Source organism: Macaca fascicularis, chromosome 1 (assembly GCF_037993035.2).
Source record: "Macaca fascicularis isolate 582-1 chromosome 1, T2T-MFA8v1.1".
NCBI classification, from domain to species: domain Eukaryota; kingdom Metazoa; phylum Chordata; class Mammalia; order Primates; family Cercopithecidae; genus Macaca; species Macaca fascicularis.
Genome location: NC_088375.1, coordinates 61,449,946 through 61,592,918, shown reverse-complemented (window position 1 = coordinate 61,592,918; position 142,973 = coordinate 61,449,946). Strand labels below are relative to the sequence as shown.

General features: G+C 46.9%; 2 protein-coding genes, 1 non-coding gene and 1 pseudogene across 18 annotated transcripts in view; 1 reads left to right on the top strand and 3 right to left on the bottom strand.

Moving 5' to 3' along the window:
- LAX1 (lymphocyte transmembrane adaptor 1) overlaps positions 1-2,298 on the bottom strand; it is an 11,762-nt gene extending 9,464 nt beyond the window's left edge. For 3 of the 5 annotated variants that reach the window (XM_005540498.5, XM_015448426.4, XM_074033555.1), the window contains exon 1: positions 1,834-2,298. In XM_005540498.5, the coding sequence (XP_005540555.1) occupies positions 1,834-1,922 (89 nt within the window). In that variant the 5' untranslated portion in view covers positions 1,923-2,298. The remainder of the gene's footprint in view (positions 1-1,833) is intronic. The other 2 variants (XM_005540499.5, XM_005540501.5) reach the window with 2 other exon arrangements.
- A 20,376-nt stretch (positions 2,299-22,674) lies between these two features.
- On the bottom strand, positions 22,675-137,549 carry ATP2B4 (ATPase plasma membrane Ca2+ transporting 4). 12 transcript variants are annotated; one of them, XM_015448407.3, is made up of 23 exons: positions 137,126-137,549; positions 81,085-81,209; positions 80,867-80,956; positions 78,609-79,269; positions 63,916-64,113; positions 62,562-62,819; positions 61,949-62,074; positions 61,352-61,477; positions 60,201-60,236; positions 58,487-58,648; positions 55,078-55,292; positions 54,198-54,440; positions 52,717-52,958; positions 51,160-51,391; positions 50,131-50,310; positions 49,040-49,127; positions 48,023-48,129; positions 45,032-45,223; positions 44,358-44,571; positions 43,071-43,282; positions 41,765-41,872; positions 38,507-38,683; positions 22,675-27,142 (listed from the first exon to the last, which is right to left on the bottom strand). In XM_015448407.3, exons 4-23 carry the CDS (start codon positions 78,799-78,801, stop codon positions 26,834-26,836), a joined length of 3,618 nt encoding a protein of 1,205 aa, XP_015303893.2. In that variant the 5' UTR covers positions 78,802-79,269; positions 80,867-80,956; positions 81,085-81,209; positions 137,126-137,549; the 3' UTR covers positions 22,675-26,833. The 12 variants fall into 12 exon arrangements, with proteins under 12 accessions (XP_015303893.2, XP_073889617.1, XP_065396033.1 ...); XM_074033516.1 differs by lacking the exon at positions 80,867-80,956 and adding an exon at positions 32,982-33,159; XM_065539961.1 differs by lacking the exons at positions 80,867-80,956; positions 81,085-81,209 and adding an exon at positions 94,934-95,125.
- On the bottom strand, positions 36,332-36,456 carry LOC123571168 (small nucleolar RNA SNORA77). The gene has a single exon (XR_006695341.2). It is a non-coding gene; the product is annotated as a small nucleolar RNA SNORA77 (small nucleolar RNA).
- On the top strand, positions 104,961-107,084 carry LOC102145701 (ribosome biogenesis protein NSA2 homolog; annotated as a pseudogene).
- Positions 137,550-142,973: the final 5,424 nt, after the last annotated feature.

Sequence of the window (142,973 nt, the reverse complement as noted above, 5' to 3'; positions counted from 1 at the left end):
AAAAAAGTGTTGATGACTATAGTTAATAAAAATGTGTCATATTCTTGAAAATTGCTGAGAAATTTTAAGTATTCTCACCACAAAAGAAAATTGTGAAGTAATGTGTATCTTAATTAGTTTAATGTAGCTATTGTACAATGTGTACATATTTCAAAACAACAGGCTATCATGATAAATATATACAATTTTGATTTGCCAATTAGAAATAAATAAAAATAGGCCGGGCGCGGTGGCTCAAGCCTGTAATCCCAGCACTTTGGGAGGCCGAGGCGGGTGGATCACGAGGTCAGGAGATCGAGACCATCCTGGCTAACACGGTGAAACCCCGTCTCTACTAAAAATACAAAAAGAAATTAGCCGGGCATGGTGGCGGGCGCCTGTAGTCCCAGCTACTCGGGAGGCTGAGGCAGGAGAATGGCGTGAACCCGGGAGGCGGAGCTTGCAGTGAGCCGAGATCGCGCCACTGCACTCCAGTCTGGGCGACAGAGCGAGACTCCGTCTCAAAAAAAAAAAAAAAAAAAAAGAAATAAATAAAAATAAATGAAGAAATAGTTTTGGAGGGATGCTTCAGGCTTCTGATTTTTGTGAATTCATTGCTCATCGATACTCATGTCTACCTGCAAGTGACATGTGTTTGCCATGGTAATAACATTTATTTTCCCAGACAACTGCAATTTTATTTTATTTTTTGAGACAGAGTTTCGCTTTTGTTGCCCAGGCTGGAGTGCAATGGCATGATGTCGGCTCACTGCTACCTCTTTCCCGGGTTCAAGCAATTCTCCTGCATCAGCCTCCCGAGTAGCTGGGACTATAGGAGCGCGCTAGCACCCCTGGCTAATTTTTGTATTTTTAGTAGGGACGAGGTTTCACCATGTTGGCCAGGCTGGTCTTGAACTCCTGACCTCAGGTGATCTGCCCCAGCCGCCCCCGGCCTCCCAAAGCGCTGGGGTTACAGGAGTGAGCCACCGTACCTGGTCAGCTACCAATGTTTTTAAAGTTTCAACTGTGGGTGGATTTTTAATTTTGTTTGTATGAGATTGAAAGTAGTAGCAGTAATTTATACCCACGATTAGTCCTCTAAGATTTTACATCCTAAAGACATATCTTTATGGCCGGGCGCGGTGGCTCAAGCCTGTAATCCCAGCACTTTGGGAGGCCGAGACGGGCAGATCACGAGGTCAGGAGATCGAGACCATCTGGCTAACACGGTGAAACCCCGTCTCTACTAAAAAATACAAAAAACTAGCCGGGCGAGGTGGCGGGCGCCTGTAGTCCCAGCTACTCGGGAGGCTGAGACAGGAGAATGGCGTAAACCCGGGAGGCGGAGCTTGCAGTGAGCCGAGATCGCGCCACTGCACTCCAGCCTGGGTGACAGAGCCAGACTCCGTCTCAAAAAAAAAAAAAAAAAAAAAAAGACATATCTTTATTATATTTATCACTACATTTTATTCATGACAAGTTTTTGGATCTCAACACACATCCTTGGAAAACTCAGCCTTTCATTTCTGTCATGGTGACACCTGGGAAAGACTGACAATAGGGTTCAGGGCCTCTGAGAGGTGAGAAATCCAACCAGTCTAAGCAACTAGCTTTAAGGACCAGTGTTACCACAGTTTTTCCTCTACCAAATATCTTCTTTCTTTCCTCAATACCTTCCTTTCCCCCTAGCACCCCTGAGCAAATGCCTCCAAGCCTAGAGTTTGGTGGTCTTAGTAGACCCGAGCCTGGGTATTGAGAGGAGACAGCACTGCTGTGTAAGAAGCTCCTAAGTGTGGACTAGGACCTTCTGCCTAAATCAGGGCAGGGTGGAGCTCACCACCCTGAGTCACTCACCTGTCCAGGCTGCGGGGAGTCACATGCAGAGTGCTGGACTCCAAGGTCCTTCCTCTGATTGTCGAAAGGGTTGGAGTGACACCATCCATTGTATCAGGAACCTTTGAGATGCTCTCTGGTTTCAGCTTCTAAGTTTCTCTTAATCATAATCAGTTAGCCAGCATGTCTGCCACTTCTCCCCACCCCCACAACAAACTGCCTATCTTGTGTCTACCTCTGAAATGTCAGGCCAAGTTGACCCAACATACAAAAGCAACAGGTTTGGTTCTACCTGGACGTGGCTAATGCCCGCTGCAGGAGGTGCAATCTCATCCGGACGTGGTGCTTCCAAGTGAGGTGGCTCAGGGAGAATCTATGGCCTCTGCCTTCTGGTGGAAATGTGAGGGGCACAGAGGGGGAAACTGCCAAGAGGCTCAGGAGAGGCTCCGTGAGAAGCTCATCTTCCTTCAACACCCAAAGCAGAGTGAAAAGAGCAAACCACTTTGCCAGAATGGAAACAGAGAGTCAGTCACCGGAAACGACACCACCAATGTGCTAATGAAGCACAGGGCACAGGAAACGCTGCTCAGCTCTTAATCTGCTAGAAGAAAACATATCTTTAACCCACCGTTCCCTGGGTTTGCCAGGTGCTCTGTGGTCTGTGATGAGTGTGATTAAAAATGGGGCAGGGTAGTAGAGAACTTGTGATTCTTCACCCTGGGTTTCTGAGACACTTAGAGTTTTACAAGTCTTCAGTTTTACAGTGTTTTCTAAGCAAGTTAAGGAGCACTGGAGGTTGCCTTTTAGAGTCAAATGCAGATCTCCGGGACCCTCTTCTGATTCAGTGGGTGGAGGGTGCAGAGGGGGCAGGCTTTGGATGTCAATGCTTTGCAGGTGAATTTGATGGAGCTTTCAGGTGATTTTGATGGAGCTGGTCTGTTTCATGTTTTGGGAACCTCTTCTCTGGGCACTACCTTAAGAATAGAGGTTATGCTGGCTTAGCAGGACCCCTGCTCCCCAAAGGTGACCTTTCACAGCTCCTGGCTGCTGGTGATCTCCTGTTCTCAGGGCTCTTCTGAAGATCAGTTGCAGTCTTACTTGTCACACATCTGTCTCAGAAGCTGAACAAGTTCATCCCTAAGAGCTACCCAAAGTGTTCCAAACTTTGAAGATCATTAAAAATTTGTTGCTAACTCCCCTCCCTTCTTGAGCCTACTAATCTCCAGAAACACTCTTTGCATCTTGGGAGAGTCCAAAGAGAAGGGGCCACTAAGACTGTTGTGAGGATGTGAAGAAGAACTTCTCTGATTGCACTTTCCACGGTGAAATGAATTCCCAGATGAATGGAAGGGCAGACCAGCAGTACCCTCCTAGAACCATGCCTCCCTCCCATCTCTTCCCAGTGGACATTGAGGTCCTCAGCTTTCCTGAGGTGACAGCCCCTGGCTTGTCTGCATCCAGACTCTCACAGAGTCCCCAGGGGCTGCAGACTGGCCGTGGCTGGCTTTCCACAGAGCTTCATCATCCAGGTCCTGGACCCCTTCCCTCCTAGGAGCTTCACCTGGTAGGAAGCAGAAATAGCTCAGAGGCAGCTGGTGCTGGAGCTGGAACCTGGGTCTCTGCCCACTTCTCCTTTGGATCAGGTCTGAGTAGGAACTAGGACTACTCACAAGATCCATCATGCTGGTGGCAGGGACTGGGGTCCTGGGCCATTGGAACCAATAGGGACTGTGTGTGAATCAGGACCTTGGAAGGCAGTACAAGGAAAGGACACATGGAACCAAACCTCAGAACCATGAATGCTACTCAAAAAAAAAAAAAAAAAATTCTTTCTTTTTGAAAGAACTTTTCCATTGCATGTGATCATTTCAAGGCCTCACTTATCTTATCTACCCAATCTGCTGCAGTTAGACCAATCTTCCCTCTGATTGTCCGATTCTCTCCTGCCCCCACATCTGAGGGGAATCACCACCTCAGAGGCAGCTGCACACGTTACCTGCCCCAGGCTGCAGGTGAGTGCCAGGTTTCCAGGCCCCGGCTGTGCCCCTCATCCTGCTCTCCTTTCCTTCCCCATGGGGCAAAATCCAATCAAACTGACAAACTAAAACAAAAAGTCGGTAGCTGAAATGATTCATCATAATAGCGGGGAAAAAACAAAACACTGGGAAATGGGGTGTTTTGTTTGTTTGTTTGTTTGTTTGTTTTTTTGAGGTGGAGTTTTGCTCTTGTTGCCCAGGCTAGAGTGCAATGGCGTGATCTTGACTCACTGCAACCTCTGCCTCCCTGGTTCAAGCGATTCTCCTGTCTCAGCCTCTAGAGTAGCTGGGATTACACGCATGCACCACCACACCCAGCTAATTTTGTATTTTTAGTAGAGACGGGGTTTCTCCATGCTGGTCAGGCTGGTCTCGAACTCCTGACCTTGGGTGATCTGCCCAACTCGGCCTCCCAAAGTGCTGGGATTACAGGCAGGAACCACCGCTCCCGGCTAAGCAGTGTATGTTTTAAATCCGATTGCTCTAGTGGTGTTGATGGTGTTGTTTTTTTCTGAGACAGGGTTTCACTCCTGTTGCCCAGGCTGGAGTGCAGGGGCATGCTCTTGCTCACTACAACCTCCACCTCCCAGGCTCAAGCCATTCTCCTGCCTCAGCCTCCCAAGTAGCTGGGACTACAGGCACACGCCACCATACATGGTTAATTTTTGTATTTTTAGTAGAAATGAGGTTTCAACATGTTAGCCAGGCTGGTCCAAACTACTGGGCTCGAGTGATCTGCCCACCTCGGCCTCCCAAAATTCTGGGATTACAGGTGTGAGCCACTACACCCAGCCTGCTCTAGTGTTTTAACCACTTTTCATGATTTTCTGGGGTCGGATGTTACATATGATTGTTACCAGACCCCAACGCTTACCCAAAGTTAGCCGTTGGGTTACGGGTTTCTGCGTTATAGTCCCTTCAGTGGTTGCCAGAAAGGTGTTACAGGAAAGGGGTCCTGATGCAGACCCCAAGAGAGGGTTCTTGGATCTTGCCCAAGGAAGTATTCAGGGTGAGTCCACAGAGTAAAGTGAAAGTAACTTTATTAGGAAAGTAAAGGAATAAAAGAATGTCTACTCTATAGACAGAGCAGCCTCAAGGGCTACTGGTTGCTCATTTTTACGGTTATTTCTTGATGATATGCTAAACGAGGGCTGGATTATTCGTGCCTCCCCTTTTTAGACCATATAGGGTAACTTCCTGTTGTAGCCATGGCGTTTGTAAACTGTCATGGTGCTAGTGGGAGTGTGGCAGTGAGGATGACCAGAGGTCACTCTCATGGCCATGTTGGTTTTGGTGGGTTTCAGCTGCCTTCTTTACTGCAACCTGTTTTATCAGCAAAGTCTTTATGTCCTATATCTTGTGCCAACCTCCTATCTCATTCTGTGACTTAGAATGCCTTAGCTGTATGGGAATGCAGCCCAATAGGTCTCAGCCTCATTTTACCCAGCCCCTATTCAAGATGGAGTTGCTCTGGTTCACAAGCCTCTGACAGAATTCTAAAGTGTTAAGACTGGTTTTTGGCCAGGCACTGTGGCTCACACCTGTAATCCCTGCAAGTTGGGAGGCTGAGGCAGGTGAATCACCTGAGGTCAGGAGTTTGAGACCAGCCTGACCAACATGGAGAAACCCCATCTCTACTAAAAATACAAAAAATTAGTTGGCCGTGGTGGCACATGACTGTAATCCCAGCTACTCAGGAGGCTGAAGTAGAAGAATTGCTTGAACCAGGGAGGCAGAGGTTGCAGTGAGCTGAGGTCATGCCATTGCACTCCAGCCTGGGCAACAAGAACAAAACTCTGCTCAAAAAAAAAAAAAAAATATATATATATATATATATGTGTGTGTATATATAAAATATATATTATATATATTTTTGAGGGGAGTTTTATATATATTATATATATATTTTATATATATATATTTTTTTCTTCTTTTTGAGAAGGTGTCTTGCTGTCTCGCCCAAGCTAGAGTGCAGTGGCGTGATCTTGGCTCACTGTAACTTCTGCCTCCCAGGTTCAAGTGATTCTTCTGCCTCAGCCTCCCGAGTAGCTGGGACTACGGGCGTGCACCACCACATTCGGCTAATTTTTGTATTTTTTTTTAGTAGAGACGGGGTTTTACCACATTGACCAGGCTGGTCTCCAACTCCTGACCTTGTCATACACCTGCCTCGACCTCCCAAAGTGTTGGGATTACAGGTGTGAGCTACGCGCCCGGCCTATTTATTTACTTTTTAAGACAGAGTCTTGCTCTTGTCGCCCAGGCCAGAGTGCAATGGCACAATCTTGGCTCACTGCAACCTCCATCTCCTGGGTTCAAGTGATTCTCCTGCCTCAACCTCCTGAGTAGCTGGGATTACAAGTACTCACCACCACGCCTGGCTAAATTTTTTATTTTTAGTAGAGACGGGGTTTTGCCATGTTGGCCAGGCTAGTCTCAAACTCCTGACCTCGTGATCCACCTGCCTTGGCCTCCCAGCTTGCTGGAATTACAGGCGTGAGCCACCGTGCCTGGCCTAGACTGTTATTTTTGTATGTGTTTTTTTTTTTGTTTTTTGTTTTTTTTGCGATGGAGTCTTGCTCTGTCAATCAGGCTGGAGTGCAATGGCGCGATCTCAGTTCACTGCAATCTCCATCTCCCAGATTCAAGTGATTCTCCTGCCTCAGCCTCCTAAGTAGCTGGGATTACAGTCAAGTGCCACCACACTCAGTTAATTTTGTATTTTTAGTAGAGATGGAGTTTCACCATGTTTGCCAGGCTGGTCTCAAACTCCCAACCTCAGGTGATCCGCCTGCTTCAGCCTCCCAAAGTGCTGGGATTACAGGTGTGAGCCACCGTGCCCGGCCCTAAACTGGTTTTATTTATTTATTTGTTTGAGACAGAGTCTCGTTGTGTCGCCCAGGCTAGAATGCTGTGGCATGATCTAGAATCCCTGCAAACTCCACTTTCCGGATTCCAGCGATTCTTCTTCTTCAGTCTCCTAAGTAGCTGGGATTACAGGCCATGCCACCATGCCCGGCTAATTTTTGTATTTTTTGTAGAGACAGGGTTTCGCCTTGTTGGCTAGGCTAGTCTTCAACTCCTGAGCTCAAGTGATCCAGCTGCCTAGGCCTCCCAAAGTGCTGGAATTACAGGCATGAGCCACAGTACTTGGCTTAAGATTGGTTTTAAATAGAAATAATTTATGTATCTAAGTCCACAAAGTCCCTTGGTGGGGATGGGGGAACTACATGTTATTTTCATGATGTTGCTAACACCAGAAACTTTGCAGAAGTTCTCTTTGTGAAGGCAGAAAGCACATGTTAAAAGCATCAACCTGAGTTCAAGTTCTAAATTACTTCCTGGCTGACCTTAGCAGTTCATTTAATCTTTTTGGGTGTTTCCTTGGTTGTAAAATGACAATAATACTACTACTTATGTAATGCTGTTGTGAGAATTAATTGGACCAACAACGAAAAATGCTTGGTGTAGGACTAGGCGTATTTAAGAGCTCATTCAATGGGGCTACTATTATGACACTAGCTCATTTCTTTATTCTTAATGGATCCCTTTGGCCTTTCTCTTTTTTTTTCTTGATGTTTACTTGCCTGCCTTTCAGGTGTTACTTTATGCTTTAAATACATATTGATGGGACATCTCCCACAGCATTGCACTAGGCATTGGATTTGTACATAAAACGGACAGTCCTTATGGCAAAGTGGCCAGTCTGGCATACTGCCGTCTTGCAGCTGCACACTGCATTCCAAGCAGACCCAGTTCATTGTCACTTTTGTATTCTGGGCCTTTACATGAGTTCCTTCTGTTTTCTTTTTTTTTTTTTTTTTGAGACGGAGTCTCGCTCTGTCGCCCAGGCTGGAGTGCTGTGGCCGGATCTCAGCTCACTGCAAGCTCCGCCTCCCGGGTTCCCGCCATTCTCCTGCCTCAGCCTCCGGAGTAGCTGGGACTACAGGCGCCCGCCATCTCGCCCGGCTAGTTTTTTGTATTTTTTTTTAGTAGAGACGGGGTTTCACCGTGTTAGCCAGGATGGTCTCGATCTCCTGACCTCGTGATCCGCCCGTCTCGGCCTCCCAAAGTGCTGGGATTACAGGCTTGAGCCACCGCGCCCGGCCGAGTTCCTTCTGTTTTCTTCCTTTCTTCCCTTCCCTTCCCTTCCCTTCCCTTCCCTTCCCTTCCCTCCCCTTCCCTTCCCTTCCCTCCCCTCCCCTCCCTCCCCTCCCCTCCCCCTCCCCTCCCCCTCCCCCCTCCCCCTCCCCCTCCCCCTCCCCTCTTCCCCCCTCCCCCCTCCCCCTCCCCCTCCCCCCTCCCCCCTCCCCCTCCCCCTCCCCCTCCCCCTTCCCCCTCCCCCTCCCTTCCTTTCTCTTTCTCTTCTCTTTCTCTTTCTCTTTCTCCCTTTCTTCCTTCCTTCCTTCCTCCTTCCTTTCTTTCTTTCTTTCTCTCTCTCTCTCTCTCTCTTCTTTCTTTCCTCTCTCTCTCTCTTTTTTTCAGAGTCTCACTGTGTCACCCAGGCTGGAGTGCAGTGGAGCAGTCACCACAGCCTCCTAAATAGCTAGGACTACAGGCATGCACCATCATGCCTGGCTAATTTTTGTATTTTTTTGGAGAGACAAGGTTTCGTCATGTTGCCCAGGTTGGTCTCGAACTCCTGGGCTCAAGCAATCTACCCACTTTGTTATTGGAAAGGAGTCCTGATCCAGACCCCAAGAGAGGGTTCTTGGATCTCACACAACAAAGTATTCAGGACAGGCCTGGCGCAGTGGCTCATGCCTATAATCCCAGCCCTTTGGGAGGCTGAGGCAGGCGGATCATTTGAGGTCAGGAGCTCCAGACCACTGTGGCCAACATGGTGAAACCCCATCTCTACCAAAAATACAAAGCTGGGTATAATGGCGTGTGCCTGTAATTCCCGCTACTTGGGAGGCTGAGGCAGGAGAATCACTTGAACCCAGGAGATGGAGACTGCAGTGAGCCTAGATAGCACCACTGCACTCCAGCCTGGGTAACAAGAGCAAAACTCTGTCTCAAGAAAAAAAAAAGGAAAGAAAAAAAGTATTCAGGGAGAGTCCATAGAGTAAAGTGAAAGTAAAGGAATAAAGAACGGCTACTCAATAGACAGAGCATCCCTGAGGGCTACTGGTTGCCCATTTTTATAATCATTTCTTGATTATATGCTAAACAAGGGGTGGATTATTCATGCCTCCCCTTTTAGACCATACAGCGTGACTTCCTGACATTGCCATGACATTGGTAAACTGTCGTGGCACTGGTGGGAGTATAGCAGTGAAGACGACCAGAGGTCACTCTTGTCACCATCTTGTTTTGGTGGGTTTTGGCCGGCTTCTTTACTGCAGCCTCTTTTATCAGCAAGATCTTTATGACGTGTGTCTGTTGCTGACCTCCTATCTCATCCTGTGACTTAGTGTCTTAACTGACTTGGAATGCAGCCCAATAGGTCTCAGCCTCATTTTACCCAGCTCCTATTCAAGATGGAGTTGCCCTGGTTCAAATGCTTCAGCCTCCCAAAGTGCTGGGGTTACAGGCATGAGCCACCACACCCCACTGAGTTCCTTAATTTAATTTAGTTAATTTTTTTTTTTTTTTGAGATGGAGTTTCACTCTTGTTGCCCAGGCTGGAGTGCAATGGCATTGTCTCAGCTCACCACAATCTCTGCCTACCAGGTTCAAGTGATTCTCCTGCCTCAGCCTCCCAAGTAGCTGGGATTACAGGCATGTGCCACCATGCCTGACTAATTTTTGTATTTTTAGTAGAGACGGGGTTTCTCCATGTTATTCAGGCTGGTCTCAAACTCCTGGCCACAGGTGTTCCACCCGCCTCGGTCTTCCAAAGTGCTGGGATTATAGGCGTGAGCCACCCCACCTGGCCCGTTAATTTTTTTTTTTTGAGACAGAGTCTCACTCTGTCACACAGGCTAGAATGCAGTGGCATGATCTCGGTTCAGTGCAACCTCTGCCTCTAGGGTTAAAGCAATTCTCATGCCTGAGCCTACCAAGTAGCTGGGATTGCAGGTGTGTGCCACCATACCCGGCTATATTTTTTGTATATTTTAGTAGAGACGGGGTTTCGCTATCTTGGCCAGGCTGGTCTCGAACTCCTGAATTAAAGTGATCTGCTCGCCTTGGCCTTCCAAAGTGTTGAGATTACAGGCATGAGCCACTGTGCTGGGCCTGAGTTCCTTCATTTTAACAGCAGCTTCTTTTTCTCGTGTAAAAGTCACACTTTATTTATTTATTTATTTATTTTTGAGACGGAGTCTCGCTCTGTCACCCAGGCTGGAGTGCAGTGGCCGGATCTCAGCTCACTGCAAGCTCCGCCTCCCGGGTTCACACCATTCTCCTGCCTCAGCCTCCCGAGTAGCTGGGACTACAGGCGCCCGCCACCTCGCCCGGCTAGTTTTTTGTATTTTTTAGTAGAGATGGGGTTTCACCGTGTTAACCAGGATGGTCTCGATCTCCCAACCTCGTGATCCGCCCATCTCGGCCTCCCAAAGTGCTGGGATTACAGGCTTGAGCCACCGCGCCCGGCCTAAAAGTCACACTTTAAAACTTTACACTGGCTGTTTCTCAGTTATGTGGCTGAGGTGTTTTGTTACTTTCTTCTTTGGACTCTTACTGCTTGAATTTTTACAAAGTTGTTTTTTTTTTTTTTTTTTTGTGACGGAGTTTCCCTCTTGCTGCCCAAGCTGGAATGCAATGGCATAATCTCGGCTCACCACAACCTCCGCCTCCTGGGTTAAAGTGATTCTCTTTCCTCAGTCTCCCGTGTAGCCGAGATTACAGGGATGTGCCACCATGCCCAGCTAATTTTGTCTTTTTAGTAGAGACAGGGTTTCTCCATGTTGGCCAGCCTGGTCTTGAACTCCTGACCTCAGGTGATTCGCCCACCTCCGCCTCCCAAAGTGCTGGGATTACAGGTGTGAGCCACTGCACCCAGCCGAGTGTCATTTTTATAGACAAAAACTATTGCACCTAGACAACATGGTAAGACCCTTGCCCTAAAAAAATTTTTTTTTTCTTTTTTTTTTTGAGATGGAGTCTTGCTGTGTCCCCCAGGCTGGAGTGCAGTGGCACAACCTCGGCTCACTGCAACTTCCGCCTCCTGGGTTCAAGCGATTCTCCTGCCTCAGCCCCCTGAGTAGCTGGGATTACAGGTGCACACCACCATGCCCAGCTAACTTTATTTATTTATTTTTTTAATATTTTTAGTAGAGATGGGGTTTCACCATGTTGACCAGGCTGGTCTTGAACTCCTGACCTTGTGATCTGCCCGCCTCGGCCTCCCAAAGTGCTGGGATTACAGGTGTGAGTCACCATGCTTGGCCTAAAAAATTTTTTTTTAAAATTTAGCCAGGCATGGTGACAAATATCTATAGTCTCAGCCACTGGGGAGGCTAAGGCAAGAGGTTTGTTCAAATCCAGGAGTTTGAGGCTGTGGTGAGCTATGATTGCACCACTGCACTCCAGCCTGGGTGACAGAGCAAGACTCTGTCTCTGAAACAACAACAAAAATAAACCAAAATTATTATTTAAAAAAAATGTGCCCCAAGTGCCACCAGCTCTGCGAGCCTTTCCCTTCTGAGACCTGGGTTTCCTCTTCTGTGCCCCCATTCCACTATGCATGAATCTTTGTGAAAGCATCTCTCAAGCCGCTGGGGTTATTTGTTGAAATGTTTGTCTCCCCAAGTAGCCTTTGAGAACCTGAGGGCAGCGGCTATGTTTTATTTATTGCATCTCTGGCATTTAGCACAGTGCCTGACCACAGGAGTTGATTGGGCCATCTGAAAAGGTCTCTTAGGTGCTTCTTGCTGCTGTGAATTTGGGACATAAGTGTGTGATGGTGTCAGAGGTGTTAGAACCACAGCCACTCCATCTTGAATAGGGGAGGGGTAAAATAAGGCTGAGACCTACTGGGCTACATTTTTAGGAGGTTAAGCCATTCTTAGTCACAGGATGAGATAGGAGGTCGGCACAAGATACAGGTCACAAAGACCTTGCTGATAAAACGGCATGTAGCTGGGCGCGGCGATTCACACCTGTAATCCCAGTACTTTGGGAGGCTGAGATGGGTAGATCATGAGGTCAGGAGATCGAGATCATCCTGGCTAACACGGTGAAACCCCGTCTATACTAAAAACACAAAAAAATTAGCTGGGTGTGGTGGTACGTGCCTGTAGTCCCAGCTACTCAAGAGGCTGAGGCAAGAGAATCGCTTGAACCTGGGAGGCGGAGGTCACAGTGAGCTGAGATCATGCCACTGCACTCCAGGCTGGCAACAGAGCGAGACTCCGTCTCAAAAAAGAAAACAAACAAATAAACAAAAAAAAACAACAACCAACAACAAAAAAAACACAAACAGCATGTGATAAAGAAGCCAGCCAAATCCCACCAAAACCAAGGTGGCAACATCTGGTCATCCTCACTGTTTATTATACACTAATTATAATTCATAAGCATGCTAAAAGACTCTCCTACAAGTGCCATGACAGTTTACAAATGCCATGGCAACATCAGACCCTATTTGGTTTAAAAAGGAGAGGAACCCTCAGTTCTGGGGATTGGCTACCCCTTTCCCAGAAAACTCATGAATAACCCACACCTTGTTTAGCACATAATCAAGAAATAATCATTTATTTATTTATTTATTTATTTATTTATTTATTTTTGCCCTACCAAAGTGTTAGCAGTAAGTAGCTTTTGAGGCCGGGCATGGTGGTCCATGCCTGTAATCCCAGCAATTTGGGAGGTCGAGGTGGGAGGATCACTTTGAGCCTGAGTTCAAGACCAGCCTGGGCAACATAGCAAGACCCTGCCTCTAAAAACAAAAAAACCTAGTAGCTTTTGTATTTCTGTGCTTCCTTTTTTTTTTTTTTTTTTTTTTGAGACCAAGTTTCGCTCTTGTTGCCCAAGCTGGAGTGCAATGGCATGATCTCAGCTCACTGCAGCCTTCTGCTTACTGGGTTCAAGTGATTCTCCTGCCTCAGCCTCCTGAGTAGCTGGGATTACCAGCATGAGCCACCATGCCTGGCTAATTTTTGCATTTTTAGTAGAGACGGGGTTTCACCATGTTATCCAGGATGGTCTCCATCTCCTGACCTTGTGATCCGCCTGCCTGGGCCTCCCAAAGTGCTGGGATTACAGGCATGAGCCACCACGCCTGGCATTTCTGTGCTTCCAAATGCCAAAATTGGGCCGGGCGTGGTAGCTCACGCCTGTAATCCCAGCACTGTGGGAAGCCGAGGCAGGTGGATCACAAGGTCAAGAGTTGGCGACTAGCCTGGCCAACATGGTGAAACCCTGTCTCTACCAAAAATACAAAAATTAGCTGGGCGTGGTGGTGCGTGCCTGTAGTCCCAGCTACTTGGGAGGCTGAGGCAGGAGAACTGCTTGAACCTGGGAGGCAGAGGTTGCAGTGAGCTGAGATCACGCCATTGCACTCCAGCCTGGGCAACAGAGCAAGACTCTGTCTTGAAAAAGAAAAAAAAAAAAAAGAACAAATGCCAAAATTGTCCTGTATGAAAGACAATCCCAATTAGGCTTTGTTTTTGGTTTGAGGGCTGGGACAACCATGGTACGAAGACACAGGAAGCCTTAATGGTGGCAACCCCCGCCCACCCTTCCTCATGTATTTGCATATATCCTGGAGGCCTCTCCAGTCCAGACAAGTCTGAAACAGAAAACAAAGGCAGCAAATGCCTCCTTTTGAAGTTAAAGTTGTGAGAGACTGGGGTTAGGAAAGAAAGATTTAGAAAAGTACAGAAATATGTCTCTGCTCCCTGTCTCCACTCTACCCGAGACCCTTGAGAAGAATGAGGAGTATGTATTTGCAAGCAGAGTGTGTGAGCAGACTCGGGGAAGTTTCTGTTCCCTTGCTTAGGCCAAACTCTAATGGAAGAGGTGGGTTGGTACTGCTAATGGGTAAGAGAACCCTTTTCCTTTTCTTTTTCATTTTTTTTTTTTGAGATGGAGTCTCACTTTTTTGCCCAGGCTAGAGTGCAGCGGTGCAATCTCAGCTCACTGCAACCTCCACCTCCCAGATTCCAGCGATTCTCCTGCCTCAGCCTCCCAAGGAGATGGGACAGGCATGTACCACCATGTCCGGCTAATTTTTGTACTTTAGGTAGAGACAGGGTTTCACCATGTTGGCCAGGCTGGTCTTGAAGTCCTGACCTCAGGTGATCCACCTGTTTCAGCCTCCCAAAGTGCTGAGATTACAGACGTGAGCCACCGCGCCCGGCCTGAGAACCCTTTTTTTTTTGAGATGGAGTTTCGCTGTTGTTGCCCAGGGTGGAGTGCAATGGCGCGATCTCGGCTCACCACAACCTTTGCCTCCTGGGTTCAGGTGATTCTCCTGCCTCAGCCTCCCATGTAGCTGGGATTACAAGCGCCTGCCACCAAGCCCGGCTAACTTTTGTATTTTTAGTAGAGATGGGGTTTCACCATCTTGGCCAGGCTGGCCTCGAACTCCCAATCTCAGGTGATCTGCCCTCCTCGGCCTCCCAAAGTGCTGGGATTACAGGTGTGAGCCGCTGCACTCAGCCTAGAACTCTTTTCTTAAGTCTGGTGCCCTGAGAGCAAAGCAGGCCTCTGCCTCCTTGTTCCTTCTGGGGTTCTCTATTTGGCAGCCTCCCCAGTGTCCCTTGAGACCTACCAGCTGCACAGCCACAAAGCAGAGGTAGCTGTGAGGCGGGTAGGGATGAGCAAATACCTGCAAACAGCCCCACACCGTCCCTTAGCCCAGAGGAAGTGAGTGCAAACAGCCCATTGTGAGTGAGCCAGCCTCTCTCTTTCAAGCGCATACACAGAAAGATTCTGACCCAGAGCTGTGCAGAAAGGGGGCACTCCTCAGCAGAGGGGACAGGGTAACTAGTCACATCAGGAATTAGATGAGGGCACAGCGTGTCTCCATGGAGGTGAGGAGGGTGGAGGGCCTGCCTGGGGACCAGGCAGTGAATGTGACAACAGGAGTGGGGAACCAGAACAGGGAAGGCACAGGTGAAGGCGTTCTTTTTGGTGCCCGTCTTGAGTGAGTAGAACCCGTCTTGAGTGAGTAGAACATTTTACTTACTAACCAGGGTGTTATTTATTTATTTATTTATTTATTTTTTTGAGATGGAGTCTCGCTCTGTTGCCCAGACTTGAGTGCAGTTGCGTGATCTCGGCTCACTGCAACTCCACCTCCTGGGTTTAAGTGATTCTCCCGCCTCAGCCTCCCGAGTAGCTGGGATTACAGGCACCTGCCACCATGCCCGGCTAATTTTTGTATTTTTAGTAGAGACGGGGTTTCACCATGTTGGCCAGGTGGGTCTCAAACTCCTGATCTCAGGTGATCCACCCACCTTGGCCTCCCAAAGTGCTGGGATTACAGGCATGAGCCACCGTGCCTGGCCCGCTCCCTGGTTCTTATCACCACTTGACATGCTATATATTTACTTGTTTCTTTAAATTTTAAAATTTAGTTTATTTTAATTTTTTAGCAATAGGGTCTCATTCTGTCACTCAGGCTGGAGTGCAGTGATGTGATCATAGCTCACTGCAGCCTCAAACTCCTGGGCTCAAGTGATCTTCCTGCCTCAGCCTCCTGAGTAGCTGGGACAGCAGGTACGCACCACCATGCCTGGCTTACTTGTTTGTTTCTCCTCCACAAGACTACATTCTAAGAGGTAAGGGACTTTATTTTGTTTATCTGCAGTGCCTGGCACCATCAATACTTGTTAAATGAGTGAGTGAGTAAATCAATATCCAAGGGAGAGGAGACAAGATGACAAACAATGACTAAAGAGAGACCCCTCACTGATCTTGGTGACTGCAGGATAGTTCAGTGCTAGATTTGATTTAGAAAAAAATAAGGAGGCTCGGTGTGGTGGCTCACACCTGTAATCCCAGCACTTTGGGAGGCTGAGGTGGGTAGATCAGCTGAGGTCAGGAGTTCAAGACCAGCCTGACCAACATAGTGAAACTCGTCTCTACTAAAAATACAAAAAAAAAAAAAAAAAAAAAAAAAAAAAAGAAAAGAAAAAAGAAAAAAATTAGCTGGGCTTGGTAGCCCACACCTGTAATCCCAGCTACTCGGGAGGCTGAGATAGGAGAATTGCTTAAACCTGGGAGGTGGAGGTTGCAGTGAGCCAAGATGGCGCCATTGCACTCCAGCCTGGGCAACAAGTGTGAAACACCATCTCAAAAAAAAAAAAAGGGGGCCGGGCACTGTGGCTCATGTTTGTAATTCCAGCACATTGGGAGGCCAAGGTGGGTGGACCACCTGAGGTCAGAAGTTCAAGACCAGCCTGACCAACATGGAGAAATTCCATCTCTGCTAAAAGTACAAAAATTAGCTGGGTGTGGAGGTGCATGCCTGTAATGCCAGTTACTCAGGAGGCTGAGGCAGGAGAATCATGTGAACCCGGGAGGCAGAGGTTGCAGTGAACCGGGACTGAGCCATTGCACTCCAGCCTGAGCAACAAGAGCGAACCTCCCCTCCCTAGGGGGGAAAAAAAAAGAAACATAGAAAAAGAAACATATTCGCACTTTAGGGGTGTGGATAAGTTTGTCTTTATTGCAGTTACAAGCGACTGAGCCTGATGTGAAGCCTGCCTGCACATGCCCGGTATGCAGTACGCGTTCAATACACACACAATAATGCTACATTCCAGGGAGATAAAGCAATGAAAGAGAAATTCCATGTAGACATTCTCCAGCGGTTATTAATGGCAATTAGATGTGAGAGCAAGAATGGAAAGAGTGTCAGAGTTGGAAAGACCCTTAGGTTCCCGAGCAAACGAGGTTCAGGGTCAGCATTACAACACAGGCCTTCTAGTTCCCAGACCAAGTTCTTTCCACCACGCCTTGGATGAGACATCTCACTTCTCCTCTCTAATTTTATGCCATTCCACTGCGTTAGATCTCTGCATTCCCAAAAAACTGCTCTTTCCATCATAAATTTCAAAGCAGAAGGTTATCATTCCACTGCAGAATCAGCTAGATAATAGTCTCAGTAGGCTAGACTACAGTCATTAAGATTTGCTGAATTTTACTTGTGCATGCATTGATAATTGTAATGGGAGATAATTTGAGACAGGATCCAAGTTAGGCTTGCTTGTTTGTTTAAACACAATTTGTTACATTACCACCCAACTTTGGACTATTTGTTTTGTTAATTAATATCATAGCATTTCAGAGTTGGCAGGGACCTTAAGGATGAACTAGGTCAGTATTTTTTGTTTTAGTTTTTTTGAAATGGGATCTTGTTCTGTTACCCTGGCTGGAGTGGCATCATCACAGCTCACTGCTGCCTCAACCTTCTGGGTTCAAGTGATCCTCCCACCTCAGCCTACTGAGTAGCTGGAACTATAGGTGTGCACCACCATGCTTGGCTAATTTTTTAAAATTAATTAATTTTTTTTGAGATGGAGTCTCACTTTGTAACCCAGGCTGGAGTTCAGTGGCATGATCTCAGCTCACTACAGGTTTTGCTTTCAGGTTCAAGCAATTCTCCTGCTCAACCTCCTGAGTAGCTGGGATTATAGGCATCCACCACCATGCCCGGCTAATTTTTATATTTTTAGCAGAGACGGGGTTTCACCATATTGGCCAGGGTGGTCTTGAACTCCTGACCTCAGGTGATCTGCCCACCTTGGCCTCCCAAAGTGCTGGGATTATAGGCGTGAGCCACAATGCCTGGCCAAAATTTTTAATAGAGATGAGATTTCACTATGTTGCCTAGGCTGGTCTCGAACTTCTGGCCTAAAGCCATGTTCCTGCTTTGACCTCTCAAAGTGCTGGGATGATAGGCCTGAGCCATTGCGCCCAGCTGGTCAGTGTTTTAAAGTCATCTTTTAAAAGCTACAGCTGACCTGGAAGCCAATAACATTTTTTTCTTTTCTTTCTTTTTTTTTTTTTTTTGAGATGGAGTCTCATTCTGTCTCCCAGGCTGGGGTGCAGTGATGCAATCTCAGCTCACTGCAACCTCTGCCTCCTGGGTTCAAGCAATCATCCAGCCTCAGCCTCCCAAGTAGCTGGGACTGCAGGCATGTGCCACCACGCCTGGCTAATTTTTTGTATTTTTAGTAGAGACAGGGTTCTGCCATGTTGGCCAGGCTGGTCTCGAACTCCTGACCTCAAGTGATCCACCCGCCTCGGCCTCCCAAAGAGCTGGGATTATAGGTGTGAGCCACCGCGCTTGGCCCAAAAACATTTTAAAAACGTGCTATTTTTGTTGAACGCCTGTCGACCCTAAATTATCTCTCAGGAGTTCCTTTCTGATCTTCAAAATGTAATTTGGAAATCACTAATGCACTTTAATGATCTCCTTGTACAGATGGGAAACCAAGCTGGTCAAGAAGCAGAGTTGAGGTCAGGGCATGTGTCTCCTGCCTTCCAATCAGCGGCACATCAGAATCTTACTCTTGATTTTGCCATTTTAGCTCCTCCATCAAAGAGTAAGCAGAAAAACATTCAAACCCCATTCCCTTTCCTACTTGGTCAGCAGCAGCAGCTCAATTCAAAAGGTTTGATAGAAAGACATAGGAATTTTTTTTGTTTTTTTGTTTTTGTTTTTTTTTTGAGACAGAGTCTTGCTGTGTCGCCCAGGCTGGAGTGCAGTGGCACGATCTCAGCTCACTGCAACCTCCACCTCCCGCATTCAACTGATTCTGCTGCCTCAGCCTCCTGAGTAGCTGGGATTACAGGCGCCCGTCACCAAGACTGGCTAATTTTTTGTATTTTTAGTAGATACGGGGTTTCTCCATGTTGCCCAGGCTGGTTTGGACCTTCTGAGCTCAGGCAATCTGCCTGCCTCTGCCTCCAAAATTGCTATGATTACAGGCGTGAGCCACTGCGCCCAGCAGGAATTCTCTTTTTTTTTTTTTTTGAGACAGGATCTATCTCTGTAACCTAGGCTGGAGTGCAGTTGTGCAATCTCAGCTTGCTGCAACCTCCGCCTCCTGGATTCAAGTGATCCTGTCACCTCAGCCTTCAGAGAAGTTGGGATTACAGGCATGAGCCATCATGCCCAGCTGATTTTTGTATTTTTAGTAGAGATGAGGTTTCACCATGTTGGCCAGACTGGTTTGATGCAGGAATTCTTTACTCAAACGGTTTTGGATGGTCATGGATATATTTGTTCTTCCTCTTAAGCATGGTTGAAGGCAATCTCTAGGTACCAGTTCAGCTCTTCCCAGCCGTACTCCCTCTTTCAAATGAGTTATCATATATACTTGCTTTAAATAGGCCAAGACATGAAGATCTGGAGTTATAAAACACAAATCAGTCTTTCTTTCTTTTTTTTTTTTTTTTTTTTTTTGAGACGGAGTCTCGCTGTGTCGCCCGGGCTGGAGTGCAGTGGCCGGATCTCAGCTCACTGCAAGCTCCGCCTCCGGGGTTTACGCCATTCTCCTGCCTCATCCTCCCGAGTAGCTGGGACTACAGGCGCCCGCCTTCTCGCCCGGCTAGTTTTTTGTATTTTTTAGTAGAGACGGGGTTTCACCGTGTTAGCCAGGATGGTCTCGATCTCCTGACCTCGTGATTCACCCGTCTCGGCCTCCCAAAGTGCTGGGATTACAGGCTTGAGCCACCGCGCCCGGCCACAAATCAGTCTTTCAATGGAGTGTTCCTGGGTCTAGCATAGCAAGAAAGCTTAAATCAATTGTGCTGTGTTTGGAAAAAGAATGTGCTAAAAGGAGATGGTCTATATGTCCTCTGTGATAGGAGACACCAGAGGAACCAAGCGATGCTTAACACAGGGCCCAGTTCTATTCTAGAGTAGAGACAGGCCAGGCATGGTGGCTCATGCCTGTAATTCCAACATTTGGGAGGCTGAGGTGGGAGGATAGTTTGGGCCAGATGTTTGACACCAGTTTGGGCAACATAGTGAGACACCATGTCTTAAAAAAATTACAGGCATGGTGGTGCATGCCTGTAGTCTCAGTTACTTGCGAGGCTGAGATGGAAGGATAACTTGAGCCAAGTCTAAGGCTGCAGTGAGCCTTGGTCATGCCACTGCTCTCCAGCCTGGGTGACAGAGCAAGACCCTGTCTCAAAAACAAACAAAAAAAAGAGTAGGGACAGATATATCCCCTGTGAGTATAACAGCACTAGCCACTCAGACAGTTCTATTATTTTCCCTTGCTTAGAGTTCATGAGCAGAGGTTAAATTTCTGACTGTAATCTGGCTTTCCAAATGTGTAGATCATTTCAATTCTTCTTCTTCTTTCTTTTTTTTTTTTTTTTGAGATGGAGTCTTGCTCTGTCACCTATGCTGGAAGACTGGAGTGCAGGATCTTGGCTCAACCTCTGCCTCCCAGGTTCAAGCGCTTCTCCTGCCTCAGCCTCCCGAGTAGCTGGGACTACAGGTGCATGGCACCACGCTCAGCTAATTTTTGTATTCTTAGTAGAGACAAGGTTTCACCATGTTGGCCAGGATGGTCTCAATCTCTTGAGTTTGTGATCCACCCACCTCAGCCTCCCAAAATGCTGGATTACAGATGTGAGTCACCATACCCAGCCTGTTTTCATTTTTGTTTGTTATTATTTATTCTCCATCCCCTATTTTTTTTTTTTTTTGACGCGGAGTCTTGCTCTGTGCCCCAGGCTGGAGTGCAGTGGCGCGATCTCGGCTCACTGCAAGCTCCGCTCCCCCGGGTTCATGCCATTCTCCTGCCTCAGCCTCCAGAGTAGCTGGGACTACAGGCGCCCGCCACCTCGCCCGGCTAATTTTCTTGTATTTTTAGTAGAGACGGGGTTTCACCGTGTTAGCCAGGATGGTCTCGATCTCCTGACCTCATGATCCGCCCGTCTCGGCCTCCCAAAGTGCTGGGATTACAGGCTTGAGCCACCGCGCCCGGCCTCTCCATCCCCTATTTTAAAGAAACTAAGTGGGCAATGTGTTCATGCCTGTGGAGAGCAACGTAGGACAGAAAAGAAAAGTGGGGATAAGATCTCAGATCATGTAAGTAGTTTCCTTTTCTTGAGATGGAGTTTCGCTCTTGTTGCCCAGGCTGGAGTGCAATGACGCTACTTCGGTTCACCGCAACCTCCTCCTCCCAGGTTCAAGTGATTCTCCTGCTTCAGCCTCCTGAGTAGTTGGAATTATGGGCATTCCCCACCACGCCCGGCTAATTTTTGTATTTTTTTGTTTGTTTGCTTGTTTTGTTTTTTGAGACGGAGTCTCGCCCTGCCACCCAGGCTGGAGTGCAGTGGCCGGATCTCAGCTCACTGCAAGCTCCACCTCCTGGGTTCATGCCATTCTCCTGCCTCAGCCTCCCAAGTAGCTGGGACTACAGGCGCCTGCCAGCATGCCTGGCTAATTTTTTGTATTTTTTAGTGGAGACAGGGTTTCACCGTGTTAGCCAGGATGGTCTCGATCTCCTGACCTCGTGATCTGCCCACCCTGGCCTCCCAAAGTGCTGGGATTACAGGTGTGAGCCACCGTGCTTGGCCCAAAAACATTTTAAAAACATGCTATAATTTTTTAGTAGAGACAGGGTTTCTTCATGTTGGTCAGGGTGGTCTCAAACTCCTGACCTCAGGTGATCCGCCTGCTTCAGCCTCCTGAAGTGCTGGGATTACAGGCATGAGCCACCGCGCCCGGACTTTTTTTTTTTTTTTGAAATGGAGTTTCGCTTTTGTTGCCCAGGCTGAAGCGCAATGGCGCGATCTTAGCTCACCGCAACCTCTGCCTACCAGGTTCGAGTGATTCTCCTGCCTCAGCCTCCGAGTAGCTGGGATTACAGGCATGCACAACCACGCCTGGCTAATTTTTGTATTTTTAGTAGAGATGGGGTTTACCCATGTTGGTCAGGCTGGTCTTGAACTCCCGACCTCAGGTGATCTGCCCGCCTTGGCCTCCCAAACTATTGGGATTATAGGCATGAGCCACTGCACCCGGCCATAAGTCTTTTTCAACCAGGGCTAGCTCCTCCTTCAGAAGCAGACTATTAGAATAGCCAGGAGAGTTTGGGATGTTCTTCAATGTGTGTGACACTTTTCCTAAAGGAATTTGGGGAGTGGACAAGGTTCTTTCTTCCCTACGATGTGTATTTTGTGTGTGTGTGTGTGTGTGTGTGTGTGTGTGTGTGTGTGTTTGGAGATGGTGTCTTGCTATGTTGCCCAGGCTGGACTTGAACTCCTGGGCTCAAGCGATCTTCCCGCCTCAGCCCCTTCACCTCCCCAGTATGTGGGACAACAGGTGTACACCACTGTGCCTGGCTCCACCCTGTGATATTTTAAAAGAGGGTTGGGGAACTTCGTTGTGCACCTGGATGAGAGCTGCAGGAAGGAGTTGACTCAGATATGAAAGCTCAGAATGTAAATGACCTGCCAGGAAGCTGTTTTGACCTGAAACTGGGCTTAATATGAGTCTCTAGCAAGACTGAATTAATGGAAGACATTTTTTAAACTATAGGGAAGGGAGGGGGAGGGTGGAAAACCCGAGGGAAAGGCAGCTAATATAAGGGAAACTACTTCTCCTAAAAGACATTTCATATAAAACAAATCAAAAACAAAACCAAAAAAAAAAAAAAAAAAAAAAAGGACAGAAAAAAAGCAAGGACTGCCAAGACTGCCTCTTATTCTTCCAAAAGCTCCAGCTCCTGAATTGTGGATTCTAACCAAGGTGGGTGGAGCAAAGCTTGTACTACAAGGGAATGAAGCCAATGCAAGGGCCCGGAGGTAAGGGAAGCGTTGTCAGAGTCTGGTGGTAAGCTGAATTCTGTGCCTGTTTAAATGGGGTTGTCCTTGTGGTTGTGGCATTTCCCTTCTCAACTTCAACAGACAATCAGCAGCATTACTCAAAAGTGGAGACGCATGGAGGACAGCACAGTTACAAGTGGGCATGAGTTTTTATTCTCAGTGCACAGCAGTATTGGTTTCTGTTCATCAGCAAAAAGCTTTATTGGTTCCAAAAAATTATCCCTTTTAAAACTCCCCTTCTTCTTCTGGTCTCAGTGGAACAACACATTTGAATTTTAGATTTGACAGTTTATAGCATTTTTTTTTTCCTAAGAACCATATAAATACATGCAAAACTTTGTACATAGAGCTTAAATCATATCAAAATGCAAATATAGATTGGGTGCGCTGTTAAGCTGAATTGCAAATTATGGCAACACACACTGGGGTATACATTGCTTTGATATCACCATTTGTTTGTTTATGTCATGCAGACCACAATAGTCAATCTTGTTTTGTTTTTCTTTTTTGTACAAAAATACCAGTGCTTGTTATACTAGTTACTAAAAGAAGAAGAAACTCAAAATTCCTATCTGCGTGCTAATTTGAAAAGAACAACATAGATAGATTTGTTGGCACATATATATGGCATATTCACATATGGCATATATACATATGGGGAGAAAACATGAACCAAAGGCCAATTCAGTAATGGGAGCTCATCTCCTTCCATCTCTCCTAATCAAGAGCAAAGGGAACAGCAGGCCTAACAGCAGGGTTGGGAAGGCAAAAGGACTGGCACTGAACTAAGTGAAAGGGCATCTGGTCTATTCAGAGGAAGAGGTTGGAATGGCTTAACAATAGCAGGCATTTATAAGTGCCCACCCTCACCAATGCAGTGGGGGTGGTCCCTAGATAAGAAAGGTGAGGAAGTCTCTGCATATTGTGATGGTACCACAGGCTGCTTCAATTGTAAGGCAATGAAGCAGGAAAGAAAGGAAGGGATGCATTTAGAGGCTTTTCCGCACAAGCGAGTGTGCCATGTCCCTCTGGGTTTTCAGCAGTGAGGTAACCGTTCAGATTTAACCGTGCCAATTCTCCTCTCTGAAGCTCAAGGGGAAGAAGAAACTCAAACCCTGAAGAACCCACAAGTGTCCAGTGGGATTTCTAGGTGATCTCTCTCTTAACCCCTTTAGGGATAGGAGAGTCATTCCAGAGGACAGATGATACTATGGGAGGGACCTAGCTTTAAGACTGTCACTCAGAGCTAGAACCAGCCATTGTTTTATCATTTAGAATTCTGTCCCCATTTAATATATTGCACAAAATCTTTCTAGGGGAGAAAAGCCATCATAAATAAGATCCTTGCACAAAAACTCACTAATGGAAAACCCCAGGGGGAACCGGAAATGAAAACTATGAAAAATGCAAACCCCAAATCAGAGTATCCTTACAGACCAGGAGAGATTCGTGTCTTTGGTACCACTCTGCCAGCTATTCTTCAAGAAACACAAATCCAACGGAGGCCCCTAATCCTCATGACAAGTCAGGAAAGAGTCTGTCTATCCGTCTGCGTGGGGAGGGGGGCGCGGTGGGGAGGATTCCTTTCCTAACAGCTGTGTCCCTTGCTGGGTGTTTTCCTGACTATCCACGGTTTACTACCCGTTTTTCTAGGTTTATTAAGAGAGGAAGCTAGGATTATACGTTCTCCTTCTCCCCATCAGACCCTTTTCAAATCCGAAGCACCATTTTGGGGAAAAGGGTTATTAACTTATGCCGTATTTACCCACTGCAAGTTGGATCAGTGAAACTGAATAGAAAAAACTTATATAAAAAACATATGCACATAGACACTTAAACTTACTTAATTCCATTATCAACAAAATTTATATTAAAAAAGTCTAGAACCCAACAATTTTTTTCCCTAAGTATAAAGATGGCTGTTTGCAGAAAGAAAGTATGGTGTATTGGTTTTAAAACCAATTACAAATATACTAAGTCACCTGTCATGCCAAACAGCTGGTTATGTGCTCCCTTCCACAGAGCTACATGACGGCACTTTATTTTAAATCCTTTAAACAAAATACATATGGCTGACTCAAAAATATCAGTTTCTGATCTAAAGAAAACTATATATTTTTGCATATATTTCTATATTTTCTCTCCTATTATGGAAACTAGAACACAAGAAAAAAACCATTGACTTTTAAAAAGTAGACACAAGCTCTCAAGAGTAACCTGTCAGGTACCATGAGAGTCTTTTGCAAACAGGAATGGTAAAATAGCCTTCAAACCTTGTTATTGGCTTGCTATTTAAAATGATCTGAGGTAATACAAGACTTGATAGAATTAAATCTTCTAAAGTAGTTGATGAATATATATGTGAACACCTAACACCTTGGGTGAGCTGTTTTTTTCCCTATGAGTATTTAAGACACAAAGAAGAATTATTGAAGCATGTACATTTTACAAAACCAGAATCAAATTTGCTTTCCTATTTCCTACGATGATGGATTATGTAGTCAGGGGGATATGCAGGGGGTATTGTTTCTCTATGTTTCCTACTGTGGACAGCTCAGGTGAAAGGGGTGAGGGAGGACAGATCCGGAAGAAAAGGCTAGGTGGATCAGGTCATCTTCCTCTCGCATGGGAATTTGGCTGTTCATATGTCCCCTCTTCTTGACTCTCATCACTCTAGAAAGAGGCGGGTGGGCTTAATTTATCTAACGAGAGGTGAGAGTCAGGAACATGAACTGGCCCCTGCACAGAAGTCAACACCAGCAGGGATACAAATGGAGCTCCTGTAAATGTGGCTCCACCTTGTCCCAGTAAGGAACACTTAAAAAATCTCCTAGCAAAGTCCCCAACTCCTGAGACGCAGGGGAAGGGGATGCTTTGGGCAATATTCAGGGAAAAAAAGGCACAGGGCTTTACTGGGCAGCAGCTGCAGCATGTGGCTGAAGAGGGGCTGGAGGAAGGGGGAGTGTGCTGGGGGGGGTCTTTTGCTCCTTTAAGTCGGCAAAATGTCACAGGGGCCTCCCACTTTGGATATATATTTTCAAAATCAGAATATTTGAGAAAAGCTGGGACCTTCTCAGATACTGGGAAAGTTGTGACACGTGCAAAAACTAGAATTAGAAACTGGAGAGAATGTCGAAGCTGGTCCCCAGGCACCACAGCTCAAGGTTTCCGGCCCCTGCAGGAAGGTTTTCTCAGATCATACTAGAATGGCTCTTTGGCCTCTCCCAAGGCTTCTGAACACTCGTTCCCCACCTGTCAGGTCCTGCCCTGGAGAGCCTTGGCAGATGGCTTTGAAAGCAGTGGTCACCCCAAAGAGGAGCCCACAAAAGTCTGCTTTGATGGTCTGTCTTGTCCTCGATTTGGCAGTGGCTGGCCCTCAATATTCAAGCCCAGTAAGGAGGCGGGGTTGAATATATACCACACATATGCAACCTCCATGGGCAAGGCTGATCTCCCTGGCACTTAAGAACCACATATACCTGACAAGATGGCAGTTTAAAAGCACAAGGTAACCTGGCAACAACTGAGAAATATTCTTACCAGCACTTAATTGCTTCAAAGGGACCCTTTTAACAAAGAAACTGGTTGGATTCTAGAACTAAATCAAGGGTTCTTTTGGGCCAAAAGGGAGAAGGATCAAAGTTTATGCAATTCACCCATATCCTTTCCATTTTCTTAATCATCATTAAAAAAAAAAAAAAAAAAGGAAAGGAAGGGAAGACAAAGACAAAAAAGAACCTTGGAGAGGTTTGACTGGAAGGGCAGAAAGAGTTAGAGGCCTATAGGCCTTTAGGTGTAAGTTTTCAAAGTGGGAGAATTGAAAAACAATCATACTACTGGCGGATTTTAGACATTCCATCTCTACCTCAACATATTTCACTTGGGGATATTTGTCTCCCTCTGAACCCTCAACTTAGCTTATAAATGGCACAGACTTTTAGGACAAAATCCAGAATTCAGGAGATGAACATCAGGGGAGAATGTGGGGTGGGGTGATGCCAAGAGGATTGTCATCATTTCTTTAAAAATGACAAGTGACTATCAAGGAGTAAATTCTACCATGACCTGCCTGGGGTTTGACTGGGCCCCGCTGCAAACCCCAAGTCAAAGTTAAGTTGAAATCCTTGTAAGTCTGTGCTCTTGCCTCTTCGTGGTCAGGTGGGGGTTCACACACACTGCTGTTTACACAGCAGTTGACATGACGATGAAAAGTCCCATCATCACCTCATAGATGCGACAGGCGAAAATGGAAATAGGGAAAATAGGGATGAGAGTCAGAGAAAGAAAATTCAAACCGATGTCTCTAGGCTCTGTAGAGAGCTGTCCGACTGTGGGAGCTGCGCTTGGTTGCAGTCCACTGCATTGTTGTTTGTATTGGCGTATGGAGTGACCTCACCATCCAACAGGAGCACCCCAGTCCCAAACTTAGAAGCCTTGTCAGGATTTTCCTCCTCTTCCTTATCCAGGAGTGGTGTTCGCGGCAACTCCTCATCTATGGCGAATTCAGGGTGGGTCATGAAGTTGTGGATGGAGTTTTGGTTGTAGGGTTTCTGAATGGTTTCGTGGAGGGAACTATGGAACGCTTTGACCACTTTGATCTATACCAGGGGAAGGAAAAGGAGGATGAGAAAATAGGGAGGTGAGAATTGGCTGGCAGAACAAGGAGATGGTGGTTTTAGGAGAGAAACAAAACCCAAACTATAGAACATGACTGCTCAGCAACCAAAACCAAACACACATCAGAGGAGATCATGGGGCACTAGAAACATCACACGGCTCAACTTTCAAGCAGTGGGGTGGGCTGGGGTGAGTGATGGCAAACAACTAGGACATTTTGAAAGCTGCATTTAAAGAAGTAGAAAACCCAAAGCAACGTTAGCATTCCCAAACAATCTACTTTTAAAATGAAACAGAAAACAAGAAGTTTCATTAGTTCTTTTAGATGGAGGGCAAGGGCATGGGAACTAGATGCAAATTGATAGCCAAACTTAAAAAGATGATTCAGACATGTGGATTTCTGTGCTGAGGCCAAACATTTTGTGAATGGGGAATGAAAAAATTATGCATTGAGGTTTAGTTATCTGTTTAAGGACCTCAAAGAGCCAGCATACACCAATCTGCACATAATACACGTTGGGTGACGAGTGACCACGAATACTGTGCAGCCAGGCAGACAAACCAGTCTTCATTTGTGTCAGCAGCATGCAGGAACTTAAAACTCTCCAGTAATAATTTGCCCTTTCAGCCAGGAAACATGCATATTTTTACATCCCACGACCACCACTGTGTCCCCTCCCAGCAAATAACAGAACTTCACTCCTTCAGCCCCTTCCCTAGAAGAAGTGGATAAAATACAGGTGTCAAAAGATGCTTTCCTCCTGCCTATTGAGAAAAGACCTGGCTCTCATGATTCAAATGCACGTTCATGTCTCTGATACACAGCAATGGTGCCCAATCATGCTGCTTTCTCCAGCTGTTTCCAAATTGTGAAGAGGAGCGTAGTCTTATGTGGAGAAGGGAATGAAAGGGACCAGTGAGAGAAACCTAACTCAGGAGGCAGTGCTACAAACAAGTGGCCTTTCTGATGGGGTGGGTGAAGAGGATGATGGAAAGGAAACCATGTGCAGTTTGTGCGGTTTTACTGGGCAAAAGGAGATGCATTGCCCAGTGTCATAGTCTCTGTCCTACTGTGCAAAAAGGAAGGGATTCGGTCAGTTCAGAGTCATGAAGAAAAAACTGACAATAATTGATTCCTGTGAACAGCTTTTGCTTGTCCACAGGCACCAGCAATTTTGGCAGCTCTGCTTTTCTGAACTGTAGGTCTCTCTGAGGCATGGCTTAGAATCATGGTTGGTAGAATTGGGGTAGAGGGAGAGGGTTGGAGCTCCAAGAAGTTAGAGAGAGGGGCCAGGGGAAAGGTAAATGGTTATAGGACAGTTTTAGTTGTTGGAAGGTGGCTGATCCTAGTCTTGTCCCAAAAATCTTCACTCAGAAAAGAAATGGGAGTAATGTGGGGGAAATTGTTGAGGTTGGGGGGGTAGGAGTGATGAAGGTGAGAGTAAGGTACCTCTTTCATTCCTCTGCTGTTTAAGCAAAAAGTATATCCCAGGAGAATAGGCAAGAATTTGGAGACAGCAGAGGATACAAAGAGTCAGCCAAATTAACTGTTTGGATTACCTGTTTCAGTGCTTCCTACCACCATACAGAACTTTCATAAATACCACTCAAAGGCGGCTCACTATCAATACTGCTGGTCTATTTTCTCTGGAGGAGAATGTGTCTCTGCTGGCTAAGGCTTTCTTTATCTTGCCCCACTCTACTACAGCCCACCCAGGACTGAGGGTGCTCAAAGCTCAGAAGGCAAAGGACTCCTTGCCACTCAATAGCATCAGCTCAGTACCTCAGCTAAGAGGAATCAGGGAGCATAGGCACACACTCACCATGCTGAACAGAAAGTGAGGACCACATTTTTATTATCTGATTCCTATTTGACCATCTGATGGGGGAATTTTACCTGTCATGTTGCCTTTGCTCCAGATCTAGGTGAGATCAGATGGAATGGGGGCTCCATCTGGTCTTCAGGAAGTCTCAAGTTTTCATTGATCTACATAAAATCTCAGAGCAAGGCAATTTGGATTAAGTGAGTCCAAACCCAATGCCTTCTCCTTTGGCCCTGGCACAGATACACTGGCCAAGAGATGGGTCCAAAGCCATCCCACCCCATCAAAGCCGTCACTGTCAGGAGTGATGACATAGCTCACATTTTCCATATGCTTTCAAGATCTCAAAATTTCTACCAGCTATCACAGGAGGGCAGGTGCCTTTATCCACCAGTACATTATCTTCAATATCAGTGAGTTTCAACTTCCTGCTTCCATTCAATTGAATACTTTATGAAAAAATTACATGTGAAGTCCACTATAGAAAATAAATTTGCAACAATTGGGGTTGGAGTGAGGGTCTGGAGCCCTGTTTGTTGGCTTTTCCTCTCACCTGTTGCGGTGACCAATAATACTGTTACAGGTAAACAATGAGGGAGATAAAAGTGAATTGGGGATGGGTAGATGGAAAAAATACGGGAAACATCTTTTGGGGAGCAAGAAACAGTCATCCAGCTAGACTGCAGGACTTCTGGAATCTAAAGGGAAACCAGCCACCTGTAAGGAAGCTCATGTGAAGAGGGGTCAGAGAGCTAGGGGTGACCAGCTGGCTTGCTGGGTGGAGAGAAGGGGGAGGGAGGAGAGGGCATGGGGGCTGTGCCAGGATGCCCCAACTCCAGCACTGGCCTCAGAGAACACATGCTGATGAACAACCACACACCATATCACCACCAATCCACCCAGGGCTGGCATCTCCCTTTCCTGGAGCATGATGCCTGGTGCATGAGCAGTGTATGGGGACAAGACAGGGCTAGTGAAGTAGGTGCACAGAAAGCTTTGAGCACTCTCCACACAGCCAGTCAACCCTTCCCTCCCTGGTCATTATTTCTCAAAACCTTGGGGAAATGTCTCTTCTAGGGCCCTGGCCTACAGGTGGAAGTGGCTGGTTGAAGGGCAACTCTTTTCATGACTCAGGAGACTGGGTATGAGTGCTGAGGGCTACTCTCTGCAGCTCAACGAGTGGGCGGGTGAAGACTCCATTTCCTCAGCCAGAATATTGCGTAGTTTTCTGCTCCTGTTTTTTTTGAGATGGAGTTTTGCTCTTGTTGCCCAAGCCGGAGTGCAATGGCGTGATCTCAGCTCACTGCAACCTCTGCCTCCCGAGTTCAAGCGATTCTCCTGCCTCAGCCTCCAGAGTAGCTGGGATTACAGGCGCCTGCCACCATGCCCAGCTATATTTTTTGTATTTTTAGTAGAAACGGGGTTTCACCATGTCATGTTGGCCAGGCTGGTCTCGAACTCGTGACCTCAAGTGATCCACCCGCCTCGGCCTCCCAAAGTGCTGGAATTACAGGCGTGAGCCACCACACCGGGCAGTTTTCTGCTCTTATCAGAAACCAGGAGAAAAGGATTAGGGCCTCCTTATGCAGGGAAATCTTAGAGATCTATCTAAAGAAGGTTGGACAAACAGTTGGTTTCATTTGGAGATCTGGAATGGGAAAGAGGGTTTTAAAATGTATGGCTATAACTTTTAGGAGCTCCAACTAAAAAAGGACAGCTGGAGAAAGAGCAGGTGTGGCCCGTCTCTCCTCTGATCTTCTGGTGTTTGAGGGTTTGGAGCACACCCTCTACCAGCTCCTCTACAAGATCCCAGTAGGCTCAGTCTTCTGCTTAGTCTCCTTCCACCATCAAACCATCAGGATATCTGACACTAACTCTTCCTACCAGAATCATCCCTACCAGAAAGGGATGATTAAAACAGAACAGAAGCTAGTTAGAAGGGGATGGCAGAACTAGAAGGAAAAAAGGAATTAAGAGAGGAATATGAAAGAACGGGTGCGAGAGGTTCCTGGATATTTGCAGGGCAAGACTTTGTTAGTTCTTTCTTGCCTGTTTTTTTGACCTAAAGAAATTGTATGTATCTCTATCAAGTCCCACCCCCATCAGAACACTTTGGCTAAAGAGACAAAACAAATCTAAGTCTGGTCAACCCGCACAGTCCGTGATCATGTGAACCACAGACAAGGCGACTGTTCTTTCTTCAGCCCCTTCCCAGAGGTGGGAGTGGGTGAGGTTGGGAATGGGGGAGGAAGGAACAGACTGACCACTCAGATATTTGAAACCCACATTATATTTAATACAGATAAACTCCTTCCCACATTATCAGCAAAGAGCTGGCTACCTTCTCTCTCCTCTCTGAGTCCCATTTGGGGAAGGGAAAATGACCAAGAATAAGAGGGCATAAGCATTAGCAAGAATCCAAGAATCTACCAATAGGAACACCAGCTCTTAGGTTGTGAGTTGATAACATTCCAATGGAAAGTCGGGCTGAGAAAGGGGTTCCTGAAACTTTATTCGCAAAAAAAGTGCCGGCTATTGGAGAAACAATCAAACTAGAGAAAAGGAGAAGCAAAATAAAAGGGACTCCTCTTCAGAAACTCCTAAAAGTTTAGTAAATGAAGAAAAAACGTTATTTTGACTCTTTTATATATTTCTCCCACCTTGATGTGAAATAATTGATTTTTTTTTTCTTGAGACAGAGTCTTGCTCTGTCACCCAGGCTGGAGTGCAATGGTATGATCTCAGCTCACTGCAACCTCCGCCTCCCGGGTTCAAGTGATTCTCCCGCCTCAGCCTCCCAAGTAGCTGGGATTACAGGCACACACCACATTGCCCGGCTAATTTTTGCATTTTTGTAGAGACAGGGTTTCCCCATGTTGGCCAGGTTGGTCTGGAACTCCTGACCTCAGGTGATCTGCCCACCTTGGCCTCCCAAAGTGCTGGGATTACAGGCAGGAGCCACCGCACCCAGCCAAGATTAACTGATTTTTAAACCGGAGTCCCTGAAAAGTAAAAAAATGGGGATATTCAACCATATACATTTTGAACTGACCTACCTTCTTTTCTTCACCTATAGCTACAATTTTTTTTTTTTTTTTTTAGACAGAGTCTTGCTCTGTTGCCCAGGTTGGAGTGCAGTGGCACAATCTTGGCTCACTGCAACCTCTGCATCCTGAGTTCAAGTTGATTCTCCTGTCTCAGCCTCCTGAGTAGTTGGGACTACAGGCACCTGCCACCACGCCTGGCTAATTTTTTGTATTTGTAGTAGAGATGGGGTTTCACCGTGTTAACCAGGATGGTCTTGATTTCCTGACCTCATGATCCGCTTTGGCCTCCCAAAGTGCTGGGATTACAGGCGTGAGCTACCGTGCCCGGCCAGCTACAACTTTTATGCTAAAATTGCCAGTTGGCAATACAGTGGTAGCCAAATGGACTATTATTATTGACCAAGTTTAATATTGGCTCAATTATGACAAGTCCACTAGTCAAAACACACCCACAGGCACATTAGCTCCCTTCCTTCCTTTCCTCAAAAGATCCCAAACCTTGACCCCATGTAAAGAAAGTTCCTGGGTTTTCATTTGGCCTAATCTCACATCTAAGCTTAGGAGGTAGAGTTCAGACTCAAAGGAGCAGGAGAAGAGGAGAGAAACAACAACATATCCCAGCAAAGCGACAAACAAACAGACCAACAAAAAAGGCAAAACAAAACAAAACTCAAGAAAAGGAAGAAACGAGCAATGCAGGGGAACAATCAGAAAACAGAATTATTGTCTTTAAAACAGTTAAGGTTTAATAGCTTTTCTACATTACAAAAATAAAATACAAGGGCACACAGGCTGGTTTTAGAGTGGGATTTTTGTCTTTTCTTCCCTTAAATCAAAATATCAAAGGGAAAAACCGAAAGAAAAGATAACCATGGTTGGTTAAAGTGGATGCCACGTGCTGTCTTGTGGTCATTTTAGCAAATCATGCATCATAATAGACTATCACTCACTGCCCATAGGAGGAGATGAAACAGCAGGAACAGAAGTGGTGGGGGAAGATTTGACTGGTGCAACTGCTACATAGGATGAACTAGGAACAAGTTTTACATCAAGGTGTTGACCCATGTTCTGTCGCCTTAGGACTCCCTTAAAAGAGGCTCCCGTCTGGAATGTGTTAATTACGTCGATCTGCAAAGAATCAGAGAGTGAGACAGCTTTGCTCCACAGTCGGAGAGGTGAAGAAATAGGAAGGGAGGGTCATGGAAGGTTTGGGAAGTGGGGATGGAAGTAGATGGGAAAAGGGGACAGGAGACAGCTAGAGAGAGCTTCCCTCCCACACAAAGCAATGGTGAGGAGAAGGGGAAAAACGTTAATTGCATATCATACTTCATTTAGGGAACAATTTGCCAGGGAGTCCCAAACGCCCAGCCAGAATCTAGTTTTCTCTTCCCTTTGAATCCATGGTGGGCATTTGAGGTGTAGAGGGGGCCAAGAGTATTTAAAATTTGAAGGGACTTTTCCCCACTCCATCACTCCTAACAGCTAGACAGATTGTTCATTGTTTTTACCTGTACTCTTTTTTTTTTTTTGAGATGGAGTCTCACTCTGTCGCCCAGGCTGGAGTGCAGTGGCGTGCTCTCAGCTCACTGCAACCTCCACCTACAGGCCCATTTTTACCTGTACTCTTAAAAATAAGGTAAACAATTTAAGATTCTGAAGGCAAATTATGTATTACTGAATTTCAAGGCTCAGGAACCTCTTAATCAATTCAATCGACTACCTATTTTTGCAGATTTTCCAGGAAAATAACTCATGTGTTTAAAGAAAAAACGGGGCCGTGTAGTAGCCAATATACAAGTGGCCATGATGGAAAGGCCCCTGGGCCATGAGTTGCTGGGGGCTCATCCTCCTCTGGGTATCTTGTCTGAGTTATCCCTTCCCTGTGCTGAAGTAGGCAGGGTGGAGCTCAAGAGCCCAGTGGCCAAGCCCACTAGAGAGAATGCTACTAAGTGCATTAATGCATTAGAGATTCTGAAATGTCTGGCAGAAATGCTGACAGTAACTTGGCAATTAGACTGAGGGAGGGGGGAGGAATAGGTTTTGGTTAGCGGTTGTTGAAATAGCTACAGTTCGAGACTTACACAAGTAGTCTCTGGTTTTCAGTGCGCTGTTCCTCAGAGATAGAGGCAATTATTTTCTTGCTTTCTTTTTTTTTTTCAGACAAAGTCTTGCTCTGTCACCCAGGCTGGAGTGCAATGGCACTATCTTGGCTCACTGCAACCTCTGCCTGCTGGGTTCAAGCCATTCTCCCGCCTCAGCCTCCCGAGTAGCTGGGACTACAGGTGCGCACCACCACGCCCAGCTAATTTTTTTATTTTTAGTAGAGATGGAGTTTCACCATGCCGGCCAGGCTGGTCTCGAACTCCTGACCTTGTGATCCACCCTCCTCGGCCTCCCAAAGTGCTGGAATTACAGGTGTGAGCCACCGCGCCCGGCCATGCCATTCATTTTCTGACAATGGTCCTGATCTAGGGCCTCAATCAACTCTACCATCCTTATCCCTGACCCCTAAGTAACAGGGATGAAATCAAAAGGAATTTCCTTTAGCCTTCATGAAACTGGTAGAATAATCTTAGAAATATCTATCTGCTTAATGCCAAGGGTTAATCTACCAGGAATGTAGGAAAGGTGCTGATTCCATTAACTGGACTTCATTTTCCCAGGAGGGAAGATGAGAAAGCAGGCAGAATATGAGTGAGATAGTTCTTTTATAAAGCTTCCTGAGAAGCCATGAGCTGTTTAGGGCTAGTTTCTGGATCCAGATTACAGTTTGAGCTGAAACACCACTGCTTCCTCACATTATTCAGTTTTAGTTCCCTGGGACTGAGGAGCTTGAACCTGCAGGAGGAGAGGGTTTACACTTGGGGTTGGGGGGTGGGTGGTGATTCCAGCTCCATAGAAGAAGGGACTGTAGAGATACCTTCTTCGGTGCTTGTTGGAGTTACAAGGTCCCAACCCTCACAATTCTAGTCTCTAAGTTTCCTAACACCTCCCATACCAAAGCACTGTGATGAGAATGACAACAAAGATCAACGTGGAGATGACAGGGGGTTTTGTTAGAACCCAGCTGAGGTTGAAGGGTTGATGTTGGGAGCAGACCTCAGGGATCCAGGTACACGTTAGCATCATTAGCCTCATCAGCTTCCAGAGTCAGGTGCATCCTGGGATGGTGTGAATTTGGTCACGGTGGCATCTTGAACATGCCTCACTTTAGGCTTTAATGCTATTGTGGCCTAACTGCCTCACATTCCACCAATGGGGAAAGGTAGTATACCTAAAGCTATGTGGGCAGTGAAACCAAAAGACCTTATAGAGAGGTGCATAGTCAAGGAAATAGAAATTGGTAGTGGAGGGGAAGGAAGACCCATAAATCTCAGCCTCCCGGGACAGAAGACTGGAAAGGAGCAAGGAGGCACTGGACTGAGGGAATCGTGGCTAGGAGAAAAGAAATCATGTAGTAGAAGAAGTGCTTGATCCTGGAGAAAAGAAAAGCAAAGACAGGTTATTTCGGAAAGAGCAGACCCACAGGAAAGCACTGGGGGCTTTAGAGATGGGAGCCAAAGGCGCCAGGTTCTATGGGTACTTGGACTCAGCAGCCTGGACGGTGGGGTGGAGTAGGGAGTGGGCATGGGGACTCTGGATGCCACGAGGCACTTTGTGCAGGTCCCGCTGGAATTTTTCTTTCTGGAAGGAGGAACTCGAGAGAGGGAAAAGGAACCCTAGTGTTTCCCTACCTAGCCCTTTTCCACTTTTCTTTTTCTTTTCTTTTTTTAAAATTTAGCTCTTTATATAATGTCCCTTGTAAAAATGAAAGAATAAAAACAAACTAAAAAAGAGAGGCAGGGTAATTTTTTTTTTTTTAAAAGAAAGGAAAGAGAGGAAAAGGAAATAAAATAAGACAATTTATTGCTTCTCCTCAGCATCCTCCTTGGTCTCCTCCTTCACTGAGAGAGCTTCTAGCTTTTCCGCCACTTTTCCGGCATGATTGTTTTTGCCTGATCCTGGCCAATTCGCCTCCTGGAGTCTGTCTTCTTGAAACTCAATGACCAAAGGAAGCCAAGTGGATGCATTCAAGCACCGCCTAGACCATGGTCAGGCTGCTCAGTGACACCTGGTCACTTGCCACCACAGCTGCAGTCCAGCCTCACGGCAGAGGTGACCAAGCCCTCTGAGAGACAAACTGAGGACCACTGTGTAAAGCACCTTCTGGTGAGCTCCAGGCAGTGCCCGGACTCCAATGCCTGCCCAGTTGGATGTGAGGCCAGCAACACGGAGAAGTGCTCAGGCCTCCCCAGGAAGCACCTGTGTCCCCAGGGAGCTGCATCGCCCTGGATAGGTGAGACAGCCACAGCACCCTGGAATGTTTATCTGGCAGACAGAAAAAGCACCCGCCTGGAAGTATAGTCAGGTGCAGAGTGAGTCTGCAATCCATTTTTCTTTTTCTTTTCTTTTCTTTTTTTTTTTTTTTTTTTGAGACAGAGTCTTGCCTTGTTGCCCAGGCTGGTGTGTAATGGCACAATCTTGGCTCACCGCAACCTCAGCCTCCTGGGTTCAAGTGATTCTCCTGCCTCAGCCTCCCGAATAGCTGGGATTACAGGTGCCCACCACCACGCCCAGCTGATTTTTGTATTTTTAGTAGAGCCGAGGTTTCACTATGTTGGCCAGGCTGGTCTCGAACTCCTGACCTCATGATCTGCCTGCCTCGGCCTCCCAAAGTGCTGGGATTACAGGCGTGAGCCACCACACCCGGCCTCTTTTCCACTTTTCTATCTGTTGTCTTGCCTATACGAGATAAGTTCCTACTAGGTATGCAGTTTAGAATATTCACTTCATCTATCTCTCTTATATACTAAGGAGGTGGGGTTGACTGGGGAACTTTCTTTCTTTTTTTTTTTTTTGAGATGAGTCTCACTCTGACACCCAGGCTAGAGTGCAATGGCGTGGTCTTAGGTCACTACAACCTCTGCCTCCCGGGTTCAAGCGATTTTCCTGCCTCAGTCTCCCAAGTAGCTGGTACTACAGGCATGTGCCACCATGCCTGGCTTGTATTTTTAGTAGAGACAGGGTTTCACCATGTTGGCCAAACTGGTCTCGAACTCCCGACCTCAGGTGATCCACCTGCCTCGGCCTCCCAAAGTGCTGGATTGCAGGTATGAGCCACTGCCCCCGGCCTTTTGTTTTTTTGAGACAGAGTTTAGCTCTTGTTGGCCAGGCTGGAGTACAATGGCACGATCTTGGCTCACTACAACCTCTGCCTCCCGGGTTCAAGCAATTCTCTTGCCTCAGCCTCCTGAGTAGCTGGGATTACAGGTATGTGCCACTACGCCCAGCTAATTTTGTATTTTTAGTAGAAACGCGGTTTCTCCATGTTGGTCAGGCTGGTCTCGAACTCCTGACCTCAGGTGATCCACTCACCTCGGCCTCCCAAAGTGCTGGGATTATAGGCGTGAGCTACCATGCCTGGCTGACTGGGGAACTTTCTAAAACATTTGCAAGGCCAGTTTTAGACAGTGAAACTTAATAACTTATTTAGAAGATCTCCAGCCAATCAGCAGAGAGAAATACACCTGTTCTCTGGAGACCACCCTTGAGATCTTGGAATTTACAGTGTTTTTCAGATGGAAAATCTCAGGATTAAGACAATAAAGCTATGTGGGGTGAGAGCAGGGGAAGACAGAATTATCAATGCCTAGATCAGCCCATTCACCCAGGAGAAAGTAGTTACAATTGATGCATGGAAAGTGGGAAAAAAAAAAAAAAAGTTATTGTGGGGCTATAGGCAGGGGATATAAGAGCAGCAGGGGTGGCTTCTATCCCATTTCAGAAATTGCAAGAAGGGAAGACGCTTGAAGAAATTATTGCTTCCTCCTTGTCAGGAAGCCAAGTTTGAATCCTGCAAAAGATGCTCAGACATCAACAGACTATTGTCATTTTTACACATGAAACCATCAGGTTCCCCACCATGGCCTTACACTTTGAACGGGAGAGATATAACAGGGTGAGTTTCTTTTACAAAGACCCTTCCAGATAGCATCTATTCCTATAATGGCAGTGTCTGGAAGCTAGATTAAGTGAATGCTGGGTATGTTGGCATATTGATATTGTCTAACTCCTTCCTTCTGAAGGGAGGGAAAAACGGAACATAAGAGACCTGAGACCTTCAGCATAAGAGACCTTATGCTGAAGCTTGCCCATTTGACAGAGGATAGAAGGGTGGGCTTTAGGGTCAACCCAGAGCTAAAGGACTATGCTAATGGCCTCCCATGGTCTAGGTCATTTGACTCCTCTCCTCTCAGAGGACCCCACACAGATCCCTTTGCCTATCTGTCCTGAAGCTGAGGATCTAGGGCTGCCCATCAGTAGTGAGCCTTTGGAAGGGAAGAGATGCTGGCCAACAAGAACTGCTGCCCTCCCAACACCTTCCAATATGGGAAGCTTCTTCTCCCAAGGGAAGGACAGACCACTATCAGAGTACCTGAGTCTGGATACGGTTCAGGCCCCGGAACCAGAGGATCTGGCCTCGGCGCAGCTCCATCTCAGCATGGTCAATCTCATCCAGCCCCTCAGCATCCTTGGTGATCTCCTCTTTGGTGGTGCCATGCCCAGCCTCCTTCAGGAACTTCAGGGATCGGGTAGGTATTGCGGAGATGAACTGAAAACAAGTGCAGTGAAGAGGGAGACATCAGAATCAGCGTGAGAAGAGCTGTCAGTCAACTTACATGAGCCAGGCCCTTGGGCAGGTTACTCTTTGTCCTACCACGCTTCCCACTGGAAGAGCAGTGGGCAGAAGTACCAATCCATCCAGGCAAGCATTCTCCAAGTGCCCACCAGTGGTCAGGCTCTTAGGAAGGCTTTCTGTATTTATGAACACACACAAAAGAGAGCTTATGTTCTAGTAATCAACCAGCCATCTGCCTGGTCATATACTTCATTTTTCTCTTTCTGTCTCATTTCTTCTGTTCCATTTTGCAATCTGTTTTTAAGGTTAACGTAACTATACTGCATAGTATGCAGTAGGAAGGGACAGAGACCAGGACCTGGGGGAAAACAGTCTGGGGAGAAGATGGTGATATCGTATATGTATGGGAAGGGGTTGAGAAGGGTATTGGAAATGAATGACCCCTTTCTTAGTTGCCATATGCAAAGTAGTTTCTGTGTTACAAACTCTCGTGAAAGGATATCGAAAGTTTTCTTGGGCTTGAGATGAGGAAGTGGATGGGATAGTCCATGGAAGAAGGGACACATGAGTATTATCAGAAGACAAGGAGCAGTACATTGGGCTTGAAATTCAAAATAAAATTTCCCGGTGAGCTCAGCACCTGTCAGTCATTTCTTTCCAGACAAGATGAGGAGTAGCCAGGGCTCACGTGGGGAAGAGGGACTGTATGGGCAATCTGATATGGAGTCAAGTGTTTTGAAATGGGAAGAATGCTAGAGCTCTGCTTCTGAATGTGGAAAGAGCTGCTGCGATACAGAAGGAAGGCTGCTGTCTGGCATAAGGCCCCATGGCCACATGTGAGGCAAGAGCCAGAACAGAGTTTCAAACAACAGGTGAAACAACCAAGCTTTACCAAAGCATAAAACTGCTTTAGGAACTCACTGATTTAAAAAATATATATATTCACCAAAAAGAACAGGGTGGAGGGAATTGGGTCAGACATTAATTAGGGAGGGCTGGGTGCAGCGGTTCATGCCTGTAATCCCAGCATTTTGGGAGGCTGAGGCAGGAGGATTCCTTGAGCCCAGGAGTTCGAGATCACCCTGGGCAACACAGTGAGACCCCCATCTCTTTATTTTTTGTTTTTTGAGATAGAGTCTCACTTTTGTCACCCAGGCTGGAGTGGAGTGTCATGATTTCGGCTCATTGCACTCTGCCTCCTGAGTTCAAGCAATTCTGCCTCAGCCTTCCAAGTAGCTGGGATTACGGGCACGTGCCACCGTACTTGGCTAATTTTTTTTGTATTTTTAGTAGAGACGGGGTTTCACCATATTGGCCAGGCTGGTCTCAAACTCCTGACCTCAGGTGATCTGCTCGCCTTGACCTCCGAAAGTGTTGGGATTACAGGCGTGAGTCATTGTGCATGGCCTGAGACCCCCATCTCTTAAAAAAAAAAAAAGAAAAGAAAAGAAAAGAAAAAGAAATTAATCAGGGAGGCATCTAGATGTAAAATAAATAACTAGCAGGTTTAGGGGGGGAAGGCCTGAAGCTCCAGAAAGAGCTCTTCGAGGCCAGTTAGGGCAAAGTGTCTATTACCTGGGTGGCTGGGCACTAAGGGATTGTTTGCAGAGACCTGGGGTCTGTAAAGAGAGGCATAGCCCAGACCAGAGCGGAGGATGAGGGAGGTTTGTAAAGCGGTATTAAGGAAGAAGTGCAACTATTAGACTTGATGATACTATTATAATCTTAATAGCTTAAAATTTGAATGAGTATTTATAAGGTATTAGACATTAATCTAAGTCTTTTCTATATAGTAACTGATTCACTAATTAACAATGACCTTGTTTTCCTAAGTTGAAGACACTGAGACACAGATTGGTTATGTAACTTGCCCAAGATGATTCAGCTTATAAAAAGGAGAGCTGAGGCCGGGCACAATGGCTCAGGCCTGTAATCTCAGCACTTTGGGAGGCCACGGCAGGTGGATCGCCTGAGGTCAAGAGTCTGAGACCCGCCTGGCCAACATAGTGAAACCCTGTCTCTAATAAAATACAAAAAATTAGCTGGGTGTAGTGGCAGGCACCGTAATCCCAGCTACTTGGGAGGTTGAGGCAGGAGAATGGCGTGGACCTGGGAGGGGGAGGTTGCAGTGAGCCGATATCGCGCCATTGCACTTCAGCATGGGCAATAAGAACGAAACTCCGTCTCAAAAAAAAAAAAAGGAGAACTGGGCTGGGCGCGGTGGTTCACGCCTGTAATCCCAGCACTTTGGGAGGCCAAGGCAGGCAGATCATGAGGTCAGGAGTTTGAGACTAGCCTGGCCAACAAGGTGAAACTCTGTATCTACTGAAAATATAAAAATTAGCCAGGTGCAGTGGTGGGTGCCTGTAATCCCAGCTACTTGGGAGGCTGAGGCAAGAGAATTGCTTGAACCCAGGAGGCAGTTTGCAATGAGCCAAGATCACACCACTGCACTCCAGCCTGGGTGACAGAGCAAGACTCTGTCTCAGGAAAAAAAAAAAAGAGTTGGATTCAAACCCAGACAGTCATTCCCAGAGTCCAACCACACGCCACACTGCTACTCTAGAGATCTTGTAAATCTGAATTTATCTCAGGTAAGAGTTAAGCATTCCACCCAGATAAAGCCATGGCAAGAAACAGAAGAGGCTGGGAGTCCTGAATTATGTCAGCCTGGCAGCCCACAGCCAGGTTGCTGTCTCATGAGAATAAAGACACATGTCTTGTAAACTCTTCTATTTCTAAGACCGTTATTATATTTATTTTTTTGTAGCAAAATTCCATTGAAAAGTTTAGTTTCTGTCCCAGAGAAGCCAAGGGATTTTTCTACCTCCAGGCATGGTTAGAGAAGAATTCTGAAACTTCTGAAGTGATCACTCCACCTTGAGATCCTATGAGATGGCAAGAACTTGAAAACTTGAGTGGGGGTGGGGAGGAAGGAAGAGAAGATGAAGAGGAGGAGCTGGGGGGTCTCCACAGTTGCTTGATCCATCTCCTGTAGAGGAGGAGAGGTCTGCAGGCTGTGAGAATGCACCAGGAGGGTGTGCCGGTACTCACCTGGCCCCAAAGAAGTTCTCCAATCCCAATGAAGAGACACCACAACCACTGGGACAGGCTGAGGCTTGTACAACTGAAGGGTTTACCCCCAAATTCCACGATGAAAATCTAGAACAGAGAAAGGGGCAGCCCACCATCAAGGAAATGACTAACAGGCAGCTGGCCCTCCAGCCAAGGCCCCCAAAGCCACATCATCCCACTGCCTCAGGATCCTTGGGTGCAAGTCCTGATTTGCTTGCAGGGGAAGGGAAAAGAAGAAATCTCAAAGGGGAGACAGACAAAAACAGCCTTTACAGAGCACTGTGACGGGGAGACAGACATAGTTACTGTGACTATGATTCACAGACGATCTGGAGGAGTTAGGGGAGCTGGAGGCTTCCTGTGACTAAAAGCCAGTTAGTGACAAGGAGAAGGTACAGTGGTGGAGTGAGGAACTGAGGATGAGGTGGGAGGATTGCCTGAACTTGGGAGATTGAGGCTGCACTCCAGCCTGGGTGACAGAGAGACAGAGAGATCCTGTCTCAAACAAACAAAAAAAAAAAAAAAAAAAAAGAAAAAAAGAAAAAAAGGCCAGGCACAGTAACACTTTGGGAGGCAGGAGGATTGCTTGAGGCCAGGAGTTTGAGACCAGCCTGGGCAACAGAGTGAGATCCCATCTCCATTTTTAAAATTAAATTTAAAAAAAGGAATTGAGGATGGGGACAAATAAAGGGAGGTAACCCGCTGAGGGATGGGACAGGAGCTCTTCTGTTACATAGTCAGCTCATAGTCTCGTACCGGAGGAGTGCAAGCTGGGCTGACTATGTAATATATGTGTACAATCCCATTACTTCTCTTTCTCTGAGTTGCATAACACTTTTTATCATAAGCCCTTCAGAACAAAGAGGCAGGGACAGGGAGAGTCTATACTAGATGTGCATGCACATTTCATATAGGCTGACAGGAGCCACAGAAAGGGACTAGAAGAGAACGACACTTCTTCTGGTCACTCTGTGAAATTTCTGTGTATTTAGAAAGATCATGAAATGATTTTAGAAGTATTATTTTATTTCCAGTCAACATGCTACCCTGCACTGGAGCTCTTGACACACTGGGCTCCAATTCTAGAGCAATGGGCAAAAGAAAGCAAATTGGGAATCCCAAAGTCCCCCAGTTCCCTCATTCCTTTTCTTAGGTATGTAGGGAGCCCTGTCCCAGTCCCCATAATTCCCTCATTCCTTTTCCTAGGTATGTAGGCAACCCTGGCTCCCAGCTTCTGCCCTTTGTCATCCCAGATCTCCTGCCCCAACTGCAGACAGAATCTCACCTGGCAGATGAATGTGCCCAAGACTACAGAGCAGAAGATGATGTTGCGGTAGATGCCTGAAAAGACGTTCTTCTCTCCGTGGATCTTTCGGGAGTTGATTTCATTGAAGAGCTGCATCAGCACGAAGGTGTTAAAAACAATGGTATAGTGCTGGGTGGGTGGTGAATGTAGAGGTGCCTTCCTCCCACTATCAATATCAAAGAATTTCTCACCTAGTGGGGAGAGGAGAAGCACTGGAGGTTAAGTGTGGTCTGAACTAAGAGTCAGAATGTGTTGGTACAGCTATACTGCTTGCTTATGGCTGGTGTCCATTCTAATTGATCAATATCTGAGCTGTACTAGTTATTTATTTTTTTGACATAGGGTCTCACTCTGTCGCCCAGGCTGGAGTGCAGTGGTATGATCACGGTTCACTGCAGCCTGGACCTTCCTGCTCAAGTGATTCTTCCACCTGAGCCTCCCAAATAGCTGGGACTACAGGCGTGCACCACCATGCCTGGCTAATTTCTTGTTGTACTTGTTATTACATATTTCAAATGTTAGTTCTGGTCTTATTTTACCTTCCCTCTCAGTTTGCTGCATTGATACCTGCTCTCATGTAGTGCAGCATGGTAGTAAGACTATGTGCGCTGAAGTCAGGCAATCACAGGTTTGAATTTTAGTGCAACTATGTACTCATTATGGGACCTGAACTTAATTTTTTGCATCTATAAGAAAGAAATAGGCCGGGTGTGGTGGCGCATGCCTGTAATCCCAGCACTTTGGGAGGCCGAGGTGGGCAGATCACAAGGTCAGGAGATCAAGACCATCCTGGCCAACATGGTGAAACCCTGTCTTTACTAAAAATACAAAAATTAGCCAGGTGTGGTGGCGCATGACTGTAATCCCAGCTACTCGGGAGGCTGAGGCAGGAAAATTGCTTGAACCTGGGAGACGGAGGTTGCAGTGACCCGAGTTAGCGCCACTGCACTCCAGCCTGGGTAACAGAGCGAGACTCCATCTCCAAAAAAAAAAAAAAAAAAGAAAGAAAGAAAGAATAAAGCCTCCCTTGTGAAATTATTATTGAGTACATACAGTACACACGGTACACACAGTACTGTCTGTACTCAAGAGTACTGTATGAGTACGTACAGTAGCATAATGCACCATGTAGCAGAGCACAGGAAGCACTGGGAGGTGAAGCTGCACTTATTCCTGGTCTGTGTGCTTGCTCTCACGCTACCTTCTTTCTCTGCCTCCACCTCTAACCAGCACCCCAGCTGCTAGCCCACCGCCAAAGTGGCTCACCCGCAAAGACAAGGATAAAGATGACAAGGAGCTGATAGAACGCATGGCCCAAGATGTTCTTCATCATAGTGCGTGAGATCAGAGGCTTATTTCGGCCATAGGGGCGCCGCTTCAACAGAGATTCCGTAGGGGGCTCTGTGGCCAGGGCCAATGAAGCAAAAGTGTCCATGATTAGATTAACCCATAACATCTGCACAGCTTTCAGTGGGGAATCCTGGTGGGAAGAAGAACCAGTCCTTTTAGCTTTTCTCAGAAACCAGCCCACCTTTGCCCTGTCGATGGCCTAGCTCCCACGACCCACCTAGACTTGGAATCTGGCCACTTCCTAGCTGAGTGACTGTGAGAAACTTACTTAACTTCCTTGAGCCTCAAGTTCCTCACCCGTAAAATGGGGATAATAATACCTACCTCACAAGGTCATTTTTGAAGAATACAGATAGTGCATATAAATGCTTATTATAGTGGCTGACACGTAAGTGCTAAGCGAAGGCCTGTAAGTTACCATCATTCCACATAAGCAGATGAAGACAGCGGACTTAGAAGAGCTAACTCCTGTCCCATCGTCACAGGGAAACCCTGTCTTTACTCTTCAGTAAACACACCGTACCCTCCACCCCATATTCCTTAGCCCCTGACTCATCCCTCCCGTCTCAGCCCACCCACACCCCCTTCACCTGAGTGATACAGGCTCCAGCAAAGGCTACAATCACGGCCACCACGTTGACAGTGAGTTGGAACTGCAGGAACTTGGAGATGCTGTCATAGACGTTTCGTCCCCACATCACTGCCTTCACAATGCTAGTGAAGTTGTCATCTGTTAGGATGATGTCTGAAGCCTCCTTTGCTACATCTGTGCCTGCGATGCCCTGAGGTAAGATGGGAGGGAAAATAGTGAGGGAGTGGATAAAGCCCAGGCTCCGTTTCCTGACCTCCAGGAAGCTTCAGACTTTGGTGTAAATACTACAGGGCACACTAGCCACACAAAAGAAAACAAAGAGCAAATGTGTCACTGTCACTCTATAGAAAGGATGGCTGGGGCCTGATGTCACCTACCTTACTGTTGCGCCCAGACTGGGAATTACAGTCATCTGTGATATCCCTTGCACCCTCCCCTCCTACTCCCTCAACCTTAGAAACTAATTAAAAGGTAGAGAGCAAATCCTGTCTATTCTACCTCCAAATTCTTACATTTCTGTTGCCACTGCCAGTATCTCATTTAAGCTCATGTCATTCCGACACTGTTGAGAAACTCTGCATTTGTTCTAGGAGCAGTAGTATGGCAGCACAGTTCCGAAGTTTCATCTTTGTTCAAAATTTTCTTTTTAAATTAAATTAAAAAAAAATTCGAGACAGGGTCTTGCTTTGTTGTCCAGGCTGGAGTGCAGTGGCACTCAGCTCAATGCAAGCTCTGCATCTGGGGCTCCAGTGACCCTCCCACCTTGGTCTCCTGAGTAACGGGACTACAGGCATTTGCTCATCCTGCTCGGTTAATTTTTAAATTTTTTGTAGACATGGGGGTCTCTCTATATCGCCCAGCTTTATAATCACTATTATGAAATAATCTCCAAGTTATGTTGTTAAGTGGAGAAAGAAAGGTAGAAAAAAGAGTTTATGGTATGGTATCACTTATCTAAGGGGGCAGGCCATAAATATATTACATTTATTTATTTATTTATATTTTTTGAGACAGAGTCTTGCTCTGTTGCCCAGGCTGGAGTGCAGTGGTGTGATCTCGGCTCACTGCTACCTCAGACTCCTGGGTTCAAGTGAGTCTCCTCTCCTGCCTCAGCCTCCTGAGTGGCTGGGATTATAGGCATGCACCACCATGCTGGGCTAATTTTGTATTTTTAGTAGAGACAGGGGTTTCATCATGTTGGCCAGGCTGGTCTTGAACTCCTGACCTGAGGTGATCCACCCGCCTTGGCCTCCCAAAGTGCTGGGATTACAGGCATGTGCCACCATGCCAGGCCCGCATTTGATTATATTTTAAAGGAGCAAACCGAAGAATAAACCAAAAATGATAGAAAAAAATTACCTATTGAATTAAGAGGTAAGCAACAAGGCAAAGGCAACGAGGGTAGAAGCCGGATTTCTATGAATATACCTTGTTTTGCACATTTGACTTTAGAATCATGTATTTTATTTCTCTCGCTTCTTTTTTTTTTTTTTTTTTTTTTTGAGACAGGGTCTTGCTCTGTTGTCCAGGCTGGAGTGCAGAGGTGTGATCTTGGCTCACTGCAGCCTTGAACTCCTGGGCTCAAGCAATCCTCCCACCTCAGCCTCCCGAGTAGCTGGGACTACAGGTATGTGCCAGCACACTTGGCTAATTTTTATTTTTTTTTAGAGATGGGAGTCTCACTATATTGCCTGCCTCAAAATCCTGGCTTCTAGTGCTCCTTGCCCCTTGGCCCCCCAAAGTGTTGGGATTGATTACAGGTATGAGCCACCACACCGGCCTAAAAAGCAATCTCTAAAATGGAAAGTAACATGATATAAATGATCTGGTCGCCACTTGGTGGCACAAGTGCACACAAAAAAATGTTACAAATGCCTTAAAAACAATAATTTGATGGCACATTCCTGGTAGCATATACCTATGGATAAAAGGAACTATAAGAAAAATATTGAATTATTTTTGGCAGAGTAATTGTATTATTAATACTATTGATATTTTGTAACCACTTGAAATATTTTAGAATAAAACAAAAAATAATCATGTTAATGCCATTAGGAATCAAAATTTTCAGCTTAAGGGATACAAACATAAAATCAGGGAAGTTAAATACAATTAGAAGCTGGGTGTGGTGGCTCATGCCTGTAATCCCAGCATTTTGGGAGGCCAAGGTGGGCAGATCACTTGAGGGCAGGAGTTCGAGACACCCCCTGGCCAAAATGGCGAAACCCCATCTCTACTAAAAAATACAAAAATTAGCAGGGTGTGGTGGTGCATGCTTGTAATCCCAGCTACTGAGGACGCTGAAGCAGGAGAATTGCTTGAACCTGGGAGGCAGAGGTTGCAGTGACCCAAGATCATGCCACTGCACTCCAGCCTGGGCGACAGAGTGAGACTCTGTCTCAAAATAAATAAATAAATATATAAATAAATAAAATAAAATTCGAAAGTTATAAATTAGGAAGTTAGACATCTATAATTCTTTTAAAAATTATTATTTATTATTATTTCTTCTAAAAGTGGAATAAAAAGAAATATATAATTCTAAAGTTAAATGAAAAACAGAAATACGGAGCCTTGGAACATGTGATTTTAAATGAACTTTCCAAGTGATTCTGATGCTCTTGGCCTCAGAAGTGAAAAGCAGAGTACCCAGTGGTGCCAGCCACACAGTGCGCTTCCCATAGGAAACATGAATCTTCTAGAGTTTGCCCAGTTGACAACATCACATGTTTATGGGCAAGTTTATGTTGGTCTGGCTTTCCTGCATATGATCCTTCATGACTTCCCTCCCTCTGATCTACTCTTCATACTTGATGGGTCCCCAATTACATATATAACGATTGACCAGGTAGATAGGAGAGATGGAGTTGGACAAAAAAGCACCCCGTGGGCTATGCCGGTGTAGCAAGCAGCAGGCAACCAGAAGCCGGACCTGGCTTTCTGATGGAGAAGGCAGCTTGCAATCAGAGAGACGCTGTGCTGAGCTTACCATGGCAAAACCAACATCCGCTTTCTTCAGAGCAGGTCCGTCATTTGTGCCATCACCAGTGACAGCCACAACCTGCCGCTGTTCCCCAACAGTGCTGTCAATGATGCCTGGGGGAAACAGACACACCACAGTGAGGTTTTCTGGTCTCCCTCACCCCTCAGTTCTACCACCCGCCACTCCTTCTACTTTCCTCTTTCCTTCCCTTTTCCCTTTCCTAGAGGTTCTACAGGAACCACCCAAGGGCAGTAAGTTGTTTCATGGGTAGCACTGAACTACGTTTGTCCTCATCTGGTACCCTAAGGCAGCTATGAATAACACATTGGATGGATTTCAAGGCAGAGACCTAGGGGTCAAACTGCACCATTTCCAGCTGGGCAATTTGGGTAAGTTACTTGTCTTCTCAGCCTCAAACTTCCTCATTTGTAAAATGGGAATACCTGCCCTGCCTAGTTCACAGTACTATTGGTAAATAAGACATGATCATGTTTTTAAGAACCCAACAACTTGCCAGGTGCAGTGGCTCACGCCTGTAATCCCAGCACTTTGGAAGGCTGAGGTGGGCAGATCACCTGAGGTCAGGAGTTCAAGACCAGCCTGGCCAACATGGTGAAACCCTGTCTCTACTAAGAATACAAAAATTAGCCAGGCATGGTGGTGGGCGCCTGTAGTCTCAGCTACTCAGGAGGCTGAGGCAGGAGAATCACTTGAACTCAGGAGGCGGAGATTGCGGTGAGCCGAGATTGCGCCACTGCACTCCAGCCTGGGTGACAGAGCAAGACTCTGTCTCCAAAAATAAAAACAAAAAATAAAAAAATTAAAACCCAACAACTTTATTGTGTGTCATACTCACCAAGGGCTCGGATGTTTGCTAACTGTATGTTCTCCCCAAATAGCCTGGGAGATCTCCTAGGACCTCCCTATTTGGACAGGAGAGTGACTTTGGCTGGTGGTTCTTATCTGTCTTCGCCCTGGCCTGCCTTCAGCTGTTGCAGGCACCTATTTGGAAGCCAACCTCACCTTTCACCAGAGTGTGCTTGTCAGTAGGAGAAGATCGCGCCAGGACCCGAAGCTTAGGCCAGATCTTGTCCAGCTTTTCTTGCTCTACCTGCCAACACCAGACCACACCTGGATCAGTCAAACTCAGAAAAGCTATCCAGGAAAGTCTTGCTTCTCCATATACTTGGAGCCACTGGGAGATTGGGTACGCCACAGTCCCACATGACAGTGTTATTCTGGCTTCAGCAGAGATTAAACAGCCAACCAGTCTCCAAGGGTAGATTCATGGATGATGACCATTCAGGCCCTGCTTTTTTTCTTTTTCCTCCTAAGTCCCTACCTGGGAGCCAATCCCCCATTTCCCAGACCTTTAACGGGAGGTGGGCCAGGGTTGGCTGTTGGCTCGGGTGGGTAAAGTGGTGCTTCGGAGGTCTTAGGTATGATTTCTATGTAGCTCAGGAAGCTTGGATCTGTGCCACTGCCAGACCACATTCTCCTTTAGCCACTGTTAGCCAAAGGGCAGGGACACAGGAGGGGTGGGCTAGCGGGAAGGCAGTAAAAAAAACTGAAAAAGCAGAAAGACATGAAAAATTAGTGACACTGTCTCAAAAGATAGCTAGTGAGCTCACCAGCTTCATTCACAAGCAACTCCCATTTTTTTGTTTTTGAGACGGAGTTTCGCTCTGTTGCCCAGGCTGGAGTACAGTGGCGCGATCTCGGCTCACTGCACCCTCCGCCTCCCAGGTTCAAGCTTGTCTCAGCCTCCCCAGTAGCTAGGACTATAGGTGCATGCCACCATGCCGAGCTAATTTTTGTATTTTTAGTAGAGACAGAGTTTCACCATGTTGGCCAGGATGGTCTTGATCTCTTGACCTTGTGATCCACCCGCCTCGGCCTCCCAAAGTGCTGGGATTACAGGCATAAGCCACCGTGCCCGGCCAGCAACTCCCAATGTTACCATATGAGCAGCTTTGGTACAAGGAGATGTTTCACTATAAATAGCTTTCACTTTAGAAAACACCCACTTTCCCGCACATGACCCAGATGTCTTATGCTGGAACCCGCCTTTTCCTCGTCAGGGGAGGTCCTGGATCCCCCTACCCAGGACCCACCTCGCCTTTCTCGTTGCGGATGAGCCGGTTGAATTCTTTGCCTTCTAAGCACAGGAAGTCATCCCCAGGTGTCAGAATGCCACATTTGGTGGCAATGGCCCGGGCTGTGTTGATGTTGTCACCTGTCACCATTCTGACAGTAATGCCAGCTTGTTTGCATTTGGCAATAGCATCTGGCACCTTCAGAGAGTGAAGAAAGGGGAAAGGTGCAGATGAGGGTGGTGACCCTGGTAAGCTGTCCCTGTACGTCTGTCCCTTTGTGGCAGACAGGAGAGAGGCACCCTAGAAGTGGTGCCATGTGGCATGGGCTAGGTCTGGTCATGTTGATATTGTTAGGTGCCACCTCACTTCTGTCCTACCTACAGCAGTCACATTTGAATTTGCCCTATTGCACCACGAGTTGAAGGGGAAATTTGCTTTGGGAGCCAGGTGTAAAAACTTGCTCTCCACTCACAATCGAGACTCCTTGGCAGGGCATGGATGGCATTTTGCGATTTGGCCACTGCTTTCTTTTCTAGCAGAAGCTTCTGCCACTCTCCACCCACCGGGCCCATGCTCCAACCATATCAGCTCTTTGTAATTTCCCACATGCATGACACCCTCTCATGCCTCTGGGCCTTGACAATTAATAGTCCATCTGTCTATGCTTCTTAGAAGCAGAGATTTTCAATCCCCTAGTGTCTAGAATAGTTATCAGCACACAGCAGTTACTCAAAAAGAATGTGTTGATTGAAAGGAGGGAGCTAAAGACAAAGTTGGTGTCCTGATTAAATCAATCTCCTGACAATACTTAAGTGTCAAATAATGAGCCCAATAAGCCCTTTGCTTCTGAACACTCAGACAGCATTAACCCTAGGAATGCCACATTCTATCAAACTGGTACTCCACAGCAGTCCTGTGAAGCAGGAAGCACAGAAACATCTATCCCTGTAAGTGAGAAGCAGTTAGGTTACCTGCCTGGGGTCACAACTAGAAAGGGAACTAGTACTCCACTTCCTGAGACTCCTGGGTGGCTTCCCACCCTCTCACCTCTGGGCGCACAGGGTCCTCAATGCCCACCACTGCGATACAGGTCAGTTCAGTGAGGATCTCATTCTCATTGTCCCAAGAGGGCTCTGCGTCATTGAAATCCCGGTAAGCTATGCAGATAGTCCGGAGTCCATCACAGGCCATGGGCTCGATGACAGTGCGTATCATATCATCTCTGTCTTTATTCCTGAATGGCACTGCTTCCCCTTTCCGGTCCAGGATTCGATTACACCTGGGGAGGCGCACAGTAAGAACACGGTGTCTCCCTTCCCACTCAATACATTTCTACAATCATTGACAGATGATTTTGGCCACTCTGTATTATTCCTAAAGACATTGCTCCAAGCGTGGCCAAACATTTCCTTCGTCCATCACCCAGCGGAGTCCCTCTTTCCAAGGTGGGTGGGCTGTGGATGGAGTAAGGTCTAGGTAGGTAGAGAGTAGGATTCTCCCGTGTCATCTATTCTTACCCATATGTGAATGCAATGCGAGTCATTTGTGAATCCCCTGCTCTTTTGAACTTCTTGAAGGCAGAGAGACTTTTTCAATCCGAGTATTCAGAATAGTGCTCACTGTGTGGTGGTGGTTTAGGGGGAGGTTTCCTATACAAGAATGTGCTGATTAAAAGAAGGTGGCTAAAGCCAAGTTGGGGTACTGGTTAATTCAGCCCTACTGGCCCTATACCTAAGTAGGGTCAACTTTTGATGATCTATGGGTAATCTATTAATAGTCACTTTTTTTTGGTGAGACAGAGTCTCACTCTGTCACCCAGGCTGGAGTGCAGTGGTGCGATCTTGGCTCACTGCACCCTCTGCCTTCTGGGTTCAAGCGATTCTCCTGCCTCAGCCTCCTGAGTAGCTGGGATTACAGTGCGCACCACTATGCCCGGCTAATTTTTGTATTTTTTTTTTTAGTAGAGACAGGGTTTCACCATGTTGGTCGGGCTGGTTTCGAACTCCTGACCTCATGATCCGCCTGCCTCGGCCTCCCAAAGTGCTGGGATTACAGGCGTGAGCCACTGCGCCTGGCCGAATAGTCACTTTTAAAGTTACATAAATTCCCTGTAATCAGAAATGGGAATGGGAAGGAAAGAGAAGGAAAAGAGAACACAGAACAAACATTTCTAGTACTTGTTATGTACAAGGCATTTTACATACATTGAATCATTTAGTTACAGTGAGGAGCTGAGTACCGCTCTCTCTGTTTTCAGATTAGGAAATGGGAACTGAGGATCGTCCAGGTCTGAATCCTGGCTGTGCCACTGTCAGCTGTATCACCTTGAGTGAGATACTTAACTTCCTTATATCTCTGTTTTCTCATCTGTAAAACTGGGATCATCACAGTACCCACCTTCCTGAGTTGTGAGGATTAAATACAACAAGCCACCGTAAGCACTTAAATAACATGCGTGGCTTGAGTAGACGCTTGGATATTAGTTATTATGGCACCACCTGGCTGGAGGGCTCCCTCATCCGCATGGGTTCAGTGTGGGGTGTGCACCCATGCCTTCCTGAGGAGAGGCTCTTGAAGGGAAGCAGAGCTGTCAGGGGTGCTCACTTGCGCAAGATGATCTCAGAGGCGCCCTTGCTGTACATACGGAAGCCACCGCTGGGATTCCTGATGACGGTGCTCATTGACTTGCGCACTGAGTTGAAGGTGTACACTTTGTAGAGCTTCTCCTCGGGCACTTCATTACGCACAGCCTGGTAATCCTGCTTCAGATCTGTGACAAAGCCTAGCAGGGCACACTCGGTCTTGTTTCCCACCTGCCGAGGCAGGCCTCCCTCCTTCTCTGGAGGCTGGGAGAAGAAATATACACAGCACTAGTGAGTAAGATGCCTTGACAAGGCAGAGAACTTAGGGAGGAACGAACTCATTTACAAAGCCTTCACATTATATACCTGGAGCTCATGGGGGAAATAACATTTGTTTTTTGTTTTTTTTTCTTTTCTTTTTTAGAGATGGAGTCTCGCTCTGTTGCCCAGCCTGGAGTGCAGTGGTACAATCTTGGCTCACTGCAACCTCCACCTCCCGGGTTCAAGTAATTCTCCTGCCTCAGCCTCCCGAGTAGCTGGGTCTACAGGTACCTGCCACCATGCCCAATTATTTTTTGTATTTTTAGTAGAGATGGGGTTTCACCATGTTGGTCAGGCTGGTCTCAAACTCCTGACCTCAGGGGATCTGCCCACCTTGACTTCCCAAAGTGTTGGGATTACAGGCGTGAGCCACCGCACCTGGCATCTTTTTTGTTTTTCTTTTTGACATAGCATCTTGCTCTGCTGCCCAGGCTTGACTGCAGTGGTGTGATCTCAGCTCACTGCAGCCTTGACCTCTTAGGCTCAAGTGATCCTCCCACCTCAGCTTCCCGAGTAGCTGGGACTACAGGTGCGCAATCATGCCTGGCTAATTTTGTTTATTTTTGTAGAGATGAGGTCTCACAATATTGCTCAGGCTGGTCTCAAACTCCTGGGCTCAAGCGATCCTCCCACTTTGGCTTCCCAAAGTGCTGGGATTACAGACGTGAGCCACTATGCCCAGCCTGTTTTTTTTCAAGGATAGGCAGAGAGTGGTCAGTAGTAACTGTGATCCTTGTGCCATCCAGGGCTTAGGGATTTTGTAGTTTGCTCTAGTGGTAGTGCTGGTGTCTCGCCTTGTGTGGGTCTTATTCTAATACTCTGTGCTTTTTTCTAGAAAGTGAGTAATTTACTTCTGATAAGCCCAATTCTACTTTGGGATACGTTCTACTTGCCCTCCTTAGAGACATTGCCTTTACATGCTAGTTGGGAGGGTATTTCCTGGCCATAGATTCTTACAGGCCCTTGCCCTGAACCCTCCATTGACTCCCAGGTACTTTTCCATAGTCTCACCCAAACATGTTCACTCCAGAGTGAGAAATGGTGCTCACTCTCACCTGGGATGAGAATTTAGGAATGGCAATTTAGGCAGTGTAAACAATAAGCGGGTTCATTTCAGAGAAAATGGATGTTCCCTTCCAACCAACCACCCATTCTGAGTGTCTAGGCAAAGGAGATGCTTACCAGAATCTTGGAGGTATAAGCACTGTTGATAGAAATGCCATTGACAATGAGGTCCAGGACTTTGGGCAGGAAGACATCAGGGCTTGGGATTTGACGGTAATGGATGCCCCCAATATAAGCTTGTACCACAGTCATTCGGTTCATGGTCAACGTGCCCGTCTTATCAGAGCAGATGGCGGTGGCATTGCCCATGGTCTCACAAGCATCCAAGTGCCGCACCAGGTTATTGTCTTTCATCATTTTCTACAAAGGAGAAAAGACTTGAGGGGGGACTAACTGGACTCTCCTAAATATAGGTCAAAGCCATTTCCTAGCCAATATCTCTCCATATTTCATCTTCCAGTCCCACACAAAAATCCAAGATACTGGCTGGGTGCGGTGATTCATGCCTGTAATCTCAACACTTCGGGAGGCTGAGGTGGGCAGATCACCTGAGGTCAGGAGTTCAAGACCAGACTGGCCAACATGGTGAAACCCTATCTCTACAAAAGATACAAAAAGTAGCTGGGCATGGTGGTGCACACCTGTAATCCCAGCTACTTGGGAGGCTGAGGCACGAGAATCAGTTGAACCTGGGAGGCCGAGGTTGCACCATTGCACTCCAGCCTGGGTGACAGAGTGAGACTCTGTCTTAAAAAAAAAAAAAAAAAAAATCCAAGATACCATTTTTGTCATTCTCTGAAGGTTCTACAGGGTCATTTCAACATTGATGCATCTGACAGAGATGGTCCTTCCATTAACACCAGGGACTTCTGCTCTTGTGAGGCACCAGCCAAAGTTTACAGATGATAGAATGGCTTATCTTTTCACTAAGGGTTACATGGTACCCTTTCCTCCCATCTCTATCCTAAAGGAAGAGATACGATTGTTCCAGTCTCACCTTCACAGAGTAGGCCAGTGAGATGGTGACAGCCAGAGGCAGCCCCTCTGGCACAGCCACCACCAGTACAGTGACGCCGATGATGAAGAACTTGACAAAGTACTGGATGTAGATGGGAGTACACTCAGGGAGCCATGGTCTGCGATTTATCACAAAGTTGTCAATCACGAAGTATAGAATCAGGATGAAAACTGTGAGAGCAGACATGAGCAGACCTGTCCAGAGAAACAAGTCACATGAACCCAGGCCTGAGGGCATTCCTAGGGCCCTAGCCAGAGATAGAATGGCATCAGTTGTAGCCTTTGTTGCCAATTGTTAAAACCACCATCTCCAGGAAGACTTACTAAAATCCCCGCCCAGTCTCTGTTGCTTATACATTATAGCATAAGGAACAAACACTGGTTTCGTATTTCAAAGACACAGGTTCTATTCTCAGCACTGCACTAACTTGACTTGTGGCTTTGGACAAGTCATTGACCCTCTCTGGGCCTGTTTCCTAGATCAAATTCCTCATTCATAAATCAGGGGGTTGATCTGTTTCCTGAAACAGCATTCTATGATCCTATTCCACACCCACCCTCTCCCTACGATTCATAATGTCATGACTGTATTTGTCCATTTCCTAGTAGTTTATCAATTTTGACTTCTCCCCTACTAACCTCTGAATGCTGGACAATTCACACCTTGTTTACAGCAATGCCTCTGTGGTGCTAGTGTATCACCTGCATGGCTAACTCTTAGAACAGTGCTTCCCAACCTTTCTCTTGTCATGGCACACATAGAAGATGCCAATAACAGTAAATATTTATGTGGGCACCTACTGTGGGCCAGGCAAGCACTTCACAACAACCCTGTGAAATAGGTTACTATTATCACTCCCTTTTTAAAGATGACGAAATGAAAGTACTGAGAGGTCTTTGGTATGGCCCATTGGTAGAGTGACCAAACCATCCCGAGACTACTGAACAGTTTCCAGGGATGTGGGGTTTTGCTAAAATTGAGAAAATCCCAAGCAAACTTGGACGGTTGGTGACCCTACACATTACAGTACATGAAAGAATCTGCTGAAGGTCAAAACCGACTGGCCTAGGGATTCTGATTGCCATGGGTGCTGCCTGAATGCTTTGAGGGCTGATGGAATCAGTATCTGGGGACAACTGTCCCTAACTGTGGCACAATATTTGGGAAAAGCTCTGCTTTAAATCATTGTCTGGTTTTGGTTTTTGCTTTTCCCAAGGGCCAGATGATTCAGGGGCCTCCAAGCAAGGCTAGAGATGATGATATCAATGAAAGCAAATTCTTCTGTACTTTACTTGATTAGGGCCAGGACTCAGGTGGAGAAGCAAGCCACTGAGGGTGCAAAATTAAGAAGGAACTCACTCTTCAGGTGGTGGAAGGCATCTGACTTGCCTCACCCTATTCCTGGACTGGCCTAACATATAAAATAAAGCAACAAAGGAGACTAGTGGCCAGCCATCAGGTAGCTTGTACTCTCTAAGAAGAACAAGGCAGGGGCCAGGTGCAGTGGCTCACACCTGTAATCCCAGCACTTTGGGAGGCTGAGGCCGGCAGATCACTTGAGGCCATGGGATTACTTGAGGCCAGGGGCAGATCACTCGAGGACAGGAGTTCAAGACTAGCCTGCCCAACATGGCGAAACCCTGTCTTTACTAAAAATTAGCCAGGCATGGTGGTGCATGCCTGTAATCCCAGCTACTCGGGAGACTCACTTGAACCCCTGAGGTGGAGGTTACAGTGAGCCAAGATTGCATCACTGCATTCTAGCTTGGATGACAGAGTGAGGCTTTCTCACAAACAAACAAATAAGCAAAAACAACAATAAAAAAACAAGGTAAGGATTAGGAGAATAGTACAAGGGTTAGGTGGGGTATATTTAATGTTTCAGACCTGTGTGTTTGATTCTGCCCCTGCAATTCATCTCATCCATGTATAGTTTATATGCAAGAGATTTCACAGCAGTTAAAATTAGCTGGGCACTAGAACGGACACAAAGAGGTTAGGCCAACTCAGTCCAGTAGATCTTTCTGTGAAACGTAAGAAGTTCTCTATCTGTGCTGTCCAATATGACAGCCACTGCTAGCACATGTGGCTCGTGACCAACTAAAATGTGCCCCAGCAACTGGATTTTTAACTTTATTTACTTGTAATTAATTTAAATTGCAGCAGTCACATGTGGTGAGCGGCTGCTATGGTGGGCAGCATGGATCCCACCACCCAGTGTGTGCAAACTGAATCAGCGGTGTTGGCATCCTGTGGGGGTTTGTTAGGAATGCAGAATCTCAGGCTCCACACCAGACCCTCTGAACTGAATCTACACCTTAACAAGACCCCCAGGTAAGTTGCACACAGCTGTATAAAGTGCAGAAATGTGCTGATTATGATTGTGGTAAACAGAAAGGTGGAATCACAGAATAAACAGTGGTAAAAGACTATTCTCTGGCAGGGCACGGTGGCTTATGCCTATAATCCCAGCACTTTGGGAGGCCGAGGTGGGCGGATCACTTGAGGCCAGGAGTTCGAGACCAGCCTGGTCAACATGGTGAAACCCCATCTCTACTAAAAATACAAGAATTAGATGGGCGTGGTGGTGTGTACCTGTAGTCCCTACTACTTGGGTGGCTGAGGCAGGAGAATCGCTTGAACCCAGGAGGTGGAATCTGCAGTGAGTTGAGATGGTGCCACTGCACTTCCAGCCTGGGCAACAGAGAAAGACTCCATCTAAAAAAAAAACCCCAAAAAACAAAAAACAAAAAAACTATTCCTTGAGGGATATGTCCACTGAAGTAGCAATCTTCTATTTCTTCTTCCCACTCCCCATTCTCCCCCTCCATTGAAAGAAAGTGGTAAGACAGGAAAATGCAGAGGCAAGTGATGGAGAAGCCACTTTCTCATATGCAGAGTGCATTTAGAGAGGGCCTGTCTAACCACAGCCTTCCTTCTTCCTCCAGTCCTTACTTGGTATTTATTGCTTTTTGCTTGGCCAGATCCTACTACTATGCTAGGGAATTGCCTCTAGCAAGCTGCAGCCTTCTCTATCTTTAAGGAATTTACAACCCAAAATAAGAGACAGGTAAGTAGTTATTAAAATCTTCCTTCTTGCTAATGTAAATCTCCCCTACTGTAATATATGCTCTTTACTTCTCATTCATTTGGATTAAGAGATCTCACGGCCATTAACCCTTACACACAGGAAAACATTTCTCTCTGAAAAAGCCTAGGGAGAAACCAAACAGTGGCGGAGATAGGGACACAGCTGCCTAGCCCCAAGTAGCCATTCTGAAGTTTCACCTTCTTTCTGCCAGTCTCAGTTGGTGCAGAAAGAAGGGGATAAAAGTGATGAGGATGCAGGATAACACTGATAACCACAATGAGGCTGTACCCTACTCACCAGCTTTCCCAATCTGAACAGCCAGGCGAGTCAGCTTGCCCTGCAGCACTGACTTCTCCTTTTTAGGCACCTTGACTGCCTTCTTGTCTTTTTCCTCATTGTCGATTCCCTCCTGGCTATTGAGTGGCTGGATTTCCAGGGCCACTCCGTCTTGGGTCTTTGCTAGAGTGTACACACAAATAGGACAGGTGAGCAGGCAAGGTGGTAGCACTGAGTGGCAGGCAGGTGGAAACCAAAAAACCTTCCTGTCTCTTTCCCAGAATCTACCTTGGACCTGACATCAGTCCCGACCACTCGCAACCCATGCTAGACATGGAACTTGCCTTCAACACTCTATTAGGGCCTTTGGAATAATATTCTAATGACTTCAGATGAAACTGGGGTGCTTTTAGGATATGGATTTCTTCTTCAGTGGCAGCTTCCTGGCACTACCTGAGTCCCAAGCCAGATTTATTCCAGCAAGGGGATTAATCATGTCACTAAGCGCTATTAAAACAACCATCCTTCCTGGAACTCAGTGCTTAAAATAGTGAATCTTTACTGCAGATAGGGGCTGAAGGAGAGGGTTGGTAGATGTTTCTAGAGCACAAGATTGCTCTGTTAAATGGTTTATCTCTCTCTCTCTCTCGATTGTCAGGGAAGAAACACATACCCCCAGACCCAGGGTATTTTCCAGCTCCTTCTAGCAGTTGAAGGATAAGAAAAGAAAATTCCCTTTCTTCCCTGCCTAACAAAGGTAGAGAGATACAGAGTGGGACCTAGGGTTAAGTCTTTTGGGGAAGAGGGAAGAAGCTGGTGTGAGGGACCTCCTGTAATAAGAGAAAGCAGGGATAAAGAGAGACATATAAATCCATTTTGCTTTTAAAAGAAGAGTTAAAGAACTAAAATTAAAGAATTATTTCTGTTTAGCTCTGGTTTTCTAATGTGATGACTTTATTTCTAAAGACTGCTGTGATGCGGGTTACAAAGTAAAAACAAATCTCTAGGAGTGTCACAAGAGAGCAGTTCTTGCTGGCTCCCAGCACCACTCCATTTTCACCCCTGCAGGGCTCAGCCCCTTGCTTAGGATACCCTTCCTGAGTAGTCCCTGCTGTCAGACTCACAAACAAGAAGACAGAGATGGAATGTGAACACAGCCACCAAAAGAGAAACACACATCAGATCAGGAGGAAGAAAACAGACTGTGGCAAGAACAAAGAAGAGAGGTGGGGAGAGAGGTACAGAGAAAGGGCTCTCTCCAAGCACCCCTGAGAAGACCAGCAGAGAAGGGATCCAGACCAGAAGAGGACACCGATGAGGAAGCTATCAAGAGGAGGGTGCAGGGACTGCCCACCCCACCTCCCTCTGCCATGAGGACCCTGAAGTCTTCCAACCCAGGAACTGATGACTGTTGGTGTTTAAATCAGGCTGAGGGCAATGAAGCGGAGCTCAGCTCCCTGGGAAGAGCAGATCAATCCTACACACTCCCCAAGAGAAACCTTGACATGACATTCTGTGAGCCAACAGCAGAGGGTGCTGTTGTCCCATCTTAGATTGGGATCAGGCCCTTGAGACCACCCCAAAAATCTCTGCACCTTCCTCAGGATGAGGCATCTGAGCCACAGCAGGAGATAACAGATTTATGGAGAGGAAAAGGGAGAAGGCAGATGGCCTGGAAAGGTCTGGTTTGAGCGTGGGCAGGTAGAGATGGTAAATGAGTGGTTGGAGAGGTTACCTTTGTTGCGATTTTCAGGGACTCCTTGCTTTTTACCTGTTTGAACAAGAAAGAAAAAAGTGGGGTCGAAACCCAAAGTGACTATTAAGAGATCCAATTTGTTGGTCCTGCTCAAAGCCCAGAAGGGCGACAGTTAAGTGGTCGGGTTGGAGGGAAGGGACATAAATGTAAAGGAAGCTCACATCTCTGCTTTCATTCATTCTTGCTAGAGGCTCTCATGAATCCTCGGGATAGCCACCAAAACGCTCACGTAGGTGAGTGCATACTCACACCTGAGGTGCTTTCTCTTGCTCCTGGCCTGAGTCACATTGCTTGGAAAAATAGGGTGGGGATTAGGAAGTGAGAGGTTTGAACTGTTTCTGCCTGATGGCAAAGACTCTGAAAGGTGTCTCCGTGTTACTTCAACAGCACCAGGCAAGCTTCCTCCTTATTCATCTGCAGGCAGCTGCAGAAATGAATTGTTTAGTTCCTGAGGGAATGTGTTTTGTTTCCTTTTCATAAACTGTCCTCCACTAAACAGCTCAAGATGATTCTCCAGCCATGTGGTAGAAACCTTCTCTCCCCTAAGGGAAGAAGGAATGCTGAGGGAAACGGGTAGACTTGGTTTTAGTATCTTTTCCTCTTTCTCCCTCTTATTCTTTCCTTCAGGAATAACTGAGGGGCAAAGACTGAACTAACTGTTCCTACTCTTCTAGCTGTGTGTCTCTTCCACTGAGAGCCCACAGTTTCGGCAGAAATCTATTTTATTCTTCTGGCCAATTTTCTCTTAGTCTTGATGGTTCATTTAACCCCCCATCTTTGAGGAAGAAAGTTGGGGGAGGAGGAGTACATGGAAGGCATTTGGGGCTACAGCACCTAGCCAGTTTATTTAGGGCAGGCTTTATAACTTACCCCTTTACAAGCCACCAATAGACACAAAAATCAAGCTCAAATTCAACCTGATTTGGGAGCCTAGAGCCAGGATCTGGTTTTCATCAGAGCCCCCTGGAGCCAAGGATTTACATCTTTATCTCAGCAAGGAGTTTGGATATCTGCTTTCTTCATCGCAGCAGATTCTTCTAACCATGCTTTCTATCCAGATCTGCTCCCTCACTTCCTTGTTTGTCCATGGGGATGAGAGGAAAGAGAATCTCAGTCCAGATGCCCCTTACCTTTCTTCTTCTTCTCCCCTTCGTCATCCTCATTGACCCCCAAGAGAGTAAGGATGATTCCAGTCTGAGAGTTGACACCAACAGCCGTCACCACCATCCGGCCAGAACCTTCCATGACATGGGTCCCTACATGGGAAAGGAGAAGATGGGAAGGAATGTTTTTTTTTAATACCTAGACATGATTTGATATGAAACACAAATTTAGAAGAAAAAAATAGTCCTCCCTACCCCATGGATAATGATGTGTTTAGCACAGTAGGAAAAGGTCAAGAGCTGGGCACATTTAAAACGGACCAGACAAACTGGGAGTAAGGAGGAAAATGTGTCTGACTGCTTTAGGGTAAGCCCTCCCTCCTGCCCCCACTCCCACCCCTGCAACCAGCAGAGCCCCTTCAAGGGCCTTATTACACTTGTTTCACGGAAAACTTCATTTAGGCTGCCTGATATCCTTGTATTCCACCCACCAAAATGCTGCTGCCCCAGTTGAATCCCAGGGAAGGAGATGGGACACAGTCAGAAGAGAGAACAGGGTCTGGATCCTGTGGCCTGGGTGTTTGCAGGGAGGTAAATGGGAACTTGGGTAGCCAGGGCCTATACCTGAGAGCAACATGGGGTCTTTGTCCAGGGACTTCTTGACATGATCGGATTCCCCTGTCAGAGAGCTCTCATCAATCTTCAGATCATTCCCTTGGATCAGGATCCCATCTGCAGGCAGCAGATCACCTAGAGCACAAAGGGGAAGAAGGGACAGTGAAGGAGATAGTAAGAGACTGGCTGAGGGTAGGGACCTCCAACTCCTTCAACCCCATCTCACGGCTGCTCCCGTGGGCCCTATCTGGAGGGCAATGGTCGTGAGTACATGGAGGGTCTTTACAAGACTTCAGCTCTGTACAACCTGGGAGAAGGTTGCTTTCCAGGCATTATAAATTCAAACTCTTATTCATCCCCACACCTTTCCATGGCCTGAATATTACACACTTTTAACCCTAAGACACACAGAGTACAAGTCTGACAATCTCGTGGCAGAGCTTCAGCTACTCCTTTCTGAAATTCCTTCCCACAACCTCTTTAAACTCTAACCTAGAAGTGAATACAGTTTTGGATCTTATCTTTTTGGGTTTTCAGCAATTCCCAGCCCCCTCATACCAAAGGACCTATCCCTTAAATGGGGGTGGTAGTGGGGTAAGCAAAAGAGACACGGAGCTCTCACCGTATTTGACTTGGGCAATATCACCGACCACAATCTCAGCCACAGGGAGCTGGATGAGTTGACCATTTCGGATGATGGAGAACTTTTGCTCCTGTTCAATGCGGTTCTGCAGCCCCCGGAATTGCTTCTCTTTGCTCCAATCATTAAAGGCAGTCACTAACACCACGATGATCACTGAGAAAAGGATGGCTGCCCCCTCAATCCAGCCAGCTTGTGCCTCACTTTCATCTTCTGGGGTACTTGCAACTTGACCACACACTATCCCAGGAAGGGAGAGAAATAGTCACTGAAGGGCTTTTGTTGACAATAAGAAATGGGAGTGGTGCTTCCACAATCCCAAGATAGAAAGTCAGGAAAAGTGAATAATAGCAAACACAACTGTTGGCTGGAAGAGGATATCAGAGGATAGTAGGATTGAGTATTATCTTATCACGAGTGTAACTATTTATGTTAATCCAAAAGAGGTAAATGACTAAATAGTACAAACTATCAAATTTAGGCAAGTCACATGTAAGGTCACACTTGTGGTTCCCAACATGGTCAGGCTTTTGCTACTGTTTCCCATAATGTGAGACAATTGGTGGCGGGGGGCACTTTGAGATGCAGGGTTTTGTTGGTTGGATAAGGGTAGAGAATTCCTGGCTGGGGATGTTGGTTCACACCTGTAATCCCAGCACTCTGGGAGGCCAAGGCAGGCAGATCGCTTGACCGCAGAGGTTTGAGACCAACCTGGGCAACATGGTGAGACCTTGTCTCTATGTTATAAAAATTATTAAATAGGCCGGGCAAGTGGGTCACACCTGTAGTCCCAGCACTTGAGGAGGCCGAGGCAGGTGGATCACCTGAGGTCAGGAGTTTGATACCAGTCTGGCCAACATGGTAAGGCCCTGTCTCTACTAAAAATACAAAAATTAGCCAGGCGTGATGGCACACACCTGTAATCCCAGCTACTCAGGAGGCTGAGGCATGAGAATCGCTTGAACCCAGGAGTTTGCAGTGAGCCCAGATCAAGCTGCTGCACCCAGTCTGGGTGACAGAGCAAGAATCCATTAAAAAAATAATAAATAAATAAATCAATAAATAAAATGTCTTAAAAGGGTAGAGGATTCCTGACATTCTGAAAAAAGATTTAATGGAAGAAAGAGGGTGGGGGTGTGGTGGGGAGGAACCCTTGGAATAAGGATGAGTTGGAAGAATAGCTTAGTACTACTGCTGGTTTCCTTTGGAAAGCCCACTCTGGATAATGGGGGGAATGTTTTAAGCTATAATCTGTCAGCTACCAATACTAAGTGCTTTTTGGTGGTGGTGGAAAGCACCCAGATAAGAGTCACGCTGAGTTGTTTAGGACACTCACGTTCATTTTCTTCACCAGCAGGGCGATAAAAGGACAGGACCAGGGAGATGATGGCTGCAATCTCCAGGATGATGAGTGTGACATCTTGAAGGGCTTCCCACACTAATTCTAAGAAGGTTTTGGGCTTTTTGGGGGGGATCACGTTGTGTCCGAACACCTGCCTACGTTTCTCCAGATCTGCAGGGTTCCCAGATAGACCTGAAAAGGAGATAGGAGTGGATGAATGAATGCAAAAAAAAAAAAAAAAAGAAAATGATAAAAGGCAGTTTTGAAGTGGTGATGAGTCATGATCACGCCATTACACTTTAGCCTGGGCAACAGAGAGAGACACTGTCTCAAAAATAAATAAAATAAAGAGCCAGGCATGGTGGCTCACGCCTGTAATGCCAGCAATTTGGGAGGCCAAGATGGGTGGATTGTTTACATTTAGGAGTTCAAGACCAGCCTGGGCAACTTTGTGAAACCCTGTCTCCACAATAAAGACAAATATTAGCCAGGCATGGTGTGGTGCACCTGTAGTCACAGCTACTCAGGAGGCCGAGGTGGGAGGACTGTTCTGACCTCAGGAGTTTGAGGCTGCAGTGAGCAGCAGTGATCATGTCACTGCACTCCAGCCTGGGCAACAAAGTGAGACCTTGTCTCTAAAATAAAATAAATAAAAAAGATCCCCTGCTTCCTGATTTGCTCAAGTATGAGATCCAGTTAGAGACAACCATCCTAATCTACCCAGGACTCAGAGAGGGTGGAACTTTCAGGCTAAAAATGGGCAAAATGAAACTGGTCAGCCACGGGACCACTCACTTATCTTAGTGACAAGTATAATCTGGATAAATTCCTAACCAGACATAACATCTTATCTGCTACTGATTGAGTATGCCCCAGGGTCCAGCTCTGAGAATATAAATATTAAAGTGGTTCTTGGGATTCACATAGAACTTTTATGTCATATGAACAGGTACATGCTGTGGTGATTTAAATGCAGAGTGAGCTGCCATCCATTGGCTCACACACAAAGGCCAGGAAGAAGAAGCTCCTTGCTCAAGGTCATGCAGGATGGAGGCAGAGCCCACACACGTGTCCTGATTCTAAGATCCAGGAGCTTTAGGGGAGCATCAGAGCAGAGTCTTTGAGACTGTAACTTGCGGGCATTCCCTTTAAGCACATGTGCCCCTCCTTTTCTGTCACACACATATACACACCTGTGTGCCTATGTGTGTGCATGCACACACACTCACAGAGGCACAAACACACACCACTGAGAGGTACTACCATTCTACTAAAGACTAAGTAGGTACTAAGGGAAGTACTACTATTCAGATTGAATAAAAAGCAAACAAGAAAGGTGAGGCCACAAAGTTTTCAGATACTACACAGTACTTGATCACCAGCATCCTCCCCACCAACATATGTTTGCTTACATACCTCTGTGTACACACACCACATACCACACATACCATACAGACACATATACACCACAAACCACATACACCACTCACATCACACACCATATGCACAATATACAGACACATACACACCAAACACAAACCACATACACAGTACATACCCCACAGATATACGACACACACACACACACAGACCACGTACCACATACATACCATACCTACTCTCTAGACACCTTCTCAGAAGGACAAGAGATAGGCAGAATTATTCTCAGTGCTTTCCTTATAGTTGGGTCCTTTCACAGGTCCCCAGGTAGGGCTACTCTTGAAGGGAAGAGGGGAAATCCTACCGTGGCGATTAATGCCAGTTGGTATTCATCAAGTTGTTTACATGCTGAAGCAAAGTATTACTGGTTTTGACACTGGAAGTTGTTGGCTGCTGGTTTGAAGGGTTTCCCACCCTTCAAGGCAGGGTGGGGTGGCTTTTGTCTTGAAAAAAGGTTAGCAGCTGAGGAGGGTCAGAATCAGAGGAAGGGAACTTCAAGTGAGCTTCACAGAGAGAACAAGACGAAGTGGATGACGGGGGCTGCAGGGACAAAACAGGCAAAGGACTTGGATGCCAGAGGCCTTCCTCACACTTTAGTCAATGGGAAGGGCTATTCTGTTGCTGAGGAAGGAATGCAGATGTGATATAAGGGCAAATGTCTACTCTTCACTGAAAATCTTCACTGAATAGAACCCAAGAGTGGGCCAGGCATGGTGGCTCATGTCTGTAATCCTCAGCACTCTGGGAGGCCGAGATGGGCGTATCACTTGAGATCAGGAGTTTGAAACCAGCCTGGCCAACATGGTGAAACCTCGTCTCTATTAAAAATACAAAAAAATTAGCCGGGCATGGTGGCGCATGTCTGTAATCCCAGCTACTAGGGAGGCTGAGGCAGGAGAATTGCTTAAATCTGGGAGGCAGAGGTTGCAGTGAGCCGAGATCACGCAACTGCACTCCAGCCTGGGCGAGAGAGAGACTCTATCTCAAAAAACAAACAAACAACAACAACAACAACAAAAACCAAACAAACCCAGGAGTGTTACCTTAAGTGTCAAGAGGAGAGATTTGCGTTAGGACCTGAGGAAGACATCCGAACAGATAAAGATTTTGAAAATGGGAAAATAGGTACCCAAGGGAGTATTATTTGCAGAGCTTGGGATGGCCTCCATTTCCCTATGCTATAAAACAAAAAGCATCAGGAGACATACTCAAGATACTCGTCTGTCTGGGAAGGTACATGTGGGGGGTGGAAGATGAAAGTGAGGGGCAGGGGATGAACTGGCATCCACACCTGTGCAGTCAGGGCTGTGAGGACCCTCTTTTGAGACCACATTCACTTGCTAGTGCTTAGGAGAGAGACACAGGAGCTGGTTAGGGAAGTGGTGCCTGATGTCTTACCCAGGGTCTCCTGATTCCCAGTGCCCAAGCACATCACCCTGGCCTCCAGCGCAGTGGCACAGCTGAGCCCCGCAGAGCTGTGAGGATTGGCCAAACCTCCAGAAGCAAACTGAGTTGCTCTCCAGAGCCTCCCTGCCCCCACCAGCCGGAGAAGTCAGGTTCCTAGTAGGAGGGACAGCCAGGGCCTGGGAAAGAAGTGTTCTGGGTAGGGCATCTTTAGCCCCAGACAGGCAGAGGCAGACTTGCCAGGGGGCAGGGCCTTGCTGGTCCTTTCTCCCCAGGGACCAGAGATGGCAAGGCTGTGCCAAGTTGGACCTGCTGTGCTGGAAAGCCAGGCTTGCTGAAGGGAAGCAGGAGTGCTGGTAATTTGTTAACCTACCTGGGATGCTTCTCAAAGAAGTAGGATTCACAATGTAAAGGGAGGAGATGCCCTTTCCTCCTTACCATGGTTTAGTAGATGATTATGAGGGCAAAGCAAGATACCAGATATTAAAGATCATAAGGCGCACCCCAACAGCCTAATGAAACCCTCCCTCCCAAAAAGAGGGACGTACGAGGGGTGGAGAACAGGGTTACCGTCCCTCTCTGCTCTCATGCTAATACCCCGTAATCATCCATGATGCCCAGCCCCCTATCTCCTATATCATGTAGTCGAGAAATCCTACCAGCTTCAAAATATATCTAGTCCAATCACTTTCCATTTTCACTGTTATCATCCTGGTCTAAACCATCCTCTCATCTGGATTATAGCAATCGTCTTCCAACCGGTCTCCTTGCCTCCACCCTCGCTCTCCTGTTCTCAGTCTCTTCTCAATGTATCAGCCAGAATGATCTTTTTTAAGATCTAAGGCAGTACATGCGATTCATCTGCTCAAAACCCTCTGGCTTTTACTTAGAGTAAAACTAGGCACCAAGGACTTGATGGGCTTCCAGGCCCCTTATGACTCCCCCTCGTCCCCCAGTCCTTATCTCCTACTAGTTTCTCCATGTTCACTGAGATCTGGCCCAGCCAGACTGCCTACTGTTCTCTGAACGCACTAGACATGCGTCTACATCAGGGCCTCTGCACAAGCTGTTCCTTCTGCCCAGATTCCTCTTTGCTGGAGAGGGCTCACTTCCTCACCTCCTTCAGGTCTTTGTACAAATGTCTTCTTTTTAGTGAGGCCTACCCTGACCACTGTATTTACCCGGCACTCTTGATCCCCCTCATCCTGCTCACTCATTTCCCTCCACAGGTCTTCTTACCTAGCATATAATAGGATGCATTCATTTATTGTTTGTTCACCTCCTCCACAAGGGCAGGATTTTTGTCATCGTTCCTCAGGCCTACAGCATTGCCCGGCACATCGTACACATGCAAATTTGTAGAATGAACTGAGTGATAACTAAGATTGCTAACATTTAAGTGATTACTATGTGCCAGATGCCTCACCAGGCACATTCATGCCTTCTCATTCAAGCATCACAAACCCCTACATGGTAGCTACTATTAACCCGATTTGACGTAGACCCAAACTAAGGCCTGGCAGGGGTATAACTACTTGAGCTTAGTAAGTGGCAGAGTCTATGCCACCCCACAGCGGGCCACTGGATGCCAACCTAGACACAGAGGACACTGGGGCATGGAGGCAGCTGCACTCAGCTGAGGCTTCAATCTAGTGTGACTAACTTGTTCCGGTTTGCCCAGGACTTGCCAGGTTTTAGCACTGAAGTTCCTGCCTCCTGGGAACCCCGCTCAGTCCCAGGCAATCAGCGAGGGTTGGCCTCCCTACTTCCTTCATCACAGGGCAGGGTTGCATGCTGCTTTCCTCTGTACCTCTAAGCAAGCCAGCGCTCTTCCCGTTGTCTACAATTGGGGTGGATTAGTCCTGTCTTCTTCCTTCCTGGCCTCAGGGATGGTAACATCGCCACCAGGTTCATCAGAGTCCAAACCTATGAATTTTGTACTCAATAAAACGTTTCTTATGGCCTTTTTTGGACCCAAGCAAATGAAATGACCTAACTGCCCTCAAAATCACTTGCTTGCTTCTTTTTTCACCATTTTCTACTCATCTGTGTGTTCCACCTTAAGTCACCCTGAGCTTGTACAATAGCAACCTTAAGAAGTCAAGTGGCTGTCTCAGTTCCCAGTATGCCCTGCAGCAGGGCAGGGCAGGTCAAGGATCTTAGCTGTAGTAGCCTTGGGAATCCTCTCTGACATGTGGTAAGGCATGGGAAAGCCATGTGGGACTGGGAGATCGGCCAATCCCCAGTTTTGGGCTTTCCATTCCAATTCTTTCTGCCCTAGAGAGTCTTTCAGGCCCTGATCTCAGCAGCTGTAATTTCACACAAATACTTGTCCAGCCCGGGAAAAGGCTCTAAAAGGCCCTGATCTCTGCAGTGGTTTCTCAGATACTCACACAATCTCCTGGAGAGGGGAAGGAAAAATTGGCAGGGAGAGAATGCTGGAAACACAAGAAAAGGGTTTCCCCTAGAAATTCCTCAGGAAACTGAGGGGAAATCTTATCCTCAAGAACATGAAAGAGAAAGCCCCACCTAGAGTGGGAGTGCTTCTGGCCCTGTGAACCAGACTGAACACATGAGCTGGGAGAGGCAAACAGAATGTTCAGCTGTGAAGTCATCACCCCCACCCCATGCTGGGGAGTTGCACGGCCCCTGCCCAGGCTGGGTGGGAACATGGAATAAACAGCAGTGGAACATTTGTGTCTGCCATGAGTGTGCAGGACCTAGGGCCTGGGAGGAGAAATGCAGCCCAGCCCTCAGTGGCTTGGCTCCAGCAGGGAAGGGCCAACGACATTGGCAGAGGCACCACTTATCAGAACCAGCTCAGCCCCAGAAAGGGTGGGGCTAGGGTAGACATCAGGAGGGACTTCCCAGCTGTCTGAGTTATGATACCTTGCCAAAGGAGGCAGCAGAATCTTCTCCCACACATATAGTACCAGGGAGAATTTTCTCTGGGTTGATTTGAAGGCAGTCCTCTTTTGGTACTTGAGAAGAACAGCAGCAATAAACCTTTCAAGTCTTTCCTTAAAAACCCTGGATTTGGGCTTCATTTGGCGGCTCACGCCTGTAATCCCAGAACTTTGGGGGGCCCAGGTGGGAGGAGAGCTTGGGCTCAGGAGTTCAAGACCAGCCTGGGCAACACAGAAAGATTCTGTCTCTACAAATAATAATAAAAAAATAGCTGGACATGATGGCATGCGCCTGTGGTCCCATCTACTTAGGAGGCTGAGGCAGGAGGATTGCCTGAGTCCAGGAGGTTGAGGCTACAGTAAACCATGATTTTGCCACTGCATTCCAGCCTAGGCAACAGAGCAAGACCCTGTCTCAAAAAAAGAAAAAAAAAGTTAAAATTAATTTAAAAAAACCCCCAACAACCCTGGATTTGGGGACTGAGGGGGAGGAGTAGCTTAAAATCAAAATAGGGCCATGCAAGATCTAGCCATCTCTGGCTAATAACCAAATGCCACTCTTCCAAGTATACCGCAGTTTCCCTGCTTCAGCATCTCCAGTTTAACACACCCACGGCTTGGAGATTTGCTCCCTATCTGCTAGACTTCTTTAAAGCCATCGATTCAAGGTCACAGCCAGAGGATGATGAACCTGGAGTACAATGCTGCTTTCCTCACTCTGGCCAGCAAAACCCTTCCCAAGGTGGGCCACTTCCTCAGGGCATGCTTCCCTTTATCCCGCCCCCTGCTCTTCGCCTTTTTTTGAAAACAGCAGCTGTGGCCCAGGGAAAAAAGGCTCCCTAGACAGCTCTCTGCTTAGCTTTCTGCTCTGCCACTCTGCCATCTTCTGTACTTCATGAATGTGCTTCTGTCGGTGTCATATTCCCACCTTGGAGCTAAATAATAAGAATGAAAGCCCCACTTTCGGTAGATGCAGTATCTGCTTCACCCAACGAGGGAATGCTATTTTTCTTCCCACCAACAGCTAATGGTTCAATGCAAGGCAAGGTTAAAAACCAAACCAGACCCCTCAAAAACTTGCAAGTGTTGCTGCTGAATTGTCAAAGGAGCATAAAAGGCTCCAGGAGAGAAAGCAGGAAGGGGAAGCTTCCTGCTTCCAGGTTGGGGAAGCCTTAGCCACTCTCCATCCCTCTGACCCCAGCTGGGCAGCATTAAGCCAGTGAACCAAGAAGCCCAGCTCCAGGCAAGGAGGGCTAAGTAGAAAAGAACTGGCAGAGCCTGGGCTGGGCTAGGAAGAGAGAGCCCACAGCCTTCAAGAGGCCTAATTCAGCCCTAGGCATGAAACTCAAACCAGACAGGGAATTCCCAGGATGCAAAGTGGAGTTCCCTGCGGTGGGGGATGCAAAGAGGAGGACATTTTGGCTTGAGTCTCTCTCACATCTTGAACTAGTTAGTGATAATCCATCTGCCCAAAGTTTGGTAGGCAGAGTGGACCACAGAATGTTAATCTCTGAGGCCATGCCCAGATCACTGTTATTAGGGTCACTTATTTGCCATCCTTAGCAGAGTTGGGGCAAGAGATGATGGCTGCGGGGCAGAGGGCACAAAGAAAGAGGAAAAATAGCGGTTATGCTTCTAACCTCAAATGGAGGAGCTCCTAAAAATTGATATTCCTGAACAGACTATAAGCTCTAAAGATAGGGAAGAAAATCTCAAAGAAGCCAGTTGCCCATCTTCCTGTCACATCTGTTCCATCCCATCTTCACTCGCCTAGTCCTCCGCATCCCCCTAACACCACCGTGCTTTAGAGCGGCGGTCTCTAAGTCGGGGGCATGCATCCATCTGTTAGAGTGTGAGGAAAATATCAGACCATTTTGTATCACCTCATCCATTTCTATGTTTGCCTATCTTATTATGTAAATAAAAGTGTTAGATGTATTAATAGTAAGGCAGTAGTTTTGTAGGTGAACATTTATTTGGAATATGTACTCAATTTTTTCCAGATTGACAATACTACCAGAAATTTCAATCTGCCACACTGAGAAAGAGCCCAATCCCAGTATATCTCAGCTTGTGGCAAAATGGACAAATCTTGGTAAAACATGCCACTGCCCTCAGAAGGCAGAGTGACAGGAACACAGTTAAGCCCCAGAGATCTTAAGGTGATAGGAGATGTTCATCTAAATCCTCAAGCTAATAAAACAAAATTGTAATTTGGGCTGGCCATCTTAAAACACATTTTTTTCCCCTCCTGCCATTTACTCCCCAAGGAATCTCAGCTCCCTAAACCTAGTAACCACCCAGTAATTAAGGAAGGCAAAAATGCTTGCATCTTATGCCAAGAATATTCAGCAGGTGGTAGCAATTATCATAGAGCGTGGCCATGCTAGAGCTTCCCTGGGTGATCCCTAGATGATACAGGTGTACCATCTCCAGCTTCTAAGCCCCCATCCCATCCCCTGCAATGCCTTCAGCTTAAGTCCCCATACTGTGTTCCCATAGACCCTGCTCTTCCTCATCAAAGCCCTATGACCAGATTCCTGAAATTGTCTTCATTCATATGCATCTTCTTTTAGCCTATAAGCTCTGTGGAAGGAGGGACTACACCTGTCTTGTTCACCCTTGTGTCCCTAGCACCTAGCAGTTATTAAGTATTAGATGAATGTTGTTGAAAAAGAATTGGAGGACCTCAATATCTCACTGTCACACCTTCAACTCTGCAGAGGAGAAAAGAAGTAGAAGGGTACAGAAGGAACATAAAACAGAAAGTTCCACCAACAATCTTTTAGATCCAAATTCAACCAAAATAGTCTTCAGCCTTTTGAAAGAAGGCCTACAGTTAATAATTTACTGTTTATTCAAGGCTCCCCTTCTCTCCCATTCTGGTCTGAGCCCAGACCTTGCCTCCAAGGAATGGCCTAACTCTTCCTCAGAAAACACCATTCTTCCTCCTAAAAAGGATAGCATAGCTAAGGACCAATGTGCAAAATTCTATAGGGAAAAAAGAACACGTATAACCTCTACCTAGGTCAAAGAATCTCTCACCCAGGTAGGACCATCCGTTTTTTCTACACACAAAAGGGGATTGAGACTAAGGAAAATACCTCTTCTTTCTTCCCCTTAAGCCACAGGTAATTTTTATCCCAGATTCACCAAAGGCTTCTTCTACTCACGAGGCCATAAGATTCCACAGGAAAGCACTCAGAAGGTGAAAGGCTATCTTCCAGCCTATACCAACGAAACTGCTCTGTTCTTTGGGGATTGGAAAGATTGGTTGAGGTGGGAATGGGATAGGGAAAGAAGAAGAGAAAATAAAAGGGGGGGAAAAAAACTGGAATGGGGAACAAAGCAAGCAAATGAAAAGGATTCCATTGTGCAAAATGCTCACATTGTCCCTCCTGATAAACCCAACGCAACACAGCTCGCCCAGGAGCTCCAGCCTCACCCCCACATCTTTGCTTTTGTTTATATACAGCCATAAAGACTGAAATCTTTAGTTACCTCGATGTAAACATGTATTCTCCTTTGTGTCTCCCGCCACCCTTTCTTGTTGCCCTAAATTTTCTCCTCTTTTTGGCTCCTGCTGTCAGCCTTATTTCTGGCTGTTGATGAAGGCCATGTAGCTAAACATCTCCAAGCCTTCTTAAGTCTAACCAACTCTTGGCCACGGGGGCAACTCCTCTTACTCTAACTAGCTAATGTATACTCGAGCAACACAAGTATCTAAACATTGGGCTGAGGCAGGGCGCGAGGGCTCATGCCTGTAATCCTAGCACTTTGGGGGGGCCAAGGTGGGCAGATCACTTGAGCCCAGGAGTTCAAGACCACCCTAGGCAACATGGAGAGACCCTGTCTCTACAAAAAATACAAAAATTAGCTGGGCGTGGTGGTGGACACCTGTAGTCCCAGCTAACCAGGAGGCTCAGGTGGGAGGACTGCTTTGGCCTATTAGGTGGAGGTTGCAGTGAGCCTGATTTCACCACTGCACTCCAGCCTCAGTGACAGAGCAAGACCCTGTTTCAAAAAATAAAAATAAAATTGAAAACAACAACAAAAAAAACATTGGGTTGGTGGCAGCTCATGCCTGTAATCCCAGCACTTTGGGAGGCTGACACAGAGGCGGCAAAACCCCATCTCTACCAAAAAATACAAAAATTAACCGGGCATGGTGGTGTGCATCTGTGGTCCCAGCTACTTGGGAGGCTGAGGCGGGAGGATCAGTTGAGCCCAGGAGGCGGAGGTTGCAGTGAGCTGAGATTGTGCCACTGCACTCCAGCCTGGGTGACAGAGTGAGAATCCGTCCCAAAATCATCATAATAATAATCTCTTTCTCTCTCCCTCTCTCCAGGCTAAAGGGTTTAAATGACCTGTCTAAGGTCTTACTACCAGGCAGAATGGGATGGAATATTTCATGCCCTCTGACTTACACTCCATTAATGCTCTGCTGCTTCTTATGCTAGAGCAGTCACACAGAGAATCTTAGAAGCACAGATAGTGCTGGGACTACAGGCATGAGCTACTGCGGCCAGCCGAAAGAGATAATTAAGTCCCACCTGCCTTTAGAATTGTGTAAATCTATGATAATAAAACCATGTTAGTGTCAGAAATGTAATAAACCCCAAGTTCCATAAGTCCCCTTAACAGCTAGAGTTTAAAAAAAAATTCTATCAGTCTATACTAAAGATGCTATCAGTCCATAGAAAATAAAGGAAAAGGTTTATATTCTAGGAATCAATCTCTCTGACCTTCACTTTCACCTTGGTTCCCAACTAGCAGAATTCAAGCACCAGGTAAATTTCTTTATTCTTCTTATTGGTCCACTGGGACCTCCCACAATGACAAAATTACGTTGGGCTGTCAGGCTGTGTGGCCTTCCATGAACAGGCTGGCTTTTTATAGCATCAGCGTATTGGGGATCTTTTCTCTGCCTACCCTAACTAAACAGGTGAGCATTACCCTTGCCTGGGTAGATACTCTTATGTCTTAGCTGTTCTGTATCTCCTTTTCTTTCTTTTTTTTTCTTACTTTTTTTTATCTCTTTATTCTTCTCATACACTAGGAGGTCACTGTTGGTATTGGGGACTAAAAATTACTAATGGAAAGGTTGTTTTCCAATACCCTGTCTCCCCAGTTCCAGAGCAAGCCCTATGGTAACTCCTACATTAATACAAACTGATGAGGCAGAAGAACTGCTTCAGTCTAGGATTTCGAGACCAGCCTGGGCAACATAGCAAGACCCTCATCTCTTATAAAGAAAAAAAAAAAGGCCAGATGCGGTGGCTCACGCCTATAATCCCAGCACTTTGGGAGGCTGAGGTGAGTGGATCACCTGAGATCAGGAGTTCAAGACCAGCCTGGCCAACATGGTGAAACCCCATCTCTACTAAAAATACAAAAAACTAGCCGGAAGTGGTGGCGTGCACTTGTAATCCCAGCTACTTGGGAGTCTGAAGCAGAAGAATCGCTTGAACCTGGGAGGCGGAGGTTGCAGTGAGTGAGCCAAGATTGCGCCACTGCACTCCAGCTTGGGCAACAAGAGCAAAACTCCTTCTCAAAAAAAAAAAAAAAAAAAAAGAAAGAAAGAAAAACACCAGGACGCATATTTGTGATCTAAGGAAGCAGTACATGGCAGTAGACAACTGTGCCAGTGGTAGGAGTCCTAGGCTATAGCATGGCCAGGGGCTGTAATGAGGGAAACACTTGCCATTGGAAGGGGCTGAAACCAGGACTGGGAAAGGATCCAAGAGCATTAGCTATGTCTGTAACATTTGATATTCAATGTTGACAGAAAGTAGAATGTATGTTGGCCTTTGGGAATGGACGCTCTCTGGGAATCAGAAAGTAAACAGTGGCAGCTCTGGGAAGGGATCTGGAAAACTGGAGGAAAGCCGGAATCCTGTTGTCAGGAGCTCTCTAGGTTCCAGCTTCTTTGGACTCCCGAGTGCCTGTTTGTGAGAGAGACAGCTGACCAAAGGGATCAAAAACAGCATAGGAAGGGAAAAAGAAAGATCCTGTTTAAATTCTGACGGGTGTTTGTAAAATACTGCATGATCTCAGTGAAGATATAATTAAGAACAGACCCTCAGCAGTCAATATGGCTGTAAAAGTGACCAAATAAAGAAATCTAGCTGGCAAGAAGGAGACAGAGCCCAAAGGGCTATGATTAAGGGCTACCGTTAGAAGGCAGAGACTGAGCCACATGAAAGCCATTAGATATTGCCACCTTACCCGTGGGGTTTGTTTTTTTTTGTGATTAAGAAGTGAGCAAATGAAATGGACGGTGGTTGCAGTTACACATACAGTAACCTCTCCAGATACGACAAAACATTGCACTCCATAGGCACCCATATTCTGGCAAGTATCTAGAGACACATGGACTCTGTTTTAATCTGAGAAAACTTATCTATTGAACACCTAATTATAAGTATGAGCACTGCACATATATTATTTAATCTCAGTAACTCTATGGGCTAGGTGTTATCAACTCTTATTTTCAAAGAAGAAACAGACTCAGGGAGGCTGAGTAAACTATGGAGGGCTACTTAGCTAGTAAATGGTGGAACTAGTGTTTGAACTCGAAGCCTGTGAGATAGGAAACCAAATTCTAGAAGTAAAGAAAATAGGTAGGGAAGCTTCCTTAGGTTGTAAAGAAAATAAGACATAAACTAGGTATAGATATCTATGTAAAAATCTCTTTCTCTTTTTTCATCCTAAAGAGTCTAGGCTCCAAGTCACTAACTTATAATACAGCACTGGCAAAGGATAACAGCTTCTTAGAATTGGTGAGAAATATGCTGTGGTCTCTGAGGAAGGTTCAGAAATAGGAGGCCGCATGAGGCTGAAAGCCCCTAATGGAAAAGATCTTTGCTCCATCTCACACTACTCAACCATGAACTGCCAGGCGTACAGGGCCAAATAAGTATCTGCTACGGAGATGCTAAAACCAGGCAAAAGTGAAAAAGCAAGTTTCCTTTTGTTCTTTCTACATTTTTATGAGACAAAATTTCATCACACCATGGCACACCGGGCAACTGGGCTGGGCCAGGAAAGCCTGAAGCTGGATTTTTCATTATCTTTGAACTTTTTTTTATTTTTTAAGAAGAGATTAAGACCGGGCACAGTGGCTCATACCTGTAATCCCAGCACTTTGGGAGGCCGAGGCGGGCGGATCACCTGAGGTCAGGAGTTTGAGACCAGCCTGCCCAAGATGGTGAAACTCCATCTCTACTAAAAAGACAAAATTAGCCAGGTGTGGTGGCACATGCCTATAATCCCAGCTACTCGGGAGGCTGAGGCAGGATAATTGCTTGAATCCAGGAGGCAGAGGTTGCAGTGAGCCGGGAATGAACCATTGCACTCCAGCCTGCCTGGGCAACAAGAGTGAGACTCCATCTCAAAAAAAAAAACCCCCAAAAAACAAAAAAACAAACAAACAACAACAACAAAAAGATTAAGAAGAACTACATTAAAAGTGTATCCAGCAGAGTTGAAAAAATCACTTATAATTCTCTGACACAAAACAGTGAGTGATCCAAAGATATGATGGGTACAATTATATACCTTGTGATTTAGCATTCCATTTCCTTCTTTTTCCTTTTTATTTAAAATAAATAGAGGCTGGGCGTGGTGGCTTATGCCTGTAAGCCTCCTCATCCCAAAACTGTGGGAGGCCAAGGCAGGCAGATCACCTGAGGTCAGGAGTTTGAGACCAGGCTGACCAACATGGTGAAATCCCATCTCTACTAAAATACAAAAAATTAGCTGGGCATGGTGGTGCACACCTGTAGTCCCAGCTGCCTGGGAGGCTGAGGCATGAGAATTGCTTGAATCTGGGAGGCAGAGGTTGCAGTTAGCTGAGATCATGCCACTGCACTCCAGCCTGGGTGACACAGCAAGACTCTTGTCTCAAAAAAAAAAAAAAAAAAAAAAAAAAAAAAAAGAGATGGGGTGTCATTGTGTTGCCCAGGCTGGTCTGGAACTCCTGGGCTCCAGTGATCCTCCTACCTCAGCCTGCCAAAATGCTGGGATTACAGATGTGAGCCACCCACCCTGCTTGGCCTATCATCCCATTTCTAATGGTATATAATAGGGAAGTTCTCAACTGGGCAGCTGGACTTACTCACTTTTCTGTACCCTTCCTTCCTCCATTCGTTCAACTGTAAGATCAGTATAGGGAAGAATTAAAGTATTTTATAATCAGACATATAGAAGAAGGGACTTGATTATTTACTGACAACAACATTTATATCATAAACATTTTAAAACTAAATGGACACTGATACAGAAAAAGGAGAAAAGAGGCGTCAGGAGCAGGCGTGATCATGGCTCACTGGGCCTGTAATCCCAACGCTTTGGGAGGCCAAGGTGGGAGGATCATTTGAGCCCAGGAGTTTGAGATGAGTCTAGGCAAGATACTGAGACCTCATTTCTACAAAAAAATCAAAAAAGCTAGCTGGGTGTGGTGGCACACACCTATGGTCCCAGCTACCCAGGAGGCTGAGGTAGCAGGATGGCTTCAGCCCAGGAGGTTGAGGCTGCAGTGAGCCATGATCATGCCACTGCACTACAGCCTGGGTAAAAGAGCAAGACCCTGTTTCACACACACACACACACACACACACACACACACACACACACGCACATACACACAAGAAAGAAAAAGAAAGAAACAAAAGAAGAAGAAAGAGAAAAGAAGAAAAGAAAAAGGAGAAAAGAATAATCTTCAGAGAATAGCAGTTTCTAAACATCATCTCTGTGAAAGATACGGCTCTTCATGGCCTCACCTCCTTTCAATGCTTCAGAAGCCATACCTTTCCAACCTGACAAAAATATACCAGTTGGGCCTCTAGAAATGTGCCTTCTCTAGAAGCTGGGAAAAGAATATTTTGAAACACTAGCCACCTTCCTCCAACTCCCCACCCCTGATATGGCCTTTACCTTCCACAGGGGAGGTTTTCAGTCTACTGCAGAGATTCTGTACACCTCCATAGTGGACGTTAATCTGGGTCAGAGCATCCCTCGAACGCAGCTCCATGAGCTTCCTCAGTTCCATTACTGTGCAGCCAAAGTCCCCTTCACGGCTCTCGGCCATCGAGTTGGCAGGCAAGACACGGTCTGATGGGTTCGTCATTTTGCCTGTTGTTACCAAGCCCCTCAACCAGAGAAGATGTAGTGTTTCCCTTCAACTGACCAGTGTCTCCTGCCTTCCTGTCTCAACTTCTTCCTACTTCTTGCTTCTCTGGGGGCCCAGTGAGGGAACAGATCGAATGTATCTTGTGCAATAAGCTCCCGAGTAGCTGTCCGAAGTCTAGATCCTTTCTTCTGTATGAAATCTGGCAGCGAGAGGAGGAAGAGGATGGGGGAACTGAGTGGAAGGTGGACTCCGTGTCACGTTGATTGGTGTCCCCAGGTGGTGATGATAGTGGTTGTCCAGGATAGGTAGGTTCCTAGCTTAGACCAACTTGCCCAGATGAAAGTGTAAACAGGATGTGCATGTTACCATGGCAGCAACCTTAGCAACAACCAGCAACTGTAGTGGTAGAGAGGCATCAGGAGGAGGAAGAGGAGAGCTTCCTGGATACTGATGACAACCGGATCTCTGCAATAAAGGTTCAAAGATAGACAAAAAGAAACCATTAGAGCAGCCATGAGTATCCAGAATCTGCAAGGGCAAGAGGTACCCAGTCTAAGCACAAGGGTTTAAGTGACAGTTGAGGTCTGAGCTAAACTGATAGCTGAGGCCTGAGCTTAGGGAGCTGACTCAGGAGAGGCCCGTTCCTCCCTGGGAGGCCCCCGCAGACTGCAAACCCCAACGTAGAGGAGTAATTTCAATATACCCTAGTCTTTATATCTCACCTCTCCCAACCAAGCAACATAAAACCCACAGCTTCAGAAACTTGGAAATAAATGGTTACAACCTCTAATGGCTCTAGTGTTTTCCCTGTCTATTTGAGGGACCTGTGACAGGATACTTTAGTCTGACATTATCTATAAAAGATGAGAAGAGGTCAGAAAAAGGAGTTCAGATCTAAGTCATCTGAATGGTTGCCTGTCAGTCGGCCTACCTCTCCCACACCCCACACTCTTCCCACTCCCAACACACACATTTACACACAAGGAAGACAACCTGATAGAAGATGTCAAAATCCTCCAAAGCCCCTTAGAGTACTCAGCTTCCAGGTGTATGGAAATTCTGTAGCCTGTTGCAGGTGTCAACCTGGCAGGCACCAAGTTTTGGTCTCAAGGCTAAGCTCCACCCTACTCCAAGAGGCTTTTGGGGAGAAGAGGAGAGTAAAATGCTTTGTCAGTTGGCGATACAGGGTGAACTTTTTTTTTTTTTCTTTAGTAAGGGGGACAGAAGGACCTCTGAGGAGGAAAGATAGGGAGTTTGAAGCCTGAGCATTAAAGTTTCTCTGGAGTGGGAGTGATAAGACACCTCTCAATTCAGATAGAGGACAGGGCCACAGCAAGGTCAGCAGGGAAGACAAGCTAGCCTGTGAGTAAGCACCAGAGTCTCACTCATCTCAATAAAGGCACCAGAGAGAGGCCAGCATTTCTCCCCTTAGAAAGATGCATTACCTCTCATGCATGCTAACTAGGGGGTGTGGTGGAGCTATGTGTAGGTGAGGATACAGAGGGCTGAAGGTGGGAAGAGAACTTATCCTGAGGCCCCTTCTCAGTTTTAAAGTGGGGCCGCTGTGTGTCATAACACTGACAGGTGTCACTGCCACACATCAGCCTTTCAAATGTGAAGGGGCTCTTAGCACAGCACCAGGACATGGGACCCCAGCCCCAGTTACATAGTCCCCACTGATGACTTCAGTTACCAGGGGGTGGCAAGGAGCTCTGGCCAACCTCTCTGTAATAAATAGATGCCACCCTTACTTCTAGAAGGTGAACAAAGAAGCACAAGAACTATCAGATAAGGGACTTGATTCTTTTATCAGTGATCTCCTCCAAAGTCACATGTAGCCAAAGTCTTTGCCAATTCCTGACAATCTTCTTCCCAGAAGCTTCCACAGGGATGCAGGTTGATTTATACTCCTCCCTCTCCCAATTTTCCCCTTGCCTCCTCTTCCTCCCATAGATTTTTAGCACTACTCTTGACTCACAAAGAGTTAAGAAAGCAGGGTTCTATTTGTTTTAAAATATCATAACCCCTTCTTATCTGGGAAATAAGAAGATCCACAAAGAACCTGAGGCAATGTGTCAAACTCCCTTCATTCAGACTGGTGTAGGAACAGGCAGGACCACAGAGTTTTCACCCCAGTTCAGCTTCTCCAAGCCTGGAAGAAATGGGAAGAGCTCTAGCAGCAAGAAACCCATCTTGACCCTCAAGTAGAACTCCTTCACCTTTCAAGAGGATGTTGGGAACAATGCTGATAGTGTTGAACTAGGAATCAGAGGATTTTACCTTTTCTGTCTTCACCCACTACAATGTTTGCTCCAGGAAGATAGGGATGTTACTTAGCCTTTTCAGGACTCGGTTCCTTCCACCTTTAGTTGGGTAGAGAATGGGCCCTGTCTTTTCACACCACCCTAAGAAAGTGATAAAGGAATGGAATTTTAGAAATAGTCCTTGGAAATCTTAGATGAAAGCTGTCCAGTGTGCAGAATAGGACACTTAAGTGATGGGAGAAAGCCTAATTTGATCTTAATGAACTTTTGTTATCAAGCCCTTTAAGTAGAAGAAAAATAAGCTCCATGTGCCCTTCCATCTTTCCTTGCTAGGGAACCCCCCACTGCACAAAAAGAATGGAATATTCTAGGGCAGCTTCATTAACAAAAACCATTAGCTAGGTTATAACCATTAGCAGTAACCACCAGCATATAGGTTCTTGAGTCTCCTGAGAATTAGAAAAGACAGTCTGAGTCAGAATTCCTTCCTTATTTTTTCTGAGAAAGAGTCTCACTCTGTCACCCAGGCTGGAATGCAGTGGCACGATCTTGGCTCACTGCAACTTCCACCTCCCAGGTTCAAGTGATTCTCCTGCCTCAGCTTCCTGAGTAACTGGGATTACAGGCACCCACCACCATGCCCAGCTCATTTTTTGTGCTTTTTTGTTTGTTTTTGAGATGGAGTCTCGCTCTGTTGCCAGGATGGAGTGCAGTGGCGTGATCTCAGCTCATTGCAACCTCCACCTCCTGGGTTCAAGTGATTCTCCTGCCTCAGCCTCCCAAGTAGCTGGGACTACAGTGGCATGCCACCATGCCCAGCTAATTTTTGTATTTTAGTAGAGATGGCGTTTCACCATGTTGGCCAGGATGGTCTCGATCTCTTGACCTTGTGATCCACCTGCCTCAGCCTCCTAAAGTGCTGGGATTACAGGGGTGAGCCACTGCGCCCAGCCAATTTTTTGTATTTTTAGTAGAGATGGGGATTCACTCTGTTGGCCAGGCGGGTCTGGAATTCCTGACCTCAAGTGATCTTCCTACCTCAGCCTCCCAAAGTGCTAGAATTACAGACATGAGCTACCACACCTGGCAGAATTACTTCCTTACTTTGAATCTCTTTTCAGAGTACCAAAGAGGAGAGATTCTTCCACTTCCACAGGCAACTGATGGAAAAGGTTATGTAAGATTAGAACACATGGGGCTGAAGAACACATGTGGAAAAGAATGAAAAGGTTTGTTTGCCTCAGGCTGATCTAGAGAAACACACAGTAGGTCAAGCACTAAGCTGCTGGCACAAAGTCCAAAGGGCAGTGCAGAGTTGGAGCCCGAGGTTTAAGGTGGGATCTCTATAATATTAGGAAGAATATCATGATGTCCGCACTTCTGAGTTTTGAGCTCTCTGGAGTATGAGCTCTCTGCAGCTGCTGAGCTTGCCTGGCCCCTAATCTGCCAAAGAATAATCTGAAGGTGCTCACACCATCTCAGCATCAAATGCGCTGCTCAGACACCTGGAAGGTACTACCTCTTGTCAGGTAAGGGTTAGTCATTCGGCTTGGGGCGTTCTGAGTAAGGTATGTGCTCCCTCCTCTTTTCTAGTATTTTGCAAGCCTAAGAGATGATAGGATAGAAGAGCGAACTCTCTCATCTCTTCCTCCTAGGGCAAGAAATTACAATGCTTTACATGATCATTAAGACAACATTTTACTTTTTTCCTCCTAAAGTCCTAGAACATCTGTTCTATAATTTGTAGATGACATGTGAAAGCATTGGTCATATCAATTCTAGCTAGGACAGCTGTGACCCTCACCTTACAAATGAAGATACAAAGGTCCAGGGAGATAAAAAAGTGGTTTGGTCTTAACAAGTCAGTGGTCTTGACTGCCTGGTGCTCTTTTTGTTACACTTTACTCCTTCTCTTGAGCCTAAACCTCCTCATTTTCTGGCAAACTTCTAAGAGGCCCTCTAAAAGGCAGGCATCTGCCAGGTGCAGTGGCTCCTGCCTGTAATCCCAGCACTTTGGAAGGCTGAGGCGGGAGAATCACTTGAACTCAGGAGTTCGAGACCAGCCTAGGTAACATGGTGAAACCCTGTCTCTACAAAAAATACAAAAAGTAGCTGGGCATGATGGTGCACGCCTGTGGTCTTAGCAAGTTGGGAGGCTGAGGTGGGAGGGTCATTTGAGCCCAGGAGGTGGAAGCTGCAGTGTGCAGTGAGCTGTATTCATATCACTTAATTTCAGCCTGGGCAAACCAAGTGGGACCCTGACTTCCAAAAAAAAAAAAAAAAAAGCCTCTAGAAATGAGGAGCTGCCAGAGACAAGAACCTTATGCTCTAAGTCACCAAACTGTAAACACTAATCAGACACACTTTCCTCCAATTTTGTCCAAGGAATCTTTCACTCTTAGCTTTCCCAGGGTGCCAAAGAAGAAATACATCCCCAAACTATGAGGAAAAAGAATGACACCTCGTATAGGTTATAGAGTGGGTATATTTGAAAATATGAAAGGAACTCACCCCGAGTCTCCCCGCTACTAAATGCTCCTATCGAATGTGATATGATGCATAAAAATGGGAGAAAAGAAACAGGAGGGGCCAGGGGCTAGGGCTTCAGGCTGCTGCAGCACTGCAGATAGACCTGCCTGGAATAACAAGAGGCTCTAGTCCACTCTGGCCTCTGGGCTACAGGCTGGGTCTGTTCAGAGGAGCAGACACTTCCCTGCCCTGCCCTACTCTGTCCTCCCCAGTGGGCTGAGAGCCTCTGCTCAGGAGCAAGCTGGTAGCACTTGGAGACACTCTGGCAGGGGTGACAGCATCCCTGCCAGGCATGACTTGAGGGGTGAGGAAGGGCAGACCTCTGGAGAGGGGAAGCAGCCTGGTCCCACTTTAGAATGCACCCAACTACAATATAAAACCTGCTTCAGGGCCGGGCACGGTGGCTCATGCCTATAATCTCAACACTTCGGCAGGCTGAGGCAGTTGGATCAACTGAGATCAGGAGTTTGAGACTAGCCTGGCCAACAAGGCGAAACTCTGTCTCTACTAAAAACAGAAAAAATCAGCTGGGCGTGGTGGTGAACACCTATAATCCCAACTACTGGGATTCCCAACTATTGGGAGGCTGAGACAGGAGAATTGCTTGAACCTGGGAGGCGGAGGTTACAGTGAGCCGAGATTGTGCCACTGCATTCCAGCCTGGGCGACAGCGAGACTCTGCTTCAGAAAAAAAACAAACACACACACACACACACACACACACACACACACGCTTTAGGAGCTCCTCAGAAAATCCGTAGTCTTTTTTTCTGACTTAGAATCAGTCTCCCTCATTCCAAGTGAGGCTCTACTTCTCCCTATACTCAGGAACAGGGATGTGGGATTGGAGAGGTTGGAAGGGAGGGAAAAAAGATTTGTTGAGCACCTTCCATGTGCTAGGGGCCATCCTAGGGACTTGATATGAAAATGAGAAATTATATATATACCCCTATGTATTAGGTAGTGCCTGGTATAGTGGCTGGTCCACACACTGTAGCTATTATCAGTCTTACATATACTGTTTCACTGAATTCTCACCAACAACCCTATAAGAAGGACCTCTCATCTTATAGCAGGGAAATATAGATTCAGAGAGCCAGGATTTGTGCCCTAATCTGAATCCAAAGCCACCTTGCCTCAAGTACGAGAACAATGATATAAAAAAATGGAAACAAAGCTATGAACTTACTTCCTAAACCTTGAAAAGAAGGCTCACATAAACCCATCTGTCCCTTGTTCCTGACTCCTAAAAGGCTCTGAAATAGGTCAGGGAAATATCTACCTCTTGTGAACTTTCTGGGAAGGCATAGAGATAGACCCAAAGCTTTTTGGGAACAGATACCCTCTCCTCCCCTTTTTCCTCCCCTCCCCTCACCCCACCCCCACCCCAAGCCAGAAAGCACTGGGCTCTAGATTGCTGTGAGTCCAAGCATATCCAATTCCTGCCTGGAGAGCCCAGCGGTGGGGATGAGGGCTTCCTCCACTCAGTCATCTCATGCCCTTGGCCTTGCTCCCCATGGTGATCTGGGAGAAGCACAGAGGGAGATCCTGCTCTGCGTTCTCTGTCTTTTTTCCAGCAGGGCTGTTTCCTGTGTACTACCTGGGAGGGTTTAAGCTCTACTCCTCTCTGGCACTCTGACACTTCCAAAAGGACCGTGCCCTATCAAGAAAGCTGGCAAGAACCTGACCATGGTAGGCTGCCTAGCCTAAAACATCCCTGGCTAGCCCTTCTCTCCAGAGGTGTGAGTCTCGGGCAGAGGCTGTTCTGCCCGCCTCCTCATCACAGGCTCCTTATTTCCATGACCCAGATTCTAGTTCACCCTGGCCACTTCCCATCCCTCAGGTCTGACAGCCATCCTCATCACAATCCTGGGTTCTTCCTTCCCTCCCCAAGTCTGCCCTGCCCTAATTGCTCCTTAAATGCCAACTGGTTTGCAGAAGCAGACCAGAGCACATGCCCTCCTTCAGCCTACTGAAGCCCTTTGGAGGCATGGGAACAAGGTCAGAGGCAGCATGTGTTGGCTAAAGTTCAGGTGGTGGGTGGCACTACTTGTCATCATCATCCAACAGCCACATCCAACCCAGGAAGCCAGGTGAGGGCGGGTACACCAAGCCAGGCCTCTGGCCTCACCATGGGATAGTATACCATGGCCTGGTCAGGGAATCTGATGCTAATTTTCAGCTAGCCCCTAGAACTTAGCCTCCTGGGGGTGGGGTACTCCCATCCTGAAGTTCTGGGTTCTGGTTCATGTCTCCTTTGCTCTTCCCTCTCCCTCCTCTAGTCCTTCCAGGTTGCTGATCTCTGCTTCCAGTCATCTCAGGACAGCCCCCTTTCCCAGAGACCCAAGGAAAGCCCACATCCTTTTAGTCTTTGAGAAAACAGATTTGAGAGGATGTCATTCGCAGGTTCAGTTCTCTCCTTCTGAAGATAGAACACCACTTTCTGGTTAGGATGTGGTATCCATGGACCTCCCTCACTTACTTTCCCCTCTCCAAGTCTGCTACTCTGACAGCACCTTCTTCAATTCCACCGCAAAACGTAGTGCTAAAGTCAAAGCATCTATCTGGAGAAAAAGTGTCACTCCTAGCCCCTGGGTCTCAGGAATCCAGAATTCATCCCTCCTCCCCAGAACCACCTGGTACTTTTTGGTCAAACTACATCTGTGCATGCTGTGGACCCAGTCATCTAGTCCTGGCTACATCTTCCAAAGAAATTCTCGTCCAGGGCCTGGAGGGGGCATGTGCAAGGATGTTCACTGGAGCATTATCTATGGCGATCTGAGATCCAAAAAATAAAAACACTTCTCAGTCTTGGAGTGGCTGTGTTGTCTAGGATATGCTGTGTAGTGACAATGGTGGCAAAACTTACCAGTTCTGGCCAGATGCCTTCAGAAGGCAGGGAGAAGTTAGGATCCACAGATAGCAAAAGCTTTCTCCAAACAGCGATACCAAGAATGGACCCAAGGTTGACAGCCTGATCCTGATCACCTGGTCTGCTAAGATCCAACCCATGTCACAGGCTCTAAGAACCACCAAGATGAAGACAGAAGGCTCCAGGGCATGGGCAGGGAAACAGTGTGGTGGGAGGAAGCAGGAATGTAGCTGGGAGGGTACTGCTGTCCCCCGACCCCTGTCCACTGGCTCCATCTTGAAATGGCATCAGTATTATCAAGAAGAGGCCAGTGGCTCATGCCTGTAATCCCAGCACTTTGGGAGGCCGAGGTGGGCAGATCACCTGAGGTCAGGAGTTTGAGACCAGCATGGCCAACATGGCGAAACCCCGTCTCTACTAAAAATACAAAAATTCCATCCTGGCTAACATGGTGAAACCCCATCTCTACTAAAAATACAAAAGATTAGCCAGGTGTGGTGGCACATGCCTGTAGTCCCAGCTACTCAGGAGGCTGAGGCAACAGAGTTGCTTGAACCCGGGAGGTGGAGACTGCAGTGAGCCAAGACCGCACCATTGCACTCCAGCCTGGGAGACAGAGTGAGACCTCATCTCAAAAAAAAAAAAAAAAAAAGAAAAGGGCGCCTGTAGTCCCAGCTACTCGGGAAGGCTGAGGCAGGAGAATGGCGTAAACCCGGGAGGCAGAGCTTGCAGTGAGCTGAGATCCGGCCACTGCACTCCAGCCTGGGCGACAGAGCGAGACTCCGTCTCAAAAAAAAAAAAAAAAAAAAAAAAAAATTAGCCAGGTGTGGTGTTACATGCCTGTGATCCCAGCTGCATGGAAGACTGAGGCAGGAGAATCGCTTGAACCTGGGAGGCAGGGGTTGCAGCGAGCTGAGATCGCACCACTGCACTCCAGTCTGGGTAACAGAGTGAAACTCCATCTCAAAAAAAATTTATCAAGATGAAGAAGGGCAGTCCCTCAGGCCCAGAGCCTTGGAAAAGCCAACCTCTTTCAAATTGTGTGAGTCACACTGGCCTGGGTCACCTCTGTGTCCTCCAATGACTCAGAGGGTGTATGGGGTGGAGGTAGGGGTGTTCACAGCAAGCTAGAGCTCAAAAAAATGTAGAGGATGAAACAGCAGCACTCACCATTTCCTTCAGTTGTTTAAGGAGGACAAGAGCCACCTTCAGGTGGAAGGTCTGTTGTTTAACAAAAGGGGTACTGGCAGCCTCTCCTGACCCCGTTCACTCAGGATAAGAGTTAGCAAGGATAACTGCTTCTCACTCCTCAGAGCTGCGGCAGGAAGCTTCTAGGCCACAGACAGGACGCAGCCCTCCGGCAGCAGCATTCAAGTATTTCGTATATGCACTCCCTTGGACTACATAGACTGCCTGTCCTCTGGCAGCAGCATTCAAGTATTTCGTATATGCACTCCCTTGGACTACATAGACTGTCTGTCTTGGGGCTGCTGTGGCTTTCCATATTCTGGTTTCAAGGGAACAAAGGGGCTTTTTAGCAGCTGGATCGGATCCTAGGTTATTTTTAGAAACGAATTTCAGCAGAATCATGTTATGCTCATGGAGAGGGGTCATCTCCCTGGGCTACTGGGTCGGGACCTGGTTGTTCCCAGGCTTCAGGTTCTGGTGGAGCCCTCAGGACAAGGGGGAAGAAGCTGCCTGGCCACAGACTGAGGAGGCCACATCTCATCCACCAAAAGGGAGCACCAGGGGCAGCTGCTCTGCCCCCAGGCATTCAGCAGGAGAGGACGCAAAACAACATTCCTGTGGCCCAGACACTAGTCAGCATGTCCCATACTGGTCATCAGGCCTGCCTGCTCCCATTCCCTTTCTCTCCTCTGACAGTCTCACCTGTACAGAGTACAGAGAACCTCCCATCCCCACTTTACCTATTCCAGCCTTCTCTGGGCCGGTTTCCTGGAAGTCACAGGCAAATGAGCGAGGGCTCCATGCTGAAAAGACAGTGCTTATTAAAAAAGGGGGCCAGGAACGATCCCTAATAACCTGCCACCCCTCTGCGCCTGTTTTACTCTTCCTTGTTCACACATTGCACAGACAGGATTCATTCAGTCAGCCTCGGGCTTTGGAAAGTGGACTGATCATGCTTTCTTGCACTTGAGTAATGCTTTCGAGCCGTGGTTCTCAAACCCAGAGTGAGCACAAGGATCTCCTGGAGAACTGGGGCAAACCTGTTGGCCCCCTCCCTGCCAACTCCTGAGTTTCTGGTGCAGAAGAACGGAGATGAGACCTGGGAAGGTGCATTCCTAACAAGTTCCTTAACAGGGTGAGCGGTTGCTTCTGGTCTGGGGACCACACTTTGAAAATGCTGCGAGGTTCCAAAGCATTTCCATGAACCCCTTCAGCTCCAGGCTGACATGGGAAGGCACCGGAAGGTCTTGCCATGTATTTCCTTCGCTCTTCCCTCTCCCTCCGCTAGTCCTTCCGGGTTGCCAATCTCTGCTTCCATTCATCTCCAGACAGCCCCCTTTCCCAGATAGAGCCCCGAAAAAGCCCACTTTTTTCAGTCTTTGAGAAAACAGACTTGAAAGGATGTCACTCAACAGGCTACAACAGAAGCCAAAGTCTATTTGAAAAGTTAAAACAAGCCACCTCGTGAGGTTCAGAGAGACACCCAGGCCCCTTTCAGGTTCCGGTGGAGCAAATGCCCTCCCAGCCCTGTCTTCTATCTCCACAGGAGATGAGCTATGCTGGGGCCCATACACAGGTGAGGGGAAAAGGAAGACAAAAGACACCCGCTGCTCACTTTGGCTCCCAAAACATTACTGCCCCGGTCGCCTCTGGAACCCAGGCTGCCTTTCCCCTGCCCACGGTTCCACAAGAAGCGCCAGACCCACCGCCTCCATAACACCTCTCAGGGAGTACCTGCCTGCTGCTCCGAGGCCAGGCCGGCCAGCAGCAGCTGCTGGTTTCCAGGCCAGTTGACAGGCTGTTATAAACAGTCGCTTTAGGTTGCTATGGCAAAGCGAGTGTGCAGCCCAGTGACGGCAAAGCTATTTATGTGCCTGTAATGGCAGAGTGGTCTGTTTTTTATTATTTTACTTTTAAAGTTTTCCTTTCCCAACCCCCTAAATCAGCTTAAAAAAAAAAAAAAAAAAAAAAAAAGAGCCACCACAACTTTCTCAGGAACAAAAAGAGGATAGCCAGAAAATAGAGCCTATGACTTGAGCCAGGAAGGGGAAGATGGAAGCAAGGAGTATGGGAGAGCTCCCTTCCAAAAGGGAATGTGCAGCCTCTGGCCACACAGGCCTCTAATCACTTAGGAACCAAAGCCCTGCCTCTGGCTCAGCTCCTCAAGGAGAAATGCCAAACCCCAGGGTCTTCTCACCTCACTGCACTTATATTACCGAGAAGAGACAAAGCCACTTGGTCTTCTTGCTCTAACAGCAGCACTCCTCCATTACCCCAGCCCCCACCAGCTGCCAGTATCAAGGGAGGAAGATGCGGAGGATTCACCAGGGTGGTGGGAGGAGAGCTTCGAAGCCCCCACCCCTCCCCCCAGGCAAGGAGCCTGCTCACTCTAGCTGGAGGGTTGCAGGGAACCACCTCTAAAGGTGCCTCTGAGGAGACACATGTTTCCTCCACTTCCACAGAGAACTTTCATCCAATCCTTTCTCCTTAGCTTTGGGGTGAAGGGCTACTTCTGCACAGAAAGACTCAAGATTTTAGTCAAGGTGTGGTGAGGACCATTAGCACCACGGAGTCGGAGTCAGCATGCGAGGTTCAGATGCTGATGGATGAGTAACAGTGCGGCTGATTCCTTCCTAGACACATATGTCTCAGGCACCAGAGACATGGGAAAGGTTTTTGGCCGAGGGGTGTTAAGGAGTGATCAGAGGTCAGTCTGCATCTATTGGAGGGAAGCACTATGGCCCTCTGCCTTGACTCCCTCAACCAAAACTAAAATAGCAAAGAAGAAAAGAAATAATGGCCATAGATGGTTCAAGATGGGCAGGAGAGGCAGGCACGGTGGCTCACGCCTATAACCCCAGCTCTTTGGGAGGCTGAGGAGGGAGGATTGCTTGAACTCAGGAGTTTGCGTTCAGCCTTGGCAACACAGCGAGACCTATTTTTTTAAATCTAAACAAAATAAAGAAAAAAAATGAAGGTCAAGAAAGTGGGAGTCACAAGTCCATGTGGTGATTAATCACAGGCATGCACACACACACAACTGAGCTGAAAGCGTGAACTGACTAATAAATATGCTATAGGTCGTCAATCACTAAACAGCATGTGAGTAAGAGAAAGAGTCACCTTTCAGAAACATCTAGTTGGAATATAAAGATGCTGCAGGAATTTATCAACCCCTTTTCTCCACCTTATTCCAGCTTCTTTTGGATGGGTATACACTTATTAGGAGATTAAAAACCTCTTACTGCTGACAGACATATTAACCAGATAAAAATAAAGTTAGGGCAGTGTTAAAAAGAACAAATAGAATAGACTGTTCCATTTCGTCCCATCTCATAAGATAACTGAATGTCTCCCAGATGCCACCATGGCTCAGAAAGGATATAGATGAGAACACTCCCCACGGGGAGGAGAGAGGGCAGAAGAAGGGGGAGGACACTGATGCTCCCATCAGGGAAGCATCCTTCTGGTGCCCCAGGAGAGGTCAAAGTCCTAACTGACAGCCCTGGTTAGCTCATAAGCTCTTGTTGGAGAAATCAGAACTTGGGATAAAAATCAGTCTTGGCAGCACCTTGAGGTCAAAAGAGCAGAGCAGGCACTATTTCTAAACCTGTCAAACCAACTATCACCAGCATCCTAGTTCCTATAGGGTAGGAAGAGAGAAGGGAGAGGTGAGGAAAGGGTCCAGAGATAAAAAAGGTATAGTCCTGGACTGTTGGGTATAGGCTGATGGAAAGGCACTAACCATGAATTAAGGTTCCAGATAAGCTGTGCTTCTCTTCCTAAGCTTAAGAGTATGAACTTGGCTGGGCACGGTGGCTCACACCTGTAATCTCAGCACTGTGGGAGGCCAAGGCGGGTGGATCACCTGAGGTCAGGAGTTAGAGACTAGCCTGACCAACATGGCAAAACCCCGTCTCTACCAAAAATACAAAAATTAGCCAGGTGTGGTGGCACATGCCTGTATTCCCAGCTACCTGGGAGGCTGAGGCAGGAGAATCACTTGAATCAGGGAGATGAAGGTTGCAGTGAGCTGAGATTGTGCCACTGCACTCCAGCCTGGGTGACAGAGTGAGATTCAATTTCAAAAAAAAAAAATTAAAAAATAAGAAAGAGCATGAACTCAAGCAGAGTGGCCATTACTTGGGAAGACATAAAAAGACAAAGAGAGATGCAGACATGTTTCAGTGTCCCAAGGTAGAGTGAGCTTCCAAAACCCATGGACTAGAAAGAACATCTATTCAAAGGGCTCACATCCACAGTGATGGACACAGGGCTCATTGTTGAAAGAGACAAAGGGCAGGCAAATAGGTGACTCAGCCCCAGCTGGTCATTGTTGATGAAAGTCTCTCAGGGGAGAGAAAGTGGAGAGTATTGTGTATTTTTCTTACAAGTGAGCAGAAAGGTTGTGTCATCACCTCTTTATCCCAACCTCAGCTCCAGAGCCTGGCCTAACCTGTGCAATTAATGACTGAGCCACCTCTCTCTGTTCCATCCAGCGTGCTTCCGTTTCCAAGGGAAGGGAAAGCATGAAAGTCCCAGAAAGGGGCCAGGCACGGTGACTCACGCCTGTAAGCCCAGCGCTTTGGGAGACTGAGGCAGGCAGATCACCTGAGGTCAGGAGTTCGAGACCAGCCTGACCAATATGGAGAAACCCCGTCTGTACAAAATATAAAAAAATTGGCCGGGTGCAGTGGCTCACGCCTGGAATCCCAGCACTCTGGGAGGCAGAGGCAGGCAGATCACGAGGTCAGGAGATCAAGACCACCCTGACTAACACGGTGAAACCCCGTCTCTACTAAAAATACAAAAAATTAGCCATGCGTGGTGGCGGGCGCCTGTAGTCCCAGCTACTCGGGAGGCTGAGGCAGGAGAATGGCATGAACCCAGGAGGCAGAGCTTGCAGTGAGCCGAAATTGCGCCACTGCACTCCAGCCTGGGCAACAGAGTGAGACTCCGTCTCAAAAAAGAAAAAGAAAAAAAAAAATTAGCCGGCGTGGTAGCACGTGCCTGTAATCCCAGATACTCTGGAGGCTGAGGCAGGAGAATCGCTTGAACCCGGGAGGCAGAGGTTGTGGTGAGCTGAGATTGCGCCATTGCCCTCCAGCCTGGGCAACAAGAGCGAGATTCCATCTCAAAAAAGACAAACAAACAAACAACAACAACAAAAAGTCCTGGAAAGGGATCCAGTCTCCACAGACAATCAGCAAGACCCAGGCACCATTCCTTCAGCACTTGCTCCATCTCCCCGCATTCTTTGCACCTTAAAATTGGCGGACTGAGTGAATGGTTGAGGGCACATCTCCCTTGATCTCCAGGACACAGTCAGAGAGGTTCTGGTCCAGATAGAAGGGGGATGAGCCATCACTGAAGGAATCCATCTAATCTCCAGGGAGAGGCAAAGGTGAACACAACCCAGCTGATTCTAAACTCCCATATACACTGCTTTAAACACTTCAACCTCCAAGGCAAAATCTTGGTGGGATGGTGGTGGGAGGTTTGTAGGAAGTAACAGAATAAGATATTTTCTGGATTATTTCACTTCAAAAGCCTTGAGCTACCAAGATCATAAGAAGAATACCTAGCACCAAACTATTTCCACGTCCCCATTTTTCTCTATACCTCATTCCCAAACTTCTAACTTTATTATCCCGTACTTATGTGTATCCCTTCCCCTACCTCCTCCTCTCCTATCTGTCTATTTCAGTCTCTCAGTCTCTCTCATTCTCTTTTTCCACATCTCCAGGGACAGCCTAATTGGATGGAATTTAACTCTCCTTGCCTGGATAATTTCTGAAACCAATCAGTCCTGTCCTAGTCCACAGTGGTTCACATAGTGGAAGGAGCAGGAATGTGCTGAGAAGCAAGTCAGGTACTTGTGGGGCTGTCACAGCCAGCACCAACCCAGGGCCCATCTGTGTCACTGGGGTCACGGATGATGGGTCAAAGGCATATGGGACCAGATTCCATGAGCCAATCTGCATTATCCCCAATCCATCTGGAGCTTGCTTGTCTAAGTCAAACATTTATGCAGGAACTAACTACACTGGAGGTAGAGATAAACAGCTAACATTGAAGACTCTAGGTAGGGGAGGGGGAGGGATAGGAGAATATTCCCATGGATTAAATACAAAAGTCAGTTACAGTAACTACAGCCTTCTAAAAAATGAAAAAACAAAACAAACCACCAAAGTCAGGATGTAGTGTGCTCAGCCAAGCTCCCAATCTAGCATAAATAGAGGAGTGGCTTGTTGAAGGAAGTGGCCAGGAGACTAGACAGATTGAAAAGGCACCTGGGGCTACAGTCCGACCCTGGCTCCTTTCAGGGTTCCCAAGGAAGCTGACAACTCAAGAACTGAACACAATAAGCTAGTCCTACCCAACTACAAGCTGCAAGATGGCTCCACTGTTCCACCTCCGTTCCACTCTGAGCCTACAGAGCGTGGTGGGGAATAGACATATGGACGCTAAAATCCAACCCCTGGTGACAGGCTGCTTTCTTCTCTCTTTCCCCATCACTACACAAGGACTCGCAGAGGAGGAGTAGCATCATGCATCCTATCCAAGCAGAGTGAAACTTTCGTAGGCATCTCATGCTATTTGCCTAACATTTGCTTCTGCAGAAGATTGCCAGAGCAAGCTTCCCCCCAGTTCCTCCAGTCTAACACGCCCTGGCCAGCTGTTCCAAATTAGCAAGATCTTCATCACCAGAGAAGGATCTTTTTCAGTGTGGGGGGAGGGGGTTGCTTTCCTCCCTTTAGGGTTCCTGTCACTGGGCCCTCTCTCTGTAAGCAGCCAGATCCTCAGAGAAGCTGAGGACACGCCAGCCAGCTCTCTTCCCTCCCTCCTCCAATGGCCAGCCCAAGAAAGAGAGCGCGCTCCTTCATGCGGGGGAAGTCCCATGGCAGTGAGGCTATGGAAATTTTGCCGTCTAAGGCTGTGGAATTCTTCCACTGGGCTCCTGCAGTTAATCATCGCAGCTCCCTGGATTCCCAACTTTGGGCTTTAAAAGGTAGCACCCGAGCAAGAAGGACAAACATATCGAGAAGAAAGAAAAAAAAGTTGGTGTAAGCGAAAAGATAACTACCTCCAACGCTTGTCTACTGAGTAACTGAGTAATTGTGAGAAGCGGAAAGAAGAAAAGAGCACAGGAAAAATAAGTATAGACCACACTCCAGAACATCACTCCAGATTCCCAGCGAAAGCTGCCCAGATCCACTCTCTAGAACCTACACAGAACATTGCTCCTTTGCTAATGTACTTGTAGAAGGATTACCTACGGTTGCTTTGTTTGAAACTTTCTCCTCTCAGCAGATCACCGGCTTCTGTCCCCCTTTGGAAAAAAGTGCTAGAGGCCGGGCACGGTGACTCACGCCTGTAATCCCAGCATTGTGGGAGGCTGAGGTGGGCAGATCGCTTGAATCCAGGAGTTCGAGACCAGCCGGAGCAACATGGTGAAACCCCATCTCTACAAAATATACAAAAATTAGCCAGGCATGCTGGTGCACACCTACAGTCCCAGCTACTCTGAAGGCTGAGGTGGGAGGATCTCCTGAACCCTGGAGGCAGAGGTTGCCGTGAGTGGAGATAGCACCACTGCACTCCAGCCTGGATGACAAAGTGAGACCCTATCTTAAAACAAAACAAAACAAAACAAAAACAGAAAGGTGCTAGAGAGCTCACAGTTGTGAGTACACAGCTCTCAAATATTAACTTCCAAGATGCTCAAGGTGGCTTCTTAGGCCAGGTTGTCATGGTTTCCAAGACCACAAACAGAAGTTTGGTTCAAAAGAAGGGCAGGAAGGGAATTGCCTTTTTCTCCCTAAAGGAATAGTTTCTAGAGCCAAGATGAAAGGGGGATATGGCAAAAGGAAGAGAAGTTTCCATAACAGGGCAAAGAAAATGGACAGTCTTGAGAGTTCAATTTTTCCTGGTGAGCATAGGGAGAGAGGCCTCATGTGTAGGATTATAAGGCCCTATTCAGAGGGTGAGATAAGCCTAGGAGGTTAATAGGAAGAGGAGTCAGCTTTCAACTATATTAAATGTGCACACAACCAAACCTAGGAGGCAGGAAGAACAGAGGCCAAAATTAAGCTGCTTTGGGAAGGCGAAGGCCCTCCAAAGACTCTGAATTTTGCCTGCAAGAGGGCAATTGAGATAATTATCCCCAGAAGTGATGTGTGGAGGTGCTGTTTCCAGAATTGAGGCCTGCCTTGCTGTCCACCCCCTGCAGGTCCCCTGGTCAGGACTCTTTCAACTCTCATTTCAAAGGAGCCAGAGGAGGAGAACATTGTAAGAAACCAAAATGCTACCATTCCTCCCAGCAGGAGCTGTCAGCTGAGTGCGGCCACCTGGCCCAGGAATTCCCTTTCAGACTCATGGGCAGCTCTCTGCGGCTTATGAGAATCCCCTTGGATGCTTCCTCCTGAGCTGGTGCCAGCTTGGAAAGGAGACAGAGTTGCTCACCGCTCTGCTATACCCAGAAGCAGCAACGGTGGCACCACTGTAGGTTAATTACCACGTATGCTCCACCACCTTCTCAAAGCAGACAGGGGCCAGGGTGGGCTGACCACAAGCTAGGAGGCAGGTCAGACCTGTCACAATTTTATCACCAGTAACAATACTAGCCAATAAGTTCCAGGTCTTTTCAGGGAGCAGGTCCCCTACTTTTCCCACCAACTACGTCAAACAAGAATCCCATAATCATAGCAACGTAGATGGAAAAGTCTAAACAAATCCCCTCATTTTACATTTAAGCACATACGAGTCAAATATTATGCTGAGCACTGGATAAAAAGGCTAGACAATCTTTTTTTTTTTTTTTTTTTTTTAGATGGAGTCTAGCTCTGTCACCAGGTTGGAGTGCACTGCTGTGATTTTGGCTCACTGCAACCTCCGCCTGCCAGGTTCAAGTGATTCTCCTGCCTCAGCCTCCTGAGTAGCTGGGACTACAGGCATGCACCACTATGCCTGGCTAATTTCTGTATTTTTAGTAGAGACAGGGTTTCACCATATTGGCCAGGCTGGTCTCGAACTCCTGACCTCATGATCCGCCTGCCTCGGCCTCCCAAAGTGTTGGGATTATAGGCGTGAGCCACCGAGCCAGGCCAAGGCTACACAATCTTGATGGGAAAGCAGGACAGGGGAAGAGACATCTGAGGCAAAGAAGTCTGTATTGGGTGTCAAAGGAAGGGCAGAAACATCTCCCGTGCCTGCTTGCCTGTGCCTACCCAAAACCTCTAGGTTTTCCCCTGCCGCCAGCTTGTGGTCATCAAGCTGCTGCAGGAGAGAGCTCATCACAGCGTGGGCCTCTCCTTCAGCCTGAGCAGAAGGGGACCTTCTCTTTCCAGAGCTGCTATATACAGTCAGGTAGCATGTGCCCTGAACATGGGCACCAGGTAAGGAGGTGGTTTGGGAGATGAAATCCACCCAAAGTTTTGCCAGATGGGCCTTGCACCTGTGGGCTATATTCACCTTTCTAAAATCTTTCAAAGTAACTTAAGGACTAGCAGGTGCAGTTAACCATCAACCTGGCATTCCCTTGGGTCACCAAATCCTGAAAAATATCTCAGGAAGAAAATCAGAAGTGAATGCAGTTTGACCTGGGGATGCACCAGAGGCAGGGCTGAAGATGCGAAAGCAGGCAGCCCTGTGGGGTCTCTGCACCCGGGCCAGGCTCCTGCCCCTCACAGCTCACAGGCTCTCCTGTGACAGTCCTTCCCAAGTAGCACCAGTGCCTCTCAGCCAACCCTCCTCCAAATCCATTCTCCCTGAGCCTTCGTTTCCTCATCTAAAAAAATGGGGATCAAAAAGTCATCTACCCCATACCAAAGTTGAAAGGATTATTACTTTTTTCATGTGCAATGGCCCTTGCCCTTGGATGAAGATCAAGTATCTTAAAAAACCATTGAACAGTGAGGCACACTGCCTCTGCCCCTCTGTCAGAGCCTCCCCGTGCCTCTGGCCACCGTGTTCCTATACTTTCCAGTCCTGGGTCTGGACCCTTGGCTCTGTGTACCAGGAGGACATTGGTACTCCCCATTCACAGACTTCTCCAGAATCTCTAATTTTTGAAGCAATATCTGTGGAATCTGTCTGTCTGAGGTTCCTTTTTAAGTGGTGTCAGCAAGACTGAGTAAAAAGACAGAAAAAGTTCATGACAGTAAAAGAACTCTGTGTTAAGAACTCACATTTGGGTAATGCTTCACAGTTTTCAAAGCACTCTGACATTTGATCTTTGCGACAATCTTTTCAGCTAGACAGGACTGACAATATCGTTCTTTGACAGATTTTATAACATATGGTCTTAAAGGTGAGGTGACTCACTCAATTAAGGCCATTCAACCACAGGAAGAGCATAGAAGAAGCTAAGGTTTACTCCATACTACAAGGTCCTAAGAGAAAGTGGAGAGAAGAGGCTGGGCACGGTGGCTCATGCCTGTAATCCCAGACACTCAGGAGGCTGAGGCAAGAGGATCACTTGAGGACAGGAGTTTGAGACTAGCCTGGGCAATACAGTGAGACACCATCTCTACAAAAAATAAAAAAGTAGCTGGGCGTGGTAGCATGTGCCTGTAGTCCCCACTACTTAGGAGGCTGAGGAGGGAGGATTGCTTGAGCCCAGGAGTTTGAAGCTGCAGTAAGCTATGATCATACCACTGCACTCTAGCATGGTGACAGAACAAGACCTGGCTTAAAAAGAAAAAAAAAAAAGAGAGAGAGCAGCCTGTATAAAATAGTGGGATAATTCTAGGCCCAACCCAGGACATTGGAGCTAGGGATTCGTGTCCTGATGAGCTCAGAGGATTAATACAGGTTCTCCTACTTCCTCTCAGAGGTAACAGTGAGACATGCTGAATGTACGTGTGATGTCTGTGTGTGTCATTCTTCTTGGCCATGGACACCTTGAGGGTACAGTTTGTGGTCTAGATGGAGGCGGTACACTTCCTGGTGTGGTGCTGAGGTACAAAAGGGAGGGAACAAAAAAGGGTGGAGGGAGATTAGAGAAAGAAAGGAAGAGGGCTTTTTCCCTTAGGGAATTCCCAGTCCGCACAATTCTAAATAAAGAAGACAGGATACACCCATATTAAGAAGGCCTATGATTATAGTACAGCACATCCAGAAATATTGAAGTGCATCGGGACCAGGAAAGACAAAGACTGACAAGGGGAAGAAATGCAAAAAACAGAAGCAAATACAAACCCGAAACATATAAACGGGAAACAAAATGTTGCTCTAGAGTCTTTCCACCCTTTAAAGGCCTTCAGTATTGAAAGGAGGGAATCTTTAAGGTCAACAATAGGGTCTTTCCCTAGGAAGGCAAGCAAAGGCAAGATTGTGGCCCCAGATAATCACTTCTCTCTAGCTAGCACTTCTGGGTTCAGATGATGTCATGCGCATTAAGTATTTGTCGAGAAAAGAGACCTCTGGAAGGGTAAAACCTCAGGACGGAGTTTATAAACAGCACACTCAACTCCACCTGTCTTCCACCATCTAGGAGAGTGACCCTCCTCAGTTTCCTGCTACAAAGAAAGAGCAGGCTATTCTCTTCATATTACTGCAAAGGATGATATACCCAAAAAATGTGATTAAAAAAAGGAGGGCCTCCATGGGCAGATGAATGGACAAACAAGTGTGGCACATCCATACAATGCAATTATTATTCAAGGAAGGACGTTCTGACACATGCTGCCACACGGATGAACCTTGAAGACATTATGCTAAGTGAAATAAGCCAGTTGCACACACACAAATAAATAGGGTATAATTCTATTCATATGAAGTATGTAGAATAGGCAAATTCATCGAGACAGGAAGTAGAGTGGAGGTTCCCAGGGGCTGGATGGAGTGAGGAATGGGCATTATTGTTTAATGGGTACAGAGTTTCAGTTTGGGATGAAGGAGAAGTTCTAGACGTGGATGATGGTGATGGGAACCCTACACTGGGAATGTAGTTAGTACCACTGAACGGTCTACTTAAAAAGGGTTAAGATAAGCTGGGTGCGGTGGTTCATGCCTGTAATCCCAACACTTTGGGAGGCTGAGGCGGGTGGATCACGAGGTCAGGAGTTCAAGAACAGCCTGGCCAATATGGTGAAACCCTGTCTCTACTAAAAATACAAAAATTAGGCCGGGCGTGTTGGCTCACGCCTGTAATCCCAGCACTTTGGGAGGCCGAGGCGGGCAGATCACGAGGTCAAGAGATCGAGACCATCCTGGCTAACACGGTGAAACCTTGTCTCTACTAATAATAGAAAAAGAAATTAGCTGGGCATGGTGGCAGGCACCTGTAGTCCCAGCTACTAGGGAGGCTGAGGCAGGAGAATGGCATGAACCCGGGAGGCAGACCTTGCAGTGAGCTGAGATTGTGCCACTGCACTCCAGCCTGGGCGAGACAGCGAGACTCCATCTCAAAAAAAAAAAAAAAAAATTAGCTGGGCATGGTGGAGTGTGACTGTAGTCCTAGCTGCTCGGGAGGCTGAGGCAGGAGAATCACTTGAACCTGGGAGGTGAAGGTTGCAGTGAGCCAAGATCATGCCACTGCACTTCAGCCTGGGGGACTGAGTGAGACTCTCTCAACAACAACAACAACAAAATGGTTAAGATGGCAAATTTTATGTTCTGTATATTTTATCACAGTAAAAAATAAATAAATAAATAAATAAATAAATAAATAAATAAATAAAAATAGGAGAAGAAAGAAGAGCAGATGGAAGACTCATGCTGGTATAGACAGGTGAGAAGGGTGGAGAAGGGAAGAGCAGAGCTAAGTTCCAGACGTGGGACCAGCAGCTGCTGTCAGCGGGGCTCAGACCCATTGTGGTAATGGAGGTGCAGGCCAGTGGGGCACAGGTCAGTCACCACAGACATGCCCAGGGCTGGGAGCCCACACAGAGCCTGGCACAACATCAAAGAACTCAAGGGACCTGGCAAAGCTGAGTGACAAGGCAAAGGGGTGGAGAAACAGACTGGGCTTTCTGAATACCATGCAGTGTGTTTGTGTGTGGTGGGGGACAATGGTGGGAGTGCACTGAGGGTGGTGGGCATAAGATAGACAAATCACCTTTTTAAAGAGCAGGAGAGAGGCATCTGTGTTCATCCTCTCCTCTCCCAAAGTCACCCTATCATCAGCTCAGAGAACACAGGCACCTGGTTAGAGCAGGTACAGCTAAGGCTTTCTTGATCCAAGACGGAGAAGTAAGTCTCCAGGCTTTTTGATCACTCTGTATTAGTATCTCATCTGATCCTCTCAACGACCTTGGGAAATGGGTCATATCACTCCCATTCTACAGAGGAGAAAACTGGCTACATAATTTGTCTAGGCTCACACAGTAAGAAGACAAGCCAGAATCCAAACCCAACTTTGGCAGAAGCCACACTTTTTTCATAATACTGCCTTTGAGTTGCTTTCCAGACATGAGAGCTCTCCTTCTCAGTGATCATTCATCTCTTAAAGTATGGTACAGTGATTAAGAGCGTAAGCTCCGTGGAGAGACGGCCCAAATCCCAGATCCACCACCACCATCACTATCCATTTGACCTTGGGAAAGTTTTTTTTTTTTTTTTAAGACCAAGTTTCTCTTTTGTTGCCCTGGCTGGAGTGCAGTGGCGTGATCTCAGCTCACTGCAATCTCTGCCTCCTCGGTTCAAGCAATTCTCCTGCCTTGGCCTCCCAAGTAGCTGGAACTAGAGGGCCACCCCACCATGCCCGGCTAATTTTTGTATTTTCAGTAGAGAGAGGGTTTCACCATGTCGCCAGGCTGGTCTCAAACTCCTGACCTCAAGTGATCCGCCCACCTCGGCCTCCCAAAGTGCTGGGATTACAGGCATGAGGCACCGCGCCCAGTCCCCATGCTCTTCTTCTTCTTTATTTTTTTTTTTTGAGACAGAGTCTCACTCTTGCTAGGCTGGAGTACAATGGTGCAATCTTGGCTCACTGCAACCTCCATCTCCCAGTTCAAGCGATTCTGCTGCCTCAGCCTCCCAAGTAGCTGGGACTATAGGTGCTCACTACCATGCCCAGCTAATTTTTGTATTTTCAGTAGAGACGGGGTTTCACCATGTTGGCCAGGCTGGTCTCGATCTCTTGACCTCATGCTCTGCCCACCTTGGCCTCACAAAGTGCTGGGATTACAGGTGTGAGCCACCACGCCCAGGCCTCCCCCCACCCCCCACCTCCGTTCTCTTCTTACTGCTCCCTAGGAGCCTATTTATCTGCTGTTACACTGAACTGGGACCTCATTTTTTATCTCCACCACCCCAAGTGATGCATTCTCACCCCAATGGCATGCATTCTCACAAGTTTCCAACCTACTGCCTTTTGTGATAGCTATTTTTATCCCCTTTCAAGAATTGAAGGAACTGAGACCTAAAGCCCTACAGTTAACTTGTGGCGAAACTGGACCATAAACCCAGGTCCAAAAAACCCATGTTCTTGGCTGTTACATGATGTTTTGGCATCAGAGACAAAAAATCTACCACATGGTAAAGGGGAAAGTAGCTTGGGTTGAATTTCAAATACTTGGATTGGAATCCAAGCTCTGTGACCTCGGACAAGTTTCTGGTTTTTTTTTTGTTTTGTTTTGTTTTGTTTTTTTTGAGATGGAGTCTTGCTCTGCCGCCCAAGCTGGAGTGCAGTGGCATGATCTTGGCTCACTCCACCCTCCGCCTCCCAGGTTCAAGCGATTCCTGCCTCAGCCTCCTGAGTAGCTGAGATTACACCACTACGCCCGGCTAATTTTTTGTATTTTTAGTAGAAACAGGGTTTCACCATTTTGGCCAGGCTGGTCTTTAACTCCTGACCTCGTGATCCACCCGCCTTGGCCTCCCAAAGTGCTGGGATTACAGGCATGAGCCACCACGCCCTGCTATTTATATATGTTTTTTAGCTATAGGGTCTCACTCTGCCACCCAGGCTGGATGGAGCAATCTTCCCGCTTCAGCCTCCCCAGTAGCTAGAACTACAGGCATGCACCACCATGCCTAGCTAATTTTTATTTTTATTTTTTGAGCCAGGGTCTTGCTCTGTTACTCAGGCTGGAATGCAGTGGCATGATCAGAACTCACTGAAGCCTTGGCCTCTGGGCTCAAGTGATCCTCACACCTCAGCCTCCTTTGTAGACTACAGGGGTGTGCCACCATGCCTGGCTTAATTTTTAAATGTTTTTGTAGAGACAAGGTTTTGCTATGTGGTCCAGGCTTGTCTCAAACTCCTGGGCTCAAGTGATCCTCCTACCTCAGCCTCCTTTGTAGACTACAGGGGTGTGCCACCATGCCTGGCTAATTTTTTAATGTTTTTGTAGAGACAAGGTTTTGCTATGTGGTCCAGGCTGATCTCAAACTCCTAGGCTCAAGTGATCCTCTCACCTCTGCCTCCCAAAGTGCTGGGATTATGGGTGTGAGCCACTGCACCTGTCCAGAAACTATAATTTTAAATGCCTGCTTTGGGCTTGTCATTCTGACATATATTACATGAAATTATAAAGATTAATGATTCAAAGTGATTAATATAAGAGCTATTCAAGAAATGGTAATATTATTTTCTTCTATATCACAACATTTTTTTTTTTAACTGACACATTTCCTGTCATTTTCATTTGTATTTCCTTTTCATTTTTCTTCCCCTCTGCTAGTTTGGAAGTTACATTATACCAAGTTTTGAGTATTAGCCTAGAAATCTTAACATGTATTAGCCTAGAAATCTTAACATAAAGACTTCTAATAATCAATATCTTTAATTTTTTCTGTAGAAAATATAAGGATCTTAGAACACTTAAACTCCAATTACTATATTCACCTTCCAATTTTTTTTTTTTTCAGATGCAGGATCGCTCTGTCACCCAGGCTGGAGTGGTGCAGTGGCGCGATCTAGGCTCACTGCAACCTCCGCCTCCTGGGTTCAAGCGATTCTCCTGCCTCAGCCTCCTGAGTAGCTGGGATTACAGGCATGTGCCACCACGCCCAGCTAACTTTTATATTTTTAGTAGAGACAGGGTTTCACCATGTTAGCCAGAATGGTCTCAATCTCCTGACCTTGTAATCCGCCCTCCTTGGCCTCCCAAAGTGCTGGGACTACAGGTGTGAGGTACCGCGCCTGGCCTCTCCTTCCAATTTATATGCTATAGTTACTGAGGATTTTAATTATACCTTCATTTTATTCATATCTATTAGACATTTTTATATTTCTTGTCTTTGACATCAATATTTAGATTTCACTCCATGTTTACCATTTTATTTGCTCATCATCCCTTGTTTTTATTTATTTATTTATTTATTTATTTATTTATTTATTTATTTATTGAGACAGGGTCTTCCTCTGTTGACCAGGGTGGAGGGCAGTGGTGCCATCATAGCTCACTGCAGACTGAATCTCCTGGGCTCAAGTGATCCTCCCACCTCAGTCTCCCAAGTAGCTGGGACTACAGGCCTGCATCATCATGCCAGGCTTTTATTTATCTATTTTTAAATTTTTATTAGAGATGAGGTCTATTTTGCCCAGGCTGTTCTTGAACTCCTGAGCCCAAAAGATCCTTTCATCTTGGTTTCCCAGAATGCTAGGACTATAAGGCATGAGCCACAGTGCCCAGTCCATCATCCCTTCTTGAATCTTAGACTTTCCTTTTAGTACAGGCATACCTCAGAGACATTGCAGGTTCCAGACCACTGCAATAAGGCAAGTTCCTGGTTATTTATTACTTTTTTGGTTTGTCAATGCATATAAAAGTTATGTCTACACAATACTATAGTCTATTAAGTGTTTTTATGGTTAAAAAACACAATGTGACTACCTTAATTAAAATATATTTTGTGTTAAAAATGCTAATGATCGGCCATGGCTCACGCCTGTAATCCTAGCACTTTGGGAGGTTGAGCGGGGCAGATCACTTGAGGTCAGGAGTTCAAGGCCAGCCTGACCAACATGGTGAAACCCTGTCTCTACTAAAAATATTTTTTAAGGCCGGGTGCAGTGGCTCACGCTTGTAATCTCAGCACTTTGGGAGGCCAACGCAGGCAGATCACGAGGTCAGGAGATTGAGACCATCCTGGCTAACACAGTGAAACCCCGTCTCTACTAAAAAAATACAAAAAAAAAAAAAATTAGCCGGGCGTGGTGGTGGGCACCTGTAGTCCCAGCTACTCAGGAGGCTGAGGCAGGAGGATGGCGTGAACCCGGGAGGCGGAGCTGGTAGTGAGCCGAGATCGCGCCACTGCACTCTAGGCTGGGCGACAGAGCGAGACTCTATCTCAAAAAACAAAACAAACAAAAAAAAATTATATATATATATATATATATTTAAAAAAGGGTGAGCCTTTCTTGTCCCGGCCTGCACGGTATGGGTTCATGGGTCTCTGAGACCTTAAAATTGAGAGCGTTTTTGCACTCCAGGGGCTGCTCCTGGCGGCTCTGTGGCCGTCACCATGCCACAGAACAAATATATTGAATTACACCGTAAACACTATGGATACCATTTGGAATACCATGAGAAAAAGAGAAAGAAGGAAAGTCGAGAGGCTCATGAATGTTCAAAGAAGGCAAAGAAGATGATTGGTCTGAAGGCTAAGCTTTACCATAAACAGCATCATGCTGAGAAAATACAAATGAAAAAGACTATCAAGATGCATGAAAAGAGAAACACCAAACAAGAGAAGGATGAAAAGACTCCACAGGGAGCAGGACCTGCCTGTCTGCTGGACAGAGAGGGACAATCTCGAGCTGAAGTACTTTCCAATATGATTAAACAGAAACGAAAAGAGAAGGTGGGAAAATGGGAAGTCCCTCTGCCTAAAGTACGTGCCCAGGGAGAAACAGCAGTATTAAAAGTTATTCGAACAGGAAAGAGAAAGAAGAAGGCATGGAAGAGGATGGTTACTAAAGTCTGCTTTGTTGGAGATGGCTTTACAAGAAAACCACCTAAATATGAAAGATTCACCAGGCCAATCTGCGTTTCAAGAAAGCCCATGTAACACATCCTGAACTGAAAGCCACTTGGGCCGGGCGCGGTGGCTCAAGCCTGTAATCCCAGCACTTTGGGAGGCCGAGGCGGGCGGATCACGAGGTCAGGAGATCGAGACCATCCTGGCTAACACAATGAAACCCCGTCTCCACTAAAAATACAAAAAAATTAGCCGGGCGTGGTGGCGGCGCCTGTAGTCCCAGCTACTCGGGAGGCTGAGGCAGGAGAATGGCGGGAACCCGGGAGGCGGAGCTTGCAGTGAGCCGAGATCGCGCCACTGCACTCCAGCCTGGGCGACAGAGCCAGACTCCGCCTCAAAAAAAAAAGAAAGAAAGCCACTTGGTGTAAAAAAGAATCCCTCATCCCCACTGGACACAGCTTTGGGTGTTATTACCAAAGGTACTGTCATTGAGGTAAATATGAGCGAATTGGACCTTGTGACACAAGGAGGCAAAGTTATTTGGGGAAAATATGCTCAGGTTAACAACAATCCTAAAAATGATGGATGCATAAATACAGTCTTACTGGTTTGACAGCAATTTCATATATAATTATTGAGGACTACACACCAACTGAAAAAACTGCCATTACTGTAATGTTTCTACCAAACAGTCATACATGTCTGCAATCAAGAGATTTACTACATTGTAAACATTCAAACGGTCCAGTCTTATAAATGGTCTTTATTTTGAAATCTGTTTAGACCACATGTTCATAAAATTGAATGACTGAATTGAATGTTCATAAAATTCAATTGAAAAAAAAGCAAATATACAAATATCCTACTTCATCAATATCTGCATTTATGAGTGGGTATTCAGCAATTTCCTGAAAAACTACCAGTGTCCGTTGAAAATGCTTTTCAAAAAGGTTAATACACACTTAATTATGTGCCTGAGAATTTAACTGAAGTATCTTCTACCTCATTCATCATTAATCCTAAAAAAGGTAACATTAATACAGATGTTAAGTTTACAATGTTTATACTAAAAGTATGTGAGGAGACACAAAGTTCAGAACTCTTAGAGAAATCTTCTCACCTGTGAAATCCTTAACTTCTGAATACAGCAAAGGTCCAGTGAATTCACATTCTAAACATTTTTTTCGTCTCATTTACCACGTATAATAACACCTACTTGGCACTATTTTCTACTCGAATCATGAAAATGAAAAAAAATACTAAAGTCTTTGTACTTTGTTAGCATTTTCTGTATTCTAAACAGCATATTTCTGCTTTCAGAATGGTATTAAGAATTAGTTTAAGCAACTCCAGCTAAGTTTTAAAAGGAAAAAAGAAGACTGCACTGATTCTCTGAGGAGAAATTTATTTGTAGTTACTTAGATGATGTAAAAAAGTAAGGTTTTTTTTCACTGGTGAAAGCACTTTTGTTATCTGTGATATGTTGTGGCTTTAAGGATGGCTATATATTACATTAATCTATTAATCACCAAAAAAAAAAAAAAAAAAAAAAAAAGCTGGGCGTGGTGGCACATGTAATCCCAGCCACTCGGGAGGCTGAGGTGAGAGAGTCGCTTGAACCCAGGAGGCGAAGGTTGCAGTAAGCCGAGATCGCACCACTGCACTCTAGCCTGAGCAACAGAGTGAGACTCCGTCTCGAAAAACAAAAACAAAAAACCAATGTTAATGAACATCTGAGCCTTCAGGAAGTGATAATCTTTTTGCTGGTGGAGAGTCTTGTTCTAATGTGGATGGCTGCTTACTGATGGGTGGGGTAGCTGTGATGATTTCTTTAAATAAGACAATAACAAAGTTTGCTGCATTGACTGACTCTTTAGTGAGACTTCTCTATAGCATGTGATGCTATTTGACAGCATTTTTTCCTTTTCTTTCTTTTCTTATTTTATTATTATTATTATTATTATTATTTGAGATGGAGTCTTACTATGTTGCCCAGGCTGGAGTAAAGTGACACGATCTGAGCTCACTGCAACCTCCACCTCCCAGGTTCAAGCAATTCTCCTGCCTCAGCCTTCCAAGTAGTTGGGATTACAGGAATGCACCACCACACCTGGTTAATTTTTGTATTTTTAGTAGAGACAGGGTTTCTCCATGTTGGCCAGGCTGGTCTCGAACTCTTGACCTCAGGTGATCCACCTGCCTGGGCCTCCCAAAGTGCTGGGATTACAGGTGTGAGCCACCGTGCCCAGCCTCTTTTTTTACATCCTCATGAAGGACTGATATTTGATAGCATTTTACCACAGTAGAACTTCTTTCAAAATTGGAGTCAATCCTCTCAAACCCTGCAGCTGCTTTATCAACTATGTTTATGTAATATTCTAAATCCTTTGTTGTCACTTCAACAGTATTTACAGCATCTTCACCAGGAGTAGATTTCATCTCAAGAAACCACTTTCTTTGCGCATTCCTAAAAAGCAACTCCTCATCTGTTCAAGTTTTAACATGAGATGGCAGCAATTCAGTCATATCCTCAGGTTCTACTTCTAATTCTAGTTCTCTTGCTATTTCCACCATATCTGCAGTTACTTCCTCCACTGAAATCCTGAACCCCTCCAAGTCAGCCATGAGGGTTGGAATCAATGTCTTCCAAACTCCTGTTAATGTTGATATTTTGACTTCCTCCATGAATCATGAATATTCTGTTTCTTTCCTTTTTTTTTTCCAGACAAGGTCTCACTCTGTCACCAGGCTGGAGTGCAGTGGCACAATCATGGCTCACTGCAGCCTCGACCTCTCAGGCCCTAACAATCCTCTCACTTCAGCCTCCTGAGTAACTGAGAGCACAAGAGAACACCACCATGCCTGACTAATTTTTTCACTTTTTGTAGAGACAGGGTCTCCCTGTGTTGCCAGGCTGGTCTCAAACTCCTAGGCTCAAGTGATCCTCCTGCCTCAGCCTCCCAAAATGCTACGATTACAGGCATGAGCCACCATTCCCAGCCCTTGAATGTTCTTTTTTTTTTTTTTTTTTTTTTTGAGACGGAGTCTTGCTCTGTCGCCTAGGCTGGAGTGCAGTGGCGCAATCTCAGCTCACTGCAAGCTCCGCCTCCCGGGTTCACGCCATTCTCCTGCCTCAGCCTCCCGAGTAGCTGGGACTACAGGCGCCCGCCACTGCGCCCGGCTAATTTTTTTCTATTTTTAGTAGAGACGGGGTTTCACCATGGTCTCGATCTCCTGACCTTGTGATCCGCCCGCCTCGGCCTCCCAAAGTGCTGGGATTACAGGCGTGAGCCACCGCGCCCGGCCTGAATGTTCTTAATGGCATCTAGAATGGTGGATTCTTTCCAGAGGTTTTCAATTCATTTTGCCCAGATCCATCAGAGGAATCATTGTCTATGGCAGCTATAGCTTTACAAAATATATTTCTTAAATGATAAGACTTGAAAGTCAAATGTGTTCCTTGTTCCATGAGCTGCAGAACAGATTTTGTGTTAGCAAGCATGAAAACAACATTCATCTCCTTGTATGTCTCCATCAGAGCTCTTGGGTGACCAGGTGCATTGTCAATGAGCAGTAGTATTTTGAAATACTAGTAGTAGGTTTCAACAGTGGGCTTAAAATATTCGGTAAACTGGCCAGGCACGGTGGCTCACGCCTGTAATCCCAACACTTTGGAAGGCTGAGGCAGATGGATCACATGAGATCAGGAATTTGAGACCAGCCTGACCAATATGATGTAACCCTGTCTTTATTAAAAACACAAAAATTAGCCAGGGTGGTGGCGGGCGCCTGTAATCTCAGCTACTTGGGAGGCTGAGACAGGAGAATTGCTTGAACCTGGGAGGCAGAGGTAGCAGTGAGCAGTGAGCAGTGAGACCGCACAATTGCACTCCAGCCTGGGCAACAAGATCGAAACTCCATCTCAAAAGGAAAAATATATATATATATATGTATACAGCAAACCATGCTGTAAATAGATGAGCTGTCATCCAAGCTTTGTTGGATGATAGACCATAGGCAGAATAGATTTAACATAATTATTAAACGCCCTAGAGGCCTGGTGCAGTGGCTCACATCTGTAATCCCAACACTTTGTGAGGCCGAGGAGGGCGGATCACTTGAGGTCAGGAGTTTGAAACCAGCCTGGCCAATATGGTAAAACCCGTCTCTACTAAAAATATAAAAGTTAGCAGGGCGTGGTGGCGGGTGACTGTAATCCCAGCTACTCAGGAGCCTAAGGCAGAAGAATCATTTGAACCTGGAGGGGTGGAAAATAAATAAAGACCCTAGGATTTTCAGAATGGTAAACATTAAACAAATAAAGACCCTAGGATTTTCAGAATGGTAAACATTGACTTTAACTTGAAGTCACCAGCTGCACTGGCCCCTAATGAGAAAGTCAGCTTGTTCTTTGAAACTTTAAAGCCAGGCATTGACTTCTCCTCTCTAGCTATGAAAGTCCTAGATCTTTTTCCAAGAGAAGGCTGTTTTATCTACATTAAAATCTGTTGTTTAGCATAGCCACTGTCACCCATTATCTTAGCCGGATCTTCCGACTAACTTGCTGTGGTTTCTATTTCAGCACTTGCTGCTTCACCTTTATGTTGTGGAGACAGCTTCTCTCGTTAAACCTGAAGAACCAAGCTCTGCTAGCTTCTAACTTTTCTTCTGCAGCTTCCTCCCCTCTGTCAACCTTCACAGCATTGACGAGATTTAGGATCTTGCCTTGGATTAGGCTTCAACTTAAGAGAATGTTGTGGCTGGTTTGATCTTCTAAGCAGACCACTTGAACTTTCTTCCTGTCAGCAAATAAAGCTGTTTTGCTTTATTACTTGCGTGTTAACTGGAGTAGTACTTTTAATTTCCTTCAAGAACATTTTCCTTTATTTACAACTTGGCTAACTGGCACAAGAGGCCTAGCTTTGGGCCTATCTCAGCTTTCAACATGACTTCCTCCGTAGGCCTAATCATTTCTAGCTTTTGATTTATAGTGAGAGACCTGTGACTCTTTCTTTCACATGAACACTTAGAGGCCATTGTAGGGTTATTAACTGGCCTACTTTCAATATTGTTGTGTCTTAGGGAATAGGGAGTCTGCAGGAGAAAGAGAGAGGTGAAGAACAGCTGGTCAGTGAGGCAGTCAGAACATACACATTTGTTGATTAAGTTTGCTGCCTTATATGGGCACCATTTGTAGCACCCCAAAACAATTATATTAGTAACACCAAAAAAATCACTGATCACAAACCATCACAACACATATAATAATAATGAAAAACTTTGAAACATCATGAGAATTACCAAGATGTGACACAGAGACATGAAATGAGCACACGCTGATGGAAAAATGGTGTTAATAGAGTTGCTCAACACAGGGTTGCCACAAACCTTCAATTTGTTTAATAATTTAAAAAAAAGGCAGTGTCTGAAGTGCAATAAAATAAGGTATGCCTATAATTTTTCTTCTTTTGAATTATTTCTTTTAGAAGTTGCTTTAGTAGGCCTGGCACAGTGGCTCATGCCTGTAATCCCAGCACTTTGGGAGGCCGAGGTGGGAGGATCACTTGAGGTCAGGAGTTCAAGACTAGCCTGGGTAGCACGGTGAAACCCCGTCTCTACTGAACATACAAAAAAAAATTAGCTGGGTGTGAAGGCGCATGCCTGTAATTTCAACTACTTGGGAGGCTGAGGCAGGAGAATCGCTTGAACCTGGGAAACGGAGGCTGCAGTGAGCTGAGATTGTGCCACTGTACTCCAGCTTGGGGGACAGAGCAAGACTCTGTGTCCAAAAAAAAAAAAAGAAGTTGCTTTAGTGAAGGAGTCTGTTGGTAGAAACCTCTGTTGTTATTTGTCTGTAAAGGGTTTTGTTTTGCCCACTTTTTTGTTTTGAGACAGAGTCTCGCTCCATCACTCAGGCTGGAGTGCAGTGGCATGATCTCGGCTCACTGCAACCTCCGCCTCCCAGGTTCAAGCGATTCTCCTGCCTCAGCCTCCTGAGTAGCTGGAACTACAGGCGTCCTGTCACCATGTTCGGCTAATTTTTTTTATTTTTAGTAGAGACGGGGTTTCACCATGTTGGCCAAGCTGGTCTCGAACTCCTGACCTCAGGTGATCCCCCTGCCTCGGCATTTCAAAGTGCTGGGATTACAGGCATGAGCCACCGTGCCTAGCCGTGTGTTCATATATTTAGATACAGGCTCACTCTGTCACCCAGGCTGGAGTGCAGTGGTTTAATCGAAGCTCACTGCAGCCTCGAACTCCTGGACTCAAGTGATTTTCTTGCCTCAACCTCCTAAGTAGCTGGGACTGCAGGCGTGTGCAGCTGTGCCCAGCTAGTATATTTTTTAGATAAAGCATATAAAGCAAGTACAAATAATATGTTTCTTTAGGCATACATATGTTTATCAAGAGAATGGTGAATACAACATTACAGCGCAAGGCAGTGGTTGGGATAGGTGATGAGGTGGGGGGATAGAATAGGAAGGGCTCATAGGTGGATGCAAATGGTAGTGATCTCATTTTTGGGTGGTGGGTTCAAGTGTGTTCATTACGTTAAGAAAAATCATTAATAGCATATATAAATAAGTAGAAAAAGAGAGGCATGCATAAACCAGTCAAGAAAGTGTCATGAACTGTAGATTTTTCATCCAATTTTGTGCATCTGAGAAATAAACAAGAGATAGAACTAGAAATGAAAGGCAGAGACAGAGAGAGAGAGAAGAAGAAAAAAAAAGCTTCCTATTTTTACCAGCAACCTTTTTTAACTTGTATGATCAAAGATAGCCATGGAACCACCTAAAGGTATCAAGACTCTTTTAAATAAGAACTTTTGTTGACAATTTCATGGTCTAAAATAGCCATTTAACAACACAGTCAAGGCCAGGCACAGTGGCTCATGCCTGTAATGCCAGCACTTTGGGAGGCTGGGGCAGGAGGATCACTGGAGCCCAGGAATTAAGAGAGTAACCTGGGCAACACAGTGAGACCACATCTCTACGAAAACACAACACAAAACAAAACAAAAAAAAACCATAGTCAATATACTGCATCTGATGTTATTAGCCTAATAAAAAAAATATCAATCAACTTAAACATTCTGGCTTTTTGGTGGTGGTAGAGGGAGGAGGGGGATGAGAGTGGGAGTACAGTGAATGGCAGAGGTGCTCATCTGCATTTACTGCTCTAGGGACAAGAGGCCTGGGAGCTGCCCCGTGCAGGACCTCCGTGGCCCGCACGCGGAGCCTCGCACCAGCGAGTCCCGGGGGTGCGGCAGCCTTGCCGCCGTCGCTCGCCCCAGCCAGCCCCGCTCCCCCCGCCCGCCCTCACCCCGGGCCGGCCGAGTTCGGACCTGCAGCTCCCCCGCCCTTTGCGCGGTGCGACTCAGCCGCAGGCGCCAGGCTCAGCTGGCTCCCAGCGCGGCCCGGGGAGCAGCTGGGGAAACAAACGCCTTAGCCCTGGAGGCCTGGCTCAGCACAGAAGCGCCAAATAAGGCGGGCCGACTCCACCCGGGCAGCAGCGATTGCTCAGAGGGGGCCGATGACTCACTCGACCCAGCCAGCCAAGCACCTCTCTCCCTCCCCGGGGACCCTCGTCCTGTCCCCCACCACACCACACCACACCCTGGGGAACACACCTGGGGAACCCTCCCAGTTCTTACTCCGCCCCTCACCTGGCGTCCCTGAAACCAAACCCTGTGGCTTCAGTGGCTCAGCCGACTTCTCAGCACAGCTTCCCCGGGAGCTCCCGTCCTTGAGCTGCCAAAACCCAGGGGAACAGGGACTTGCTCCAAGCTTTACAGGGCAGGCATGCTTGATAAATGTCTATTGATCAATGCATGCATTATGTCAGAGGACAAGGGCAAAAACTGGGCTGGTTCTGGGATGTGTGCGTGAAAGCCACTCTGTTTACATCACCGTGGAAGGGAAGGCTGGGGTAAATCTGAGATGCTTCAACGCAGGCTATTCCAGCGTCTACAAGTGAGTGTTCTCATTAGTGCGCAGCAGCTCTGGAAGAAGAGGAGGTAACTTGGAGCACACCCCACTTAGCATATGGGGACCCTGGGCCCCAGAGTGGAGAGTGTGACTTGCCTGGCTGGGTATGAGTGGGGACTGTGGAGTTTCCGTGACCTCAATTTTTCTGGGCTGTAAAGTACAGCACTTGTTTTTTTGTTTTGTGTTTGTTCTTTAGTCAGGGTCTCTGTTTCCCAGGCTGGAGTGCAGTGGCATGATCAAGGCTCACTGCAGCCTCAATCTTCCTGGGCTCAGTAATCCTCCCACCTCAGCCTCCTGAGTAGCTGGGACTACAGGTATGCACAGCCATGCCTGGCTAATTTTGTTTTGGGTTGGTTTGGTTTGGTTTTGGTAGAGATGGGGTTTCCCCATGTTACTCCTGGGCTCAAGCTATCCTCAGTCTCCCAAAGAACTGGGATTATAGGTGTGAACCACCATGCCCACCCTAAAGTGCAGCACTTTGAACTTTTCAAAGCACTTCCATTTAGATTCCATCCTCTCTCCTTAGATTATCGTAACTATCGTTTGTGGATACAAACAAATGATGAACGAGACAAGTGAGGCTCAGAGGTTAAGTGACTTGCTCAGAGTTAAGAGGTTAAGGTCACACTGTTAGCTACTGGCTTGGTCAAGAGTGGAAATAAATTAAGGAATTCTTTTTAATGCCCCAAGATTCCAAGATTTTTCGCCCACTTTGAACACATCATTCACATTTGCTGGAACTCTCCCACTCCACAGCATGGAGAGAAGCCACCCTACTCAAGAAAGAGGACTCAAATTTTATAGGAGCTGGAGAAATGAATGGTCTCCCCAACCTCAGGGGAGTAAGGAAGGCCTTTCCCATGCAACAATCTCCAAAACTACGAATCTGTATATTTGTAGGTACTCCATGGTATACAAAGTACTTTCACATCCATTATCTCAAGTGATTCTTGTCACTTACCTTACCCTGTAAGGTATTCAAGAGGATATTATCTGATATTTTAAGGAGAGTGAAAAGGCTGCAGCAGTTAAGTGGCATGTTCAACAATAATACCCCGTTTCCTTCCCATGTGTTGCATTACATTGGTTCCCCTGAGGTTCTGAGATAACCAATGTAATGATGAAAAACTCTCTATATTCATAATGGAAACCCAAAGCATCTCCCTCCATATTTCTCATCTCTGTCCTTAAGATGCCCAGGTAGGAGGAAGGTGGAGGGGTGAAACCTTGGTATGGGTCAGGGGACAAACTGTGAGCACAGAGTAGCCCAAGGCTTCCCCAGAGTCATATGGCAAAAGGTGCTACCAGCTCATGGGTGAACCCAAGACTCCATGTCCTGGCCCTGGATCCTGCACCGAACAGGTGCCTTGGACCAGCCTGTATCTGTCATGGAGGCCACCAGGACTCTTTATCACTCTTGAATTTGTAGCAGTCAGTTGTACAACCTCCAAGAGGCTGGCACCTCAGGCTGTCACTCCAAAGCTGCCTAACTGCCAAGGGGTGTCGAGTGGCCCACCATAAGCACAGAGACTTTCCCACCTAGTGTCCCATCACAGACACTAGACATTGTCTTTGTCCCCAGCTCCACGGTTGCTAATTATCTTTTGGCTGGTGACAGCCTCCAGATCTTCCTTTCTCTCTGCCCCTTCTTGCTCTATTCTTGGATTTTTTTTTTTAAACGCTTCTTTTCTTTAAAAATATAGCTGCAGATAAAATATACTTAGCTTCTCTTTCACACATATACATTTAAGAGAATGAAGGCAGGAAATCTTTATGGTTCTCTCCAATCACAGGCCAGCATGAGAACCCAAACCACCAGGAGGAGCCAGCCTCTCCGCCATGAATGAGTAATCCCACTCACACGTTTATAGGGGGCTTTATTTAGGGTGTTCCACATCTTATTCCAGAAGCCTGGCCTTTAGCTGAGCCTGCGTAAAAGCCACTTTACATTTTGACTCCCACTTCAAACACAAGTTGGCCTGCCCATCTTCTCACACCTTCATGTGCGATCCAGATACATAAAGGAAGGTACTTCCCAAAGGCGACCCTAGAGTTCCAAGCCTTCTCCCCTCTCTGATTTCTCATCCCAGGATCAGACCCTGTGCACCACCCAGGCTGGCTCCAGGTGATCATCTTCCAAAGCAAAGGCTATGGCCATCAGCACTTTTTTTTCCCCTAATCATTTATTCATATTTTAAATTTTTTGGGACAGAGTCTTCCTCTGTTGCCTAGGCTGGAGTGCAGAGGCACGATCTTGGCTCTCTGCAGCCTCAACCTCCTGGACTCAAGCAAGCCTCCCACCTCAGCCTCCCGAGTAGCTGAGACCACAGACACGCACTACTACGCTCAGCTAATTTTCATACGTTTTGTAGAGATGGGGTCTGACTAGGTTGCCCAGGCTGGTCTCGAACTCTTGGGATCAATTCTCCCGCTTTGCCTCCCAAAGTGTTGGGATTATAGACGTGAGCCACTGTGTCCAGCCATTTGTTTTTTGTTTGTTTGTTTTCTGTTTTTTTAGAGAGAAGCTCTTGCTCTGTCGCCCAGGCTGGAGTGCAGTAGTGCAATCAGAGCTCGCTGCAGCCTCAAAGCCCTGGACTCAAGGGATCCTCCTGCCTCAGTCTCCTGAGTAGCTGGGACTACAGGTGTGCGTCACCACACCTGGTTAATTTTTTTATTTGTTATTTTATTTAAGTGATGGAGTCTCACTAAGTTGCCCAGGCTGGTCTTAAAACCCTGGCCTCAAGCCTCAGCCTCCCAAAGTGCTGGGATTACAGGCATGAGCCACCGTGCCCGGCCCTTCAGCTTCTTTATTTCCCTTCTAAAACCACAGACACTTTGCCTCTGGTTGCCTGCTGTCATTGGATTCCACTGGACTATATTTGGGGCTGACTTGTGACCAGTTCTTTATGATGTGGGAAAATGCTCATGATCTAGTATTGGGTAGGAAAAAAAATTAAATCAAAATCTTATTATGCAACGTGTTCCCAATTTCGTTTAAAAAATGTATATACTCACCCGCGTATATAAAAGACTAAAAGAGACTACACCAAAATGTTAGCAGTTATGTCTGGACTTGTGAAAGTTTTAGTTTTCTCTTCATGCTTTTCTGAATATTCCACACTTTCTAGGATGATCCTGTGTAGAGGCAGTGCATAGCTCAGAATCTTTTTTTATTTTTATTTATTTTTTTTGAGATGGAGTCTCGCTCTCTTGCCAGGCTGAAGTGCAGTGGCACAATCTTGGCTCACTGCAACCTCCCCCTCCCAGGTTCAAGTGATTCTCCTGCCTCAGCCTCCTGAGTAGCTGGGATTACAGGCACCTGCCACCATGCCCAGCTAATTTTTGTACTTTTAGTAGAGATGGAGTTTCATCACGTTAACCAGGCTGGTCTTGAACACCTGACCTCAGGTGATCCACCTGCCTTGGCCTCCTAAGGTGCTGGGATTACAGGCGGGAGCCACCGCACCTGTTTGAGTCTTTTTTTACTTTTATTTTTTAAAATTTTTTAGAGATGGGGTCTTGTTATATCACCCAAGTTGGATTCAAACTCCTGGACTCAAGCAATTCTTCTGCCTCAGCCTCCCAAAGTGCTGGACTACAGGCACGTGCCACCACACCCTTGGACTCTAAAGTTTGGGAGCCATGATCTGAATTCCACATCCACCACTTGGTAGTTGTGGGAACTTGGATAAAAGTATTTTATCTCTCTGAGCCTTAGTTTCTTTATTTGAAAGGGAAGATAAGAATGACTCCTTCCTTATTAGGATTGTCATGAGGAGGGAATGAGGTCATGCAGTTTTAGCATGTGTTTTGGTGCCTGAAATACAGTAAGTGCTCAGTATGTGTGAGATCCTTTTTACATATTACTTTTATACTCAGGAAAAAAAGTAAATGTTCTTAAAAAATAACCACTTGGCTAAAAAATTGCCATTTGGATTAAAGTACACCGAGAAAACAACAAAAGCCCTTCTGGAGATGTGGTGTCTCTAAAAGTGACTGAAACAAGAATGATCATAGAATAAGGTAGGGTTTAACTATGTCAATGTTCCTATGAAAAGGGAATATACGGCTGGGTGCAGTGGCTCACGCCTGTAATCCCAGCAATTTGGGAGGCTGAGGCAGATGGATCACAAGGTCAGGAGTTCAAGACCATCCTGACTAAGATGGTGAAACCCTGTTGCTACTAAAAATACAAAAATTAGCCAGGCACAGTGGCAGGTGCTTGTAATTCCAGCTATTTGGGAGGCTGAGGCAGAAGAATCGCTTGAACTCAGGAGGCGGAGTTGCAGTGAGCCGAGATCGTACCACTGCACTCCAGCCTGGGTGATAGAGTGAGACTCCATCTCCAGGAAAAAAAAAAAAAAAAAAAAAAAAGAAAGAAAGGGGAATATAAGATGGGAAGGTGTTGAATGAGGAGTGATGACTGTGATGAATGCAAAGTTGATGAAAGAAAATATAGATGCTTTTTAAATGAAAAAACAAACAAACAAAAACTCACAAAACTAGCTAGATTAGATCACAGAATAATGGACTGAGCTATAAAGCAACAAGCAGAAGAAAAGCATGTAACCCAGAAAGTAGGGAGAGTCTGTGGGTTGGGTAAGCAGGAATGCTCTGTCTAGCTAGGGCGTTAGAGAGGCAGTGTTGCCTAGGGCCCAGGCAGGATGACAGGGGCTGAGTCAGAAACAGCCCTGGGTTAAACTGGGGCAGAAGTTAGATCACATTTAGACAAGGGACTTTGGGGATTGGAACTATGGATTCGGCCAGCCTGGGGAGCTCTGAAACACAACCGTTTATAGCACTAGGTGCAGGAGACAAGCTGAGTAAGTTAGGAGAAGGTGCACTTCACTAATCTGAATATAACTGGGAGCCTGGATCTTCTGACATTGTTCTTAAGCAGTGTGGCCTTCCAATAGCCTGACCTGTTTTGTGCCAGTGACACTAGAGGACGTTGGACACCAGAAAGAAGTAAAAAGAGAATCACCACCATTACTAGGATGCCAAATGGTGTCCAGACCTCCTCTCCACCTTGGCATAGTGGCCACATAGAGTCATACAGAGTGGGGCTACAGGGAGCCTCACAAGCTCCCAGCTTGAGTTTGAAGAGGGAGAGCGAAAGGTGGAACTTCCTTAGACAAGGGCTCAATAATTCTAGGAGACCAGTTCCTAAGCCAAGTCTCCTGGGGAACTGGCCATTGTTTCTTTTCACATTCTAGTCACCAACTTCCTAGGAAGATGTCCCCAGTCTCTGTCACCGAAGCCCAGCTGAGCAAGACAGCAGTGAGATCTTACTTTTAAATGTTGGTACCCAACTATAATTAATCTGTAGCATTGTTTGGGTAGGAGGAAGCAGAGAATGTTAGAGTTGAAACATCCTAGAAGTACATTTAGCCCAAACTATTCATTTTACATCTCAACAAATTGAAGCCCAGAAAGGTTCAGTGATATTTCAAAAGTGATAGAACAACTTAAGTGGCTCAAATTCCAGGTCTCCCAATTTCCAGTCTGAAACTCACTTCTCTAGACCACCCTGCCTGTCATTAAGAAACCTTTGCAATTATTCAGGCATGAGATGATGAGGTTTTGAGCAGGAAAGGCGGCTCTGGGAAGGAAGAAGGTAAAGTTCACCGTGGTCTATTTGTTTAGAAACAATTTTCTATTTCTTTATACCCATCCATCCATCCATCCATCCAACCATTCTTTTTTTTTTTTTTTTTTTTCCTTTTTAAGATGGAGTCTTGCTCTGCTGCCCAGGCTGGAATGCCATGGCACGATCTTGGCTTACTGCAACCTCTGCCTCCAGGGTTCAAGCAATTCTCTTGCCTCAGCCTCCTGAGTAGCTGAGACTATAGGCACATGCCACAACATCTGGCTGATTTTTGTACTTTTAGTAGACATGGGTTTTCATCATGTTGGCCAAGCTGGTCTCGAACCCCTGACGTTAGGTGATCCACCCTCCTCGGCCTCCCAAAGTGCTGAGATTATAGGCGTGAGCCAGGGGGCCCAGCCCATCCATCCATTCTTTACTGATCCTCATTCTATGAGCCAAGGACTGTGCTAAACACTGAGTATATAGGAATGACTAAAGCATCACTCTCCTTTTAAGTAGCTTGCAGGCTGGTGAGTGGGCTCAGTGAAAACGCTGCAGCCAAAACCAACAAGTCGCTGCATCTCAGAAACCATGCTGCCATAAGCCTGTTCACATGAACTCTCAGCTAATATTCACACCCTTGTCTGTAAGTCACTGCCTCTGAAACCATCTCCCATCATTGGATGCTATCCCTGAGAAACTGGGAGGGGACCAGAGAATTCTCCCTGTTCCAAGAGAGCCTGGAGCACTTAAGTGATCTATAGGAAGCAGGAGCAAGAACTGCACTTAATGCCAAGCACCTTCCAGCCAGGAAAGGCAAGTTCTGGTTCACGCATTATCTCGGCCAAGCTGCCACTTCTTGCCAGCTAAAGTCTCTGTGTGGGTGTGTGCTGGGAAAAGCAGGGAGATTCCAGTCTGAGACTCTCTTGCCTGTTTATCCAGGGGCAGCTCAATTCCAGTGCAGCTGACAGTTGATCTGGGTGACCAAATAGTGATAGCACCCTTGGGCTACAGCTTCTACAAAAACAAGTAGTGTTGTCACCCAGTCTGACTCTCTCCATCAACAAGAGATTTCCCAGCATTGACTTCTACAGCATCTACTCCTAGGGGAGGAATGCAGGGCAAGAGTAAACAAGGTGAGGTGGTTGCAGCTGTCTACCCTCCACTCTGCCTTATTTCATCAGGACTCTTCTTGCTCAAATATCAAGCAAAGCCGTAGAGCTGGCACCAAGAGGGTAACCTGTCTCATGGAAATGATGGGGCCCCTGGTCAGCCCCTTGATGGAGAGGTGCAGGAGGCTGGGGCCTCTGGGCCTTTTGTTACTGGGAGACAATAGGCTATGACCCTTTTTTTTTTTTTTTTTTTTTTTGAGACGGAGTCTCGCGCTGTGTCACCCAGGCGCCCGCCACCACGCCCGGCTAGTTTTTTGTATTTTTAGTAGAGACGGGGTTTCACCATGTTAGCCAGGATGGTCTCGATCTCCTGACCTCGTGATCCACCCGCCTCGGCCTCCCAAAGTGCTGGGATTACAGGCTTGAGCCACCGCGCCCGGCCGACCCTTTTATAAATATACTGAGTCCAGAGGTTAGCAGGGAGCAGGTGGGCAGGCTGGTGCCAGGCTCCATGGAAAAGAAAGGGAGAAATGGAGGGACAAAAGAGGAAAAATTAAAATTCAATGACTACCCTGGCTCATAGTAGTGAGCCAGGCACTCAGAACATGTATCACTCTGCATTTGTGTATGTTCACATTTTCCAGAGGAAATTGAGTGTGAGAGCCTAAATAATTTGTCCATGGTCACATAGCTGGCCAGCCAGACTTGAACCCAGTTCCATCACACTCCCTCAAATCTGCACTTTTATATAACACCACCTGCTGGGATTGGAAGGCCAATTGGGTGAGTTAGGACACAGAGCATTGTTATACAGAAAGGAACAGGAATGGATTCAGGATTTGGTAAGCTCTGACCCCTAGGGCGGAAAACCCAGTGGAAATTTGCATTCTTTTCTCTATCAATATAGGACCTCAGCATCCTGTTTCCTAGTCCCAGTAAATGGATTTTCCAGTGTTAAGGAAATCTCTTTTCAACTGCTCCTCTTACAGGGCGAAATGGCTTAGGTCAGATATACAAACAGAAAACAGATAAATCCAGGGTCATACTTTCTTTCAGACTTTTTATATTGCTCCTAATGTCCCCTATCAGATTAGACTGTGAGGCCAGGTGCAGTGATTCATGCCTGTAATCCCAGCACTTTGGGAGGCAGAGGCAGGTGGACTGCTTGAGCCCAGAAATTTGAGACCAGCTTGAGCAACATAGCAAGACCCATTTCTAAAAAAAAATTTTTTTTAATTAGCTGGGTGTGGTGATGCACACCTGTAGTCCCAGCTACTCAGGAGGCTGAGTTGGGAGGATCCCTTGAGCCCAGGAGTTGGAGGCTACGGTGAGCCATGATGACACCACTACACTCCAGCCTGGGCGACAAAGTGAAATCCTGTCTCTAAAAACAAAAACAAAAACAAAAATGAAAACAAACAAAACATAGTAGGCTGTGGGGTTAGGGACCAGAAGCATACCCAGAGGGTTACCCCGCTGGTCTCAGTGGCCCACTGTCTGAGTCCTTTTTCCCTCTGACACTGGGAAGCCTAGGAGTACAAAAGTTACCAAAGCAAAATCCACTCGATGATTTTTTTTTATTGAGTACTTACTATGTGCCAAATACTGTTCTAGGCACTTGGGATATATCAATGAGCAAGACGAATATCCTTGCTCTCATGGAGCTTATCTTCCAGGAGAGTAAATAACCCTTTTTTGTGTATTAGAAAGGCCATGAGCTTTGGTGTCAGGCCTGGGTCAGATATCAGCCCCAACCCTAATGAGCCAGATGATCTCTGGGCAAGCTATTTAACTCACTGAGTGTTAGCTTTCTTATCTGTAAAATGGGAACCATAGCATGTTGTAGGACTGTTGTAAGGATTACAGATAATGCATGTTAATTGCCTGGCACAGAGCAGGGTACAAAAATGGTTAATACTATTTTTCTAGTCCCAGCTGAATCCACAGATTCTGGGACAACTCACATGCCCTGTTATTTAAGGGCTTCAACCAGAGCATTATCTTTAAGATACCCTAGAGAGAGTCTGGTGTGCTGAACAACGTAGTTGGGTTTGAATCAACCTAAGGTCAGTGAATTTTCCCTCTAGAAATGTCTGCTCCCACCCCTAGACCTAATGGAAAAGATAGACCTGATTAGTCTCCCTCCCCTGCCGCAAGCCACAGATCACTGGAGTGCAGTGGACATCAGATCTAAGCTGGAATCAGCATCTGTTGGCGTTTGGACTGAGAGACAGAGTTAATTTACTTTGGAGAGCTAAGCAGGAAGGCCACATGGGCTGAGAGATAGAACCTACTGCCTGGTTCACCCGCAACGGGTCCTGTGCTTGTGGGGGAAACAGCAGGAGCCCATCTGTGAAGAAGAGAGTGCTACAGCTCCAGGATGTAGGTGTGGCCCACAGAGGGGCTACACTTCCCACACCTAAGTTCTGTGCTATTTCCCTGTAATGTTCTAATAAAGCTCGCTTTTACTTTTGCTTCTTTGAGTAGGCTTCTGTTCTCACAACCAGATGATCTCCAAGACAAAGCCTGTATCTGTCTCAGAAGGTGGTTGTTGTGACATAATTTGGAAGCATCTGGCATTTAGTCGACATTCAATAAATGCTGTTGAAACTCCCCATGTTCTTGACAACCAGTCAGTCACTCAGCCATGGAAAGAGGAAATCTATAAACGGGCTAAACTAAGGGTACATCTTAGCCTTATGGTTTATGAACATCTTTATCAATGTGGAAAATGAAGACAATGCTAGTATCGACCTCACCGTTCGCTGAGAATATTAAATGAGATGATTCAAGTTTAATACCTATCACATAAATAATAAATGTTAGCTCAGATTATTACTCCTACCATTGTCATAATTATTTAAGATGTGACAAGAGCTGGGCGCAGTGGCCCACACGTCTAATCCCAGCACTCTGGGAGGCCAAGGTGGGCAGATTGCTTGAGACCAGGAGTTTGAGACCAGCCTGGGCAACATAGTGAAACCCCATCTCTACTAAAAATACAAAATATATATATATATATTAGCTGGGCATGGTGGCACGCACCTGTAGTCCCAGTTACAAGGGAGGCTGAAGTGGGAGAATCACCTGACCCCAGGAAGTCGAGGTTGCAGTGAGCCATGACTGCATCACTGTACTCCAGCCTGGGCGACGAGAGTGAGACCCTGTCTCAAAAAAAGATGCAACAAGTGTTGTTTTAGGTCTTAATCTAGGCAAGGAGGGAGGATGCAGTGAGAGCAGAAGTGGGAGCACACAGAGAACAGGAGGATGTTCTGGGGAGTGGGGTCAAGGGGTTGGGCAGTCAAGAGAAGGAACTGAGATGGAGAAGGGGAATAGGAAGAGGGGGGTCACTGGAATGATAAGCTTTACGTATATCTAGCACTTCAATGTTTATGGGATGCTTTTACTTACAATACCTTATTTGTCTGTCATAACACTCTATGGGGTACATAACGAAAGGTGTTATTATACAAACTTTAAAGAGGGCAAAACTCAGGCTAGGTGCAGATGTGTACAGCATGTACCAACTGAAGCTAAATCCACCCCTTTATCCTTTATACCACATTGCCTCTGAAAATAGGGATTAAGAGGCTGAAATAAGAGGTAAAGACTGGAGAAGAAACAGGAGGGCTTTTCTGGAGAGGTATTGTTTTATTTCTCAGTACCATTTGGATTCCTCTGGGTATCCCAGCAACAGAATATCTCCACCCCATCAGAGGCAGAGGCTCCAGATATAAGCAGGAGATGGTAAAGTCAGGGAACATCAGGAGGCCAATGAAGCGGCTGAATAAACCAGGCTGGACCCACACCCAGCTTCATCACCGTGCCCCGGTCCAGCAGAAGGCTTTCTTTAGCAAAGGACAAGCGCAAGCCCTTTACCATTCAGGCCATGGTCTCACTGCTAACACCAGGGGCTGCCCTGCAATTATATCTAAAGCCCCTCCCAGCTCAGTTGTGTGTCAGGTCTAGATCTTACCTCCCTGAAGTCAAGGGTTAAATGTGCTCTCCAGGGAAACAAATGCTAATTCTCTGGAGCACTACCAACAAGCAGGGCTTGCTGTGAGTTCCCAGGCTCGGGACAATCATCCCTGAGCTTAAGGTCAGTGCTGCTTAGCCCTTCCTTCGCCTCCTGGATACCACTTCTTCCCAAACCCTTAACATAGTGCTTGGCATATGGTCTGTGCTTACTTCATGTTTGTTGGATAAATAAATGGGTACGTGAAAAAGCAAATGAATGACAGACTGGCTCTGGCAATCAAATCAGCCTGGGCTGTCACATTATGGTGACCCCACCCTCTTGACTCTTAGACCCCAAATCAGAGATCAGCGGCCAACCTGACTTAAACAGCTGCTAAGGAAGGATGGAGTTAATACTGCTTCCCCTCTGCACTTCCTCTGACCTTTTGGAGGAGCCACACCCTGAGGAAAGGGTAGGGCCAAGAATACCCTGGCAGGAGGAGGTCTCTACCCACCTCTTTCCAGGACTTCTGCCTCCCCTCTCAATTACCCTGCCTCTCTCAGCTCAAGGCCCAGTGTGCAAGGAGGAGCTGTGGAGGGGACCGTTAGGAGCTGCATGGTGATGTGAGCTGCACGGTGATGTGGGCAGTGCCAAATTCTTCTTTGCATTTTCTGTAGTGCTAACGACCTTCATTGTTAATAATAACAGCAACAATAACAATCATGCCACCAGCACCTTTATGGTTTCTAGAATCTGTCTTCCAAATTGCTCCTAGCACATGACCTCATACCATCCTTGGAGGGACAGGGATAGTTCTCCCTGCCATGTGGGTAGAGACGTTGGGTACCAGGGAAGTTTGGTGTTGATCTGGTCACACAGTGTTGCAGTGATGGGGTCGAGGGTCCAGTCTTGGAGTGGGGAGAACTGGGCTGTACCCCCAGTTCTGCCTCAAACTAACCCAGCGTCTTTGGGCAAGTCTCGAGGTTCTAGTTCTCCGTCCATCTCAAATGCTCTGTCTCAATAAAATGAGACTGGTGACCAGCCCAAAGCCTGGTGACCGCCCTCCCCTGTACAAGGTCAGAAAGCCCCTGAAATGGATGCTTACTGTGCCTATCCCTGCATCCTAACAGATGTCATATGAGTGCTCTCCACAAAGAAGGTTGTAACATGGACGGCAGGGAGGAAACATCAAAAAATCATCCTAATGGTCCATGAGTGCCAGGAGAGCGACAGGCGGCAGGCCGCTGCTGCCAGATGCCATCCTGCCCACGGTACCGGCGCTGGCTCAGACAAAGGCTGGAGGCCTTCCAGTGAGTGGGATCAGACAGCCTCCCTTACCTGCCAGACCGATTCTCCAGGATGCTCCGAGTGTCCTCAGTCGGGATGCAGCAGCATGCCCCTTCCTCCCCATCTCCCCTCCCCTCCTCCATCAAATCTATCCTTTCTCTTTAAAATCCTGTTTGGCAGTCACCTCCTCCATGAGTAATTTCCAGTTGAGCCCTGCCAAATTCTAGTCTCCCCATTCCTACTAACACCCCTTCAGCCCCCAGCCATCCTATTAGTAGCTACCAGCCATCACTAGGTCATGTGTCCCTGTGCCAGATGAGATTTCAAGTGTGTGTTCCCGGTCTTGTATCCCCCTAGACAGAGGACGAATAGGGCCAGTATTTCCTATCTCCTCCTTTCTTAAATTTTCCTCCATCTTCAGCTCCCAAGATAGGAAGCAGGGCATTCGGGACACAAGAATAGCGGACTATAGATGGATGATACATTCCTCTCTACCTTGGGCAGTTTCCCTGGCCAGTTGCCAGGAAGGCTAATGCTAGAATCTCAGCCAGAGTCCAAACAAGGGCTCTGCCAACATGTCTACCTCTAGGGCCGAAAGTCTGGATTGGCAGGGAGGGTAAGCTGGCCTAGCAGCTGGCGACTTCGCCCGAATTTCTAATCCAACCCACAGCTCACATGAAAACCTAACCTCTCCAGCTCACAACACTGACTACAATCCCACTGACATTCCTCCACTGTCGAATAATATTGTAGGGGAGCTACACGAATTGCCTTTGTAGGTCAAAAGCGGTTGTATATTGGCATTTTCATATGGTTCAATCTAATAACTTTTGAGGGATTATGTGCCCTAGGAAACTTTGTGAAAGTTTGAATTTCTCTACCTCTAGCTAATGTGCCTTAGTTTCTGGCCTAGGACATAGCAGAATTACGGCCTTGGAAGGTACTTCCTAATCGAAGTTCCGGGCAGGTGGAGGTGGGAAATCTTAGAACCTGTTCTACTCCCAAACCTCAATGGTGGCAGTCCAAAGACATATGCTTTTTGGCCTCTTTTCCCCTGCTTATCCTGGGCAGAAGGGTGGGATTTGCAAGTTGTTACATTGTGCTAGATTCTATCTGTGATAAAAGAGTTTGGTTTGGGCATTGAGAGTTTTACTCCTTTGTCTTCTATAGAAGAGGAGGGTCTTGAATCAGGAATATCTGTATGTCCAAACTTGGTTTCATGTAACAGTGCAGTTGATGAAGGCTCAGAGATATCCCCTGCTTCAATCAAGGTTACACAGCAGACAAGAGTCCAGATGACCACTTTTCTGACTCCCAGTCCCGTGCTCTTCTGGCAAGCCTGGCAGCCCACTAGAACAAACTCCTCCCTGTCTGCCCCCTTCCAACTTCCTGGCTCCCGCTCTTTCAGGCTCCCTCACCAACACAGAAGGGGAATTGACTAAAGGATTAATAGCCCTCGCCTACATGAGCCTACGTAAAAAGAGCCCTGAGTCATGTAGGGCCTAGCCCCAGGGTTTCCAGGAGAAGAGAGGGAGAGAAAAAGAGAGAGAAGCCATCCTGGAAACTCAATCTCTCTCCAGAGCGAGGACCAGGATGGGGAGGTGGGGGTGGGTAGCACAATGATTTGGGTCAATGACAGGACAGTCAGGTGTGCTGTCCTTGCCAAGGGATTGCCTAGAAGGCCTTGCTTAACTCAGGCGTGAAGGCTCTGGGCAGGCACTGCTTGCTGGTTTCTTCCAGAATCACCTAATTAGAGAATTCTAAGGGATGCTAAAGGTTGGTCAGCAACAATCTCTGGGCTGTTTGGTCAATTTCTTCTCTTACAGCCTGGGACCGCCCTCCTCAAGTTAGGCGGGTGACTCTGGAAGCCCTCAGTCCCCAGGTTCCCTCAGCTGGCCGCATGGCATGGTGGGAGGATGCCTGTCATCCTGCCTCCCTTTGTGGCCCACCCATCAGGGCACAGCTGCTCCTGTCTGGACAGAAGAGGCTGTGGGTGGGGAGCAGTGAGGGTGGGAAGGAAGGCTTCCTAAGGGACCTTACTTTCTCAGAAGATCCCTCTGTGTGTTCCATGGGGACTCTCAGCACTCAAGAGCTTAGAAAAGACACTCCTATTGGTCAGAAGTTTTGCAGATAAGGTGAGAAGAAACCAGGAATCTAGGAGTGCCTCTGGCATGGACTTCTCTCTCTGGCTAAGTGTTTGGAAAAATTTCAAACCTGAAAGGTTGAAAAAGATAGCACAACAAACAACTGCAGACTCTTTACTTAGTTTCATCTTTTTTTTTTTTTTTTTGAGACAGGGTCTCACTCTGTCAACCAGGCTGGAGTACAGTGTCATGATCACAGCTCACTGCAATCTCGACCTGTTGGGTTCAAGTTATCCTCCCGCCTCAGCCTGCTGAGTAGGTAGGACTACACACAGGTGCACAGCCACCATGCCCAGCTAATTTTTTATTTTGTAGAGGTGGAGTCTTGCTATGTCATTCGTCTCTACAAAACAACAACAACAATAACAAAATTAGCCAGCCATGGTGTCATGCACCTGCTCCAGCTACTTGGGAGGCTGAGGTGGGAGGATTGCTTGAACCTAGGAGTTTTAAGCTGCAGTGAGCTATGACTGCACCACTGCACTTCAGCCTGGGTGACAGAACAAGGCCCTGTTTCAAAAATAAATGGGGGCTGAGCGTGGTAGCTCATACCTGTAATCCCAGCACTTTGGGAGGCTGAGGAAGGTGGATCACCTGAGGTCAGGAGTTTCAGACCAGCCTGACCAACATGGAGAAATCCCATCTCCACTAAAAACACAAAATTAGCTGGGTGTAGTGGTGCATGCCTGTAATCCCAGCTACTCAGGAGGCTGAGGCAGCAGAATCGTTTGAACCCAGGAGGTGGAGGTTGCGGTAAGCTGAGATTGTGCCATTGCACTCCAGCCTGGGCAACAAGAGCAAAACTCCATCTCAAAATAATAATAATAATAATAAAATTAAATAAATAAATGAGGCCGGGTGCAGTGGCTCATTCCTGTAATCTCCACACTTTGGGAAGCTGAAGCAGGTGGATTGCTTGAGCCCAGGAGTTCGAGACCAATCTGGACAACATGGTGAAACCCCGTCTCTACAAAAAATATGAAAATTAGCAAGGCATGATGGCATGCGCCTTGTAGTCCTAGCCACTTGGGAGGCTGAGGTGGGAGGATAGCTCGAGCCCAGGAGATCAAGGCTGCTGTGAGTTGTAATAGTGTCCCTGCACTCCAGCTGGATGACAAAGCAAGACCCGGTCTCAAAAACAAACAAACAAACGAAGAGATACATTTCTGTTGCTTATTAAGCCACCCAGTCTATGATGTTGTTTCAGCAGCCCAAACTAAGCTATGCTAAGACCAATCTTTCACCCCATTGGGTGAAAGATTTAGTATCCATTAAATGCTAGACTAAATCAGCTATTAGAGTAGAGGCTGCAAACTGGTCAATTTAAAGTTCCAACCTGGCACAGTGGCTCACTCATTATTCTGGTGCTTTGGGAGGCTGAGGCAAGAGCATCGCCTGAGCCTAGGAGTTCAAGCTACGGGCCACTGCACTCCAACATGGCTGACAGAGTGAGACTCTATCTCTAAAAATAGGTAAATAAATAAAGATAATGTTGGCTAAAAGATGCAAAGTTTCAATTAGACAGAAGGAATGTTTCTGAGATTTACTGCACAACATGGTGACTACAGTTAATGTAACGCATGTTTCAGAATTGCTAAGATTTTAAATGTTTACACTACAAAAACAATGATAAATGTGTGAGGTGATGGATATGTTGATAGTTTGACTGAATCATTCCATAATGTATACATACATCAAAACACCACATTGCATCCCATACATATATGAAACTAGTATTTGTCTATTAAAAATTAAATTAAAAAAATGTTTTTTTTAAAGATGGAGTTTCACTCTTCTTGCCTAGGCTGGACTGCAATAGCGTGATCTTGGCTCACTACAACCTTCGCCTCCTGGGTTCAAGCGATTATCCTGCTTCAGCCTCCCAAGTAGCTGGGATTACAGGTATGCACCACCATGCCCGGCTAATTTTCTATTTTTAGTAGAGACAGGGTTTCCCCATGTTGGTCAGGCTAGTCTAAAACTCCCAACCTCAGATGATCTACCCACCTCAGCCTCCCATAAAATTAAATTAAATTTAAAGAAAAATGTTGGCCGGGAGCGGTGGCTCAAGCCTGTAATCCCAGCACTTTGGGAGGCCGAGACGGGCGGATCACGAGGTCAGGAGATCAAGACCATCCTGGCTAACACGGTGAAACCCCGTCTCTACTAAAAATACAAAAAATTAGCCGGGCGTGGTGGCGGGCGCCTGTAGTCCCAGCTACTCGGAGGCTGAGGCGGGAGAATGGCGTGAACCCGGGAGGCGGAGCTTGCAGTGAGCCGAGATCGCGCCACTGCACTCCAGCCTGGGAGACACAGCGAGACTCCGTCTCAAAAAAAAAAAAAAAAAAAAAAAAAAAAAAAAGAAAAATGTTGTCATTACTACTAGATTTTATTAGTTGGAATTTACTTATTTATTTATTTATTTGATACAGAGTCTTGCTGTGTCTCCCAGGCTGGAAGTGCAGTGGCGTGATCTTGGCTCACTGCAACCTTCGCCTCCTGGGTTCAAGCGATTATCCTGCTTCAGCCTCCCAAGTAGCTGGGATTACAGGTATGCACCACCACGCCCGGCTAATTTTCTATTTTTAGTAGAGACAGGGTTTCTCCATGTTGGTCAGGCTAGTCTAAAACTCCCAACCTCAGATGATCTACCCACCTCGGCCTCCCATAAAATTAAATTAAATTTAAAGAAAAATGTTGTCATTACTACTAGATTTTATTAGTTGGAATTTACTTATTTATTTATTTATTTGATACAGAGTCTTGCTCTGTCTCCCAGGCTGGAAGTGCAGTGGCGTGATCTTGGCTCATTGCAAACTCCGCCTCCTGAGTTCAATCAATTTCTGGCTAATTTTTATATTTTTAGTAGAGACAGGGTTTCACCACGTTAGCCAGGTTGGTCTCAAACTCCTGACCTCAAGTAATCCACCTGCCTGGGCCTCCCAAAGTGTTGGGATTACAGGCGTGCCCAGCTGGCACCACCGTGCCCAACTGGCATTTACTTTTTAATTTTTTGAGACGGAGTCTTGCTTTATCATGCATTCTGGAGTGCAGTGTCATGATCAGAGCTCATGGGAGCCTCAAACTCCTGGGCTCCAGCGATCCTCCCACCTTGGCCTCCGAATGTGGTAGGATTACAGAGTGAGGCCTTGTGTCTAGCCTCGTTGGCATTTCTGTTAAGAGTTTTCCCTCCCTGCTCCTCCTTGTCCAGGTCAACTGTCAAAATAAACTCAAGGAACTTTTAATCTTCAATGTGTTACAATCTATTACCATTATCCTTTTGAATGCTCAATGCGTTTCACATCTGGCTGGCGGGAGACCCTTTAAGCCAGCTCCTGTGCCAACATGTCATGACATGAGCACGCTCTAGTTTCCGGCACAACATAGTTCACTTATACTTTCCTGGTCTCAGACTTGGAATTAGTCATTTCTTCAGGGAGCCCTGTTCCTTACAACCTCCCCCGTGGGAAGTTGTACTTAGAAATAAAAATCCAGGTAGTAGGTGTGTTCCTGTCCACAGTCCTTTCAGTGGACAGACCCACAAGATATACAAAAAACCCCACAAGATTCTTTTTCCCCTTCCCTGGTTCCATACTTATATCTCTCTTTTTCCATAGTGAGACCCTGATTTCCAGAAATATCACCATAGTTACTCATTTCATCTATCATACAGTAAACAAAACATAGTTTCCAATTTATGACACAAATACTACAACCAATAACATGTCTACAAAGTAAAGGTCAATATTTCTTTGTAGTTTTTTTTTTTCTTACTTAAAATATGAATTCCACAAAGAATATAGAATCAGGGTTTTAAGCTTAAAAAGTACTTGAATTAGGCCAGGCGTGGTGGCTCAAGCCTGTAATCCCAGCACGTCGGGAGGCCAAGGCGGGTGGATCATGAGGTCAGGAGATCGAGACCATCCTGGCTAACACAGTGAAACCCTGTCTCTACTAAAAATACAAAAAATTAGCCAGGCATGGTGGCGGGTGCCTGTAGTCCCAGCTATTTGGGAAGCTGAGGCAGGAGAATGGCATGAATCTGGCAGGCGGAGCTTGCAATGAGCCGAGATCCCGCCATCCCACTCCAGCCTGGGCGACAGGCTCCATCTCAAAAAAAAGAAAAAAACAAAAAACAAAATTCTTACTTCTCCTGCTTTCTTATCCCAAAGGTGGCATACTATATACTGTATTACGTCTTGGTTTTTTCACTTAATAATATATCCTAACAATCATGTCATGTAAGTTGGCAGGGCTCCCAGTCATTCTTTCTTTTTCTTTTTGGCTGCCTAGTATTCTATGGTATGGATGTACCATTGTTTGTTCAACCATTTTCTTAAGAATGGGCATTTGGATAGTTTCCAATGATTTCCTATTGTAAATACGCCTTTAAAAAACACCTTGTGGCTGGTCTTGGTGGCTCACGCCTATAATCCCAGCACTTTGGGAAGCTGAGGCAGGTGGACTACCTGAGCTCAGGAGTTTGAGACCAGCCTGGGCAACATGGTGAAATCCCATCTCTACTAAAATACAAAAAATTGGCTGGCGTGGTGGCGTGCACTTGTAATCCCAACTACTCACAAGGCTGAGACAGAATTGCTTGAACCGGGAAGGTGGAGTTTGAAGTGAGCCAAGATCGCGCCACTGCACTCCAGCCTGGGCGACAGAGCGAGACTCTGTCTCAAAAAAAAAAAAAAAAAAATCACCTTGTATGTATCTTTCCATATTTGTGAATGAGCATCTTCTGGATAAATTCCTAGAAGTAGGGTTGCTGGGTAAATGTGTATGTAGCTTTGTTAGATGCTGCTAACTTCCTCTCCATTGAGGGTGTACTACTGGTTTGTACTCCTGGCATTGTTTATGCAACCTAGGTAGACCTTGCTATGAGGTGTTCTAAGCTAAGACTTTCCTTGAACCTAGCTGAGAGTCCTTGACCTTCCTACCAATAAACACACTGCTCCAAACTCCCTCTGCCACACCCCAAGTGAAGTGGCAGAAAGGCAAGAGGAAGGGGGTCTTATTAATCCCATCCCAGTTCATCTTCCCTGAGTTGTCCCAGGGGTTTGTGCATGAAACTTGGGAAACTAGAGCAGAGGTGAGTGATGAGGCTGAGGATCTCAGGCAGACAGGAACTGGGGTGAGGAAAGGTAGAAATGGGGGCTCTGCCCCTTGGCACCTATGTTCTCAATCCTTTTCTTTCCTTCGGCCTCTCCACTATCCCTTCACACATAGACTGCCTCTCAACAGCTTCTTCTCTGACCTGGGGCCCTTGGCTCTGGTTCTCACTAGATCCTGCCTGGTTTCCCTCCTCAACCCAAGTTGGTGTAGGCTGAACACAGAGGACTGGCTTAAGGTAGAGGCAGAAATAGAAAGTCTCTGTCATTTCTGTTTTAACATGTGCGGAGGAAATCAGTCAGTGGAACAAGAATGGCTCACACAAGGGAAAGAGGAAAGAGGACACAAAGAGAGATACTGGCAGAGGAAGCCAAGGGCAAAACATTCCACACAAGCATTTTGGACTCCAGCCTCAGGGCCTGCTCTAATCCTATGACCTGTAGAAAAGGGGAAATGAGTGGAGAAAGGTTGTCATCCCAGTCTGACAAGGCAGAGGCCTTGCTTTTCTCATCGCTCTTTCCTTCTCAGCCCTACCCACCAAATACCGACTGGGATGATAGGAATCAATGCTTATCTAAGAAACAGGGAGCTGGACTGCATAGGGAGCCTTGTTTGAGAGGCACCCTTTGGGGGAAGAATTCAGATTGCCTGAAGAATCCTTCCAGAGAAGGATAGTTAAGACTCTGAGTGGGGTGTTCCCCTTCAAGGTCAGATTGCTAATCTAACCTTGGAGTTTGGAGCTAATCTAACCTAAATCAAACAGTTTTTTAGGGGTTTGGCTAACGGGGTTTGTCTTGGTTATTCTGGGGACTAAGAATGAACAAGATGGCCGGGCGCGGTGGCTCACGCCTGTAATCCCAGCACTTTGGGAGGCCGAGGCGGGCGGATCACGAGGTCAGGAGATCGAGACCATCCTGGCTAACACGGTGAAACCCCGTCTCTACTAAAAAACACAAAAAACTAGCCGGGCGAGGTGGCGGGCGCCTATAGTCCCAGCTACTCGGGAGGCTGAGGCAGGAGAATGGCGTGAACCCGGGAGGCGGAGCTTGCAGTGAGCTGAGATCCGGCCACCGCACTCCAGCCTGGGTGACAGAGCGAGACTCCGTCTCAAAAAAAAAAAAAAAAAAAAAAAAAAAAAGAATGAACAAGATTCTTTCCTCTCTCCAAGGTTTAGTGGGTCTGCAATGCTCTGTCCTAGTGGGCAGGGCTGATCCATGTCTTTGGGTGCTGGGTCCAAGGCCAGGAGCATTGAAAAAAAAAAAAGAGAGAGAGAGAGAGAGAGAGAAAAGTGCCCATCGGGGTTTCGGAGTTTTGGAGAGAAGCTAAATTCTTGAATAAGAGGCAGTTTGCAGTGGAAGACTTGACCTGCTGACAGGTGGCAGGGAGCAGCCCAGCCCCTGTTCCTCTCAGGACCTCGGGTCAGTGGGAGTGGGGAAGAGTAAAGCCTCCCGATATCCTGGCCCAGGACGTCCAGCCCCTACACACCACCTTACCTCTTCCAGCACCCACACCTTCGGCAAATTCTAACCGCTCTCCTTCTGCCCCTAACTGGGTCCTCTCATTTTGATTTTCTTCTGACGAAGACCACAGCAATGTGACAAATCTGCCTAGCCACGCCCTGTCACCTCTACTGTGCAGAAGGGAAACTGGAGGCCAGACGGCGGGTTAGGAACTCGCTGGCATCAGGCTGATTCCAAGGCCCCCTAAACTGCCCGTACTTCTCTCAGTGCGCGTTGACCCAGCGCTCTAACGTCCCAGGCTCTGTGCTGGGCGCTGGGAGTCCCAGGGGTAAGACAGGCTGTGCTCCTTTGACTTGACCTTCAATCCAGAGACTTGGTGGTAAATGGAAGGGAGAAGGGTCTGAGGCTCGGCACGACCTGGAAGGCAGGAAGCCTCCGTTGGCAGCTCAGTTCGCATTCTCCACGGAGTTCTCAGACTACGGCAGAGCCCGGGAGGGTGGAGCCCAGCAGCGGAGAGGCTGGCGGGGCGGGGTCGCAGAGGCCGCGGAAAGCAGAGGGGCCGCGGGGTTGCGCAGTCGATCCCGCCCCGAGCCCCGGGGGAAGGGCTGAGACTGCGGGAGCCGATTCCCCGCTTTGGCAGCGACCCCAGGCTCAAAGCCGCGGGAGCAGGCAACCCGGTGCGCGCTAAATAACGACCTCACGGAGAAACAGTCCCTGAGCCCGTCAACATCTACCCCTAATCAGATTACTGAAAATAGGAAGGCCGGCTGCAGGAATAGTGACACTCTGGGCCCCCACGACGGGAGGCCGCGGCGGAAGCGGCGTGATTTTCGGGGTTGCACCTCAGCAAGATGGTGGCAGGGAGGATGGGACTCCCGAGGAGGAGCAAAGAAATGGATCCCCTCCCTCCAGAACACCGGCATTGATTCTCTGTCTTGGGGCCCCTGCCCACTGGGGAAGGCCTCATTCCCTTACCGACCAGAATACAGGTAGGGAAGAGTCTAGCCAATGGGGTGCAGTCAGATCAATTAACACCTCAAAATGAAAATCGGTTCCTGTTGCTTCCTCAGCCCCGAGATGAGCTCTCCTCTAAGTGTTTTGCTTCCTTCTCCCCCAGTTTCTCAGCTGTAGCCTTTACCACTCCTCCAAGCCCTGGGGCTGAAGGCAGGTGTTTCCTCTCCCCCAGCCTGATTCCCACAGATCTGTCTGCTTCAGGGTTTAGGGCCCACCTTCCAGAACACGGCTTACCAAGCTGCCACCATCCTTCCTGCCCCTCCCGGAGTCTGCTCCCCAAGCCACCACCCTCAGCCAAGGAGGGTAACTCAGCTCATGGGCTAGGAGGCCTCTTTCCGTCCCCTTCTTCCTAAACGCTCCTGGCCCAGCCCCTCCTCACCCCCAGGCTCCTTTCCTGGGCCTGGCCCAGCCTGGAATAAGCTTGGTCTCCTTCCTCCAGGTAGAGGGCCCAGAGTGAAGGGGGCACAGGAGGGCCTCCAATGAGAAGCCCTGGAGAAAGGGCAGCTTGGGGAGGGGCTTAAGGAGCAGGGCGAGGGTCTCTAGACTCCCTGCCAGACTCCTCACCCAGAGGAGGGAGCACTACAGAATGGGATTTTGTTTCCCTTCCCTCCCCAACTCCTTTCCCCTCCCCACAGGGGCCTCAGTTGAATGCCGGCCTATTGCTTCATCTGACATTCCCCCTGCCCGGCCAGCAGGCGCCGGCATCATGTCTGCAAGTTATTGTAAGTCCGGCAGGAATGCCCAGGAGGGAGGTGCCTCTGGCCAGCAGAGTGCCCACTCCCCTCCCAAGATGTGGCTGGCCACTCCTGCACCCTCCACACCCAGTTGGAGAAGAGCGGCGGGTACCCTCAGGGAGGTGGAGGAGTGTATGAGGCCAGACGTGACTCGGGGAAGGATGCCAGCAGCCCCCTCTACCAAGAGCGAACCAAGTACGTAAGAGAAAGAGAGAAAGGAGAGCAGGAAGGACAATCCCATTCTTAATTCCTAGCTCTTCAGCAAACCAAGGAAATGACCCAAGATGCTCAGGGACCCTTCCACAGATGCCTGTGGCCCACCCCGTCTGCCAAACACTCACCAGCCCCACAGTCTCCAGCCTTGAAATCGGAAACTTTTCAATTCACCCTTCTCCTTCCTCCCCTTTGGGACCAGAGATGTGTGGGGCGGTGCCCTCGGAGACACTCATACAGTTGGTTCTGGACGCTCACACACTCTCAAACAACAGCGGTACGAGGGAACTCCCAGCTTTTTCCACAGCTAATTATAGATGTGAAAGTCTGAGGATGTTTTGCAAGCAACACAGAGAAACTGCTTAGGTTTCTCTGCAAAGCTAAAGAAATTTAATTTGTGCACTCTCCTTCCCCCACTCCTCCCAACTTCTCCCAGCCCACCTCTACCCCATGGCCCCAAAGTGCCCCTCTCCTAGTTCCCGCTGCAGCCCCCCTTTCCTGCCGAAGATTTCTTTAGTTCCTTTTTTTTTTTTTTTCCCATCTCTCTTTTGGGCTTTTGAGAAAGGGAACAGACACGGAAAATATTTTTGCAACAGTTTTCCATCCTGCGTCTCATTCCCAAGCCAAGGGGGAAGGGGAGGGCAGGAATGGAATGGGTTGAGGGAGGGGAGATAAATGTTTTTTCCAAGAGTTCAATTTTGGTGTCAAAAAGAGAGTCCCTCCATTCCCCTACCCCATAGCACAGGAATGACAAGAACTAAAAAAAGAGAGATAAATCACTTATTTGACTATACAGTTTCTCAGAAAACAGTATTTGACAAATCTGTGCACACACACATATTTTTAAAAATCCTCCAAACCCAGTCGCATGAAATATGCTAGAAAGAGGAAAATCGGGGAGTTTTAGAAGCCACTGAGAGAAAAGAAAGAAACAAAGTTTGCAAATCACAAGTCAATTCATTCTCTGCAAGCCTACCTCTCTTTCTAGCAAAGATCCAGGTTTCTCCAAGTGGGACTCTCCCTCCGGGTTTCCATGGATGGGGGTAGGGTGGAGTGACCACCCACCAGTCTCCCCAGTGTGGCAACCAAGCTGGAGACGCTGGCTTTGCTCTCTTGCCTTTCCGGCTAAGGCCGGGGAGTGGGCTGGGTCTCCTCCCCCTGCCCTTCCAATGGGAAGGACCTCTCAGGTTCCTGAAAGAAAAAGGGTGCAGGAGAGCTGGACGGGTGTCTCTGATCTTGCTCTCTTCAGAGGGATGGTTGCCCAGGAAGTTCGTGCCCCCCTCCCAGCCCCCAGCGTTGGACAATCTCAACAGCAGAGCTTTCTTAAGAAAATGCTTGTCATGGCAACAGCTCTAGCTAACTCGGGCCAGACTCCTGCTCACCAGCTCTCCCCAAGCAGTGCGGGAAGAGAGAGGGGAGGAGCAGGAGCTGGAACAGAGGTGGGACTTGGCATGAGGCCAAACCATTACTCTACTGTTAAGGTGGCCCGATTCCTGCGGTTGCTTCCTGGTTCGTCTTAAGGGGGAATGGGGAAAGAAAGGGAAGGAATCCTCTCCCCTGTCGGCTTTCTTCTCCACCCTTGCTCTCACTTGTTGAATAGAAAGCTGAGTGGGGTGGAGGAGGGGTGAGGGTGGAGGTGGGGAGTGGATGTGGGTGGCGGTATTCAACGGTTGCTGGGCGGAGGGGAAAAAAAAGGAAGCTTCGGCAGGCGGTTGGCTTCCTGCAGCTCCCATGGGCCTCTCAACCCCTTACTCACTTAGATCCAGGACCCAGAAACCCAAGGTGTCTGTGGACACTTGTATGTCCCCTCCCACCTTCCTGCTCCTGTCTGAATAGGGGGTTCCTTGGAGAAGGAGAATAAATTGTTTTGTAAACACACACACACACACACACACACACACACACACACACACACACCTCCTCCCCGACACCTTATATACAGGTCACATTTTGTTCCCTCTTGCCCCTGTACCCACCAGAGGTATACTGACAGTGCATGAAAATAGCTGCCTACTTTTGAGTCCTGCTATGCGTAGGCTATGACACCAAAAGCTTTGTCTATACGATATCATTTCTAGTCCTTATGGCAATTTTGAAAGGTACTTGTTATTAGCCTCATTTCCTAGCTGAGGAAATTGAAGATTGAGTGTCTGGCCCAAGGTTATACATCTGGTTCATGACAGAGCCAACAATTCAAGGCCAAGTCAGACGGACTCCAAAGCCCAAGTACTTTCCTGTACTTGTATCATACTCTGGCACACATTTCTGTTTTAATTTGGACACACTCAGACATCCCTGCACACTTATACACAGCCTGTAAACTGTTAATCACACCCCCATACCCACACACCCACTAGCATTGTGCAACAGTGCCACCCATAGATTTTGCATAGAACTTTATGGCTTTCAAGCACAAACATGCACCATCAGCTAGTTCACACAACAACATATCTTCATTGACTGACAGATTCCCACACCTACCTCAGCAAACACACTCATGTTTATATGCTTGTGGAAGGCGTGTTGACATATATCTCACAGGTTATAGCTATGAGCTATGCTGTGAAGAAGGTGACTGGCCACTACTTCCCAACCTTTTAAACAGAGGGTTGGGAAAAGGCCTCTTTGATCCTATCATTCTAACCCAACACCTCACACCACCCCTGTCCTTCTTTGCTGTCATCCCTGCCCCCAAGAAGCAGAGCCACACGCACATGGAGAAACAGAGTTGTGAATTAGACCCAGGGGTTCAGTTTCCCCTGTGTCCAATTAGCACCCTTCCCAATGTTCTCTCATTTGGGTCCTCTTTTTCCTCTTCATTTTCTTACCCTGCTATTTCTTTTTTCTTTTTTTTTGAGATGGAGTCTTGCTGTGTGGCCCAGGCTGGAGTGCAGTGGCGTGATCTCGGCTCACTGCAACCTCCGCCTCCCGGGTTCACGCCATTCTCCTGCCTCAGCCTCCCGAGTAGCTGGGACTACAGGCGCCTGCCTCCACGCCTGGCTAATTTTGTTTTTGTATTTTTAGTAGAGACGGGGTTTCACCGTGTTAGCCAGGATGGTCTCGATCTCCTGACCTCGTGATCTGCCCGCCTCGGCCTCCCAAAGTGCTGGGATTACAGGCGTGAGCCACTGCACCCAGCCAGTAATGTTTTTAGACTGGTTGGGCTGGGCTCAGAACTCAGAGTTCCTCAATGTGAGGCTGGAGATTGCCTGCTATCATCTGAAAACACAATCCAAAATAACCCTGGCTAGGGTCAGTGGCTTATCCGTGTAATTCCAGTACTTTGGGAGGCTGAGGCAGGAGGATCACTTGAGGCCAGATTTCAAGACTAGCCTGGGCAACATAGCAAGACCCACCCCATCTCTACAAAAAAAGTAAGAGAAAAAAAATAAGCCCCTGCCTGTGCTTGTGCCTCTCCCTGCCAGCAGCTGAAGAAAGTTGCAGGAGTAGGGGGAGATTTTAGGGCCACCCTCCATGGAAACTGTGGGTTGTTTAGTCCTTTTTGCCTAGTGATTGACCCTCCCACCCTCAAGGCACGTACAGGACTCCAAAGGTGACCTTTGTTCTCATTTCAGCCTCTTGCAACTCCACTGGTCACTCTCACCTTCCCAGGGCATTTCAAGAACAGAGTTGGTAACTTGTTAGATTCCTTCCTTCCTCCCTCCCTCTTCCCTCCCTCTTCCTTTCCCTCCCCTCCCCTCCCCTTCCCTCCCCTTCCCTTCTTTCAACGTTTCTTTCTCCTTCCTTCCTTCCTTCCTTCCTTCCTTCCTTCCTTCCTTCCTTCCTTCCTTCCTTCCATCTCCCTTCCCTCCTTCCCTTCCCTTCCCTTCCTTTCTTTCTGTCCCTCCCTCCCTCTCTCTGTCTCTTTTTCTTTTCTCTCTCTCTTTTTTCCTTCCTTCCTCTCTTCCTCTCTCCCCCTTCCCTCCTTCCCTCCTTCCCTCCTTCCTTCCTTCCTTCCTCTCTTCCTTTCTCGCCCCTTCCCTCCCTCCCTCCCTCTTTCTTCCCTCCCTCCCTCCCTCCCTCCTTCTTCCCTCCCTCCCTCCCTCCCTCCCTCCCTCCCTCCCTCCCTCCCTTCCTTCCTTCCTTCCTTCCTTCCTTCCTTCCTTCCTTCCTTCCTTCCTTCCTTCTTTCTTTTTTTCATTATAGGTCTCCCTGTGTTGCCCAAGTTGGTCTTAAACTCATGACCTCAAGTGATCCTCTCACCTCAGCCTTCCTGGAAACTGGGACTACAGACACACCCCCCAATGCACAGCACCTTTGTTAGATTTGGGTAGACCCTAGCAAGATGTCAGCTTCAGGAGCCCAAATCAGTTGTTGGGGAAGACATGAGAAAGAAAGGAAAAGAAATGAATCAGCCGAAAAGAGCTGCAGATTTAACGGCTTGTCAGGCTCCCTGCTGGATGGCACCAACATGACATTTTAGCTCCAATGAGTGTCAGTTGCATCTTTATCATAAGTAAGCCAGTCTCTGAAATGACTCTTTAAACGTATTAAAGTATATTTTAAGCTCGTCTGCAGTGGCTGTGTGTGGAGGCATTGCCTAACTGTTCAGTAAACTTGTCTTGGGGGAATAACAATTTAGGCCAGATGTATGGTCCCATTAAAGAAGAAGTCTGCTTTGGCTGCCTGTTTTGTGGGGACTGGGAAATGATACCCTTTCATAGCTGGTTATTATTGGAAAGGTAAGATCTTCCCCTCAAGCTCCCTGGATTCCAGCGAGACAGGCTCTGCCTGGGAGGTGCTGTCAAAAGAGGCTCTGATGGCTATCCCACCTCTGGCTGGCGAGGATTCAGGGCAGGCCAGGATGATGACTTTCAGGGTGGCTGCAGGTCCTCCCCTTGACCGACTGTGGGGTTGTGGGATGAGAAAAAAGGAATCCCCTTCCCACTCCATTCCCACCCCAGCTCTGCTGCAGACACGAGGGAGGTATGTTGTCCCCAGAGGACAATGTGACCCCAGAGGAGCCGAGTGGACCATAGCCTGGTCTCTGTCACTGAGCTGACCACTAAGGCCTGTGTTTTCTGGAAAGTTAGAAGCCTCAGTGCTTCGCTTCTTGCAGTGGCAGGTTTGAGGTCTAGAACGGGTAAAAATAAATCTATCCATAAAAATAACCACTAGATGTGGGAAAATGGAGTTGGCCCCGCTGGGGCAAGAAGGAGGACACTGCCTCTGGCATCAGAAGTTCATAGTCTGCATGTTCTGCTCAGCTCTGAGCAGTCCTGTTTCCTTCTTCTCGCAGCCGTACTCTTGACTTTACAGGTTCCTGTTCTTTAGGTCTAGCCTGGCTCTCCTCAGCCTCCTGTCCTCCCCATAGCAGGTCAGTCTCTACAGGGCTTACATCACTGTGGATGCTGTCCCTACCCCATCTCTCACTTGAGGAAAATGCAGTCAGCACTGTCTCTCGCTTAGCTGTTTAACAGAATGTGTTCCTCTGCCTCTCGATGACTCCACCTTGAGTTTTCCAAATCTTCCTCACCATTTCCTGCACCTCCCCCAAATGCAGACTTCATGACTCCCTGTTGTGAATATCTACCATTTTGCCTTGGCTAGAACAGCAGCCATTTTCCCCATGCCCGAACCCAGTTCTTTGGGATGTCCTTTTTTCTCACTGTTAAGATGGAAGCTGGGCCAGGCCTGGTGGCTCATGCCTGTAATCCCAGCACTTTGGGAGGCGGAGGCCGTCAGATCACTTGAGGTCAGGAGTTCAAGACCAGCCTGGGCAACATGGTAAAACCCTGTCTCTACTAAAAATACAAAACTTAGCCGGCACGGTGGTGTGCGCCTGTAGTCCCAGCTACTCGGGAGGCTGAGGCAGGAGAATCGCTTGAAACCAGGTGATGAAGGTTACAGTGAGCTGAGATTGAGCAACTGTACTCCAGTCTGGGTGATAGAGTGAGACTCTGTCTCAATAAATAAATAAATAAATAAATAAAAATACAAAAAAAAAAAAAAAATCACTGGGCATGCCTGTAATCCCAGGTACACAGGAGACTGAAGCCTGAGAATCACTTGAACACCAGAGGCTGAAGTTGCAGTAAGCTGAGATTGTGCCACTATACTCCAGCCTGAGTGACAGAAAACAAAACAAAACAAAACAAAATCTCAAAAAACAAAACAAAACAAAAAACAATGATTGAAACTGACATTTTATTAGCGGTCCTAACGCCACCTGACCCAAGCTGAGCCAATTACATCCTTTCCTGAGAGTTTTGCACTTGTGATCAAACAGAAAACAAGGCTTGGTTCCTGCTGCGAATACTGTGAAGAGAGAGACTCTGGAAGTATCAGGGGTCAAGTTCCCTGCCCCCTGGAAGAAGCCTGCAATAAATGAGAATACAGCTCGCACGCATGCAAGACAGGCAGAGGAGAAAGCTAAGGAGTGAGTGCCAGCAGCACTGGAGTTCGTTGTACCTCATATCCCACTGTACCCCTGCCTTTCCTGCAAATGAGTTACATGACTCATTGTGCATGCCTACGCTAGATGAAACTAGGTTTTTTGGTCACTTGTACTAAGTAATGTAGAAATGTAGTGTAGAAAGTAATATACAAAGTCTTTGAGCTAGTACCTACCATTTAGATTCAGTCATTTCTGTGCATTTTATTCATTCAGTAAGTATCTCTGAATACCTACTGTTCAATTTAGCATACATTTATTGAATGTCTACTGTTTCAACATCTACTGGACCCAGATGAGGTATACAGAGGTAATAAGCTTATAGTTTAGTAGAAGGAAAAGATATTTTCACAGCATAAGTAGCTACAATCAAAGATGCTATAATCTTTTAAATATATTTACTGAATGCTTACTATGTGCTAGGTAGTAC

Coding starts and splice junctions, on each gene's coding strand:
- ATP2B4 (XM_015448416.3), bottom strand. CDS start 78,801: ATGACGAACCCATCAGACCGTGTCTTGCCTGCCAACTCGATGGCCGAG. Junction 41,873..43,070: donor TGGGCACATTCATCTGCCAG/GTGAGATTCTGT, acceptor TCTCTGTTCTAG/ATTTTCATCGTGGAATTTGG. Junction 27,143..33,051: donor TTGTTCCTAGTTCATCCTAT/GTAGCAGTTGCA, acceptor CCCCTGGTATAG/ATCAAAGTGGTCAAAGCGTT.